Consider the following 144,179-nt stretch of genomic DNA (forward strand, 5'->3'; position numbering starts at 1 on the left):
GTGTCGTGTCGTGTGTCGTGTGATCTGTTACTCCATTCCACATGAGATTAGGGATATCATTTGAGCTATTTTGGTAGATACTATTGGCAGCAATGAATGAAGTAGGTATATAACAGTAGGGAAAGAGTTGGTGTGTAAAATTTTTTCGTTGTGTTAGAATTACTGCTGAATGTAATCGTCAATTTTGTTTCTTTAGGCAAAAAATCTCAGTTAGTACCTAATCACTATAACGATAGCTTATTTTTAAGTAAGTAATTTGTTAACAGTAATAAAGTTACGTATTTTAAGATTTTAACTCACATGCCACATTTTTTTTCATGAATTCACTTTTGAAAACTAAAAATTAACGATCTTCAAAATTTCAGTTGACACTCGTCAAACGAAATAATTAACTGGAATGAATAAAACATTCCCTCGAATACATTAGTGGCCCTATTTTATAGTTTTTGCAGACATTTTTTTCTCTAACGGAATTTGTTTGGAAGTGTCAAGATACTATGACGGATAATTAGCGAGGGACATACTTTTCTGATTATGTTTCAGAGGAGCCGATGTCATATTTAAAATTAATTGTCTTTGACTTTTTTGTTTTAAATTAGTTTTTGCTAACCGCAAAAATTTTAATTAACTGCTTTCTATATTATAATTTCTATTTTTTTCACTAAAAGAATTAATAACTATTATAATTTATCTAAACTTAAGTTACGAATAGACTTTATCAGCAGAAGCAAGAATAGTCTATTAGGACCTGTTTCGTCTTAATTAAAAAACTACAACTTTTATATTTATATTTATGAATAGAAATATAATTATGTAATTCGATAGTAAGAAAATAATAATATATCAAAAACGATTATCCGATGGATACCGCCATCCGAGAAACAGCGTTATCCACAGCCGGTGGAACAAGCCCTAATAAATTATGTTTTTAATCTAAAGTATTCCGTGCTAAATTCTAATGATAATAACAAGCATTAACACATTCTATGGTCGTTTTCTTGCATATAAATTGGTTTGTACCGTAATATGATTTTCTAAAAAAATTAATATTTTAAAATATCTTGTCTAAATTAACAATATAATATATACTAATATTATAAACAGGTAAAGTTTCTAACTTTGTTTGTTTGTAGGGGGTAATCTTCGCAAATACTTATCCGATCATGATAATGCTTTCACTAACAGAAAGCTACTCTGTTCAGAAGTGATATATTATATTTATCTATATTTTATTGTTATTGAATAAATAATTCTGTGAAAATAATAGTATATGTAAATCAAGTCGGAGAAATTCGAGCAAGATGAAAACTTTACTAAGTACATATTTTTAATTAACGCCCAACAATGTGTACGCACGGATCAGCTAGTTATTTATATTATTTAAAGTAAGTATATTATATTTATTTTATTTCGTAAGTATATAATATTTCTTAATAAAATTTACATTTTTTAGGGAATCATATTGTAGTTAAAATACTTTACAAACACCAAAAATAGAAATAAATTAATATAGTTACTACTTTCTTCAATCTTCTTTAGAATCTTTTTTAGAAGCAAAAAAATCGCAAATTTTTTTTTTATTTCGAGAAAAACAACTAAAAACTCTTTTCTCACATCTCAAGACCACCTATGTTAAAAAAATAATAATAATAAAAAATATCAACAATGAATTATTTGAAACGAGGCATGTGAATAGACGCGAAGCTCGAATAGTATCATTAAAACGAAATCTCATAACAAATGTATATAAAAATTTCATAAATACAAATATAATATCTAATGCCGAGAGTTATTTGTAATAAATTATAGAATAATTCGAGTGTAACAACAAATAAATCCTTAATAAGGTGTCGTTAAAGTTTATTATTTAGTAACTGACTCCACTTAGTGGCATTGTTAAGGTTTTTTTATACGAACATCTGTTGTAATATGAGTATAGGGTAAGTTATAAGATGAAACCCTGCATCGGTACAATCGCACTTTTGAGTTTATTAAAACGGACTTAAAAAAGATAACTTTTTTGGTGAATATAAAGTTATTAAAAAAAACGATTGTGCTTTAGACCACACGACTGAAATAAAACTTCTTTAGCTCCATCTATATGTATATGTATCTATATATTTATAATTCAAATTATGAGAAAGAGAGAATTATGAGAAATATTTTTTTTAATACCACACATGTTCATAAATCCGAATTCATTTATTTTTTTCGATATACTGTCGAGAGTGACAATATTTATAGTTTATATGCTTCTATTATGCTACCGTATAGTCGACTGTGATACCTCTGTTGCCTCGTAACCTTTTATTATCGAAATTATTACTTTTATAGTATTAAAAATGATATATTGATCACTTTTTGTTTGGTTTATACTAAGTATTTTTTATGTTATTTTTGGTCTAATTGTGCTAGGTAGTTTTATTTATAAGTAGCTAAGTACCTCGCAATCCGACAACGCGCAGTGGAGCAGCGTGGTGGATTAAGGTTCAATCCTTCTCCTACGTGGAGAAAGCCCATGCCCAGCAGTGGAGTGGTACAGGCTGAGTCGTGATCGAAATGTACCTCGCAGTTTTACCCATGTTGCTTCCGAATTCAGGGTAATGTGGGGATATGAAGTAGCTTTTGTGTTCTTTCACATCTCTATATAGTTACGTATCAAATTTTGTTGAAATAGGTTCTGTAGTTTTTGCGTTACCTAAGCAGATACGTCCCTAGTACCTACCTAGTACTTGCACGCTAATTAGCATCAAAGCTACTTGGAATCAGAATTGTATTTATTTAACGATTTATTGTTTATTTTTTCTAGCAATAGAAAAGCAAATGATACCCTAAGTTTTGTGAAATCGCTATTTAAAAAAAAAATTGTTTAAGAAGTAGTCAGACCATACAACTATCCGATTAATTGGTCAATTCTCAAAAAATACCAAAAGGCTTAAATGGTTGAGCGCGGCTTAGAATTATTATAAAGTACTTCAATAACTATTAAAAGTACTTTTATATACAAACAACATTAAAGGGCGAAAATTTGAAAAGATCGTAACTTTTGTATACGCTGTGAAATAGTTTCAAATTGTAATAAAATAGTGTGAAATTATGAATGAAACTCAAAAGGCAGCAAATCACTAGGGATCATTTACACAATCCACTTTATGCGCTCAATGAAAAGTACTGAATCATTATTCGATGAACTAATGAAAGTAACCGATACCGACCAGACACTAAATAATGACAGAGACACGCCGACGCCATATTGTTTGCCATGCAATCATTAACCTTACTGCTTAATAATAAAGTTCGCTATAAGACTTTTGAGTGAACGAATCCAACCCGTCCATTCAGCAACTGTAAAATTTAAAATAAGAATAATTAATCTTTCAATTGTATCATTAGCCGAATATAGTTAAGTTTAACTCGTGCAATATCGCATCACTTCATTTTCTCTCCCTTTAAGTCTCATTTTAATGATTAATGATAGAAGAAATTAATGATTAATGATATTTTTCGATACGATGAAAAGATGGTCGAGCATGTGTGTCGAGATATTCGAATGGTTACCGAAACGTCAGATGTTTGGATTCTTTACAATTCAAGTAGTCATTCATAAGTCGTTATTAATGATTAGGAAATTATTTAGAAGTGTTAAATGAACTTAAATATCTTGGCATCATTATGACGATGAACGACAACATATACTTTAAATGATTTTTTTTTTTTGAAGTTCTGTTAATAGAATTTCGTTAATTCGTTGTTAATATTGATCTATATAACTATAAGGTATTATTATTTGTGGAGATCTTTTCATTTGAATTAATAAAACGACAAGAATTCTTTCGACATCGTACTGAAAATTATTTTTTGATTGATATTACTGTATGTAAACTAGTCAGCGATTTCCGATTTTATTTAGTACTAGCGACCCGCCCCGGCTTCACACGGGAGCAAGGCTGATACTATCAACAACAAAAGATACGTTGGAAACCTCTAAAATAATCAGTATTTATCTATCATATTATGCATATATTATACATATAAACCTTCCTCTTGAATCACTCTGTCTATTTAAAAAAAAAAACGCATTAAAATCTGTTGCGTAGTTTTAAAAATCTTAGCATACAGACAGCGGGAAGCGACTTTTTTGTACTATGTAGTGATTGTGTAAGCTTAAATATTCACACGTTAAAAAAATATATTACATAACATCTTTTAAAACTGAATTAAACACGAATCTACAATTTTTTTATACCAATCTTAATCTTTTCAATTTAATACAAAATCATATTTCTATTATCGAAATTCGTTAATTTTAATCTACAATATAATAAAAAAATTAAATTTATTTTTAAATTTCTATAAAAAAAAAAGTAGATACAACTGTTAAAATTAAGCGTATAATATTTTTCTGTATTTATGTCACCAATTACAAAAACTAACTAATTTATGTATGTGCGAACAAAAAGTCAGTCACTGTAACTATATTAAGGACAAAAAGTTAACTGACTCTACAGTGAAGTGTTAGTATACAAGTATACAGTATACGATAAAGTTGGCACTGACTGAACAAACAATTGTAGGACAAGAAGAAATAGTTCGTTCGTTTGGGACTTGAAATTGCGGTTTAGTGTGAGCTTTTACCCCAATATTTTACGTAAATATAATTTTTAACTTAATAGTATAATATTTACTTTCATAAATTTTCATTTTCATTATTCTATTTCCATGAAAAAACAAAATTAAATTTTTTCCTTGGTATACATAAAGGTTTCGTGAAGTACGGTTGTTGTTTTTTTCAAAATTTAACTATCCCTCAATCACATGGTTAACCTAAGAATATAAAAATTGGCTTTATCGACTATTGCAGAAACAATTTTCCTAATCTATGAAGTAACAAATATTATACATAGTACACACACACTCACACCAATTTTTATTTCATATATACTAAAAATATTATTTTAACATTTCACTAACAAAGTTACTAAATATATCAATAATCATTGTAACAAATATATTTTTCAAGTCAAACCCAAGCTTTCCCTTTATTGGATCAGTCGACTGCGTTAAACCAAGTTAAGCGGGGGCTTATCTGGCTGCACGAGCCAGTTTTATGCAAGAGTTCCAATTACACAAGTTAAATTAATTTAATCTACATTTAATGTTATTGTATTTATTTTTTATAAATGAAGGTAAAAGTTAGTGTACTAACTTTGTACATCTTTTAAGTGATATTTACTATTTTATTTTGTTACTTGTTTGATGATTAGTTAGGTTAATTGACGTACATGTTTTAAAATTTTTTTCTCAATTTATCGAAATGTTTTTAAGATGTTTTCTATAGCCACCAAGCAACTGATACATTTTTAAGTCTCAAAATGCCGTAATCCTATTATTGAGGATTTAAAAGCATAATTATTAAATTATGACTTACATGTTCTATTTGCTCAACAATCTTGGCGTTTGATGGTTATATCTCGCATGAAGCCATCCCATTCCCTTTCAACAGTATCCCCACACAATGATATGGAAAAATATCGAATTTAATACCGACTAAACGCATTTACCGTCGCCCGGGGACGCAACCCTCCTTAAGTTAATATTAAAATATGTCAACTGTTACATTTACATATTCTCACTAACTCTGGTAGCGGTTCTAATGCTGCAGTGAGCGATTGGTTTTACGCTCATTTATGTTGGAGAGGGACTGGAGTTGACGGTAGTTAGTAGTGCAGTAAGTATAAATATACCTATATAAATTACGAATCAAATTATTTGTCCGCGATGGACTCCTAAACTACTTATCCGATTTTAATCAAATTTGTACACCGTGTGCAGTTTGATCCAACGTGATAGATAGGCTATATTTTATTTTTATGTATATAATTATCTTATTAAAAAAAAAGGCGGTACGAAGTTCGCCAAGTCGGTTTGTAGTTTATATAATATAGATTTGAAAAGTCTTGGCAAACGCAGTGTGGGACGTCCTCCGGCCCGTTGGACCAACGATCTACGTAAGATTGCCGGTGTAGGCTGGATGAGGATTGCGGAAGACCGGGATGTGTGGCGCGAACTTGGAGAGGCCTATGTCCAGCAGTGGACTGCGATAGGCTGAAGTGAAGATTTAAAATAGGTTTTCTGTTTCAATAACGCTTTGCTTTAAACGCATAGGTAAGATTTAATCAAAACTAAGATTGTAAAGGAAAAAAGCTAAGTAAAATATAGTAATTAAAAACAATATTGATCAATAATCATATGTTAAACTTAAAAGTAAATTGACATGCGTAAACTTTATATGTTTTAGGTTGCTAGTAAAATGAAAGCTATTTATTTGAAAAACAAAAGACAATGCAATAAAAAAAATAACTCAGTAAACCCAAAACCGTACCTATAAGCTGCCTCTTATTAATACGAACGATATGATTTGTCACTATTTTATACATGTAATAAACTAAAACACCAATAAACATACACACGCACATACAAAAAGTTCAAAATAACATTACAACTATCAAAACTATTCAATCACAGCGAAAGTCATTTAAATCAAATCGTCCCTTTATAAATCGTTTAAACGATCTAATTCAATAAATTCACGACGCACTATAATTGTTGAATCATTGACTTCAGTTTATTTGTGTTACAATAAACATTGTACGGGCGAGGGGAGCCATGGCTGAGCTATGGGGGACCGACACCATAATGCTATAATACGTTTATGTTTCATACATTCGACGTAGGTACCTTGTTGCGGAGTTTTTATAGACATTTATTGACTTCCGAGGACTTTAGGGTTTATTCACGTGACGGTTTTTTTGTACACCTTTGAACAATCAATGAGAATGTGTGTACACTTAGTGGTGCACGTTTTGTACGTTCTTAAATTTTGATGTTTTATTATTATATATTATTGTTGTTAATTTAAAATATATTGCCAATTAATCTAACTACTAAGTAGTAAACAGTTTTTTTGTATTTATTTCATTAAATTTACTTTATGCGCAGAAGTACTAAGGGAAAAGTACCTATAGCTATTCATTTACTTAAACAAACACTATCATTCAAACTTCATACAAATCCTGTCCTAAAAATTACGCATATGATAATGATTAACAATTTGCCGTTGTTAACGCTTTTATTAATGAAAATAATTTAAGTGTGTATGTCAAATTAAGTATAATTAATTAATGAATTTCTTGTACTATTATACCTCGTACCTATCTATATCTGACACAAATGAAGTGCTGTAAATCGTTTCATACAATTACACTTCCCACATAACATATGACATTTTAAGGAGAAAAATCAAAACTATACACCCATCCATTTTATCGATATTTTAAATCAACAAACAACCTCTAAAACTAACTTTTAGTCCTATTTGACGTCCATTTTGATTTGTAGTTTGTGAAATTATAATTTTTACTGTAATGAAGAATAAAAACTTAAAACCTTTTTACAAGTATTAATTACGAGGCATATCATCAGGCTGTAACTTCTCCTACATGAGGAAAGGGGCCTATGCCCAGTAGTGGGATATTACAGGCTGAAGCGATATGAGGCTGTAACTGTTGCTAGTTAAAAATAAAATAAAATAATTATTAGTACTTATATTTTAATTTGATAATAAACGACCACTGTAACAACAGCAAACTTGATAACCCGTCTAGAAGGAAAACAGAACTAATTAAACTAATAAATCGTCACTAACACTAATTAATATACAAACCATCGTAATTGGTCGATTATTTTTAAAATATAGTTATACTAGTAACTAATATTAAAATATTGTTTCCGGTAAACAGGAAAACCGCTCAATTATAGTATTTTATTATGTTGACAAAACTACGAATATATTGAAAACAATGATTTTTCCTCGTTCTGTCGTGTCAATTTTGTAACATGATTATTAATAATCGGTAAATGAAAACATAAATTATTTTAAGAAAAATTTATGAGTACTCATTCATACTTTACAGAATTAAAAAAGATAAATTAAAGAATAGCATCACAGTTCTAAGAATTAAAATATAATGTATTTATAAGAAATTGTTTTAAAATAATTTTAATCTTGTACTTTCCTTGTGTAACGCAATAAATTATTATTAATCGTAAAATAATTTATTTGACTGAGATAGGTCACAGCAGGAAATTTCCTGCTCAAAATAATATGAAGCAGCCCGACTGGAGTAGTACCTCGACCATACAGAAGATCACAGCTAAATAACACTGTTTTCAAGCAGTGTTGTTTTCCTCTTGGGGAGTAGGGCGACTAGAGCTCCTGGGAGGAATTAGGGATAGGATCGACAACGCGCTTATGATGTTTTTGTTGTTGCAGACAGGTGAGACATCAGGTGAGCCGTACGCTTGTTTGCCGATTTAGTTATACACATATAGTTGTATAATATACACGTGTAATGCAATACACATGAGTTCATGCCATTTTTGGTGCGAACTTGTATATGTCCTAATAATGCCTATGTCCAGCAGTGGACTGTGATAAGCTGAAGTGGGTGAGTGAGTGAGTGTAATGTAACTTTCGAAGGACTGCACCAAATTGTGTAATTATTTTTTTGTGTTCGTTTTTTAAAAAAATGTCGATATATTCACAAATAATATTTGTCATTACAAGGTTTGTCGGTTAATAGTAAAAATAGTTACGAGTAGTTTATAATAAAACGGTAAATGGAATATTTACTATTTTTATTATTCGTTAGTTAGTTAGTTAGTTAGTGTAGTAGTTTTTTTAGCGAGAATGGAAGTTTTTAAATTATAAAGATTTAATTTCTTTTTTTTTTTTTAATTTGTTCCTCTTTTGGTTAAAACAAAAACAGATTGCAAACTCTACTTCTGAACGGCAACGTTATCTTATTAAAACTTTTTACTTTTATTACAGAAAAATCAGGCGAGTTTGATGTTGTTTGTCACACTACTCATACACTACTTGTATGTAAAATAGATATCTTTAGAATTAGATTAAAAAATTTACATAACGAATGCGAAAGAAAATCTCACATCAAACCTCGCAAACAATGCTAGACCTGTTGTCAACCAAATACCATCGATCGCAATTACATCATTTAAGGCACTGAGCTGTACTAACTATGATATCACAAAAAATTTACTCATAATATTATACATTCTTATTAGACCTTCATAGAAACGCAAATACATGAGAAAAAACTTTACGACAAATACTCAATATGGCGTTTTTATCGCTATATACCGATCTTTTTCAGGCAAACTCAAAGGCGTTGGAAATTAATATTGATATTGTTTATACCAAATAATATATTTAAATATGAAATGCACATATTATATAACGCTGTAAATAAAAAAACAACAATAAATATATAAAGACTTACATATTATTTATCTATATGTTGTCGTGTGGTGTCGGCCGAGTATAATAGCTCCACCCTCTTTCTTCCCGTGGGGCTCATAAAAGGCGACCGAGAAATAAACCTGGCTAAAAATTATCAGGGTCCTGAGTAGGAAAACTTCATTTAAAACTCGGAATGGGGTCTCCGTCAAGCATTCGTGGCATAGCTCTAAAATGCGAAAAACTCCTGCAGCCGAACTGGCTCCACACGTATCGACTCGTCGTTCCTGTGGGCCTAGCCAGTAAGGTCTAGAGGGTGGCGCAGAGCTTAGGCAACTCTGAGTTTTCCTGAAGAGTGTCCTAGGCGACACATTGTCTGTCTGACACTGTCTAAATCTTCGCGGACTAAGGCCAATGATGATGATATGTTTTAGGTATATGTGTGTGTGAGTGTGTGTATTAGTAAGTATAATATACTCACACAGCCTTTTATAAATATGGGAATGGCGTCTAATTCAAAGTAACGTCGATATCGTTGAACGATAAACGATGAATGAACGAATGAATGATTGTTTAATGTAGCAGAAGTGAGCAAATTCGTTTTTAAACGGCTATCAGCCGGTCATTAAAACGACTGTGAATGCAATACTATGCGCCATTTTAGGACATAGGGTGACTATGAGGTCGATATGTATAATAGGACATATATTGTATATTTTATGTTTTAATTACATCAATGAAATAATTACCTATATATATGTGTTTACTGTACTGTCATTTTTTTTTTTTGTTTACAAGCATTCGTTAAAACCAAATAAGACAATAAAGACAAGAAAGGAATAATAAATAATTTTGTCTCTATGATTCCGCACTCTCTAGAAATCCTTTGAATATTAACATTTTAAAAGTATCGATGGGTATAACACTACTCCTACAACACACACAACCTCTCTTTCTAAAAAACCGGAAACCTTTTCTGACAAAACTCCTCGTCAAGGGAAGCGTTCACGAAAAATTGGATATGTCCTGAAGATAAAAATTTCTTACAACAAAAAAAAGTAAGTAGGTAGTAACCTAGCTATTAATCTGACGGTAATTTATTGTAACCCATATTCCCACTTGAATATCACCAAATAAATACAGTCACCCTACTAGTTTGCGTGCACAAAGTAGGTACTCTCGATAATGGGACAGCACAACAATGGTCGCTGTTGTACACAATAGATACGACATACAATTGTTGTTTCCACATCTGGGATCTCTAATATCGACTCTATAATCGAGGACACCCTATTTAATACTTTTTTTTCAAATCTTACCGTGTCGTATTTTGAATTAAAAATGCGGTTTTGGTCATAGACGCTTTTTTTTTCTTTTTTAAATTTAAGTATTTTGTAAAAAACAAAACACTTATATTGGAACTCCCTTCGACTTTTATGTTACGAAGATTAAAAAAATATTCTTGACAGTTACAATTCGAGAAATACCTTAAAATTGTTGTTTTATTTTCTTTTTTTTTTTTTTTTTAAGAAATTGTATTCAGAATGAAACCTTAATAAACCCTAACCTAAAATCCTAAATACATTCATGGTATAACAATAGCTGCTACAAATTAAAATACTTAAATTGAATTTTATTTAAGTATATATCCATTACATAATTAATATGAAACTTTAAATCACATTCAACAACACGAAGCAACAAGCAATCAACAACAGGCATTAAATTTGAACAAGTCGGTAATCATACGAACACTTTAAAACACCCCACCTTGCAATGACCGTTATAACTTGACCTTTCTAATATTAACAAGGAACTAAAATTACATTCAAAACAGGAAGGTCAATTTATATTGGTCGAGGGTAATTCTCCCTGGCTACCCTATCAAGTGATGGGTAATTTAGAAATACATAAAGTACATAATAGGACCCTTAACTCGGGGTAAATGAGGTGAAAACTGGGACGCCTTACCCTGTTAATGGCTGAGATATATCCTGTGATATACTGAATAATTATATTAAGTTAGTAGATTGCCCGCGTGGTTTTACACATAATTTTAAATACCTACATAGCGACACGGCACAATATTGGACTATTGCTACTTACAATAAATAAGTAAGGGAACACCTTATATTCTCTGAGTTCCATTAGCTGTTTCCAAAAAAACCATTCCGGAAAAACATCCAATATAACTCCAATAAACGCACAAACTACGACAAATATATTTCTCATCTGCAAGGATCGACCATGGGATCTCTAGAGTGTCAACCAGCCTTATAAACAGCGGTGTGTGATTAAAATGTCTCAATAAACAACCCTTCCAAAGCAAAGGTTCCTTAATAGCTTAGTAAGTACAATGCGACTGATAAGTATATCTATTAGGTAATATTATTTTAAGTATTTTTTATTTATTTTTTATTGTTTTCATTAGTTTCCATCTAAAACGGTTTTACACATAAATACTCGTATCTAAATGCATTTACCATTATATGTTCTATTTTTAAATTTCTATTATATTTTTATTTTAAGTTTTTTTTTTTTTTACCAACACACGATGTGTGGATCTTAATACCGTTACTCAATAATTGTTAATTATAACTTTCGATCTAAATAGTTTTTATTATTTGAAAAAGATATCATCTAATCAACCAATTAAGACTGTTACACGGAACGGATGTGAGGAAAACTGTCTCATCTCGATTTCATCTTCGAAAACAAGTTATATTGATCTGGAATAATTTGTGTATAATACATACATAATTTATTATTTAGTGATAGGCGCATTAAACTCATAGGCATTAAAACAAAATACATATTTTGTATATTTTTGTTTTATGGAATGAAACTAAAGATACCAACGAGTTCCTATAAGTGTTTTTTACGTCACTGATTTTTCGATTCCTTTATATTTAGTAGTAGTACTAGTTTGATTGATTGATTATATTGGAACTGTGTATAGCCTACAAAGTATAACTTAACTAACTGAGGTAGGGCACAGCAGGAAATTTCCTGCTCAAAATGTGGAGCAGCCCGACTGGGGAAGTACCTCGACCTTACAGAAGACCACAGCTAAATAATACTGTTTTCAAGCAGTATTGTGTTCCTGCTGGTGAGTAAGGTGACCAGAGCTCCTGGGAGGGATTGGTCGGCAACGCGCTTGCAATGCTTCTAGTGTTGCAAGCGTCTATAAGCTACGGTAATTGCTTACCATCCGGTGAGCCGTACGCTTGTTTGCCGACCTTAGTTACATAAAAAAAACGAGTCCACAAATAATTGTGTTTGCTCGCAAACGAAAAAACAAACCAACTTCAAACATATCGACAAGTAATACAAGAATACAACGTAAGTAGACGAAAAAATAGTAAATACGCATTATAAGTACTTGTCAGAACTCAATTAAATTTAATATAAGTACAACGACAAGCATCGCCTTTCGATCTAAAAATCATCGAAATCGGGCCACCCAATAAAAATTTCTGAGGTAATACACATAATAAATATTAGCTCCTCCATCAAACGTGATACTGAACTAAACCATTCTCGTTTTTTTTTTTTTTTTGAATATATATAACAAGTTGAATACAGGAAAAATAAAATTTACACCGTTAATAAAAAAAATCTCAAAAAAATAACCTGAACTGTGAACCCTTTATTATTTTTAACGTATTCTTTTATTCGACCGCTTAGCAGATGTTCAGTGATTTTATAACTATTTAATCCCATAAATAATTTGATTAGTCTCGTATTTATCAACATAAAACCATCGAATGGAAAAACGTCACCCATTCATTCATTCATTCACTCGAGTATATTTTATAGCGGAATCCATTCAATTTACCGGACAACCATTTAAAAGCCACTAATGTTATCTTAATATCTTAAGGGAATGAAGATGTCAGTTTTGACAATGACAAAAAAAAACACTTAAATTTAAACCTTATTCGTTTTATAATAAGCATACTAAGAAAAAAAAATTGAATTTGATAATATTATTGTTGTTTATTGGAGTTTTTTCGCGTTACTTTTATCGTTTGTACGATATCAAAAGATTTTCGAGTTCTTTGAAACGACACAAAGAGGTCTTGCACGTGTATCATAGCACGCGTTTGAATTTCGAACTTATAAAATAAGAAAAAAATACGCTAAAAAATTTTAAAACGAAATAGTGGCCAGTTTTGCTTCGCAAGTAATTGGTGTTAATTTACTAAGAAAACGCGTTCCAGATTAAAAATGATCCGATGGCCACACACGATGCTCTACCTCCTTAAAAGCACAACAGTAAAAGGTGTTAATGCGAAAACACGCGTTCCATTTTTAAAATGCAAACAATCCTTAAAACTATTAATAATCTGCTAGCTCAGTGGCGCCTCTGTTTGAAATTTGAAATTCGAACGTGTTATACTTTCATATTTTTTACACGATTGTTACACGTTCTTTGTATTAATATTTGCTTAAGTTATAATGCGTTTGGATTAGAAAGATCTCTGTTTAGGCTGAAATGTGAAGAGAGAGTGGGTCTATTTAATGTGGTTAAGTTAAGTGATGGTTAAGTGGGAGTCCGATGTTTGGTTGTTTTAGGACGTTGTTTGTTCTTGAGATTTACACGAGTCGTCTTTAACAAGGTTTATTTTTATCTTGACGGTGTAACAAGGGTTTTTAACATCGACACAATCATGGTTTTAAGTGAAAGTGACTGTCTTTTCGCATTTAGGAATTAAAAACTTAATTTTCTATTCTTTAATTAAACGATAAAGTGTATACAAAAATAATGTAAAAATATTTGTTTACAACATTAAAAATTATAAAAAATATCTATTAACAATACTTAAACGTATTGAGTACATCTTATATCTCAATAAATACAATGCTTATTGCACTAAATTATCGCTATGGCTAAAAAGCAATCTCTTCTAGGCATCTGTTGGAGCAGATGAGCACGTATTTATATACATAAATACCTATGTATATGTACACACATATACTAACGAGTTATTGTAAAGGGAAGAAGAATAAGAAAATGCATGAAGACCATTGCTATCAAATTTAATCAAAATCAAAAACAGCTTTATTCAAATAGGCTCCAAGAACTTTCGAATCGTCATTTTACAAATTAAAACTTTAAAAATAAATTAAATAAATTAAATTTGTAGAAGTAAAGCTACGAACGATTCGGAATGTAGATTCCGCAGATACACACTACGTAATAATTAAAAAAAATCTTTGTGCTTTTAGGTAGGGAGAGAACAATCAAAATCAAAACAAAATAAAATTAATATGAAATATAATTGTTGTAACCTTTTTGTTACAAAGTTAGTGAAAATATTTAAAACATCTTTGGAATAATTAAAAGAAAATTAAGATTTCAAATTTCGAATGTTATAACCGTCGGGAGCCGGAGTATGAGATGGCAATTGTAGAATATTAAGGCGGGAAATGTTTTTACGATGACAGCGGGAGCGACACGTTTTATTACTTCACCGCTTTTCTATTGCCCACAGGAATACGGCGTGTTCGAGAAAAAAAATATTATTTTAGCAAAAATGTACAAAATTAAGATTTTAGTTTTCGAAAAATATAACTAAGTTAGGTGCCTATGTGATGGCAATGGTCCATTGCCATCTTTAATACTAATAATAAACTCAACAATAATTGTTCCTATTGTTGTGTCGGTCAATGGTATGTATATTAGCGAAGAGTTTCGACCACACCTTGAAACTTTCGCTTGACTGTTGGATTAAGGGTGGGATTCAAAAGGCAGTGTTGCTTGAAACAGCCCGCATTGTGAGAAGGTTCCTCAGCCTGGAGCCTTAACTATCGGCGGCCTGGGCCTCAACCTGTCACCAGAGGACTACTGTTTTTAAATTTTTAAATATTTTTATTGTCTTTTTTATAAATTTATTTAAAAATGTAATAATAAGGAAAAGTATTCAAAAAAATATATAATAATAATAAATATTGTTTATTGTACACCAAAGAAAAATAGAATATATTTAGATTCATAACATGGTCTTAGCTTTGTACAATAGGTGGTTTAATGTAGCTAATTAGTTTATAATTTACCATTACACATATAGATGCTATGATTCATTGTCTTTATCGGACCTATAAATCTTTATGAATTTTATGTTGGTACTTGATTCATTATGACTTTTATTAATATATTAATAAAGAATATATATATATATAAACAAAAATAAAAACTAATTGGTATCTACTCGAATACAATAACTTAATTAATTTTAATGTTTTAACTAACGTAATTCGCAATAGTGAGAACAAAGTCATCGAATTCTAAATTTCATTCTATTTACAATTATAAATGCTAATTTTTGTTTTGTTTGTTTGTCACGAAATTATTATTCTTCATATTTTAATTAATATTAATATTTATTCACGTTTATATTTAATTAATTTTTTTAGTACCACTCATTTCGACTTATACGGCAATGGGTTTGTCACTGCAAGCTAAAGGATAATATTGAAGTCTATTCCATGATAAAAATACTTACACCCTATTAATTGCAGGTACTTTAAAATTAAACCAAATATGTAGAAACCAGACTTAGACAAAGAAACGAACTGCTTTATCTTACAACATTAGTATTGCTAAGTATTTAGTAAGCATTGTATGACGTAATACCATATATGTTAACGAAGGCGTAACAAGATAAGTTGAAACAAATTTCAGATAAACTATAGGAAGTAATAGACCGACGAATTTTAACTAAAAAAGATTAAAATGTCAATAAAACGGTGATATCTAATCAAGTACAGCTTTCTTGTGTCATCAATAAGTAACTACATCTTGGCGATTAGATAAATAAGCGAAGAAAAAGGGAGGCGCTATAATAATAAAAATGTGAAGTTTATTAGTTTGCTTTTGTAATCTTCAAAATGACATAGTTCGTTTAAAACTTTTACTTTAGCTTATTCATAAAATGTCTTTAAAGAGAAAGTTATGAGAATGAATGAATATTTGTTACTGGCCTACTAGAATATTTGCTACTAGCCTGACGCTGGAGGGATCCTGTTGCCTGCAGATCCGGGACCCTCCAATTAAAGCGGCTGAAGGCTCCCGCAGGGGTTTTGGTCGGTATTGCACCCCCAAGTGCTGAAGCCGAGATACGGTCTAGAAATGCCTACCCGGGCATCCTGGATATGACCCGTAAATGGGTTTCCCTGCGATACCAAAAAAAATAATTAATTAATCCCTTTTGAATATCGGGATACTATGTTCTTACACTTTCTTAAGTAAACCCTAGCAGCTCGATCATTAGATAAATAGTCTTAGTATTTATTTCATTCAAATTAGAGTGAGAAAACCCGAACGGGTGGTGGAATGGATCTAACACTGTAACTCATAATTTTTTAATCAATAAATTTGTCATAACATCTAAGTTATCAACTAATACATTGCAAGTCAATGCAACCTAAGTATTAGACCGACTAAAATGTATAAAACTCCAATTTCGATTTAGAATTCTAGTAATAAAAAATATTAGGAGGTTACCCCTTCTTTAGCTCCATCTAACTTATATCTCCGCTGAACTTTCGGTCGCCCTGCTCACACTTTTTGTAACGCTCTCGTCACGCATTCACTAGCTTACTCCCCAAGTCAAGCCTGCGTAAAGAAGTTATACTTCAACGATGTGGGGATTGAAATTCTGTGGGATAACGAAACAGCAGTGACGCTTTATTGCCGCTTTAAGGCGCTTTTAGCTAAGCAGGCGGCAGCAGGATATAAGTATAATAGAAAAATAGCGAGCGTCAATTAATGATTTAATTTGGGAGTTGTATTGTTTTAATGAATTATAATTTGATTAATTTAGCATTTAAATTTTGAAACACCACGATAATCATTCTTGAAGAACTAACTCCAGTCGCGTGTCAACGCTGACACATACACTTTAATCTTATGTCTTGACAAATGGCTGATTAAGCATTCAAGGATTTCTTAGAGCGAGTTTCCAAGTTACAAATATGAAACGAAATACGCATTCTAATTGCAGGTTTCAGTACAAACACATTTGTATGGTATAATCTATGGTTGAGTGAGATATGATGTGTGAGGGAAGGACATGAGGGAAACCGAACTCAGTGAAAGTCGATCTAACACTAAGTTAAATAACTTTTTTTTTGAGTAGGTGTATATAGGCAGAAGTACAGACGTCATCCACATCAAACAAACAGCAATTTTATAAGAAATCGGTATCAGGCAAATAACAATTTCGTAAGAAATAACCTAAATTAATAACCCTGCGGTCCAGAACCCGCCGGCCCAGCGTAGTGACTATGGGCAAAACACATTAGTTCGCGACATTTTTAGCGCGAACTTGGGGAGGCATATGTCCAGCAGTGGACTGCGATATGCTGATGATGATGATGTAATGAACCTAAATTAAAGGATGTTATTATTTAGCAAGACAATCACATTGCTCAATGTGCTTACCGCGCACTTACCGTACAAAATTCAATGCCGCAAATTACTTTTGTACTCGAAAAACATATAAGAAAATGTTGTTTAATGTATTTTGTTGCAAAACCTTAGTTAGTTGTGCCCCAATTTAAGTTGTGCCCCAACTGGCGCAACTAAAATCCATTAAGATCAACCATTGAATTGAATCATTTTATCTAACGACATATCTCTTTCCTTCCTTTTCCCTCTTCAAAGATACGCCACCCCAAGTTCAAAATTATTGCTAACGACAAAATAGCGACTAGAAAGCTAGTTATTTCTAGTATTGTTTTCGGAGAAAGATTTTTCTTGGTCTTTTTACTAATCTAAATTCAAATAGAAAATTACAAATTAAAAAGAAATATCAATTTCGGCCTACACATAAAAACACACTCTATAATCTGAAAAAAGGCACTAACTAAAAACTCATTTCGCGCGCTGTAATGGCCGAACGTTCCCCCACTCTCAACTACCCCCTGGTTTTTAATAAAAAAAATATCTCATCTCCGCTAAATTGTCCGCGCCACTCGGGAATATGAAAGTCGTTATTTAAAAAAAGATTGCCCTTTCGTATTATTTCGGTATAAATTTTCAGTTAAGCCATTTTCGCTAAGGGCCTCTCGAGGGAAGACGGTATTAGACTTTCATTGCTCTCTCTCTTTTAAATATAATTTTTATTAAGGTGTCATTTTTATTTTTAATTAAAATGAAAATAAAACTGAACGTTAAATAAATCGAAATTTCAAAATCGAACTTTTTTTATATATGTATTTGATTCCAAATTAAAACCTTAGTGGTCTCTCGTTTCAGTTAGACTTTGTTTAAAAGGAGTTTCTATCGCAATTTTTAATGATTATACAATTTATAATATTTAACGTACCTAATGCTCGATCACAAGAAATAAAATGAAAAATATCTTTAATATTACACGGTATTTAATGAACATGTTTTTGTTGTTTTACGCGTAAAATTGATAAAATTTAAAAAACTCTACATTTTCACACAATTTCCATATCATTATTTTCATTCAGCCACGTTGAAGCTTTTTACCCGAATGGCATATAAAAACATATAACTTATTTTAATAAGAATAACACTAGTTTATTAAACACTATACATATTTATAATTCACAACTTAAGAACTAAATATTTACAGATAGTTTTGGTACAAATCATGTCGCGTGGAATTGTGCCAAGAATGCTGGCAGCATTTCCCCGTTGAATCGCTATGCCGATTCTCTGGGTAAAAAATGCACCAGCCCTCTTGTCACCAGTGGAAGCAATAAAGCGAGGAGCTATCTATCTCATTTAAAAAAAAATTAGTACTGCTACTCCAAGGTTCAAGTAACTTATTTTATATTTCATTTCCAATACAGAAAACATGATACCAATTCGTATATTTGCGATATCACAAAAAATTTTTGACGTAAATCCCTACAGAACGCCGTCATTACCCTCCTCCATTACAGCAAACGATAATCTCCCCGTACAATTAAATCTCGTTAATTGGCTAGAGGGGAATCCTAACAAAAGTTCATACACACACACTATTACAAGGACATAAGGTCGAGCTTCCTCTAGCAATTTTAGATCGAAAGTCTTTTGTTAATATCTGCGAATCGATCCGATTTTAAATTGCAATTTTCAACTTTATTGCCTTTCAATAGAGTTCTATAATTAATGTTTTTCCGAAGAAATCACAAAGAGATGATATCGATATAATGCGATTAACGCTAAGTGACACAACGCTAACGATTTGATTTCGAATAGGTTTTCTTTTGTAATCGGCTTTGATGTATTTATGTCTTTTTAATGAAATACTTCCGACAGACAACGTTTTAAATGTTTACATGATAAGACCTCGCTACATTCTATACGTTATCACATGTTAAGTAAAAAAAAAAATTAATGGAGAAGTATATCGTTTATTTACTAAATAATTCCGTAATAAGCAATCTTTTAAGATGATTAAGCTCATTTCCAAAAACAGTTAATATTATATTCATTTTATATATTTTATTTTGCAAAAGTAAATACTAATTTAGATTATATACATATGTAACATCTGTTGCCTAATTTATATTGTTACCAATATTATAAATAGACATTTCTTAGAAAACAAGCTATGTAGACACAATCAATAGAATATATTGTACATTGAAACAGCAAAACAAACATCGAATACATTTTAAACCAGATCCGCTTCAGTAAAGTAGAGAGAAACATTTAATCCGCGTTCCCAACAATACAGACAAGTCTAATAAAGATAGTAAGTAGACGAGCGTAGCGAAATTAATTCAGAGCCTAGTTGCAAAGCTTTGAATCCCTGCTTCCGAACTGAAACTATCGCAGACAGACGTACAAAACGTTTCAGAACTCGGCTAGAAACGTCACCCGCTTTGCACCTCGACCGTGTCATAAACAAATCAAACATGGCCGGCCGAGATATTAATGAGACAATGAGACATTAGCTCGCTACAAAATGCCTCCGTATTCGCGAATAATTAAATCGTAAAGTCCCCTCTACACCGCCTACGGCACCCGTCTATTTACTCCTTTTTCATTCAACACAATAGCCACTGCAATCCGAGATGTTTATTACTATGATGTCGCTTCTACACGAACAGTATTCATTCAAAATCAACTTTAGCATTAGATAATACAGCTTCAAATTGCTAAGCGCGAGTAGACGCCATAGGGCGTATTCCGCGGAGGCTATTAATTTGAGCGCGACGGTCCCCGCCTACCCAATATCGCGTTTACACACATGTCGGATTGTATCGTCGTCCCGTTCGCTCCGCGCCGCTTATTAAAATTCCTCGCTCTGTAGCTGCGTCTCTCTCAGATGTAGCGAAGAGGGAGAGGCGGTCCGCGGGTCGCGGTCTGCGCCCCAATGCTAACGCGATTTCCAGCGCGCCTCCACGCGAATCATTACGCGGACGCATCGCGTTTCACGACGTATTCGCGAATTTGCGTTTCGCCACAATCACCGATTTCACGTTTAGAGCACTCGCACCCAAAACGAAGTGTTACACTATGTGATGTGACTGTAAGTGATATTGAACACCGAATAGCGCTACAGCGTACGGATGCGTGATTTACGACCTCGTTCCTCAGCGTTTCGTTACAAACACATCTCGTACGAGCGACTATTATGCAAATATTGTACGATAACCGGTTACATTACACAAACGTGTAGAAGTTTTACTTTATGTTAATTGAGTAATCGATAAATCGTTCCTATCAATAATTCAATTCGGATATCGAAACCTGTCGAATGTTGCATTTCGTCGATTGGAAAAATAATAAACGGTTTCATCGAGAGTATGAAATTGAAAGACCGTCGGATCTTTGATGGAAATGAGATCGCGTAGATGAAATGAAGACATCGCTGGAATGCGAACGGTCGGAGGGCGCAGAGAGCGCGAAGGGCCGGATATCGTTCAGCGTGGACTCGCTGCTGGGCAGCAAGAATGAAGCGCCGCGGGACACGCCCGACGCCTGCAACGAAGCGGAGAGCGCCGGCGACTCGGACGACAGTGACGTCGATATCGAGGACGTCGAGTCGACGACGGGTGACGACAACGACCGGGACGAGAGGAACAGTACCAATGATGATGAAAGCGAGACCAGGAGTGGTGTGGTGGTCCCCCAGCCTCTGCTGCCACGCCTCTACCAGGGCCCGGCGCCAGCCACCTGGCCCTTCGGTGCGTTTCCCTGGATGGCACCAAACCCTATGTTTAGAACGGGATCGCCGAACGGTAAGTTCAACATTCAATTATATGTTAGATGACTCATTTATTGTAAAGATGTTAATATGATTAACATCTTAACAATAAATGGGTTGTAAATTGTAATTGATAACAAAATCCATTGCATTTATATACCATTTAATTTACGTAATATACGATTACGTAGTACGATTCTCTACCGGTAATAACAATGTACTATTGCTCATTTTATCTAACTTATGACAATAAGCGTAACATTTAAAATCCAATTTTGGTGAAAAATTATTCACAAACAACTTTTTTTTCAACTAGACTAATTAGGAATGTTTCTTTTATTTGCATAAGGTGTGAAATAAAGCCGTCGTATCAATAATTCAAGCGTAACTGGTAAAAAGAAAATTATAATGTTACCACCTAATTTTAATTTTATTTATTATTTATTTCATTTGATGTTATTTTTAAAATGTAGTATATCAAATATCGAGTGTATTAATTAACATTCACCACGTTTATACATTATTCTGGCTAGTTGATAATGTACACTTTTAAAAAATAATATATAATGTGTTATTATTTTACAACGAGTATCAAAAACGCGATCTATGCTAGTTATGCATTAAAATTTGCAATCATTAATATTAAAATATTATTCCATAATGTTTTGCATTTTAAAACTTTAATAATTGTGAAATTAAAATTTCAGTTTTAAAACAAGAAATGTCAACTAACACAACAACGACGTAAGTCTATATCTGTACAAATAAATAAGATTTGATTGTCTGTCAGTCTGTCTGTCTGTTTGTTCCGGCTAAGCTCCTTAACAGCTGGACCGATTTTGACGGGACTATCAGTGGCAGATAGCTGATGTAATAATACGATAAGTAATAATTCATATAATTCTGTTTTCTTTTGGATGGCATACTGAAGCCATATTTTATATTTATCTGTCCATCTGTATCTTGGCCATATACATATAACACTAAAACAACTGAATTGAAAAGAAAATTTTCATGATCTGAGTTCATACGATGAGATGTCTCAAAAAATAGGTACGTGTACGTGTTCTAAATTTAACGGTTCGTAAGCAAAACGAATCGTTTCCCGAATATAGCGACCTGACTTTAATAAAAGGCATAGATGCCAACCGAAAGAGGTCATGGGATGTAGCTTGTATAAAAAATAATATTAAACAAACAAATATACCATATTATAATTAATATTAATATAACGCTCAAATGTTTATGCATTTTATAAATTATTATTTTTAAAGAGTAAATCACTATATGCCTGCTATGTGTACATTGTAATTTGTTCAAAGTTAATACACTAAAGAAAAAAAAAATAGCTTTTAACTTTAAAATATTACATTAAAAGTCTTAATCTTCATAGTTTAACAATTGGCTCTACATGTGTAATTAAAACGAAGCCGGCTGCAGTAAACAAAAACAAATGAAATCTTACTAAGTAATATAACATTAGTTTATATTCATTTATAACAAATGAAAAACCAATAATCGATGTTAATTGGTCTTTCGCTATACACTGCTAAATCGATTGTAAAGAAACAAAAATAATATTATTATCATTAAGAAACTAACAGAAGATCGATTGTAGAAAAAGATCACAGCTAAACGATACTGTGACGTGTTCCTGTTGGTGAGTTAGGTGACCAGACCTCCTGGGGGGAATTGGGGATAGGGTTGGCAACGCGCTTGCGACGCTTCTGGTGTTGAAGACTATTCTGTCTATCTGTCTGTCTATAAGCTACGGTAATCACTTACCAACAGGTGAGTCGTACGCTGATTTGCCGACCTAGTTATATAGTTATATAAAAAAAAACTTAGGATATAGAAATCAAAGATCTAAAATAACGCATAGAGTTATTTAATCCCAATGTTTGACATGTGTGAGCAACGGCCACAGCACTTGTTGGTTGCATTTGCGACAGCGCATTCGATCCGCACGTGGCAAACATTTATAGGCCACACAAGATTTTTCCCAGCTCTGGGCGTTTGTGCTTGTATTGTCCGTGGACCCTCCGACTGGAGTGTGAGGCGTTTATTATCAGTTTAATAGACTATAACCGCAAAGCGCATCTAGTTTTTATAAGATCTTTCTTAGTAGTATTTAATCAATCACAATGACTATTCAAATCTATATTACTTAAAACAATTAAATTATAAATTATAATAAACAGCATTATTGATACATTAGTTATTGTGCCATTTTCGAGGTTGATAAATTAATTAGAATTTAAAGAATAAATCTATTAGAACGGTTTTGTGAATTTTTATTAGGTTATAGGTTAAGGTCTAGCTTACACGTTCCAGCTTATATTGTTATTGATAAATATGTACATTTGTTTAAGTTAGTATGTGAAAAATTATATTCAATTAATAAAGCAAAATGTTAGAGAAAATTAACAAAATCGACTGCCGAAATTTGAACACAAATACCATACCTAATGATTCTAAATAGTAATAAATAAATAACTAATAATCGCCCGCAATCTATCTCGTGTAGATTTTTTTGTGAAATCGATTGAAATTAATGCTTACACTGCATTAATCTTGAACATTACTGTCACCTTTTATAAACTTCGACCCCACTTAATAATTGCATCTACAGATATACAATCTCAAATAGACTTGTGACTTCAAAGAATAGCTCTATAATAAAAAGTATATAGAGAAACATAATAGTCAAACAACTTTTTCGGATTTTGTCGCAGTTTATTAGGTTTTTAGATGCCCGACGTTTCGGATACTTTAGACAACCATGGTCACGGGAGGACCATGGATAAAATCCGAAAAAGCTGTTTCATTATAATGAGTGAAATTCGCGAAAATATTACAAAATAATATGAAAACCTAATGATTTTTCTACCAATGAAAATTCCTACATTGTTATATTTATTTACTTACACATCAACAGACCAAAAGGGTAACTATTAAGACATACAACGGAATATTTACGACGCTTATCTATAATTCATAGTCCCATTATTAGTTATAATAAAATTTTATTACTAAATAAAATAACACTTCATAATTATACTAAAATCGATCAAGGCTATGAAACGCTATACTTAAAGACACAGACGATAAAAACAAAGATACAAACATTCTAAAAAACTTCTTCTGAAATAATTTGGAAACAAATGTTAGGCATGAAGTGTTTGTATTATTTCTTATGGATAAACTATTTTATTGAAAATAACGACAGGTCGACGCTGTAGCCCTGTATCTAGCTAATATCCTAGCGCTCGCGGGTAGATTGCTGGTATGAGCCATATCTAATGACCTTCTCTCATGGTCTGTGCGATTGTGTTTACATATTGTGTGTTTTTGAACCCCTGACATAAGATTATCACCCCACAAAAGCTCGTTAAGTGTGAGGCGTTTAGATAAATGTAATAAAGCGTGATTCAATAAGGACAAGATTTCTTTCAGGGGTATAATTTTTAATAATTGAAAATATCTCGCGAAAAGACTAAAAAAATATTATGTATAGTAAAAATGTACAATACAGAGTGATTATATAACCAATGTATATACGTATTTATTCTGTTTAATCGTTTACTTAAATACAAAACTCTTGTAGTTTTTACCTGTATAAACTTATGACTTACCAAATTAGACAAAAAAAATATTACATCTGAAATAGTGACATTGCATTTCATCATACGCTGTACTTTATAGTATAATTTAATTTAGTATTTAGTCGTGCTATTAAGTGGTTTCCAAATTGTGTACAATAATAAAAATAAACCTAAATACATAATCATCAAAAAATTTACATTTAATTAGTTACAAATACTCGTGCATAGGGTCCTAGGGTCGTAGCTTTACGGTAAACATACAGCGTAGGTATATACTTAGTCTCTTAATCGTGTATTTAATTATAACTTATCTAAATAAACCTGCGGTCACCAACCCGCCTGCCCAGCGTGGTGACTATGGGCAAAACACGTGAGTTTACGCCATTTTTGGTGCGAATTTGAGGAGACCTATGCCCAGCAATGGATCGCGATAGGCTGAAGTGAGTAAGTGAGTTATCTAAATACATATTACTAAAACAATTATAAATACATAAGACTACACTTCAAAAGGTTAATGTAGTTACAAGTAAAAACATTTTATCGCTAAAATGTTCTTCTATTTAAATTTCCGTATGCAATAATCGCGCAAACATTGCGATCGCATCTGCTTTGATCTAATCGCTTGCTAATTATCAAATATACCTATGCGATGTTGACACTAACGATGAAAACAATTTATTAGTAATAACTGGTAGATACCTACTAACACTTTAATACACCGATTGCTCACAAGAGACCACACAATCGTTTGCTTAGCTGTAGGTATCGTATTGCATTTCTTCTGCAATAATTGCACAATTGTTTTTAATAAATTTATATCGTTAGTAGCAAGAGATATTGCAGGTGGATATTAATAAATTTAAAAAAAACGATATCGATATAACTAAAGTATTGTACCTATTGTAATTTGCATCATATATTATCCTAAATGTAAACAATTAAAGCGAACCATCATTTAAAAGGTTTCCAAGGCGTAGAGACGCGGTGCTATCCGGTGGTGGTTTCTATTACACACATACAAATATAATTAATATTATGTGTTTTTAATAACAAGTTAACAACAATATTCATTCTTGATACGCGTAAATGTTTTAATATCGCTTACCCCGATAGACAAAATTTCAATAGTTTTGTTTCACTAACATAATTACGAGTAATTCGTCATTTGTAAATATCTAAAATAAATTTATCAATTTTGGTGTCATCGATGGAAGAACAATGGACGGATTGATACCTATTGGCAGCAAATAAGTAGCTACGGCTTCCGTCGCGATTATCCAATATCCTACCTCATAATACAAACTCATATTACGCAATAATCAATATTTAAATCAAATAAAGTGGGCCATCCAAAATATTTTGAAAATATCTTTAATATACAAAACTGGACATGTTAAGTATAGATTGTATTCTGTTATACGTATCTCCTAATGTAGTATTTCTTTATTCTTCACACACGAGAGAAATTGTAGTGTTAACGTTTCGTCTGTAAATGTTAATGGTAATTTAAATGGTGGTATAGAGCTGTAGAACTTGTACAAACCTTTACATTTCCTCTCGCTTGATTCACTGCAAGTCTAGTGCAAGAATATCGCCATCTTGTAAATACATAGTTAATGTTTATGGAATAGAATTTACTTTTAGATTTACTTTCTCCGTAAAGACGAACTTCCATATAAATTTTTAACACTTTTAAAATATATTTTTTTTACCAAAATATAGTCTACCTCCATATCAAACATTATCAAAACCCGTTCAGTAGTTTAAGTGTGAAAGCGATATATATAGACAGAGTTACTTTCGTATTTACAGCGTCGGTGGGGATTTTTCTTAGTAATATTGTTAAAAGTGTTAGGAAACCGCTAATTTTTTTACAAAGTTCAAACAATAACTTAAAGAAATAACTACAATGGCTTCGCGCAGCCGCCATGTTTGATTTTTTTTAATGTCACCTATCTAAGAACACTTGGGCAGCTAAGACAAACCTAACGATACCTCAATTATGTAAATCCGTTCAGTGGTTCTGGAAATATGAGGTAGTAAAGAATATTACATACAAACATACATACATACATACATACAAGATACGCGTGAAAAACATAACCCTTCCTTGGCAGTCGGGTAACAAGGATGAACTTTGCACACTTAAATTTGGATTAAAATTGTAAAACGTAAACGTTAAGTAAAATATTTAATTATATACATATTTACTCTTTATTTCATGTGTAAAAAAGAAACCGCAAAACACCAGTAGGTGCAATTTTTAAGTATTTATAATTTTATACAATTACGTTTTTGTGTTATATACACATAACATAATAGGTACACACTTTTTTTTGTTTAAAGTGTTTCATTACTATATAAAGATACAACAAGAGATTGCTTTATGGTTACATGAGATAGAATTGATTCATCGCATAAATTTTCTGTTTACTCGGTACCTAGGGTTCTCGTTCTAGGGGTAGAGAGAAAAGGTTGCTCAGTAGATAAAATATAAGGATCAAGGCTAAGATATTTGGGGGCTTACGTCAATATTGAAACAGCAAGAAGTTACAAATTGTTTCGTAGTCAGTTACTACTCGTAAATCAATTCAAGTGATCAGCGGCAAAAGAAAATTTAATATAAAAAACGAATATGGGAAAAATTCTGAGTCAAAATTTATGAAATCAAATTTACTTATAAGCTGAAAAAACGTAAATGAATTCCAAAGCATTTTGCGTCAGCTCCCATGCCTCAAAAGCCGATGGACATTTTTGGGAAAGAACTTGATGCATTATGATAACTTGTGCGATCTTTTTTTAATAATTTCTGACTGAAAAGTAATGGGACATAATGGTGCTTTAAGTTTTTTGAATAATGTAATTTTACAGCAAAAGATGGACTTAAAATATTTTAATAATATCGTTTCGTTAAAATTATATTCTCGTAAAGTCATTTTACTTATGTTTTTATCGTTTAGTCCAAACATTTACCACATTTGATAAACTCGTAAAAAAGAAAACAAGGTATTGGAATATACTATAAATGTCACAAAGCATTGTTGATACCAAATATAAAAATTTAAAGAAATTCAGAATGCAACTGTCTTTTTTATTTTTAATATTTTACAAGAACAAAAGATATAATTATATGTGTAACACGGTAATTAGGTATGTTAATGATTAAGAATGATAATTTGACGAAAATTTGACTACCATTTACGTAACACAGGTCAATGTGACCTTTGTTTAGGGACAAAGACGATGCAATATAGCTTTACTCCGGGTTGTGTTCGTTTTGGAACCTAATTAAAAATGTTTAACATCTATGATGACTTGTGACACTCAAGAATCTATAGAAATTTAATAAAAATATTGACGACTACGTGTAGAATTGCGGAATGATTTTAATTGATGTCATATATTATAGAGCGTTACAAAATACTATGTAGGTACCTATAATTATAATTATCAATTTTATTGAATAGGTTCTTATTGTAGAGACGCATTTACCAAGTTTTTAAATCTATAGATGCTTAAGAGAATCGACATACAAAGGTTTATTGTTATAAAGAGAAATAAAATAACAGTGTGAGCGTAATTTCATTTTGGATTTCATTTTTGGATGATGGTAACAAACATCTCTACATTTCTCGTGTTTTCAAGGATTCCGTAATTTACTCTTTACTCAAGAATTAATAAAATTCAATTTTTGTCTCTTGGTAAAAGAATACATTTACTTTTTATAATAAAATAATACCAAAAATAGTGCAATAATAAATCATCATCATCACTTCAGCCTAATACGGTTCACTACTGGATATAGGCCTCCACAAGTTCGCTCCAAAAATGGCGTGTCATGCGTGGCCATAGTCACCATGCTGGGCAGGCAGGTTGGTGACCCCAGGGCTGGCTTGGTTGCACCGAAGACGCCGCTGCCCGTCTTCGACCTGTGTGTTTCAAAGCCAGCAGTTGGATGGTTATCCCGCCATCGGTCGGCTTTTTCAGTTCCAAGGCGGTAGTGGAATTATGTTATCCCTTAGTCGCCTCTTACGACACCCACGGAAAGAGAGGGGGTGGCTGTATTCTAACTACCGTAACCACACAGCGATATAATAATAAATAAATTTACCCTATACTTACTACAAGTTTTATTTTTTATTTTTTCATTTAAAAATGCATCAGGTCAAACTTCTTCGTATAAACCATAGACAGACAAACAGTTACTGCAGTTTGGTTATTCTTATTAACAAAACAACTTTGATCCAACAAAGACAAATTCAGAATTAATTAATTTATTTAAATACGGACAATGACGTTACATGTTCTTTGTATGAAACAAAAAGCATGTTAAATCCCAACGGATTAATGCAAAATTCAAGGCGCTTCGAGGTGTCTGAACATAAGCACATTTTTTTTTAAAACATAGAATAAAACTCTAGAACGTATTATTTATTATATTAATCATTGCAAGGAGATTTGTAGGTCAACAATTTAAAAAAGATGATTAACTTGTTAAGAACAAAATTAATTGTACACCACATATTTATAGTGTACTGTTTTGTTTCTAGTAGTATTAACATTTGTAATTCTTAAAAACGACACGTACCTTCTATAGAAAATAGGACGTGAAACGTACATAATTTTTATGAACTCGTTTTTTTCTCTAATGTGATTATTTGAGATATCAACTAAAATATGCTCTTAGCGCGCTAAGATAACTATCGAAATAAATATCCAATATTTTATTTTGTCAATGTTATTTTGTTAATAAGCTGATTGCAATGAGCAACTTATATTATTTACTAATTCAGTCAATTATTTAGTACTTACTTACTCAGAAAAAGTACTTGTTAAGGAAATTAGAATGACTTGGTAAACTTGGTATAGCCTTGATTTCGCACGCCAGCAAGGTCCTCCTTCATATCATCAATACCAGACCGCAAGCTTTCCTGAATTCCGAAATAGCTATCGAGCAAGCGGGATTTGTCAAAGGTCGAGGAAGAAAGAGAGCAGATCCTAGTTCTTAGACAAATAATCGAAAAGTCTAGAGAGTTTAACATCCCACTCTATATCTGTTTTGTCGACTTTCGCAAGGCCTTTGACACCGTGAAATGGCATATATTATAGGACGTACTCACTCAAATAGGAGTACCTATCCACCTGGTTCGTCTCATACGTTGACTTTACGAGGACGGAACTGCAACTGTTCGAATAGACGACGTTGACTCGGAAAGTTTTCATACACAAGCTGGCGTTCGTCAGGGGTGCATACTCTCTCCGCTCCTGTTCAGCATCTATACGGAGTGTATTATGAGAATCGTTCTGGAAAAATGGTACAAGGGAATTTCAGTGGGAGGGAGAAAAATATCTAACTTGAGGTATGCCGATGATACTACTCTTCTCACTCAAACAAAAGAGGACATGGAACACCTGCTGACACTTCTAGAGACAACAAGCCCCTCCTTTGGACTTACGATCAACAGAGATAAGACCAAGATGATGATAGTGGATCGAGCTGAACTAAACCATCCTGACACCTCTATGATTGGCAACTGTGAGGTTGTCCAATCTTATGTGTACCTCGGCTCTACTATTGCAAACACCGGAGGATGCGAAGACGAGATTCGAAGGAGATGTGCTATTACAAGATCTGCCGTTGGCAAGTTGAAAAGAATCTGGTGCAACCGCAATATCACCAAAGCCACGAAAGTCCGCCTAATGAGAAGCTTAATCTTCCCGATATTTCTTTATGGCGCAGAAACGTGGACGGTTAGACTCAAAGACCGACGGAAAATCGACGCACTCGAGATGTGGTGCTGGCGGCGACTGCTGCGGATCCCTTGGACAGCGTTTAGGACCAATATTTCGATCCTAGAGGAATTAAAAATCAAGCAGAGATTGTCGTCGACTCGTCGTGCAAACTCGAATCCTGAAATATTTCGGACACGTTGTTTGAAACGAACAATCCATAGAGCGACTCGTTGTCCAAGGGCAGGTAGAGGGCAAGCGGTCACGCGGTCGATCACCTACGCGTTGGACAGACCTCATCAAAGCTGCGACACAGACCTCCATAGTCCAGAGTTCTCGAGACGCTGAAAACCGCATCAAGTGGAGACGTATAGCGGGGGCTGCTTTAGCCAATGAATCGTCGTCAACCACGACCACTCTGTCAAGAGTGAACGACTAAGGAGAAGAGGTAAATCGTATTAATTGACTAATCAATAAAATACAATCTTTAGCTAAAGTAATTGTTTTATGTTTATGTACAATAATACAATTAAAATATTTTGTTCACCTAATGATATTAGGTAAATAAATTAAATAATTGTGCGTTTTTTTTTTTTTATATTTAAAAGATTTTTCACTTTCGTTCTTGCGGTTGATAGTTTTTTGATTGGTAATTGGGTTTAACTCTTCAGCTGTAAAAAAAATCTGTTTAGGGACACCCTAATAATATCATCATTATAGCCTATACAGTCCACTGCTGGACATAGGCCTCCACAAGTTTACGCCAAAATTAACGTGAACTCATGTGCTTTGCCCATAGTCACCACGCTGGGCAGGCGGGTTGGTGACCGCAGTACTGGCTTTGTCGCACCTAAGACGCTGCTGCCGGTCTTCGGCCTGTGTATTTCAAAACCAGCAGTTGGATGGTTATCCCGCCATCGGTCGGCTTCTTAAGTTCCAAGGTGGTTGTGGAACCTTGTTATCCCTTAGCCGTCTCTTACGACACCCACGGGAAGAGAGGGGGTGGCTAAATTCTTTAGTGCCGTAGCCACACAGCACCCGTAGCTACACAGCACAGCCCTAATAATATAGCGATATAAAATTAAACTTTACGAACTATCCTCATAGCCACAAAACATACAACATAACCAACCTAAAAGTCATAAAAATCGAATTAGCTAGATGAAATGAGAGTGCTACCAAAAACAGGGACACAAGATTTTTAAGCATTATAATTTATTTCGTACGTACTATTTACTGTTATTTTCGTTAACAATAATTTCTTTTTGTCCATATTTCAAAGGTCATACATAGATTATTCTATATATTTATTAGCAATAGAATAATTTTATTAAAACGTTTTTTTGATTTTATTTTGGAAGGTCGAAGAAGGTCTTATAAAATTCCCAGACGTTCATATTTAAATCGAGTTCAATTTGTTTTAATATTAATTAGCTAAGCGGTTTATGTATACTAAGTATTTAAATATAATTTACAATATACTTTAAGTATTTGATTTTTAGTAATTCTTTTTGTATAGGTAATGTAATTGCAAATAACAAATTAAAACGAAAACAGTTACTTTACTTGACACAATAATTCGTTTAAATATGCAAACATAAAAAAGAAACAAAAAAACTATAGGTAAGGTAAGAAGTTGTATGATTACAACTTATTTATGACATAAGCAAAGAGACAGAATAGGAATAGTGATGTCCAACATTGAAGCTTCACAAAGAGTACTCCGAGGAAGTACATAATGTTATTTCTCTAGAATTTTGTGGCGATGATTTAAACAGCATGAATGAATTAGATAGTTTTAGGTGTAAATAATTTAAAGTTTCAGTAGTTATTTATCTTCATAATAAATATGAGTTTTCGACAAAAATTTTTGATTTAATTAGTAATCGTAATTATGTTCTTATTAAAAAAAATCCTTTTTCCAAAAAAAAATAAACTACGAGTTTCGATTAAACTTATTTTCCTGCAAACCTTTTTTTTACTTAAAAAATTTGATGATCAAGTTTATATTATATACCGACGAGCTCGTTTTCATTTCGACTTTTTTATATACATCCTAAAATTAGGCAATTTCATATAATTATATTAATTACAAATATAATTGGAACGAAGTTCCTTACGGCAGGCTTGACATTTGAGAAAAATGTGAGACTAAAACCGTAAGAAAAATATATAACGGTAGTGACGTAATATCAGTCACACGACTATTATAATATCACGTATGTTAAACCGAACTCAATTAAACATTAACGCTATAAATGTTTGGCGTTTTTTGGTAAAATAATGAATTAAAATAGCTATGGTTGGGTTAGTATCTATTTGTATTGTTTCTTTTTTTAGAAGTCTCCTAAATGGTAAAAAATATGGCGTACTTCCAACCAAACAAAATTAGAGTAATAGTGTAATTTAGTGAAGTGAATAAAATTTAATGATGAGACTTGAATAATAAAAATTACCTATATTACTAATAAACTTTTTTTTAATTATTTATGTAATTTTATACTGTCGACAAAAATAAATAAAGACATATTTTTTTATTTCACTTGATAGTTTGAATTATTATTATTATTATTATATTTTTGTTTGATTTAATTTATTTTATGGTATTTGTTATTTTATAAAATGCTTACTCTATTAATTAAAAACCAATCAAAAAATTTAAAAAAAAAATCAAGAACTAGAAAATATAAATAAAATTAAATTTTTTTTTTTTTCAAATTTTGTTGCTTCTATACTCTCCGAAGGAACTTCGTTCCTACCTAGTGTCCCATGACACCACATAATTTTATTTTATCAATTGTCTAAATAATGAAAAATGTTTTCTTACTTATAGGAGCTTGACATTCTGACACTTTTATATTGAGATTTATTTTTTCCTAATACAACATATTATAACAAAATAATTTTATTTTTTACCTAAAAATAGACTTTTCACGTCAAAAATTAAGATATTTCGTTAAATATATCATAAAAAGTTTTACATAACGATATCTATGTACCTACTTTGTAAGATGTTATCTTAACCACAGAAAAACTAATATTTATCTTTCGATGCCGTGCAATCTAAATAAAAAAGGTTAATTATAATATAATTTGCATTTATTACATTAAGTTTCACATACTCTCGGCTACGTATATAAAAGATGTAATTAAAATAATTATGACTACGTTAATGAGACACCTTTAATTATGTTAGCTTAAAATAATACATATGTACTTGAATACTTAAATAAGGTTTTCAAACACTAACATCGATTGCTCTTTAAGGCTTCGGAGATGGGAGAAAGATTTTCAGCTCGTTCGACATTTAAGTATTTAAGTATTAAACTTTTCTCTAGAGGTTGCTCATGCTTTATACCATATTTGCTCAAAATTTAATAGAAATGCAATCATAGGTGACAGTGCAATGTGATTTGCCCAACACCGCTCTTAGTAGGAACATTGTAAGGAACACGCAATCCATTGCACGTTCTGTGCATATGATACTTCCCCAGACTGCAAGTTTACTAAGCTCAGAAAAGGCAGAAGAGGATCAGGCAAAACCTTACTAATGTTACCTTTACTGATAGTAAGTAGTGTATAACGTGTTAAATCAAAGACTTATACATGATTACTAAGACAGTATGACTAAAAGAAAACCTTTATATAAAAGGATTGACAGTAAATTATCACAATCAGTGGTAAGACCGACTTTGCTCTCTGTTGAAATTTGATAAATTATTGCAGTTTTTTCTTTTTTATTTTTTTTAAGTTTAATATAAAGCGAATGGAGTTTTATGCCGTATTTTTGGTTTTATTTTATGTTTCATGCATTTTAAAGTATGCAATAAAGTATTAAATGAATTAAGAACTCTATAGCTCAAAATTCATCGCATTTATTTATAATAGACAAAATATTAAAACCGTAGTATTGTAAAGTCTGTAGACATGCGCATATGTATGTATAATCACTCTAAAGCATTTCACAAAACAATAATAATGTGAAAACGCTAGAAATAACTCACCGGTATTTATTTATACATAAGCATCTAAAAACGATTTTAAAATGCCTAGTGTTCATATATTATGTTAAAATAATAATTAATAGTTATTTTATACTGAGGAAAAGTTTAGTTACTATACTATATTATGGACTACGGCACAATTTTGGAAATAGTTTCAACTGTAGAATTCTAAGCTATCAATCTACATGTGTGACATAGGCTTTATTCTAACGGGAGAAAACAGAACAGCCAATATCGTGTCATCCACGCGAGCGAAGCCTGGAGTGAAAAGCTAGTTACCTAATAAAAAAGTTGATTAATATATGAATACACTACAAGCAAGCACTAAATGCAAGCCTTTAAGTAAATTTCTATGCAAGCTAGCTAGCATCTCGCACATTGATTAACACCCAGAAATTGTTATACCAACTTTTCAAAATAAATTTTTTGGTTTTTAATCTACTTGAATTTAAGGCTTAAATACTCCTTACTCTTTCATGTTCAAATTTAATGTTCATAACCTTTTACCTTTTATAAAAAAAAAACAGACCTCGATCAAAAAAAATAAAACAACCAATGCTTCTCAAGGTGAGTCGATATCAATGTTGTAGACAGACGTCTGTTTAGTCGTCAACCACCCTTTGATACAGTCATTGTATTCAAATTAGTTTGCGTTGATTATTTATCGATTAACTTGTTTTAATTATCGACATTAATTAAAGCTGCATATTACTGTATTTACAATGAACGTCTACTAATTATAGTGGTAGAGACTTAGTGTAAGTAATTGAGCGTGGTTACAGCTGCCTGGGGCTTGGAGGGTTAACATTTTAGAAAATTGGTTAACTATTCACTTCCATTCTTTATTCTTAGCTAAAGATTGGTATAGTCGATTCACTACTAACCTACAACGTACTCTTGTTACTATTTTTGTATGCCGATACATAAGTACTAAACATATCATATTAACGACGAGAAATACACTACGTAAAAATAAAAACATGGAAATTGTTTAAATTTAAAATATATATATATATATATATATATATAAAATTTGACTAATATATATATATATATATATTAGTCAAATTTTAATATTGTGTGTCTACTTCTTTTGTTACTTGATATATTTCATATTACTTACACTTAATTGATTAAAGACCAATTTTATTATAACTAAAAAAATTACGTTTCAACGGTGGTTTTGAAGACTACATAATTAAATATTTTTTTAATTTTCATTTTAGTTCTGAGTATTACACGTGATTCGACAATATAGAGCTATAATAATAGCTGATAAGATTACGTATTCGAGGTATTGTAAAAATAATTCATTTTTAAAAATGTTTTACCGCAGACCTAGGTAAAGGTTACAGGGATATTGACCTTTAATATTTCAAGTATTCTAGAATAAAACGGTGCTTATGACATTTTAATCTTTAACATAAATATTTAGAAAATTGTTAAGTCCCCGATTATTTAGTAGAGTTAGATACACTTAGAAGCGTAATGACTCCGAATATTTACAACAATTTCTTCTAGAGATACATTGAGTTTTAAGTAATATTAGTAATTAAGGCAAATATTTTCAAGAAGACAGTTATTTCAGGAAGAGATCGAAAATGTACATCTTATGAAAAGAAAGATTATTATTTGTTTATGTTTGTTAATTCTGAAACTACTCAATGGAGCTTCATAACTCTATCATACATATAAGTAGTAAAGGTATGTTTATAATATATATATATATATATATATATATATATATATATATATATAGATTGGCAAACAAGCGTACGGCCCACCTAGTCGTAAGCGGTTACCGCAGCCTATAGACACCAGCCTGCAACACCAGAAGCATCGCAAGCGCGTTGTCGACCCTACCACTGACCCTAGCTATCTTACTCACCACAGGAACTAAACACTAATTGAAAGCAGTATTGTTTAGCTGTGATTTTCTGTAAGATCGAGGTACTTCCCCAGTCCTGCTCCAGATTTTGGGCAGTATATCGCCTGCTGTGCCATACCTCAGGCTATCTCTACCTAATATACATATATATATTTAGGTATTTAATGTGAGGTATAGATAAGATAATAAATCGCAATATGTTTACTTCCGGTGATTAGTGTGTCCTAATCCAGATTTTTTGTATTAAAGTTTAAGCAGTTTACAGTTCGCAAGACATGATAACATCTGCCGGGTCATAAAAGTTTAGAAAAAATTATGTTCATCATATCGGTTTGAGTACTCCTAATTATACTTTAGCAAAATACCACATTAAACAAAATCAAGAATTATGGTTAGTTAATGTTTAGAATTAATAAATTATTAACCTCATAGGTAGGTCCGGTCTGTTTGTCTACACCTGTGTGTGTATGCGGCCGCAACTCGTTAGTTATGTCATCAGCCTTTAAATTAATTACGAACCATTGATTCGTTATTGAATTATTATAACACGAAATTTTAAGGTATTTATCAGTGGATACAAAATTATTGTAGTAGAGATTGTTTTAAGGTTGTCAAATTTAAGGAGATAATTACGAAAAAAAAAAATTTTTTTATCCATCAGTTCCTAATTATGACAGCAAAGAAAAATGTAATCTGAATTAATGTTTAAAAAAATGTATTGTCGTTAAGTGTGAATATCATATTTTTTTTAAATATTCTATTAATACTATAAGTAATGTAAAATAGATAGTTATACCGTTTTTACGTACACATAGCAACAAATATAATACGTTTATTGTATACATTTACATACTTCTTTTTGTATATACTTTTCCCTTAAAAAAAATAAGAAAGGTCTGCAGTGCCTGGGATCTTACACTATTAGATCTGTCATACAAACCGATACGTCGCATAGGTATTGTGCGTCAGTGACAACGCTCTACGAAGTTACAATTATCCGGTTGTCTTTTTCCAAAGGTCGATGTGCATTATTTGTAGCCGGGCAATGTAATAACCAAATCAAAACGTGGCTAGTTTTGACGTCTTTATTAGGAATAAATAATACATACGACTATATTATAATAATAATATAGTCTGGTACTAACGACACAAAATCGTATTTGATATTCAAATTAATTGGTAACCTGTCGAATTTATATCGTAATTTTTGTAATTGAAACATTAATTTAACTTAATTTGACATATTTAAAACACATGTCATACGTGACAACGCTTAAATTTATATAGAAGTAATAAAATGTATTTGTTCGTGTCATTTGTTTTGGTTATAAACATAGATAATTTATAATCTATTTCCTTTTTGTATCACCTAATATATCTTGCCATTTAAATTTTTTTTTTAATTACTCGAACCGTAAAAATGAAAAATGTGTTTATTTATTTTTTTATTATTATCATAAAAAATGTTACGACGAAATTATATTTAGCCAAATTTATAAATATTTTAGACTAACACAGTGGCTACGTTTAATACTACTATATAAACATGTAATTTAATGATTATTATTATTATGATATTTATATGATGCCGCGTTGGCGCAACGGTCACAGCCGTGGATTGTACCTGTTACGCTGGCGGTTGTGGGTTCGATCCCCGCACATGACAAATATTTGTATTAGCCATACAGGTGTTTGCCGCGGTCTGGGTGTTTGAGCAGTCCTTGTGGGTCTCCCCAACGTGCCTCGGAGAGCACGTTAAGCCGTCGGTCCCGGTTGTTATCATGTACACCTAATAGCGATCGTTACTCATAGTAGGGAATATATCCGCCAACCCGCAGTGGAGCAGCGTGGTGGATTAAACTCTAATCCTTCTCCTACATGGGGAAAGATGCCTATGCCCAGTAGTGGAATATTACAGGCTGAAGCGTTAATGATTATTTTCTGGTTAATGTTTATAATAACAATAATAAAATAAATTTAAAAAATGATGGAAAAATGAGAATCTCAAAATCATTTGACTAAGCCCACATAGTATCTGTATGTATTATTTAATAATAATATAGTTTCTGTACTATTATTAAATATACTATGTAGGCTTAGTGTCGTACGTATTATTTGATAATACGTAGCAGTAAACATACGGACGCCCACAACACCAGAAGCATTACAAGTTCATGGTCAACCCAACCTCCGAACGTCCTCAGCAACTCTGGCTACCTTACTCACCACAAGAACGCAACACTACTTGAAACTGTAATTTAGCTGTGATCTTCTGTAAGTATGAGGTACCCAGTAGGGCCGTTCGACACTTTTAAACATAATATTTCCTGTGGCACTCTATCTTAACAGAATTCGATTCCATTTTAATTCGATTACATACAATAATGATCAAAATAAAATGAATTGAAGTTTTTGAATAATTATTTATATTTCATAAGTTCAAACATGAATTGTAATTATATTCGTAAGTTCATACATACATTAATTGATCGAATGACATAGGTTTTATGATTTGAAATAATAACGATGTAAATTCTCCATATTTCTTCACTTTAAATTAAAAGTATTGGACAAGGTAAATCATAATTAGAATTTCCAAGAATTTATACTTACTAAAATTACCAGAACTAATCTGATCGTATTCTTATTATAAAATTACAAATATTGGGTTTTTTTAATATAATCTGTCCCATCTGGAGAAGTACCTCAACCTAAGTAGCACTGCTCTGAAGTAGGGTTGTGTTCCTGTGGTAATAAAGATGACAAAAGCTCCTGAGGAGGGTCGGCAACCCTCTTCGATGCTTCTGGTGTTGCAAGCATTTATAGGTTACAATAACCGCTTACCATCATATGGCCACCCTAGTATTTTTTTTTTATACAAATAGATCCGCAAACAAGCGTACGGCTAACCTGCACGCAGCCTATAGATGCCTGTAGTCGTATAAAAATAATATAATTTTCACAAATAACCGTTAAAATTAGTTCTCGAACAAGGTCTCAAATTAGGTCTCAAACAAGAAATTAAAGCGAAACTACGTATATGTATAGTTGGCAGTTATAACATCTATACAAACAAATAAAATTGGAGTGTCTGTTTGTAATATTACAATAACCGCTTTTTACTAAATGCATATAGATGGATACACGGTACATATACAAAAATAACATTTTTCTATTCAATAAAATATCCACCTAAAATGATTTTCTTCATCTTCCATTATCATGGATATTATCATTACAGATCCATTTCTAAACAAAAATAAAAAGATTTTCGCTATTATAGTTGCAGGTCAAGTAAAGGTTGAGATCGTTGAGCCATTGCATCATGTAGTAAAATATATCCCAGCAAAAACATAATGTAAAATGACAGACAAGTTCAATATTGAAAAATGCGTAGTTATCAACTTCTACCTTCGACTTAGTGAACTCTTTTTTTAACTTCAACAACTGAGTATGTATTTCCCGTGCACTTATTAAAGGCGGGTTTTATTGGACTAATACTTTGCATATAATTTAGAATATGTGGTTTAAATACATGCCCCAAGCTTGTGTATTTCAGTGACTTCGGAATTAAGATTTAAAAAAAAACTCATTAAAACACTATAATGAGCCTCGTGTATTAAATTTATAAATCATCAACTCGATTAATACAGTGTGGACGGAGCATTAGCGTCATACCAATTATTTGATCGGAGGCTACAATCAGAAGAATTATATTGATTGTTTTTGTATTGAATCCAGTCACGCCACGTTATTAAAACTTAAATGCAATAGTCGTTAAGAATTTGAACTTTATATTAATAGCAACAGAATAGATTCTACAATTACCGTATCTTTGGACGTCACCTTCTTTCATAATTTAAAAATCAAATGCCTATTATTATATAAAACGTTTGACATAGTTAAGGTTAATTTATCACTATTTGTGTATTTGCTTCACTATATGAAATAAATTTGTCTTTCTAAATACCAGCTCTCAATATGAATTTCCTGCACCTAGGAAATGACGCTTGTAGAAAGAAGAAACTTTATAGTGTGATCAACCACATTACTCCACTGTAATTATAATTAGCCACTTGAAATATCACCAATGCCAGATAGACACGTGAGCACGTAGCCAGTATTGTTTTGTCTTTAAAAAATGTTATGGTATTTTCATTTAGTTTAATAGTAATTTATTAAATTCATTTTTATGCTCAATGCTAATTATTTTAATGTATGACAGTACAAAATCGTACGGCAACCGAACAGCACACCGCCTCACATCCGTCTAGCATCGCGCTAGATAGGACCTTGGTTCTGTGTCAGCTGAAGCTGAGCCACTTCCTATTGCCCATTATATTTCCAACATTATATTTTGTAAATTTTAATACGTATGAAGTACGTAATGTCTTTATTTTCTTTTCATAAATATTACTTAAACGTGTTACTTTGGAATATATGTGGAAATAAATTCATTTTGTTATTATATTAGATGTCACTCCACCCGTTCAATATATATGTTGCTATGCTAACCTTTTAGCGAATCTGTTTGCAGAAAATTCGCTCCTTGATGCAGGTAGTGCCTCACCGCCCAGACATCCACCTTGCGACTCTGTTATGTCAGAACTACGCATTCGCCAAACTGAGGTTTTGAGAGTACTCCGTAACTTGGACGTGAATAAGGCTAGTGGTCCTGACGGGATACCAGCAAGAGTACTTAAACACTGTGCCCCTGAGTTGTCTCCTATTCTCACGCGCTTGTACCGCCTCTCTCTAAAATCCGCTCAAGTTCCTAAAGCATGGAAGATTGCCAACGTACAACCTGTACCTAAAAAAGGTAGTCGTGCCGACCCGGCTAACTATAGACCTATCGCGATCACCTCCATACTGTGTAAAAGTTTGGAGCGTATACTGAATGAAAAGCTCCTAGCATACCTTGAGTTGAATGACCTCCTGTCGGACCAGCAATACGGTTTCCGCCGTAACAGGTCCACGGGGGATCTTTTAGTGTACGCCTCGCACATCTGGGGCGAAGCCTTGGACAAGCACGGAGAAGCGCTAGCTGTCTCACTTGATGTATCGAAGGCATTTGACCGGGTCTGGCATGAGAGCCTATTGAGCAAGCTTTCAGCTTACGGAATACCCCCGGGCTTGTGTGACTGGATATCAGATTTCCTGAGTGGACGATCATTCCGGGTGGTCTTAGATGGCTCCTCGTCTGACTTGATGGCGGTTAATGCCGGTGTCCCTCAGGGATCAGTTCTCTCTGCAACCCTCTTCTTGATTCACATAAATGACCTCCTCAGGCCCGGTATCTTTGGATACGCGGATGACAGCACTGTTACGGAGAGATACGTGTCCGGTCCCCGAGCTGGTGGGGCTGAAACTCATGAGCATAGAGAGGCTCTGGTTGAACGCATGAATTTGGCTTTGAAAGAGGTATCCGATTGGGGTGACGCCAACCTAGTCAAATTTAATGCTTCCAAAACGCAAGCGTGTCTTTTCACCGCTAAACGGAGTCCATTCCCATTGGCTCCGACTTTCCGGGGTGTATCTGTACCGATCACCGATAGTATTGATCTTCTAGGCATAAATATTTCGTCTAATATGAACTTCGGACAATGCATAGAATCCAAGGCAAAAATTGCTGGTAAGAAACTTGGTATCCTCAATAAAGTCAGGCAGTACTTCACACCGGAACAGCTTCTTACTCTCTACCAAGCACAAGTTCGATCGTGTATGGAGTACTGCAGCCACTTATGGGATGGCTCTGCCAAGTACCAGCTCGCTGCTTTGGATTCTGTGGATCGACGCGCCAGAAGACTCATCGGTGACAAATCGCTGGTTCGCTCTAGACTTCAAAGTCTCGAACATCGGCGCAAGGTTGCCTGTTTGTCGGTATTTTACAGGCTATATTTCGGAGAGTGTGCTCTAGAACTATACAATTTGGTTCCACCATCACCTTTCTACCACCGAACCGCAAGGCATCGCACGAATCTGCACCGCTATGTGGTTGAAATCCCACGATCTCGCACTAAACGATTTGCTTCCTCGTTCCTAATACGCACCGCAAAAATTTGGAATGCCCTTCCGGCTTCCGTTTTTCCAACGAACTATAACTTGGGTATCTTTAAATCAAGAGTGAATAGGCATCTTCTAGGCAAGCGCGCACCACCTTAGGCTGCATCTTCACTTGACTTCAGGTGAGATCGCAGTCAAGCGCTAGTCTATATATTTAAAAAAAAAAAAAAAAAAAAAAAAAAAAAAAATATGTATAATAGATACATATATAATAATAAATACTTATATAAATAATACTATAAATTTACATATACTCACATCATTATCATTGTATATAATAAAACTAAGTTGATAAAATGTGTGTGCCGATAAAACTTTAAAAGGAGGACTTATATAGAGTGATAGCCCTTTATCCCCTCTCGAACAAGAAAGTTTCCGTTTTAACCTAAAAGGCGTGTTTTTAAAGATATAAGGGCTTTTCCAACCCATCAACTTTGAAGTTAAGTGTAGTGGCGCCATCTGTTGTCGAGTATTTGAACTTCATTTAGAACAACGATTATTTGGCCGCTCTACTCACCGGCGGCTCCAGGCCGCTGCGTCAGCTGAAACTCCGAGGCCAGGACGTAGAGTGGAGGACCTCAGTTAGGTATCTGGGGGTCGACATCGACCGGAGACTGCGCATGGTTCCCACGGTCAATCGTGCGGTGAGCCATGCAGCGGCAGCCCGGTCGAAACTCCATTCCGTCTGGTCATCAAGACTACCCCTCAGGACCAAACTGATGGTCTACGGTGCCTACGTCCGCTCGCGCCTAACGTATGCGGCCCCGGCCTGGTACGCTCTCTGCTCGGCGCACCAGGCCAGAAGATTGCAAGTCCAGCAGAACCGCTGCCTGCGCCTGATCGCAGGAGCTCCGTGGTACGTCAAGAATGACGTACTCCATAGAGACACCAGGACGCCTACCGTGGAGGAGTACGTGCGCCGACTGGCGCGCGCCATGTTTGCTCGCGCGGACAAAGGCGCGTGCGTACACCTCCACGGAATCGCCCCTCTCTACACGCTAGACCACCAGAAGGGCGTCCACTGCCACGCGAGCTCCTGCAACCACCGCCGAGCCGACCCAGCGCGGACAGTGGTGGCGACGATCCGGGCGACGCGGGGGAGGACAACCCGATATAGTAGAGAACCTTAATAAGGAATTACCTAAATGAGACGACGACCCCAAGGGCACTGCGACCCTGGCCCAATAGGGCCGAAAGGACATGACCCCGGAGAAGAAAGCCCGGGTAAAGAGGGTAACCTCGAGGCCCGTACCCGGACAGACCTTCGGGCCTGTCAGGAAGACCCGCACACACTTATTTGGGTTGCATTTGAAAGGCGCTGCGAGCAATTACAGCATGTGTAGTAATGGCGCGAAATTTAAAATTCCAATTTCAATAAAGTCTTAAATTACATTTGTTACTATAATAAAGTTATTAAATTTTATGTATTTATACCGCAGTAGCTAACTTATATTTTGGAATTAAAGCAACATAATTTTGTTTATTCAAATTAGTTCTGAAAACATTTTAAAATTAAAGTTTTTAAATTTCGCGCCTTTACTACGTATGCTACAGCTGCAGAACATATTGTTACGGCGGACGATAATGTCGAGAACATTTTAGTAGGTGTAAGAAAGAAAATATTCTCAAACTTTCTCGAATGTCCTAGAGCCTAGCACTCTGAATATATAAGATCCCGGTGTCGCCCGTCAGAGTTAGTTCGATTTGAACAGCGAAACAAGCGATTTCGAAACGAAACGGAAAGAAGTTATCAAAAAAAAATTGGTATTGGAAATTTTTGTTGAATACCCGTGCGAAGCCGGGGCGAGAAGCTAGTATATAAATAAATAAGAGTATTACGCCCTGGCAGAGAGATCAGAAGCCCGGAGATTAGAGCTGTAGGCTGAGAATCCGGCGGACAATCCTAACCGAGGGTAGTATCACCATCACCTTTCTACCACCGAACCGCAAGGCATCGCATGAATCTGCACCGCTATGTGGTTGAAATCCCACGATCTCGCACTAAACGATTTGCTTCCTCGTTCCTAATACGCACCGCAAAAATTTGGAATGCCCTTCCGGCTTCCGTTTTTCCAACGAACTATAACTTGGGTATCTTTAAATCAAGAGTGAATAGGCATCTTCTAGGCAAGCGCGCACCACCTTAGGCTGCATCTTCACTTGACTTCAGGTGAGATCGCAGTCAAGCGCTAGTCTATATATTAAAAAAAAAAAAAATAGTAACACCGCCTTCTGCATCCTGGCTGCGAGTGAACCGTCCTGAATCCCCAGTTGCCTCAGATGGTGAGCGAGGTAACCGGGATCAAACTATTGGCAAATATTACGATAGGAATGATTTCAGCGGACTTTACATCCAGCATGTCGACAATCTCGTGCGCCAGATCCAGATGTTTATGTTTTTTCTCTATTTCAGGTTTCATGAGGTTGTCTTCATGCAGGATTGTAATGTCCACTAAAACACCCTCGACTGTGCTCTGTCCATCACAACGATATCAGGCTTGTTCGCCAGTATCGTCCTGTCTCTGATGATAGGCAGGTCCCAACAGAGCTGGACTCCATCGCGTTCGAACACTGGCACCAATGAGTACTGATAATACAGCATCCTCAGTTTCAGGCGACCGTACGTAAGAGCAAGCTCTTGGTAGAAAATATTGGCCGCTTAGTTATGTCAGTCCAAGTACTCGGTGTTAGCAAGCGAGGAACAACCCGAAGATAGCCCCCCATGCCTAAGTGACTCACCGACGACGTATGACGGAAGGCTTGACAGAAGTCGGGAGTGCCATCCTTAAGAATGTGCTTTCGGTAGTTTTTCATCTTAACCACCTGATCAAACCCAAGACCAAAGAGATCCACGAATTGTAACCACTGCACGGAGGTCTTACTATCTACGTGAGGTGCGTACAGCTCCTAGTAAAACCGTCCATGCAGCTCTTTCTTCATCTACGATCCCGGCAGATATGCTCAGTACAACCAGTTTCTACCATTTCCCTTTGGCGAAAGATAGGGGGAATCAGTCCTTTGTCACACATCACAATATTACCATGCATAAAATTATCCCATCTCATTTCAAAGTAGGCCCTGAGGCTGCACACCTCGCGTTTATGCATTGTCATAGCGCTTTACATGAGGTGTATGTCCATGAAAGTGTTAAACGCTAAGCCTACCACACTTCCGCGGGATGTACAGTCTCATGACCGTCGACCTAGGGTGATGCACGAGATGCACGACGAACTCTCTATCCAGATTGTCAAGTTTGGTGTGAATCCACCTGAGTACGCTAACGGTCTACAAGAAACTGGGCATAACCCAGCAGAACAATATAGTAACAGCTCTGAAAAACTCTTATCAGTTCCAAAAAAGAGTTCGCAAGCTGCCTGTTTCATGTCCGCCTCCTTTACCCCTATACATTGTGACATACCCAGATACTGGTTATATTCGGAAAGGGCCTTAAAGCATAGTCATTCGAGACTAAGCTGCGTCGATTGAGTCGCCTGACGCCTGTCTACATGCACTCCAAGTTGCATCCCCTGATGAAACCGCTGAGCTCCATGGTAGTTTTTAGCAGTTCTTGCAGGTGTGCAACGTTAGGTGCCAGCAATTTGATTTCATTCGTGTAGAGATTTTAGCTCCTCCTCTCCGAAACTAAAAGTCTGTCCCCGAACGCTCCAGCAGGGTGCTTAGATGGTCCAAGGACAAACACAACCATAGCGGGCTCCATATATCCCTCCATATCCATGACTCGGTCAGCCGCACCCATCAGTCGCTTGCCCTGGAGTCAAAGGATCTTACTCCTCTACTGATCTTAGGCGCACTCCAAGAATGGCTCGAACTTCATCGTCAACCTTGTACAGGTCGAGGACCCTCAGGAGCCATGCATGAGTCAAGAGTTTCGATTCAGTAGAATCGAAAGCCTTTTTATAGTCAATCGAGGTGGCTGAAAAGTTCCGACAGTTGCCGCGACCGCCTCCAAGACATCTGTTAGGAGCTACATTTCAAACTCACCAAAAACAGACGTCAGTGTCTTCTAGATGGAGGTCAGACACGTTATGGGTTGGTAGTTAGTAGGACCAACTTTGTTGGTGGACTTAGAAGCTAACTGAGTGATCCCGGTAGTGAAAAGGTTGGTCGGTGTCTTCCGATCTGTATCATCCAAGCTGCCAAGGCTGCCTTCCAAGTACGCAGGTAGCAGCCTGTTGGCTGCCTCAATGGCACTTCGCGTTGCAGCATTGTGTATAAGTGTGTATGTAAGCATGTACATACATACTTATATATGTGTGTATATGTATTTATGTTTATATGTATGTAAGTATGTACATACATACTTATGTATGTGTGTATATGTATTTATGTTTATATGTATAATTTTATATTCTATGGTAATTTATTCTAATTTCTATAACAATTATTTGTACACTTCCTAACCGCTTTTGTATGCCCTGTCCTATACCCGAAGGTTGTCTGGAAGAAATCGCTCTTTTAGCGATAAGATCGCCTTTGTAAATCTTCAGCTAATTGTACTACTTTTGTTTGTATCTTTAATGGTGTGCAATAAATAATATTGTTATTATTATTATTATCGAGGGGGAGAAGGAAAAGTCGTGGTCTCTGTTTCAGAGGGCCCCCCTGAGTCTCGGAAATCGCAAATCCCTCTCACATATTTTACTATTTGACCTCCACAGACACTCGCTACGATCTGCCAGGTTCTGTTCCGTGACACTTGACAGTTATTATTATTATGCGAGATGTCACTCCATCCGTAAATATATAATAGATATAATAGACATTATTATTATTATTATATTCTATCATTATAATCTTTACGTACACTATTTTTTGACAAGCCCGTTGGCACAGTTTGTAGTGGCCCTGTTTTCTATTCCGCGAGTTGCGGGTTGAGGAAAACATAAACTTAGTATGATGTAATAAGATTTTAAACTGAGTAAAGTCACGAAGGACTCCTAGTTACATAATAAACAAAATGTAACTCCATTGTAAACCTCATACGCCTCGTAACAGTACCTACTATGTTCCATTAATTACTACTAATTGCCAACATCTCAAACAAAACGCGCCAACACATTCACCTGCCAATCATCGGCACGTCATTCTTATGAATGAATGATACTTGAATAAACGACTGAGGTACAAAAACATCCGTAATGAAGATTGCCATTATACTTGTAGTAATGATTTAAACCAGGAATTGTATTTTTTTTAAACTAGAAATTCTAGGTAACTCTTGCTGACAATTAGCGTAAAGGAGCAACGTTTTAAAAGGAATTTTTGATTGATTAGTCCGTAACTCACTCAATTATTAGAGGAAATCTTAAGCATTTGTGAAATAAAGTCGATATTCGAATTTCAAATATTTAACGTTTGTATGAGAGAAATGATATTGATGCAATTATTTCATACATTGAGAATTTTATTTTTTGTTTGTGCTCGGTAACAGCATGACTTTAATTAAAAATTAAATGTTTGAAATAATCTTTGGAACTTAGTTTGATGTTTTGCACGTATTGTTGTGTAAATATTCTTAGCTTGAAAGTTGTTTATTTTTCATCTCGCTACTACTAACTGAACACGAACCTTATATTACATTTAAGCATTTACTGTATAAAGATCATTATATAAAATAAAATTGAAATCTTACTTTATAAGTATAATATGAACGTTTTCCTCATAAATTATTGAATCATTAAATATTATATTATTGTGCATTTTGTAAGCTTTCGTTTTACCTCTCCTATGTATGGAGAAAGAGGCATAAATGACATTACAGACATAATCAGTTTTTGTTTGACAATCTACTAATAATTTTGATTCAGAAGCATTCAGTAACTTAGTCAGAACATGTTCCTTCGTAAGTATAGATGAAGTAATAAAAAATATATCTACTCGTATTTACTATAATTATCTTCAAGAAATCCCCAAGGCACTTATTTAATTCCTACATGACACTACCACCGCTCCAGAATGTGAATTGTACTGAGAAGACGCGACAAGAAACTCAGTAATTCCTCTATTCAACTTATTTCAATACGTATCATTACAAAACTATTATATTTACCCGACTTTCAATAAGTATCGATTCCAAAGCTTATAATTTTTTTTTATTTGTTTTACATATATTTTTTGTGAGATGTGATGTAATAACTTTGTGATAACCTCGTAAACTTCAGTAGGTAGATCTATAAGCAAGCCAATTTGAAAAATTTTGTTGAGTAAAAAAATTTTGTTGGTTGAAAAACAAAATTGTTGAAGTAAAGAAGACCCAAAAATACTTGCCATTGCCTCTATAAAACGAAGCTCGAAGTCCTAATTGTTCCTAATTAGAGAGAAAAAAATGTCTATACCATATTTTTTGAATAATACACATATTGTGTCGTTTTAATTAATACACTGTTTCAGAAAATATAACCTAAAACAAATGCTTAAGTTTTTTTTTATTATTTTTTATAAAATCAAATCAATATTTTTCAACATACACAGACGGTCGTCTGTTTCTAAGTAGAGCAAATTAATTCTTATTATAGGTAACAGCCGACTGTTATAGGTAAATATTTTTTGATAAATATACATAGAAATAATAAATAAATAAAAATATTAGCCAGACTTAGGCGGGAATCAAACCCGAAACCCGCGGAACAGAAAGCGGGGCTACTACATCTTCTCTATTGTACATTTTTCTTTAAAACTTAAACTAACCAGCATTAACATAATTAAATACGACGTTCAGGAATTAATTAACGATTTTATAGTAAAAACTATATACAACCTCCTTACCTGTCTCACAGATAACTTCAAGCGGATTTTTTTTTTTAATTGCATACATTAGCGCTCGCATGCTAATAAGATTAAATTGTTTCCTAGGACTTGTAACTAGAGACCTAACCTGAATCTAGTCGTAAATGGTGAAGGGTGGTCTAAAATACTTTTCTATTTAAGGTAAGGGTAATTTCAACATTGTAAATAAGATGTACTTGCGGTGATATAAAACATTATTGTACTTTATTACGGACAAACAATGAATACTACTGAGTTAAATATTCTTAATGCCCAATCACATACATTTCTAATATACCTCACTCACACACTTCAGCCTATCGCAGTCCACTGCTGGACATAGGCCTCCCCAAGTTCGCGCCACACATCCCGGTCTTCCGCAATCCTCATCCAGCCTACACCGGCAATCTTACGTAGATCGTCGGTCCAACGGGCCGGAGGACGTCCCACACTGCGTTTGCCAAGACGCGGTCTCCACTCTAGGACCCGTCTACTCCAACGGCCATCGGCCCTGCGACACAGATGACCAGCCCACTGCCACTTCAACTTGCTAATTCTGTGGGCTAATATACCTATTTACATTTATTTATTCTATCTATAAATGCGTTTCTCAACTTTTTTTGTATTATCTTGTTTTCCTTCATTTTTTCTTTATGGTATTTTTATTATTTTAATAATTATTAAAAAAAATCAATCACATTTTCAATGTCTTAATTTGTTTGTCGCTGCTAAGCCTAAACCCAATTAATTAATTTATCCTGTACCATGTACTCTTACTCTTGCACTGTCACAGAAAAGAAACGTGAATTTATTACCTAAGGGCTTAAAAATTAAACTACAGTTTAACCACAAAATTAGTTAAAAAGCCGAAATCCAAAGTACCCTGTTTTTTTTTTTTTTTTTTAATACTTCCATAAGAATTCTAAATTATTTTTTCAATTTAATTTTATAATAGGAATGTCAATTCAGTAATTAATAATTGTGTTTGCAGGCAAACACAAATATTGATAATGAATTAACGCACGATGTGTATGTAACAAAGGCAATGTATAAAATAAAAATAAAAAATGACGATAAATTAAAAATTAATACAAATTACACAATTACAAGATTGAGAGTAATTGCTTCTCAAAAACTGATAGGCGCTCCAACAAATCGTGTTTTTGGAAATCATATTTAAATACGAATTACATATTTATAAAACATGAATATTTTTTTAACGACAATAATAAAAAATAAGAAATACCTATTTAAATAAAAAAATAACGAGTGCAATTAGAAAAAAAAAGGAAAAAAATGCTTGATCAGAGACATGGGGATTTGAACCATGATCTTCTCAGTTGATCTCGACCGGCCGATTTCCCACCGAGCTATTACAACTTTATTGACAGTTGCGAAATTTACCTTCGTATTCTAACGATATTTTTTCACTCCCTAAAAACAGGGATAAAACGACATTTTCTAAAAATGAATCTGAGCTAGATAGATTTATCTCCCCCGAAATCTCCTATATACTAAATTTTATGAAAATCGTTGGAGCCATTTCCGAGATTCAGATATGTACAAGAATTGCTCGTTTAGTTTTACAAGTATATCACATCAAGTCACATTTTATGATGACTCTTTCGCTCACAGTACCCTTTGTACCCTGAAAAATACTTCGACATACAGGTACTTAATTCCAATGTTAACTTCAGAAAATTTCACTTCAGCCTATCGCAGTCCACTGCTGAACATAGGCCTCCACAAGTTCACGCTAAAAATGGCGCGATATCATGTATTGTGTGTCATTGTTCAGAAAATTTGATAAACTCAATTTACTTAAAGTTATAGGTTTTTATTAAGAACTAATTAAGTTAAATTCGATAGATTTATGTAACTTTATGTTTTCAAAAAAGTATTTGTATTGCTAAGTCAATGGATTATAGGTCATTGATTTTAATTACATAATAAAAAAATATATATTAAAAAGTTATCGGCAAGAAAGTATTAAGAATTAAAAAAAATGTCACATCATGTCTGGCTGTCATGTCAATGACATGGCATGGTTAATTACTGAGCCTTGATTATATCACACATTTCAAACTTGACATTTTTGCGGAAATGTCCTTCACTTGTTAATTTATGTTTTGGCATGTATCAATTTACCGATTCGCAGTCTTATAAACTTATCATGAACTTTATCTTATTAACCTTGATATAAAATATAATTTATTAATTATAATGTATATAATAATATATTTTATTATGAAATAAAATATTCTAAATAAGTATAGATCATTAACAGGTAGACTAAATTAAATTATGTTTATATATTAAAATGATATCAATTATTTTAACGAAGTGTAGTAGGGATTAGACGTCAGATATGACACGAAAATACGGAGACACGGGTACGACGACGACACGATGAAGGTACGACACGACGCGACGAAACGAGGATATTGTTCTATCGAGATGAATACAGTGTTGTATTGAACCTAAGAATTTCTAGTAACCTGCCGATAGACAAAGTTAGGACACTTTATAAAGAGCGTGCCAAACGAAGCGCTAGAGACTAATATACAACTAGAATTGCATTATACACCCTACCCTACTAGTACCCTACTAGTACATCTCGCGTACATTTTTCGAACCTTTCTCATTGACAATTAGTAGCCAGGTATAGGTATACATCAATAATTGCGTGATGTCACTAAGGTCAGCGCCATCTAATAACGAGTGCGTTACTTAACTCTATAATACTTCATTTTATGGTTTATTAGATTATTTAATTAAAATTAACATATATTATTCAAATTAACATATTTAGTCAAATAAAGAAAATAAATATTTAAGTGAGGATTAAGGTAAACTGACGACGCGTTGGCGCAACGGTCACAGCACTGGCTTGTGGCTGTTGCGCTGGCGGTTGCGGGTTCGATCCCCGCACATGACAAACATTTGTATTGGCCATACAAATATTTGCCGTTTTCTGGCTGTTTGTGCTGTCCTTGTGGGTCTCCCCACCGTGCCTCGAAAAGCACGTTAAACCGTCGGTCCCGGTTGCTATCATGTACACCTGATAGCGATCGTTACTCATAGTAGAGAATATATCCACCAATTCGCATTGGAGCAGCGTGGTGGATTAAGCTCTGATCCTTCTCCTACACGGGGAAAGAGGACTATGCCCGCAGTGGGATATTACAGGCTGAAGCGTAAGCGAGGTTGTCAAAACAAAATTATTTTTGTTGATTTCACTTCAGCCTATCGCAGTCCACTGCTGGACATAGGCCTCCACAAAATCGCGACAAACAATACAAACACAGAACAGCAGTGTTTGTATTGTTTGTGTTGCAGGACCCTAAAACCCGGACCTCTTCCTCATCCTGCTAGGGACTGTTTAGTTTTAACGGACTTTGCGTCTGAATTAGAGCTATCTAATTTTGACTCAGAAAGACTGTGGAATATATGTACGACTTTATTATAGCCAACAAATGTCAATACATTATACGATGTCGTATGGTTAATATTTGACATTTAAATCAATAATGTCAATAAGTTACAATCAATCATACTCGAAGCAGAAACTGAAACTGAAACGACGCGTAACATCTACTTACTAATAAGTATCATATGTAACTTTAATGTAAGAAATTCATTATTAAAATAATTATAGTAGATGTGTAAAAAAAAAATTTTTTTTTTCGCATACTTACTGGTTGGTTGTATTTCTTAGTGTTAAATTACATTCGATACAAATTATAAAAGAACGTGCAACGTAATACCGATATTAGTAACTGATCCATTGGACCAGTTCTGCCTTACCGAGTTACGAGTTAACATTCCCGGTCTGCCTTTCATCAATTATGGTAACTTAGCAACTTTCCAGAATCTTACTACCATACGATTTAAAGATAGCTTCATAATCCGTGAGAATGGGCATGCGTGTACTAGATTTATATGTACATGAGAAATACGTGAAACTTTAGTGTAAATATCAAAAATTTATTAAATTAAATTATATAAAGATGAAAGATTTATTTGTCTGACGTCACAAACCTCGATAACTGCTTTTTTTATGAAGTCACAATAACGTACTGAAAACTATTTCTTTTTTGTCAAAAGATAATTAACCTATTTTTATCTATTCGCACTGGAGAGGATCATAATATAGATACATAACTTTCAGAGATAGTTTTTATTAGCTAATTGATTTTATTATTGGTTCTCAGGAAATGCGTTGAAAATATTTTTATTTTTAATACTCGCTAACAACCCTAATTGAAACGTATTTTTTTTAATCTGTAGAGTTCAGGCTAAAAGTTATTTCATCTTTTCTTAGATATAATTTGATCACTTTTTACATTACATTTTATTTAAGATGTATTATTTTTATTATATTTAGTTATCTTATGATAATTGATGTTTGTGTAACTTTACAAACATTTTATTAAACGACAAAAGTACAATATATACATATAATAATATATAATTTATTTCATATGTAAAGTTCTTGTCTATAAGCTATGAAACCTGAAAATAAACAAACAAATAAATGTTGATACTTTATTATATCAGTACCTACCTGCCGTAGTAGTCTCAGTTAAAAGTCAGACAACCTGATATAATGTACACTATAAAAAAAGTACAGAATCATAAATATTTTTAATTGCATACGTTCCCAAGAAAATAATTAGAATTTGTATAAATTTTTCGCTTCTATGAGCAAAACATTTTTATTTTATTATTTAATGGATTTGAACGTATTGAATGTCAATAAAACCACCAATACTTTACGTCAAGCAAGTAAGTCAGGAAATAAAAAAAAAACAGCGTTATAATGAAAAATAAAAAAATAAGACGATTGTATTTTTTTTTTTTTTTTTTTTTGTTTAATCACTTCCGGTATTGTCTTCATTCCGCCTTGTTTATTACTTTTTTGTTTAGAAATAATACTATATTATTTAATTGACACATGAGCATCATAATTAAGTGGTTGTAAAAATTGGGAGTTAGATCAATATTTCGAAAAATATTTAAAGTGAATTATGATACCTACATACTTATTATAGTTTAATATATTTTAACTTCTTTTTTGTACAAATATTAATTTACATAATTTCTACTAATCTATACTCTGTACGTATAGCTGTCATTACCATAAATAAAATTAAAACTTAAAAATACGCTTTGAGTGACAATAATAAATATAATTAATGTTCATTAAAGTTGAACATTCAAGGTATCAAATTATTTTAATACAAAACCATGAACGTGTTTCTATGGTTATGTTTTGTAAGAAAAGTTATAAAAACAAACAGAGACGTCATTACAAGTCATACATCACTATACATAATACCATTTTTAATAAATTATAATGATTATTAAATAATTACCGTCTATATTTTGTAATAAATAACCTATTATCAAAGCGTTATTTATTCAATTACTTATCACAACACCTGTCGATAAACGGTTAACATGATACAAAATAGGTATTCAAGATGGAATTGAAAGTATTAATTGTTGAAATATCGAAAAAATACAGCTGCAAATACTGGCAGGTGATGTTTGTCAATAACGCTAAATCTATTTTTTTAATCTGTTGCCAAAATTGACGTTAATTCGAGTTCCGTTTGCATTATCTGTGTTTTAATAGATTACAAACAGAAGCTTAATGTATGAGTTTATATATCATTATGAGTATTAAGTATTAACTTATTGTAAATTACGACACCGCTTGTTCATTTTATATTAATATTCTATATTTATTTAATTATATGTCAATACGAAATTCTAATTCAAAAGTTATTTCAAAGATTAATACGATTGACGTTAAATTATTTTATTAATTAAATTAATTCGAAAAGTTAACTGTTAGTAGACTCTGGAATAATTGTCAAAACTGTTAAAAAGAGAAACTGTAATCGCTACATTTTATAAGGATAAAATTACTTTTTTTAATTTCACCTACCAAAAATTAAAAAATTAAAAATTTAAATTACATAAGTACGAACGTTTAATCTTATTTAAATCAACGAAAATAATCTAAAAGCAATTCGGACGCCACGGAGAACTCAAACTATCGGTATTCGAATTGTGTCCAAATTGGTCTCGACGGATGATATTAAATAAATAATTACACATTTGTCAGATGGGCAGGAAAAAATGTCCGAACGAAAACGTCCGGGCGAAATGTCCGCGCCATATTTGGCGCGCTTTGCCGGCGGGTAGCGGCGCAGGTGAGCGCCAATTACCGGCGCCCGCAAAAAAGTTCGCGCGGACAAATTGTGAAATTGTCCACTCCAGACCATTTCTGCTCGGCCATTGCGTACATACTAATGCTTAGTTTTATTGAACTTTTGCAATGTTGTTAAATAAAGTTATTGCTTCGCCCATGTTTACCAAATTGATAGTATATAATTATAGTTAATGTGTATGAGAGCGCTTAATATTGCCATACGTGACATATTTATCCGCTTTACAAAACATGGTATCTATACCAGGTGACGCATGCCTAGTGCCAACCGACCATGGGCGCAAGGGTGGAACCATCGATGTGAGCACAGTGGGCATGCCCACAACCTTCAGCCGAAACATTTCCCATTATTTTTCTTAATTCGATTATTTTATAGAATTATGGAATGGCTGACGTAGAAATTAAAGATTCAAAACTTCATTCTTTATCCCTTAATTTATGGAGCGGCAAAACAAAATGGCTCGGCCAGTCTGCCCACAACGTTAAATCTGGTCTGACTTCCTCCAGTGATTATTTCCATACCGCGTAATAATATGCGCGGAAAAAAGGGCGAAGAAAAAAAATATTCTTCAATTTTTAATACAATTTGTCGTTATGATAATTATAATATCAGCTTTTTGGGGAATTCTGTTGAAGGCATTAAACATTTTTTAAATTCTATCAGACTTTCGGCCTAAGCGACTGTCATGGCGTACTCTACAACCCACACGCATTCTTCCTTGGTTTTATACCCAATTCGAGTACAAAGACTAAAATTATAGCAAATCTGAACAATAACTTTTGTTACGGCCCTAGCCAGTCCAGCAGAGCCTCAGAGGTCGGGGCCCATCAGCGACCTCCCGGCGGACTGCCTAGGGTCGGGTACAGAATACCTATGGCGATCAGGATATGCGGCGTGAGCAATCAAACACAAAAAAGGGGTTTGAAAATAAGCGTGAAGTGGCACTTACCTTCGAAGGGCAGCTAGGGTCGATTGAGGTCGAAGATCGCCAGGGAACGTGTGTAGGTCGTGTAGTGTGGTGTGACGTTGAGTGTAAATAGGTGTCCTGGCGGTCCCCGAAAAGGAGGCCCCAGGCCCCCAGACTTCGACAGTGAGTAGGCACCCCCGGTCACAGAATTGATTATAAAGAAATACACAAGCAGTTACAGTTACAAGCACAACAACGAATATTTACAGTTAAGTTATAAGCACAGCAATTAAATATTTACAGTTACCAAATAAATCGTTAGATATATTCACAGGGCTGCGTGCGGTCACGCCAGCCAAGAGTCCGAACCCGACATTGGGGTTCTCATAAAGCGACACAGAAAATTGCGTTCGTGCAGAGCGAACTCGAGACTTTACAGTTAAGTTATAAGTACAGCAATTAAAACGGTAGCAGTAAAGTAAGTAAGTAAGCAGTTAATAAACCACGAGGCACGCGCAAAACAATAAGTCCAACAATGGGAACTGGCCGGCCGTCGAGCAGCGATACGGCCACACCTTGCAGAGCGGACGCGAGACTATATTCGCCGTATCGAGCAGCGATACGTCCGCTACCGTGAGAGCGGAATCGAGACTGTTCGCCGCTAAGCGGCGCGGGCGACGGCGACGGCGGGGGGCCGTGCCACCTGGCGATATCACCGATGAAGCCCATACAGAAAAAAGCGTCGCTAACGCAGCGAAATGGTATTACAAAATCATAACTAATAAATGACAGAGCCACGGTTAAACTAAACCCTAAGGCAATCGCTCTAAGGCGCGATTTGGCCTAAACAATCCCCCGTCCCGGACAGAATGGCATTATGTCCGCGAGCAAATTGGTAAACGAAACAGGGTCGGATCGGATCAGGTCAGGGACCCCACGGCGAAAACAAAGCAGCTAAGTGCGGCCACAAAGGCTTCAGTGCTGAGGGCACTTACAAGTTTCAGATGAACGGCCTTAGTGGAGAGACACACGAACACGCACAGGTAGGCTCCATGTGAGCACGCGTTACGAAAGCAGGACGACTTGACTAAGACAGGGCCAGCAAAATCAGTTCCGACTCCAGCGAGTGGTCGGATGGCAGTGACACGATCGGCTGGCAAGTCGCCCATCATAGGGTGAGAAATGGCGGCCTTCAGTTTGTAGCACGGGATACATTTAAAGATGACGCTCCGGATGGTGCGTCGGCCCTAAGACAGGCCAGCAAATTAATTCAGCTCTTCCCCTAGGAGCGGGAGGCTCCAGGCCTCCGATGCCAAACATTCGACGTGATTCAGAGCTCCAGGGGAGCCCTAGTCTTCCCACCAACCAAATAGAGGCCACACAATGTTGTGAACCCGAGTCCAACAAGGCGCGAGATGTTAGACAGTCGCCCTTCGGGTTGTACACCTGCACTGAGGCTGTCTGCAAAAGGACAGTTTGACAGCTTAAAGGCTCAGTGGAGGTGGCCGTGGTGGGAGATAGGGCGGCAGCTACCTAGTTGGAGCTGCCTCCATCGGACCAGTCCTCGCGCCGGGGGTCCTCGTAGCGGCAGTCAGGTGACAACTCGACCACCGGCAACAAGGTAGCGCTAAGCGGAAAGGCCCGGAACTCAGAGGGCCCCGGCCTAGCGGGCCGGGACAGATAAGAGGTCCTAGGGATCTGGTAAGGTCGCCGACTTCGACCAAGGGGGGGAGGGTGGCGCTCCAGTCGCGGCCACTCAGCTAAGGGAGGAGACAGTGGTCTTGACGACAGCTGAGTGACGGCGAACTCTCTCTCGACCCGCTGAGGAGGGGGGGTGCAGACCCCCCCGCCCCTGACAGGGTGACCCCCCAACTGCTCAGGGGAATGTCCCCTGTTCAAACCTGGGGCGTTGGTGGAAGAGCGAGAAGCGTCACGCGCCGGAGGGCGCTGACTAGCGCCCCCGCCCGTGGCAGAGGCGCGGTAGGAAGGGGCGTGAGGAGGAGCGCTGCACGGGCCCAGGCACAAGGCCTCATGATGAGGACCCGAGCAGTGCGGACAGGGCCGCTGGTGCGGACAGTCCCTTTGCAAGTGCCGCTCCAAACAAGAGAAGCACCAGCGGCGATCGCGAGCTATGTTCCGCCTCGCCTTGGCGTGCTTAGCTCGCAGCTTAGGGCAAGCCGCGGCCCGGTGCTCCGACCCGCGGCAGTAGTTGCAGTTAGTAGGAGGAGGAGGAGCTTCCCTGGCCACTAGGCCGGTATATGTAGGGAGAGGGCGGAGCCCTCCGGAAGGAGCTCCAGCTGCCTTCCACGGTGTCGGCGATGACCTCCCGGGCGGGTTCCGCCTTTCAGGTGCCCTGGAGGTGTCGGCGGCGCCCGCTGCGTTTGTGACCTGCCTGCACTGTTGCTCTAAAAAGAGCAGCAGGTCTCTAAAAGACGGGATATGATCCGCTCCGTCCCCACCATATCTCTCCTCAAAATGGATCCGCAGATCGAGGGGTAGGCGGGACAGTACGAGGTGGAGCAACAAAAAAGATCCTCCGGCCCCTTCGTCGACCGGAAGCTCCAGGCGCCTCAGCGAATTGCACGCGACTACGACAGGATTAATAATATCCTGACGTAGCCTCGTCCCGTCAGTCAGTAGCGAGAGATTCAGAAGCTGTCGGGCATATTCGTCAGCCAGCAGCCGGGTGTTTGCGTACCTCCTCTCGAGTAGGTCTCTTGCGATCAAATAGGAGTTGTCGGCCAACTTCAAGTGACCAACGACCGCAAGGGCCTCCCCTTCAAGAGAAGAGAGCAGGTACGCCATTTTTTGACCGAGGGACAAGTCCCCCCGGGCGTGGACCAAGCTATCAAAGAGGCCTATGAAGGCCAGCCACTCACCAATAGCACCCGAGAACTTGGGCAAGTCCAATGTGGGCAACTTACCTAATAGCTCAGCTTGAGCTGGATTCCGCCGCGGAGACTCCAGTTTCGCCAGACCCTCCATCTGGCTCTCACGCGCCTCATGCGCCAGCTTGCCCCTTGCCTCAACCAAGTCGTCCGTGAAGTCGACGAATTGCTCATAATCCCGACGAGCGGAGTCCTTGACTCCGCTCTCCACATCCGCAGACAAAAGCTCAGTGTATGCGCTCTCGACCAAGGCCAGTCGATCCCGAACCTGATCCGCCCGCTGCGCTAAATTATACACTCGGTCGGCGCGCCCGATCAGTGTGTGGGCATGCGCCGCCCAGCGCAGCTGCTCCTGAATTATCAGCGCAGGTGCCTTGGGTTGCTTGTGAGACGGCATCATATATAACGATAAACAAATGCAGTGATATAAATTCCAACAACCAATACAACAATAAAAAATACAGATACAAATCACAGCAATAATTACAGTAATAACAGTAAGAAAATATAAACAGTAAAAAAATATAAACAGGGATGTGCCACACAGGCTAAACCTACCCGAAGCTACTCAAATACAAATACCCTAAACAAATATAACCCCTATCAGTTAAACTCACGCAGCTCAAGGCGTGGGGGGCTCTGCTACCAAAATGTTACGGCAACCACGCTCTGCTACCAAAATGTTACGGCCCTAGCCAGTCCAGCAGAGCCTCAGAGGTCGGGGCCCATCAGCGACCTCCCGGCGGACTGCCTAGGGTCGGGTACAGAATACCTATGGCGATCAGGATATGCGGCGTGAGCAATCAAACACAAAAAAGGGGTTTGAAAATAAGCGTGAAGTGGCACTTACCTTCGAAGGGCAGCTAGGGTCGATTGAGGTCGAAGATCGCCAGGGAACGTGTGTAGGTCGTGTAGTGTGGTGTGACGTTGAGTGTAAATAGGTGTCCTGGCGGTCCCCGAAAAGGAGGCCCCAGGCCCCCAGACTTCGACAGTGAGTAGGCACCCCCGGTCACAGAATTGATTATAAAGAAATACACAAGCAGTTACAGTTACAAGCACAACAACGAATATTTACAGTTAAGTTATAAGCACAGCAATTAAATATTTACAGTTACCAAATAAATCGTTAGATATATTCACAGGGCTGCGTGCGGTCACGCCAGCCAAGAGTCCGAACCCGACATTGGGGTTCTCATAAAGCGACACAGAAAATTGCGTTCGTGCAGAGCGAACTCGAGACTTTACAGTTAAGTTATAAGTACAGCAATTAAAACGGTAGCAGTAAAGTAAGTAAGTAAGCAGTTAATAAACCACGAGGCACGCGCAAAACAATAAGTCCAACAATGGGAACTGGCCGGCCGTCGAGCAGCGATACGGCCACACCTTGCAGAGCGGACGCGAGACTATATTCGCCGTATCGAGCAGCGATACGTCCGCTACCGTGAGAGCGGAATCGAGACTGTTCGCCGCTAAGCGGCGCGGGCGACGGCGACGGCGGGGGGCCGTGCCACCTGGCGATATCACCGATGAAGCCCATACAGAAAAAAGCGTCGCTAAAAGGCCTTCTACACGGTCGGGATCGACTGCCCAACATCGTGTCCTTGGTCGGGTTGATATAAAAATGGACAGTGTGGAAAACGGTTGACCCGACCAATATTTGGTTGATGTCAACGGCCTTGGTCGCGAACGCATCTCTCGCGACAGGCTACGTTCGTGGTCGGTCCCGACCATGTCCCGACCGTGTGGAACGCTGTCGGCCGACGCGAGCGCTTCAGTTTGCGCTTGTCAGTCGTCACGGGTAGCTAGTTTAAGTGTATTAACTATGGTCACGGGCGCATGTCATCACGTATTGCAATGGATTCGCAAAACGAACGCCACGAACGAGAGGTTCTGACCGAATTTATATCTTTATATATTGATTTGCCATGTCTTTGGGACATTGGATCCGATTTATACAAAGAAAAGAACCAAAAAACTTCACTTCACTTTATCATAAAAAAGTTATTGCCAAACCCACCTTCTGTTGCTTTATAATTGTGTTTGCTCGCAAACGAAAAAAAAAAACGACTTCAATTACATCGACGAGTAATACAATGTAGATCGACGAAAAAATAGTCAATTAACTACGCGTTATCAATGATTACTCATAAAGTAGTTATCAGATCTCGATAAAATTTATATGTGACCCCATGATAAATATCAGCTTTCGATTAAATTAAAAATTATCAAAATCGGTACACCCAGTAAAAAGTTATTGCAAATTTTCGAGAGTTTCCCTCGATTTCTCTAGGATTCCATCATCAGATCCTTTCTTTATCATGGTACCAAACTAGGAATATCCCCTTTCCAACAAAAAAAGAATTATAAAAATCGGTACATCCAGTAGAAAGTTATGTGGTATAATAATACAACGTAGGTCGACGAAAAAAGCGTCAAGTAAAAACGAATTATTAGATATAACTCGAAAAGTAGTTGTTAGATCTCAAATAAATTTAAATGGGACCAAATGACACAAACCACCTTTCGATCAAAAGAAAATTTGTCGAAATTGCTCCACCCAGTCAAAAGTTCTGAAGTAACATACATAAAAAAAATACAGTCGAATTGAGAACCTCCTCCTTTTTTGGAAGTCGGTTAAAAATGCAAGGAGCCATCGCTTCAAATACCAGAGAAGAACTAACAAGTTGAGTCAACCACCGACCGTGTAGAATGAATACAAAAATTGGTTGACCCGACCAAGGACACGACGGTCGGCGGTCGATCCCGACCGTGTAGAACGCCTTTAACGCAGCGAAATGGTATTACAAAATCATAACTAATAAATGACAGAGCCACGGTTAAACTAAACCCTAAGGCAATCGCTCTAAGGCGCGATTTGGCCTAAACAACTTTATTAGATTTTAATTAACGTGATTATTTTTATTAGTAAAATGATTGAAAACGGGATATTTACCATGTTTTTTACAACTTTATTACTTTGACGTACCATAATATTTTAAGCATCTCTGTAGTTCCCTACCTTCTTCTTCTTCAGGTTAAAATGGCTTTCAAAGTTGCCTACTTTAATCTTTTACCGAACAAATGATTTTTTAGTATACCTACCTGTCATAGCGTGTCAATATAGCTTACTGTACCTACTAAAAACCTTTAAGAATTTGATCAGTTCGATAGGACTGATTAATTGGCGGGATAACCATCCAACTACTGGCAATGAAATACACAAGCTGTAGACGGGCAGCAGCGTCTTCGGTGCGACAAAGCCAGCACGCCTGCCCAGCGTGGTGACTATGCGTAACACACATGAGTTCACACCATTTTTGGCGTGAACTTGTGGAGGCCTATGTCCAGCAGTGGACTGTGATAGGCTGAAATGATGATGATGATGATGATAGGACTGATGCTTAACTAGACTAATAATATACAGGAATCCGAAACTTTTTAATATAATTTTTTTTTTTTTTGTAATAACACAAAAACTCTTGAAAATGTGTACGTAAATATTTATGAAGCAAACGGAATATAGACTTATTATCTGCCTGTGTCTGCAATCGCCGAGCTACCTCTACGGCCTTCTTCGGCGGTTTTTGGCCGATTGGTGGCAAATCGAGTGACAATACGTATTATGTAGTTTGAGTTGATTTTTTTATGTATTAGCTAAAAGGAATGTGTAATACAATTAATGTATAAAACACTCCCCAGTATTTTATACTGACTATGATGTAACGGATTTTAAAGTCTTTCTTTTTGTTATTATTTTGCTTTCAATCTTCTATTCTCTCTAAAATTCAGAATACATGATGAACTAATAGAAATAGTTACAAACCCATATATATACGTATCATAAATGTTAAAAATAAAACTGAAAACAAATTTCGTCTTTCTCACTACATTACATTAAAGAAATAACTGACTAATACTACAGTACAAAGTTTGTAAATCATAAAAAGCCCAGCAACGTGTTGAAATAGTTAGCTCTCTAATAAGTTCGTTATAACTCTACTACGATAAAATATCAAGTTTTCAAACTAAAGCTGCGTAACTAGTTAGAAGGTAATGATAAATGTTTATAAAATATCATTAATTAACATTCACCAACTATTGAAATGGACTAGCGAGTAATACTTTAATACCCGAAGGATAAGGGTTAAAGCTTAATCCGCTACGAAATAGATTTGAAATTGTTAAAGATTTTGGTGGATATACACATATAAAACAGAAAAGTTTACTGAGAATTTTTCTGCATGTATGAAATTTAACATGCAGAGACTGCGAACTCAGCTTTCATCAATTCACTAGGATGTCCAGCAACCGCTAGGTCTGCCTGATGCCTCAGCTTGTAGCCTATAGACGCATGCAACATCCGAAGCGGCAGTCGGGTCGGCACTAATCTTATGCTCCAGATTTTAAACAATATATTTTCTGCTAAGCCTACCTCAATGCCTAATAAAAACAAACATCTGAAGTAATAACCTCCTCCTTGTTTTTCCAGACGAATTTAACTAGATCAGTCTTTAAACTACTTATAACTTATACTCATAAATGTAAATATTCAAAGTGTGTATTGGTTTTTGGCACAGACTTGGATAATTAATGCGTAATTAAACATTGTATAATTATCTACATGTAACTTATTTTAATTCTTCGATTCCTGCGTATTAGCTAATTTAAGAAAATTTATATTAGTAATAAACATATAAATTATTTATTAATATACAATAATTTAATAGGTACATGTATTAATAAAGAAAAAATATAAATAATTTATAAAATTAAACGCCGTGAAAACCGATAAAAACTGTTTTCCAGACGACATGTGTCGTCTCTTTCACGCGGTTCAATTTATTATATGTTAGAAAAGGAAGCGACATGTTGATAAGGCAGCCATAGCGATAAATGGAATACAAAATTATACAATCAACGACCGTCAAGTTTTTGCTGAAGTCTGCCATTATTGCAGACAACATTAATTCTTGACCTTTAACACAAGAGGCATAAGGACGCAAATATTTTTTTTTTCTCTGCTTCTAACCGACCTATCTCTATATAAAGACACGTAATAATTTTTCAAGTAGGTACGTTGTTATTGTATTAGTGGTTTGAATATGTTTTTTTTTTCTTTTTAACAATATTAAGTAGGTACCTACGTTATCATAACCGAAAAATATCTCTTGGGCAAAAATAATGAACGAAAATTAAAAATATTAAAAATTTACAATATTACTACTTATCCAATGTACATTACAGGTTACCTACAGTCACTTATTGACGAAGTAATTCTTTCAAAAATTTAGTTTTTATCTCAGTTGTTTTACAAATCAGCGGATTATTTACCCAACAATAGAAAAAATAATAATATAATCTTCTATATAAATAAAAACGAATATTGCTAAGCGCATTACACGAGAATGGCTCGACCAATTCGACTAATTTATTTTTTGTATGTTCCTTAAAAGGCCCACGAAAGGTTCTAATCAAAATAATAATAATAATAATAATAATAAATAAATTTTTTATATGCAGCAATTATTTTTTGTTCGCGCAAACTGTGGAAAATTAAGCTTAGCTTAGAAAGACGTAGTATCAGTATTTATTCATGTTTTGCAATTTAATGCCTCTAGTTTGTGTGCACCTTTTATCTTTTACATAATTATACGTGAATAAAAGCTTTGTATTCCTTTTTACGAATATTACGCGGACGGAAGAGTATGAAATTTCACACACTTTTATTTATATACAGAAGGATTGTAGAATACTATTTTTTTTTTAATTTTACATAAATAATGAATTAAATCAATAAAAAATATTACACACACTACCACGTATTTGACACGTACACACGCATATATACTCTTTTGTTTATTATACTAGAAGTACAGTCTTTGACAATAAAACCTTAATAATGTTCAAACTTATAATTTAAATTAATTATGGTAGAATTTCGACCACTGACTACTAGTATGCATAATAACAACAGAAATGGATCTAAACACAAATCAATACACAGTTAGTATTGAGAGAATGATGAAGTTTAGGCGAAATAAAGAAGTTAGAGGAAAGGATGTAGAATTCATTGCTTTCTTCAAAACTACATTCACACTGTCAATGGATATAGAGACTTAGTATTATAAGATGCAGTGGACAAAGATGTCTCAAGGATAAATGGCAGGTGGTGGAGTGACCTATCGCTCAGAATGGCTATAGACTAGAGTATTTAGCCAACTTTGTTGTTATTATGAAAATAAAAAGAATTATTTTAGTTTGTTATTATGAAAGTACACAAGCTAGCTCAACTTACATGTCAACACAATGTCAAAACATAATGTCAAGTTTTTATTTTATATAATAATGCTACACTTATCATTTTAGAAAAAACTTTTTCTTAACCAACAAAAGTTTGTCGTATTTCATGTTATTTTACCAACATAAATCAAAACAGCCAAATCAGTCTAGTCGTTCCAAAGTAAAGATGAAGATGATGATGACAAACGGTATTTTTTTTTTCATAACCTACGTATAGGGATCGATTTATAGTGATTATATAGGTATTTAATCTATAATAATTAAAGTAATAGAAGTGTGATTACTTAATCATAAAACTTGTCAAAATAATGAAAACATCGTACAGTAATCCTTTTTATATACTAAACTGTCTTAGTTGTCTGAACTAACAATTCCTTATTTAATATTTATGTTCCACTTTATTATTCTAACAGAATAGTACAAAGGAAACCGACAATCACAACCGACAGCATTATCAGAACTCGGTAATGCACATCGGTAATTAAAAATTATAATAATTACAAAGAAATCATAGTCAATAAGTAATGAAAACTAGACACGTAACCAATACATCAAATTAGTTCCTTCCGCAACATATCAATATTATTATATTATGTAAATAGAAAATCATGATGAAATATAAATATGCGTTTATCATTCTGAAATTTAAATAAAAATTCAGAAATTGACAAGTTCCTAGCTCTACTAGGTACGTAGACATAACTAACCACGGGAAATTTAATGTTTTTTTTTTTGTTTAAAGCCTTATCTATTTATCTTTAATCTTAAAAAGATTTATATTTGTGTTCTAAATAAATAAAGTATTATTTACTTATTACTCTCATTCGCATCTGAACGTTTGACACCGGAGTCCCATAATTATAGATAGGTTTTACTGAGATACTCTAGAGTCCTTTCCCTAAACATTTTTTTTATAATAACGAGTTAGACAACTCAACGTGCTATTAATAGTATGTTAGATCATTATATTGACTTAAAACTAAAATCTAGTAGGTATTAGTATGCCGGAAATACAACAAATAAACAAAACAGTAAAAAAACCGACTTCAATTTAGCGAGTAAGAATACATATATAAATACAATACATCTTATTAGGGATAGCTCAAAAACTACTCAGAGAAGAACTAATAAGAGTACCTTACTACATCGCATTGTCTGTTAGTAGATAATTAATTATATTGCATCTAAATAAATATAATCTGTATCCTTGTGCACCTAAATTTATTTCACTGTAAACAAAATTTAAATATCAATATTGGTGAAACGTAAACAAATTAGTATTTTCATTAAATTAATAAACAAATATGGATACGCTAAAAGCCATTAAGCAATTAAAGATAATAACATAAAACTCGAGTTAAATGTCACTTGTCAATAGATAATTATTTCGATATTCAACGCACATTGAAGTTTGAAACACTTCATAAAGGGCTATCTTTGCTGATTGTATTTTTTTATTTATCTAAGTAATTATTAAAAAAGTTTATTTTCAATTAAATTAATAAAGAAATAAGTATGAAATGCTTTATACATAATGTTTATTATATATAGCGATTTTATCAGTGGTGACATTTAGGTATATTTTGATACAATATCGTCACCTTTTATACCCCATGTGTATGTAGCTCTCCGTTAGAAACATTATAGTTAGCCGTTTTAGTAATTTCAAGCGTTGTCGATAAGAAAATCAATCGAATTATTCCTATCTGTGTCGTGATTGTAGAATCACTTGCGCTCTGCAGGTTCTTTCTAATATTTAATTTATTTAACCTTACAGAAGACCACAGCTAAATAATACTGTTTTCAAGCAGTATTGTGTTCCCGTTGGTGAGTAAGGTGACCAGAGCTCCTGGGGGGATTGGGGATTGGGTCGGCAACGCGCTTTCGATGCTTCTGGTATTGTAGGCGTCTATAAGCTACGGTAATCTCTTACCATCAGGTGAGCCGACCTAGTGATATAAAAAAAAGACTAGTAAGCCTTTTTATGCCTATTTAAACAGTCGATCTGAAGGAGTAAACTCTCGTCGTGCGTCGGAGCTGATACAAATTTTTTTTTACATGAACTAGACTTATACATATGGTAAAACCGGGAGAGATGCCGCAGTGGGATAGATGCCTCATGTTATAAAAACCTAACATCCCGAACTCACAAATAAAAATTTATCGCATAAGTAGGAGTCGAAGACACCCCGTACCTAAGATATCCACAGATATTCGTGTGGCAAGGACGCGTTCGGATCGTGTGTGTAATTTTCTCCGTGGCGAAATTTACAAACACGTCAAAGTTTTAAAGGTTAGTATTTAAGATTGTATAATTTTATAAATAATAATAAATTCCGTTATATTTTTTATCACGTCTATATACTGGGTCATTGAGTCTGCATATAGTTGTAAATAGATGCTATTTTGTTTATAATTTATTTAAAAAATACGTGGGCATCTATCCCAATCACAAAGGATAGTTGCCCTGATTTTTTGAGGTATAGGTGCCCTTAGGGGCAACTATCCCTTCATTCACCATATACAGAGTAAGTTTATATGTATAATTTTTTTTTGTGTCTGTTATATTTTTATGTATTTACGTATATTTATGTTTGGATGTTTTACTGATTCTAGCAGAACTATGCCACGAAAATATAAAAGAAAGGAAGAAATGCGAGCTCAAGTATGTTCTTGGACTATAGAAAACCTACAGTCAGCTTTCGATGAGAAAGTATGATTGTGCAATGTGCATGTTGACACTTGATATGAATATTTTAGACCAACAATTAAGAGTTTATACTTTTGTTGAATAAATGCTTGTAGATATGGGAGAAAGTGATAGCGCGACGAATGAGAGAAGAATGTCAGAACCAATTTGGATTTATGCCGGGCCGGGGAACTACGGACGCCATATTTGCACTCCGCCAACTCTGCCAAAAAATATCGACTCGCACAAAAAGACTTACATATGGTGTTCGTGGATCTGATAAAGGCATACGATAAGCCCCCGTAAGGTTCTGTGGTGGGCTATGAAAGGGAAAGGAGTGCCAGAGAAGTATGTACGACTTGTTCAGGCGATGTATGATAGAGCTAGCACCCACGTCCGGTCCGAAGCCGGGGTAACTGGCAAGTTCAGTGTGGCTGTAGGTTTGCACCAGGTGTCGGCTTTAGGCCCGTATTTATTCCTCCTAGTAATGGATGTTCTAACATCACACATACAGGAGGAAGCACCCTGGTGTATGCTGTTTGCTGACGACGTTGTTTTTGTCGGAGATAATGCTCTTGAGGTACAGAGTAGACTGGGAAAATGGCAGGAAAGACTGGAGGGCGCGGGATTGAGAATAAGTAGATCTAAAACCGAGCACTTATTCTGCAATTTCAGCGGTTTGTCCAGTTTTTCCCATATTTCCTTGGAAGGTGTAACCCTACCAGTCTGCTCCGACTTCCGGTACTTTGGGTCATTAATACAAAATGACAGCAACATAGACCGTGACGTGAAAAATAGAATAAATGCGGGATGGATGAAATGGCGACAGGTCTCTGGAACAGCTTGTGATCCACGAATGCCCCTTAAACTTAAGGGTAAAATCTATAAAACGATCATAAGACCTGTCGTAATGTATGGATCAGAATGTTGGGCAACAAAAGTGACGGATGAAAGAAGAGTGCACGCAGCCGAGATGAGAATGCTAAGATGGATGTGTGGAGTAACGAGGAAAGACCGGATTAGAAATGAGTATATAAGGGGAAGTTTGAAAGTAGCACCCGTGACAGAGAAAATGAGGAGCAATAGGTTAGCGTGGTATGGGCATGTAATGAGGAGGGATGAACGCTATGTTGGTAAAAGAATGTTAGAGATGAATGTCGAAGGGCGAAGAGCGATCGGCAGACCGAAAAAGTGGGATAAGGCCAGGAAGATGATGATGAATAAATGCTTGTAAAATTTAATTATATATATATCATGTTGAAACTTAAGAATTTATATTTTAGTTAAACAAAAACTCTAAAATTTTAATTAGGTATAGTAATCTGTGTGATATAAAAATTATATTCTAATTATAACAATTAAAAGATATAAAAAAAAACACAAAATTTTTTCATTGCTATGGCCCATGTTTCTTGGAGACAATCGATGTTTTAGGAGTAGAACTAACCTAACCTAACCTAACATTTGGTTTGGGTTTTTCGTTTACACGGTTTAAAGAGCATCTATCCTACTCACTATTTTCATAGCGGGGCAACTATCCATATAGGTAGGCATCTATCCTCAAAAAAAGGGTTCACGAAAAGCTAATTTCTGCTTAATCTGCATTGGCTAGGTTGAAAAAAAATAGTCATAATTCAACATAAAGGATTGAGCTAGCTACATTAATAAAAATTATTCGTATAAAAATCATATTTTTAAAATTAGGTGACTATTTCAAAAAGTGCGGCATCTATCCCGGTTTTACCCTACAGTGACTAAAAACTCTTTATAAATAAACGTTTAATATACATTATCATTTCAAAAAAGATAAAAAGCATTGCAATGTTATGCGTGCATTTGGTTATACGTACATAGATGCATATGTAACCTATTTGCTACAGTGATAAGCTTTTAATTAAATAAGTTTTTAATACATTGCCCGCCCATCACGCTTTGTCATATAACTTTTTTGTTTTAAATTCACTATTATCAAGTCTAATAATTCATTCGTATAATTCTGTTATCAATTTAACCTCATAAAGGTTAAAATGCTATTAATGGTACTGAGTAAGACTTATCAAAATATTGTTTACTCTAATAATACATCCATGCATGCATGAACCTATTATTAGAGTGTGTTCTATTATATTTATGACTAACTGATACAACATTTTTACTTCATTTTTTTTTTCTTATTTTTTGAGCAATTTATCATTCCATAAGAATCTTTTGTAATGTGTAATAAAACTCATTAAAAAAAAGTAGCCTAATCACAGTTCTATCATTTACTACTAACTTAATAACTTAAATTAATACTACTACCTACTTGTATTATTGACAGACAATGGACTCTATATTATCTGTGGTTAATACGACTGGGCCGCTAAAATGTTAAACATATGCTAATAGCATGAACCCTTAATGAAATATAATTAATAAAATATGTACATACTGAACTGACCAAGACAACATGCAATGGATTAAAACCTGTCTGTGATTGCTAGGTAAAAGCCACTTTTTCTTTAAGAAAGAATGGTAGAAGCCGGAAGCGTAACTTGGCGTTGATTTTCGAAAAATTGAAGTTTTATACAGGCCATTTACAAGATTATTTTATAGAAAAAAAAAACATTATAAATAATTTTGAAATCATTTAAGAATTAATCTTATATCATTGGAAAAGTTGATTATTTTTCTGGTTCTAAGTCCAACTTTTTGCGTCATAGAAATAAAATAATAATATAAAGCTTTAGTTACACTGTACGAGTGCTTAATGTCGTGCGAAGATGTCACAGCGTCCCATTATTACGCTTCTGCAAAGGTCACACATGTGTGTTATCCAATCCAATCTTGATGGTGAGGTTTATCATACCATCACTGAGTTCGAAGCTGTATTGTATGTATGTACATTTCGATAAATATAATATTTTGTGTATTTGTTGAAGAAAAACTTCTTTACGCACACTTAACTTGTGGACTAAGCTGGTGAATGCATCACGAGAGCGTTACGAAAAGTTTGATAGGGCGAGGCGAACGGAAATTGTGAGGGATATATAAGTTAGTGGTGATAGAAAGAAAGAGATTTCGTAAGTTTGACTTCAGTGTGGTCTAAACACACACTCGTTTTATATTATATACGACTTCTTATAAATGTTAGAAGTAGTATAAAACAAAGTCGATTTCTTTGTCCCTATGTATCATTGATCTATAAAAAACCCTATGTATGCTTAAATTTTTAAAACTACGCAACGGATTTCGATGCTTTTTTTTATAGATAGAGTGATTGAAGAGGAAGGTTTATATGTATAATACATGCATAATATAATAGAGGAACACTGATGGTTTTTGCAACCGTGCGAAGCCGGGGCGGGTTGCTAGTTTCGTATATTATAAAGAATTGGTTACGTACAGTCTGTACAAACAAATTTTCTTTGTAATAGATACTTATAGATCGACAATAAACAAGTACCAACTATTGCAAATGTAAAAACCGGAAATAAAAGGTCAATCACGTTTTCATATTTACTGCATTTCCTTACTGTTAATAATACTTAATAATTAATTTTATATCATACGTCAGCTTACTTTTTATTTATATTAAATTCAATAGCTTAGGTTGACAGATTAATAGCAATTGCTAAACTTTGTATTATATTTGTATATTTTATTTATAGCAGTATAATTATAATTGTGTTTGCTCGCAAACGAAAAAAAAAACAACATAGTACAATACAACGTAAGATAACTCTAAAATGACTAACTACCATAAAGTAGTTACGAGTACTATAATTCACTTCAGCCTATCGCAGTCCACTGCCCTGACATAGGCCCATAGTCACCACGCTGGGCAGACGGGTTGGTGACCGAAAGTACTGAAATTACGATTAAAAGAAAGAATCATCAAAATCGGTATACCTAGTAAAAAGGTATGAGATAACACATTTAAGAAAAACAATCGAATTTCCGCCTTTCTTTGAAGTGAGTTGAAAATGTTATATCTTATTAAACATGCCTTGTCGATCCTTCGGTGTTATAATACACGCCATATTAATGCATAGTCAGTTAATAAAATGTTCTATCAATAATTATTTACTTCCCTCATTATATTTATAAAATCGAAATATTGCGTGACGGTCACGCATCACTGTAAGAAAACATACTTCAAAAGATAAGTTTTTATACTGTTATTGCGTTTATAACTTCAAGATTGCTAAAAGTGTATTAAAATATTGATTTTAATAATAATTATACTTTTAATGTCCGATAAGACCTCATTTAAAAAACCCTATCTTTGTACTTGTCTTCTGGTATTACTTATTAGTATCTGTGGTACAGTGTGTTTATAGTCACATTTAGAACTACAGAATATTTTTCATAGTTTGAATATTAGCGATGCATCCACAACGCTCTGATGTGATGCATGCGCTGTGTGGGCACTCACTACCAGCGATAAGATTCCTCCTCGGGATAAATATTTCATCATCATCATCATCATCATTTCAGCCTATTGCAGTTCACTGCTGGACATAGGCATCCACAAGTTCGCGCCAAAAATGGCGTGAGCTCATGTGTGTTGTCCATAGTCACCATGCTGGGCAGGCGGGTTGGTAACCGCAGGGCTAACTTTGTCACACCGAAGACGCTGCTGCCCGTCTTCGGCCTGTACATTTCAAAGCTAACAGTTGGGTGGTTATCCCGCCATCGGTCGGCTTTTTAAGTTCCAAGGTGGTGGTGGAACTGTGTTATCCCTTAGTCGCCTCTTACGACACCCACGGAAAGAGACGGGGTAGCTATGTTCTTTAATGCCGTAGCCACACAGCATATAGATATTTGTATTTACAATATTTCTTTCCTGTCTGGTTGTCTATCCTTCTAGATCTCTCCACTGTGCCTCATTCCATATCTAATAACATAAAATTTGTGTACACTAAAGGAGCTACAATAGTCTAATTTAAACGCGACATTGACAACTAAATCCTATAAATTAAGTGCCTACCCCAAACAAGCGTAATTGGCGGCCATTACGCGTTTGTCATCGCTACAAAATGGCGGAGAGCGCGGGAAAATAAATACGTTTAGAAATGGATATTATATCTTCATTAGCGTACGGTAGCGCATTGATATGTCTAGAATCTAGATGTGAGGGGCTATTGAAATAGTTTGTATTTTATCACTTGGACGATAGGCGTCTATTCTTTGCTTTATTGGAATTTTCTGTTGAGCATTGTATGGATTTAACGCAAGGTCAGATCTCTCTACAGAATATTGAGTATAAAATACTTGTATCAAGATGCATTCAAAGCGGAATATTTTACTTTAAGAATTGGTTTATTCATAGAAATGGATCATTAATATTTGATATGTAGATAAAGTTTTCATCGCTAGTGTTGTAGGGATAAACTTAGAAATTTTATTTATTTTAAGACAATGAACAAAATGTATGAACAAATAACAATAAATTTTAACGATTCGGTAATATAAAACTAAGGACAAAACTAGAAGTATCAACTAAACAAAGAATGCATTCACAATAATGTAAGTAAAGCCGAAAACGTGAGATAATCACGTGACTTATCAAATTAAATAATTTTATAATTTTATTCTTATCTAGAAAGGAATTCTTCAATCTTTATATCGCATTATTAACAATACGCCTTCGATTAAAAATAATTACGAAACGAAACTAGTTATATCCGGTTTTACAAATGCATTTGAAAACAAAATATACATATATCATTAATTTGCTAATGAAGTTCAATACGAAACAAGAATCGATGACCGATATTCATGAATAACAAACAAAGGCCCAAAAGGAAATCGAAATATTAATAATACGATTGATTTAATTAAGCGGCGTCAAACAATAAGACATAAAATTAATGTTTTGTAAACGGACGCTGAAATGCATAAACGGTGATAATTAATACGCATATACTGCATAATACTTACCGTTATCGACAATGGTATTGAAGTTTATTGAAAAGTAACCGTATTATGCTACAATGTCTCCTATAGGTATACGATAATTCGATTTAATTTTAAAATAAGTAAATATCTTTATCAGTACTTAAACGCGGTTTCTTTAATTAAATATTAAGCAGTAATTTTTTTTTAAGTGATACTTATTACGTATGTTACACGTTACGCTTCGCTACGCTTCAGCCTGTAATATCCCACTACTGGGCATAGGTCTCTTTCCCCATGTAGGAGAAGGATCAGAGCTTAATCCACCACGCTGCTCCAATGCGGGTTGGCGGGTGTTACACGTTATTGTCTCAAAAATAATGTTTAATTATTTTATGTCCATGTGACTTTTTAGCCGAGTTCCAAAAAAGGAGGTGGTTCTCAATTCGGTTGTATTTTTTTAATGTATGTTACTTCAGAACTTTTGACTGAGCGGACCGACTTCGATAAAAAAAAATTTAATCGAAAGGTGGTGCGTGTCATTTAGTCCCATTTAAATTTATTTGAGTTCTAACAACTACTTTTCGAGTTATATCTAATAATGCGTTTTTACTTGACTATTTTTTCATCGATCTACGTTGTCTTATACCGCATAACTTTTTATTGGGTGTACCGATTTTGATGATTTTTAATTTAATCGAAAGCTGATATTTATCATATGGTTACATTTTAATTTCATCGAGATCTAATTACAACTTTTTGAGTAATCTTTGATATCGCGGATTTACTTGACTATTTTTTCGTCTACTTACGTTGTATCATAGATATAGTAAAATAATTGTGTTTGCTCGCAAACGAAAAAAAACCGACTTCAATTACATCGACAAGTAATACAACGTAGATCGACGAAAAAATAGTCAAGCAACTACGCGTTATCAAAGATTACTCAAAAAGTAGTAATCAGATCTCGATAAAATTTATATGTGACCAAATGATAAACATCATCTTTCGATTAAATTAAAAATTATCGAAATCGGTACACCCAGTAAAAAGTTATTACGGATTTTCGAGAGTTTCCCTCGATTCCTCTGAGATCCCATCATCAGATCCTAGTTTCCTTATCACCGTACCAAACTAGGGATATCCCCTTTCCAACAAAAAAAGAATTATCAAAATCGGTATATCCAGTAGAAAGTTATGCAGTATAATACAACGTAGGTCGACGAAAAAAGCGTCAAGTAAAAACACATTATTAGATATAACTCGAAAAGTAGTTGTTAGATCTCAAATAAATTTAAATGGGACCAATTGGCACACACCACCTTTCGATTAAAACAAAATTTGTCGAAATCGGTCCACACGGGCAAAAGTTCTGATGTAACATACATAAAAAAAAAAAAAAAAAAAAAAAATACAGTCGAATTGAGAACCTCCTCCTTTTTTGGAAGTCGGTTAAAAAGTAGATAATGCGCGGTCTTTGTTGTTAGTGAAGCCACAAAACTCGGCTCCTTCAAGTAAATACACGCGCTCACGCACACATATGCATCAAACTACGCTCATTTTCGTTAGTATGTCACGAGGCTTCATACAGTAACTTTGCTTATAAAATGCCGTCTTGTGTGATTAAATGGTGCAAAAACAATACCAAAGTAAACAAAAAATCTGAAGGAATATCGTTTCACACGTAAGTACATATAAAACTTTAAATTTATTGTTATTCCAAAATAATATTGAGGTTATTCGGAACTTATAATTTCAATGTCACGAAATGACGTACTACGGGAGTGTTGCCAGTAGTTCTTTTTTTCAATACCCCAAAATGTGGGTAAGTAAATTGTATGCAATCAGAAAAATAATTAAGTAAAAATTAGACATAGTTATTGTTTTTTTTCTCGTGTTATTTTATGTTACATAAATTGAAAATAAAAAAATCAAAATATATTTATGAATTATTAACTCGTTTGTTTTATGTTTTAACTTTTTATAATTTTTGAGTAAACTAGGTATAGTTCGCGTCATGTAAAAAGAACGCTGAAGGAAAATGGAGGGGGTGCGTTTGCGCATGCGTATACTCGCGCACAAAAGTACTATTGTTTTATTTTTTAATTAGGCTTTCACTCGCGGCTTCCTATAATGGTTATTGGTAGATACATTAAAAATAATAAAAATACCGGTGCGAATAATTCGGACTAAATAAGTATAATAATTATCCCTTTACAAAATTACATTTTTTTTTTCAAACAAAAGCATTAACAAATTTTTTAGTTATTGAAATGTCGTATTCAAAAATATTAATTATCTGTACTCTCGATATTCGTATCTTAATAGTTTTTATGTATTTAAAATGATAAATTGATATTTTTTTTTTAGTTATATAAATAGTAAATGGAGCTTTACAAGTGTCCGTATGCTAATGTGTTGTGAAAGTAAGTGATAAATGCGGAAAAAACGTGAATTAAGATTGACAGTGGTTTGTTTACCAAATAAGATTGTTTCAAAAAATGGACAGTACGAAAAAGTTTTTTCAAGAGTTGGCAGCACTGTAAATCGCCTTTTGCGCATTTTGAGAACCAGCGTTCTTTTTACATGATGCGAATTATATATTATAAATAATTTTTCTCACTTCTCTATGTAAAACTATTTCGTAATTTAAAACTTTTGTGCGCGATAATAATTTGAGTCGACGTCGAACTGTCAACCGCTGTCAACCAATAGCACACCGGCAAGCATGCGACACGTGATAAACACTCCCGTCCCCCTACCCCTTACCACCAAATAGACCGATAAATCGCTTCTGCGCAGCTTCAAGGCCAGCGTTCTTTTTACGTGACGCGAACTATACCCATATTTTACTATCAAATTTCATGGTTTTAGGTTTCCAACGAATATTTTAATAAGAGGTGAATGGGTAGCGGCTGTAAGACTGAAGATTGAAAAATATTTGAACATAAGACTACATCATATTAGTAAAATGCAAACAATGACGATGACTCTGAGTTCTAAGCGACAAAAATTTAAAAAACTTGTACAACATAAAGGATTCTAGGTTTAAGAAAAATAGTTAAAAAAACCGACTGCAAACTGAAAAGAGATAAACAGAGGGGATAGGAAGTGTCCATTCATACGATTATCTTACGAATATATTTTTTTATTGTTCTACCGATTTTTTGTTTTATTTTTAGTAAATTTATTTAAAACTATAAACAGGTTTTTATTTTCACATACCCATTTTACCTATATTAAATTAATTGTTTAATAAAAATTTTAGGGACTTTTTTTAAAAGGTGTCAACACTTCACTCACTCACACATCTTTAAAAAAGTGGCTTCAGTTTTCTGTTCTAGGTGCGTTATCTACCTTTTTTTACTTGATCTATGCGTTGTATTTACTAGTCGATATAATTAAAGTCGGTTTTTTTTTTCGTTTGCGAGCAAACACAATTATTTTTTTCTTTTCTCTTATATAACCATATAAAGCTTACGTTTGTTTATTTGTTAATCTTAGTAGTTACTAGATTAATGTGATGAATAATTTCTCATATTATTTTTGTTACTTATATTTAAGTCCTATATGTACAGTCTTTAATACATGTAATGATTGGTTTTTAATTTCCAATTTTTTTTTAACATACTACAAATAACAATTTTGGTCATTTTATAATGCTTATCGAAGTTCACCAAAAATATACGATATATTTAAAACAGATCACATACCTTTATTTAAGGCAGTAAAGCTCTTAACTATGCAGGTGTGTATCAAGTAACATTAAAAAAACAAATTAAAAAGTCACTTACCCGACCCGATCTCCGACCTTCACCTATATCCTAATAAAATCACATATAATTGAATTAAAATGTATCGATTAAACAGTGAACAGGTCGTCTGTTCACCGGAAGAAGGACAATGGACGACCCGAGAGCATATTACACGCCACAACGCATATGTTTGATATTCTAATGAGATGCAATTTGAACTTCGTATGGCCTAAGTTGGCCGACCCGTTAAATATTCAAATAAAATTATTTCATGTATTCTACAGGCAATTCATGGAGTTAGAGCGCAGCAGGATGTACCCTGCTCAAAATCTGGAACAGTCCGTTCGCAGACTACTCTTAAGTAGTTTTGTATTTCTGTGGTAAGGTTGGGTCGGAGGTTAGGGTCGGCAAAGCGCTTACGAGCGCATTCTAGTGCTACAAGCGCCTATAGGCTACGGTAACCGCTTATCGTGAGGTGGACCGCCAGCTTATTTGCCGACCTAGTTGTATAAAAAACAATTATTGTCATAATCTATCATAAAATGTTTTATTTCTTATACGTTTTAACATCGATTGTTGAAAAAAACTGTATAGCTTTTAGTCCGCAAGCAGTAAGCATATCAATATAAAAATAGCATAGCTTTTTTTACGTAGAGAAAATCTTCAAGAAGGTCCGGAAAGCCCGGCTCTTGAGGTAGAAAAGGGTTATGTGGGATTCCTACCCACTAAAAATAGTATATCTTAAATATAAAATAGCATAGCTTAGTTAAGCACTGCAAGTCTGCAACTCTTCAACTTTTGCAGTCTACTGCTGGACATAGCTCCCTAATCTTCCAACAAATATTCCAGTTACCTACACCGCAATACTAGTATTATTACATAAATTGAAATTAATCTGACGCATTATACGTACCTATTAAAACGTATTAAAATATTTATCTTTTTCTTACCTACGTTTTTTTTAAATCACAGATTAGAAGCACTTCCTAAAAAGTTTGTGAACGAACCTAAATTTATGTAAACGGCTAAATTTATGCTCTACGAATATTTATCTACACTCAATATTTCGACACGCCCTTCCTTTTTTATTAAATACGTTATCTCTAAACACGTTTTAGATCGTTAAACTAATTAATTTAATGTATTTTAATGTTAAAATATTGCCATGTGAATAAAATAGTTAAATTATGATAGCAAAAACAAAAATTATAACTAATAAAAAACTTGTAGCTTGTTATTTAGGAATGGATTTAATGACAAATAAAAACTGCTTTTTATAAATATTTTATAATTCCGCTTCTTTTATTTATAAATAAAATAAACTGCCTTTAAAAGATTTTTAATTATACATTTTTTTTAGTAAATAATATTTATCAATTAATAGTAAATTATTTATACAATGAAAAATATTTACTCACAATATTGAATTAGAAATTATGTGCAATTGAAATGGTGCCAAAAATGGTGACAGCCGTTTCCCCGTTGAGTCGTTAAACCGACTATCGGGGCAAAAAATACATGAACTGTTCTGTCACCAGAGAAGGCTATCGAATCTTTTATAATTTTTGCACTGCTTCTCCAAGATCCAAGAATTTCAACTGCAAACGGCAAAAATATAGCTATTATTTGGTATAAGTGACAAATATTGGTTGCATTTATATATTATCGCGTGTGACCAGACTTTTAACTTGATCAAATCAAAAACTGGCTCGATTTTTGTTATATTAAATTTGACAAAATAAGTACCTATGTCAAATTTGTGCGCCAAATTTTCATGACCATTCTGAACGAATGGAAGTATCACAAAGTTTTTGCTTTGTAACCTCCGTGGTGGTATCAACATTAGGATACTTCAAACTTCAGTTTTCTATGGTATCAAGGTACTAAGGTACTAAGGTTAGTGATTACCGTAGCTTATAGACTTCTGCAACACCAGAAGCATTGCTGACCCTGTCTCCAATCCCCCCCAGAAGCTCTGGTCACCTTACTCACCAACGGGAACACAATACTGCTTGATAACAGTATTATTTTACTGTGATCTTCTGTAAGATCCGAGATAGTACCCCAGTTGGTATGCTCCATAATTTGAGCAAGAAATTTCCTGTTCTGCCCTACCTCAGTTAGATCATTATCACTCATGAAGAATCGTAGTAAAACGAAGAAAGTTAATGAAAACAAAAATATTTAAGTGTACCTTACAATTATACATATACTCGTACTTGTATAAGTATGATCCAATAAAATTTTAGCTTTTACCTACTAATTATTATTTGTTTTTAAAAATGACTAAAATTCTCTACAAACCTACTTGACAGAACTTGTATAATGTTGGGTGCTATCTAAGAAGAAGTAGAGACAAGTTACTTGTATGGAATATATAAAATATAATAAATATATTGTAGACTAAAATATGCGTAATAAAGTAAAGTAAACTTGCAACTAAGCACAATTCAAAACCTTTATATGAATATAAATAACATAACACGTTAATAAACCATGAGAAGCAAATATACCTACTACATACGCTTCTCTTAAAGGAAATAGTAATTCGTTAGCATGGGCTCCGATCCCAAGTTTCGAGGGAAAAAAAGAAAAAAAATGTATAATAATATTATAAATATATTTGGATTTAAAATCGAAAATTTGTTTATAACAATATTTATTTTTCCATAGCTGGTCCTCCAAGTGGTCCTCCCGTGGTGCGATGCCAACTTCGCAAGCACAAACCAAACAGGAAACCGCGAACGCCCTTCACCACACAGCAGCTCTTGGCCCTAGAAAAGAAGTTTAGGGACAAACAGTACTTGAGCATTGCGGAAAGAGCAGAATTCTCATCGTCATTACGACTAACGGAAACCCAGGTCAGTTTCTCCTGATTCAAACACGATTATATATTATTTGATAGGACTTGGACGCTAAAGGATGGGATATGTTTTCGTCTTAAAATAGTTTAATTTACTACTTTTGTATCCTCGATATTCTTGACGGTTATTTAAACTTAACTATATAAATCGTACACAATAAACTGGAAGGTTTATCATTAAGATACTTTTCTACAATTTGATTAAAATACAATTCAAATAAATCACACAAACATATGCTAAAAAACACATACACGCACACACGTGCTCACAAACATACCTAAAACAATTTACTAAAAATACAATCGTTAATAAGCGATTTTGAAATAAAAGGCAAAGTTCACTTCATCATTATGAATAACTTATGGATAAGCTAATAATTGCAATTGGAACCAAATAAGTAAAGACAAGTATCTGATTCTAGTAAATCGTAAATTCAGCTATTTGCCTTACTATATCACCAAGCCCTTTGCCTATAATTTTCGTGCCATTTTCGAGTTAAATTAATGTTAATCCAATTTGTTGACTATCAAAAATAAGATACTATTATTGAATTATGTAAGCGTCTGTAGCTCAATACGAAACTGTATATACAAGTTTATTTAGGTTAGAAGATATGAAATTTTCATGATTTCGTTCCTACTAAAAATTTTATTTGTCTGTTTATATTAATATTGTTTTATAAAGTAAATTTCACGCTTATTTCAGGTAAAAATTTGGTTTCAAAATCGTCGTGCAAAGGCAAAGCGATTACAAGAGGCGGAGATAGAGAAACTTCGACTGTCTGCAAGGCCGTTGCTTCCTCCGTCGTTCGCCCTATTTGGCGGAGGTGGGGCTCCGCCTTTGTTCGCTGCGATGGCTGCAGCGACGAGGCCACAACTCAGCTTTTTAGGAGGCCCACCTACACACCAGCACGCCATAAATATGAATATACTGAATTCATTACAACCACATTGACGGCATGAGCACGCGGTGACGCGTGACGGAGAGCCACCATCTTCCTAATATGGCGGCCAGGACTGACAGTTTAATTACGATTTAATACACAGACTAAAACCAGTGACTTTTGACAAATTAATTAAAAACTGTGGTGTATTATAGTGCCAGTACTTAATTTAATGTAAATTGGTAAAAAAGGTTTTATTTGTCTAAATGCATAATGACATAGATTAAAGTCTTCAAAGCTGAATTATTAATATAAGATATTATTTAAAAAAATCTCAATGAATAAGTGCAATTCTTTCTTTTTATATAGCCATAATTAACTTTAATATTTTTTGTAAATATAGCAATGACATAGTTATAGTTGTTATAAAGGCGTATAGTTTCACTAATATCGGTAATAAAGTGTATAATTAACATGATTATTTATTTTTTTAAGTACGATATTAAACGTAATATAACAGACATTTATTAATAGCAGATGATCGCTAATTACTTAATTTCAGAGCTATTTACTTTAAATACATATTACTTTTTATGATTTTTAAACATTCTGTAATACGCGTGTGTAACTTTTTAATTAAAATAAAAAAAAAAAACAAGACATTAAAATCGCTGCTAGTACGATTAGTTTAAATTCCTGACATTTATTTTTTAATTTTTTAATTTCTTTATATATCATATTTTATTCAATTTTTACTAACTTTTTTCATATTAAGTAAAATTTATTACAATGTAAATATTTATTAATTAATTTATTGGTTACATATGGATTAATGTAATATTTGCTATTAGACTTTTTTAAACAGAATTGATGTATGAACGTCGTTTAATGGTTACGATCGTTCATATCTTACAATTAAGTTATATTGTAAATTGGGAAGAATAAGTCATTAAACATAATGTTTAAGCTCTTTAATAAAATGAAGTTGTCTCCGATTTTTGATTTTTATTGGTCTTGAATATTTATTAAATATTAGGAAACTATTTATATAGGTAACAATTTTTTTTTTCATAAAAAAATGCATTTTAAAATATTATAAAAAATATACGTAGTTCCTATTTATCATGAAAATATTGACTAATTAATAAATACGTATAATTTTATATTTTCTTTTTAACCGACTTCAAAAAAGGAGGAGCTTACTAAATTCGACCGTAAATATATATATATATATATATATTTATTTATTTATTTTTACGTATGTTCGGGGATAACTCCGTCGTTTATCAACCGATTTTGATAGTTCTTTTTTTTTGTTGAAAAGGAGATATCCTAAGTGTGGTACCGTGATAAGGAAACCAGGATCTGATGATGGGATCCCAGAGAAATCGAGAGAAACCCTCGAAAATCCGCATAACTTTTTAATGGGTGTGCCGATTTTGATGATTTTTAATTGAATCAAAAGCCAATGTTTATCATGTGGTCACATTTAAATTTCATCGAGATCTGATTACAACTTTTTGAGTAATCTTTGATAATGCGTATTTACTTGACTATTTTTCGATATAATCGAAGTCGGTTTTTTTTTATTGGCCAGCAAACACAATTATAAACATTATTATTATCTATGACATACAAACGATAGAGCCGATGTCGTTACTATAAAGTAGCAGCGTATTATTTCCCTAAAAAAAATACATACAAACAAACCACACAATTGGACTATTTTTTAATAGTGGATGGAAAATATGTCGTGTCTTCAACCTCGTTTATCTTTTTAGTTATCATTCCTCTGTTAAAGGTGTAGGGTAATATAGTTTTATATCCTATGAAATTTCTGAATAAACATAATAAATTTAAAATAATTAAATAAAATTAAAATCGGTTCAGTACTTTTATTAAGGTAGGGAATATCCTGAAAATCTAGAGCAGCCCATCTGGGGAAGTACCTTGGCCTTACAAAAGATCGCTGCTGGGGAGAGTTAGGGATAGGGTCGGTAACGTGCTTCCGATGTTTCTAATGTTGCAGGCGTCTATAAGCTACGGTAATCACTTACCAGTGGGCCGTACGCTTGTTTGCCAACGTATTTATATATAAAAAATAGCGTCATAATCTACCGTAAAATGTTTTAGTTCTTATACATTTTAAATTCGACTTACAATAATTATAACTAAAGAAATATTTTATCAATTATGTCTATTTTTAATATATCACCACTACAGATTAAACATTACGCTCAACAACTCTACTTTTACGGCTCTTACCCACACATAATTATCATTTTGAAAGACCCGACATTTCAGACGTCGCGTCGCAGACGCTATGATCACAGCTACTCACCCGTCTGTCAAAGTATGGGAGATTTCGAAATGACAATTGCTGTAAGGTTCGTACAAATTAAAGTAATGATAAATAGATAATAAGAACTTGAAAAAGTTACAAACGCATCACACTCATCATCATCAACCCAATCGAATAAGTATTCTGTGTCAAATATCCGGAAACACACACAACGTAAACGACCAGACCACACAAATATTTGGCATTAGCTGGGATACATCCTGAAACCGCTAGCTTAACCGCTACCTATTAATCGAAATCACTGCGCCTATATATCATCGCTTACATTTTTATTAGTATCATAGAGCGAGAGTATTCAAGAAAAAAGAGGCTTATAATAATAAGAGACAGATAGAGAAGAGATTCTTGTATTTTCTTTTTATCTACAATTGAACATATTTTTACATGATGCATTATTTAAGCGAGGGTAGAGTTTAAAAGGGTTTACTTAATTCAGAATTTTTTATTACATAATTTACTTTACGATGAATGCTGAGAATCATTCGATCGCTTCAGCCTGTAATATTCCCCTGCTGGGCATGAGAGGCCTATGCCTCTTTCTCCAAGTAGAAGAAGGTCCAGAGCTTAGTCCACCACGCCCGTCAAATGAGGGTTGGCAGATATATTCCCTACTATGAGTAACGATCGCTTTCAGATGTACATGATAACAACCTGGACGAACAGCTTAACTTGCTGTCCGAGGGAAGAGACCAACAGGAACTAACAACCAGACCGGAAATAAATATTTGTATAAACACAAATATCCACTCCGAGCGGGAATCGAACCCGCGATCGTCGGTTTTTTTGGCGCCGCCGACACGGCACACGCACTATTACACCAGAGTGGTCGTCACACCAAAGCGGTTGTCATTAGATCACTCTCACATTATTAACATGCCCATAAAAAAACATTTTTTAAAACATTCTTATTATTTAGGTTCATTTTATACATATGTACATGGCATCATCATCATCATCATCATCATCATCATTTCAGCCAATCGCAGTCCACTGCTGGATATAGGCCTCCATAAGTTCGTGCCAAAAATGGCATGAACTCATGCGTTTTGCCCATAGTCACCACCATGCTCAGGCGCGATGGTGACCGCAGGGCTGGCTTTGTCGCACCGAAGACACTGCTGCCAGTCTTCGGTTTGTGTATTTTAAACCCAGCGGTTAAATGGTTACCCCGCTATCAGTCGGCTTTTTAAGTTCCAAGGTGGTAGTGGAACACTGTTATCCCTTAGTCGCCTCTTACGACATCCACGGGAAGAGAGGGAGTGGCTATATTCTTACTGCCGTAGCCACACAGCGCATGTACATGACACTCCTATACTAAACTTTCATATAAGTATAACATTCAAAAAAACATCTATTACTTATATCTTTCGCCTATAGGTACTCGCCTACATAAGTTACAGTATTTTACGTCGTACGTAACTCTTTGAGTGTCTATCTATCTCACACATACGTAGTTTTTCTTTTAAATTAATAAGGCTAACAATTATACACAGAAAGAAGGCTGATAAATTTAAATATATAAGTTATATAAATTACTATATACATCATAAGAGTATTACATAAAAATATTTTCTTAATCTGTGTTTATTATCCAGCAAAAAATATAAAATGTCCGTTTCTTTAAATAAACGATTAATACATTGTATACAATATATAACAGGGAAGTATAGAGTTCACAGTAACAGTAACAGTATAATAAAAAAAAAACACTATATGAAACTAGTAATAACCTCAGTTAAAATTAAATATAAAACTCCATTTAATTCCGCCTGCATGGCAAACTTTTACAAAACATAAATATGTTCTCTAAATTCAAATAACTTCATCGAGAAATCACGGTCATAAAAATATCATAAATTTCAAACAATTAATATTGTAACCGACAGTCGTGGAATGTTACATTTTTCAATGGCGAGGCATTCGAAGAACTACATTGCAATAAATACATTCTAAATTATAAACTTACATGTATTATGTCCATATACGCATACAATTAAAAAGCTTTTTTACGTAACAATTACGTATAAACAATTGCAAATACAATTAAAATACTCATGAAGGAGCAGTCGCATTAAATCGCGCAATTAATGTACGAATACCTCTCCAAAATAACATATTCAACATTAAAAAGAATTTTATAATGTCACTCGTAAGGCTGAAGATATTAACCATAATATAATGACCGCATTACTGTCGCAGAGAAGCAATGGGCTATTATTTTTACACGTAAAAGCAATTGACACAATCGACACTCCCCGCTTAACATATATAGACGGACTAACGAGAACTATTAAAGTAGTAATTGGAGGTATGTCTAGAGTTGACGCAAAGGGAATTCTGGTTCTACGTTGACTATTTATTGAAATATGGTATTTAAAAATAATATATAGCTTTATAACGATCCTTCAAACATCAATACGAAATAAATGATTAAAGACGTTTCAAGATAAGTTTTAAATATATTTAAATCAATATTATAAATAATACTTTTTAAATTAATTTTCCAAAAATTCAAAAGTATGATTGTATTGACAAACCTGTGTATCTCCAAACGTAAAAGGCGCATTCACAGTTGGCGAGTCAACTCGACCCAGTGGCTTTCAAATTTTACATACCCGCTTCCCCACTAGCCACTAATTGCTGTCGTCAACAAAAAAGAGTACGAACATTTTGAGCGATGTTAATTCGCATAATGCTCAGATTCGTATGCTGCGTCGGACGAAACGCGACCGTGTACGACCATTAATTACTCATTTATTTATTTACCAAAATGGCGGTTTTATTGCTGTGCGTAGCCAACAATTTATTGTAATTGGTCAGTTCATTCGTAACTTGAATAATTCTTACGTCCAGTTTCATACGACCTCCTGGACAACTGTTTTTTAAGAACTTTTTGTTTAAAAACTGACTTGAAGGTTCCCTATGATAATCTCTGGAAATAAGACTTAGGGCCTGTTTCATCACTTGTGGATAACGCTATTTGACGGAAGCCGATAAAAATAGACTTTGACAGCGAGAGGTAGAATAGGCCAGTAGGACCTGTTTCTGATCAATTAATAAACTGCAACTTTAAGATTAATACATACGAACAGAAATATCTCATAAATATAGTAGAATTCGATGGTAAAAAAGAATAATGAATCAAAAACTTTTGACTTTCGGTTACTGTCATCCGCCAAATAGAATTATCCACAACTAGTGCAACAGGCCCTTATAAAATAAGATTTTCAATGGGCGTGTTATGAAAACAATTTAATCGTTTATATGCAATTTATATATCTCATTACTTTCGATGGATAGCGTTGAGTCGTTACCACAAATACTTGCAATTAAATTGTTGGTTATTGGGTCGTTTCGTTGAAATAAAAATTAATTAATTGAGTCTTGCGATCGAGTCTGATTAAAGCTAATTATGTTACATAGAAATCACTTTATTCGGTCGATACATAGCTCGGACGTATTTATATATCCTTTATGTAAATAATAAACATAAGTGTAATGCCAATAAATTGTTTATCGTACACGACGTCGCGCTAATGTGATTATTTAAAGTAATTATTATTAGTTATGAATAACGATTTAAGTTGATTTCTGCATAAAATGGCATAATATAATTATCAACTATTAAATATGCATTTTTTGCTAATATTGCTAAAATAAATAATATATTTAAATTTGTGCATGAAATACAACATGATTATAAAAATTTATAGATTGTCAGATATTTTTTCATATTTATCCAAATATTCCTCAACTAGTATTCCGACTGTTATCCAATACTCGTAGTGTAGGTACTTGCCTCTAATATCCCACTGCTGGGCCTAGGCCTCTTTCGCCATGTAGGAGAAGGATCACAGGAGAGGACCTACCATGCTGCTCCAATGCGGGTTGGCGGATATATTCCCTGCTAAGTAGGAGTAGTACTATGAGACGACGCGTTGGTGCAACAGTCACAGCACTGGTTTATGGCTGTTGCGCTGGCGGTTGCGGGTTCGATCCCCGCATATGACAAACATTAGTATTGGCCTTACTACAGACTACAGACAACACGCCAGCTCACGTACCTAGACCAAGGCAAACATCTGTATGACCTATACAGAAACCCGTAATATTTAGGGTTCAAACTCGCGACTGTTGGAATATCATCCAATTGAAATAAGAGTGGTAATAACTGGGCAAAATAAAAATTAAAAGTAAATAAAACTAATATATCATTATTTAATCGAATCCCGTTAATTACGATAAAATTGATCAAGTGTAAACTTATGACTGTGACAAATCATAAATCGACCCAGCAAACGTCCCTAGCGTTTCACCTGCGCAGAATTTCGTTATTAGCTTCTTATTCGTAAATAGTAACCATTTACCGTTACTACTTTACTTTTAACGTGAAATTTTATAAGTACGATATATTTATTGTTTGACGACTCGTGTGCGCATCGGTTTTAGCACTGGCTGTTGCGCTTGCGGATTCGATCCCCGCATATGGCAAACATTTGTATTAGCCATATAGTGTTTCCAGATACAGGAGAAAATTTATTTATAATCCTTAATTAATATGTTATGTAACACAAAAAAAAAATCGTTCTGAACATCTATACCTCTAATCTATGCTATATTATTATAATGTTATATAAAACTGAAGAGTTTGTTTGTTTAAAGTCGCTAATCACAGTAACTCTTTCGAATTATTATAATATTTTGTGCTGAATAGTCCATTTACCGAGGAAGGCTAAATAAATGTCGTAAAATATTTAAGTACGTTTTTTTCTCAAATTTAAGTGGGTGCAACCGCGGGACACAGCTAGTGTTGACATAAACAAACAAACTAAAAGTCTAATATATATATATATATATATATATATATATATATATATACATAGATTACATACATTTTTGTATTGCTGTGATCGTAGACGCGATGTTATCTCGCAGTGGAAATCTTGACTGTCACAGGTGAAAAAAAATTTAAAATCATTTTATATAAGTCGCACACAATATTTGTATGGATACTTCCTTACTGACGAGCACGCACAGTGCTCACAGCAACTAGCTGATACGAAACTTTCGCGGCTTCTATCTCTGCTCATTACATATATTTGTAAGAATAGCGGTCAATAGTCCCAACTCATTTAATTTTGGACTCATTTTAAACATTTTGCATTTCATTACTATTTTTAAATCTTCAATAACATAATTCATCAGTTCATCAGTTCAGCCTATTGCAGTCAACTGCTGGACAGGCCTCCCCAAGTTCGCGCCAGACGTCGATAACATAATTTATAAGACATAAATTATATATTTACACATTAAAGCATACGAATTATGATGTATGGTATACATTGGTACTTATAAATACACCAACTGCTTTAGTATGTGTGAACATGACAGGTGTCCAAATAAAGAAAAAAGAACTGTCAATAAAAATTAAATTTGATATTTTGATGCGTTACATAATTATATTTATAAAAGCAAGCAATTCATATAATTATGATGTTATATATTATGATTTATTATATTGTATAATTTATTATGATATAATTATATACCGATGTTGATATCTGTTTAAACATTGAAAAAAAATTTTTTGCTGCAGACACAACGAGTAACCACACACATACATATAGCACAACGCTTTAAGATGATAAAATAAAGTCTAAAATATATCTTCTTAAACCACAAATACTTCAAAAATCACTATTCTATATTACCTTACAATATTTCCCTCCATTTCGTATTAAAAAAAAAAAAAAAAAACTCGATGACACCCAATCAGATTTGAATCCACGACCATCTAAAGTTGAATCACATTATAAGTACACATTACTATTTTAGTCCTATATAATTAAAACATATATCCGCTGACTATCAGCAATAACAATCATAGTTATTTAAAAAAAAACATATGGAACCTGTTTAATGATATAGGCATAATATTAATCCGTCACTTATCACACCATCGACATCTTCATCTCAGGGCCTGTTTCACCTGTTCTGAATAAAGTTACTTGTAATCCTACACATAACTTATGAACAGACTTTAACCGCAGGAAGTAAATTAAATCAAAATCAAAAGTAACTTTTTTAAATAGGCTTCCATAGCACTACAATCGTCATTTTACACATCAATTTAGTAATCTTTAAAAGTGAAACCACCGTCGTAGTAAACTACAACATTTATACACTATACTATAACTATACAATTATCAATAGAAATATTCTATAAATAAACAGTAATTTGACGATGACAATGGAAAATACTTGATAAGCTTTTATCTGTTGGCTACAGTCATGTGTCAAATAGCGTTAACGGCTACTGGTAAAACTGGCCCTGAGTGTCTCCATATAATTGGCATCGCAATCGATAGAGGCGTGGCGTGTTATCAAGAGCCTGTAATTTAGAGGCACAGTCGAGGCAGAGACGAGGTAGAGTTGAAGCAGGACATTTATATAAGTAATTTCACGTGTCACTTATAACTAATACTCGCTACCACGCCCTTGGCTGGTGGTCATTTGTCAATGTTTTTTTTTTCATTCATATATAATTGCATTTGTCAATAACACTGGGATTTTTTCGGTGCAGTTAAATTGATGACAATAGCGCGTAAAAACTTTTTTGTACTATTGTCATTTTTTATCTGTTACATTATTAATTAAAGTTTTGTGGTTATTTTTTTACTTACTTTCATTTATCATCATTCGTTCATTTGATTATTCATTACAGATAATAAAAAAATATATAAATATAGATATTAGTAAAAGCAAGTACAAGATACTTATAAATATATATCAAAAATATTTCTAAAAGATGCTTCATTAAAAGAAAGAAAAAATACCATTACAATATAGCTCCCAACGGCTACGGTTGTCAGCTAAGACAAAATATGAAAGATTATCTTTCGGGGGCAAAATAGCGGCTGGATGTTTTAATTAGCCTACAGGCAACAACACTTAGCCAGACAGCCAATTGGAGCCGTATTTTTAGGGTTGTCTTTGGTTGATTGATAATTGTAAAATCCTACAGATAATAAAACTAGTTAGTAGAAAAAAATTATATTTTATTTTATTTGATACTGTTAAAGCGTGAAATGTTACTAGATCGAGATAACACGTTATGTATTTTTTTTTTGGTATAAAAAATGATAATAATAAATTTATAGTATAAATAAGCGTGTAACATAGATAAATGTAAATAAAAAATTACTCTAACAAATCATTTATACACTTTAGTCTATAGAAATCGCCTCAGACTAAAATAACCGTGATATTAAGTCTCACATTATAAAATCGTAGTTTTTATCACAGTATGTCATACAAACAGTTAAAAGTAATGTACATATATATACGTTATAAGTACAGATATATATATATATATATATATATATATATATATATATATATATATATATATATATGGAGATTCGGAAATCATTATCCAGGCTATAAAAATATATTTTTATATTTTTTTGATTGACAGCCCTTGTCCGTGATCGGTTAGTTACTGCTAAGAGGCCATGAAAATTGTTTTACGCCTTTCCAGTGTCGACGGACCTCTTCATTTAGCAGCTAAATTGAAACCTGAGGGCGCGAGATGTAACTAGTACTGCGATACGAATTAATTTTATTTTAAAATAATAACAACTGTGTAACGTGCAATTATTGATCGTTAAAAAAGTACATAATAATGTTATAAAATTTTAATAGTATCCACAATAATAGTAAGGTTAATGTGATTTTTTTTATTGATGCACAATGTTGATTTTATTTTGAATACGTATTCCGTATACATGAATCAATGCCAATTAATAATAACTGATTCAAAATATGCTTTAGAAAAACACCGCTAAACAATACTGCTTAACCAGTTTTGTGTTCCTGTGATAAATAAAACGGCCAGAGTTCCAAGAGACGGTCAGGATAGTCAGCAACGCGCTTGCCATGATAAATATAAAAAAAAAAATCTAATAATTTCGTAACTAATATTTGGATATTTATAAAGAAAAATTGAAAATATCCTTAAGAACATCGTAACGACATCGCATCGTAGTCGTATCTTACAAAAGTGTTTGTCAGACAAATAAATATGATATGCAGAGCCAGGTACACGAGTGAGTTATCAAGTATGCGAGAACGTTTTATTTGTGCAAAGCAATTAACACGACGCCGCCTCCTTAATTATTCTTCACGATTAATCGATTTCAATCGCAGTTTTAATATCGATAACCATCTCGAGTGAATTATGTTTATTTGTTTTACGATATGAATTAAATCGACTTCGAGCATTAAATACTTTTTTGTTAAATTATTACAATATAAAAAAATATTATAATTAAAATTCGAATCAAAGTTAAGTAAGAAACGTGGTTCGTATAGTTGTGTTTGTTTACAAACGATAAACAACCGACTTCAGTTACATCGAAAAGTCATACGGCGTACATAGTCGGGAAAACCGTGTGTGTGTAGTAAATACGCATTATTGGGTATTACTAAAAAAGTATTCGTCAGATCTCAATCTAACTTAACTGTCCTACACAACCAGCTATCGATTTTAAAAAAATCATCAGAACTCTATTAAAAAGTTATGAGGTAGCACGTATAAATAATAGGGTCGAATGGAGAACCTCCTCCTTTTTTTGAGGTTGGCTAAAAACGAAAAAGGACGAATAACGTAATAGGAGATATTTCGGTTTTCTTAAACAAAGCGTTATTTTAAATAGTATTTTATTGTAATTGTTCGCAACTGTTTTTACAGAAGGCAACCTCTAATTAGCTGTTGTCGGTTACTTGAAAATTACCCGATAAATATTAATGCATTTCATTTACGGAAACGTTTTCTAAATTATTATACTCTTGCAAATACGAGAACATTAATTTATTGTTCTTCACCCAAATCTCCAATTGCCGTTGCATTTTGAACTTTATGTTCTATCATATAAAGGTGACTAAAGAATATTCTGTGTCAATGTCCCTACAAAAGTACTAATGAGTGGAATTCAATTTCCCATCGCGTATATACCATTTTGAGCGCCAATTAAACTTTCGAAATGACTCTTCTTATATGGAGTGATAGCAAAAAATCTTCTTTAAGTTTTACTACCTAACTAGATGTACGACGCGGTTCCGCCCGCTTTATATGTCGACATTTGTAAAATTTCTTATAATACGTAATTCACAGCTTTTCTTTATATCACATAGTAATGTTTATAGGGGATTATAGAGAGATTATAATGTATGAAGAGGCTCATGGAAAAATAATCTCAAAGATGGTATTATACGAATCGGACCTACAGAATACTGAGCGCGTTTAAACAAATACCTTCCTTTTGCACCTTTTATACATGTTAGATATTATTTGACATTTATAGTCCTCTGAATTAGAGTAACTTTCTATAAGTAAAAAATTATCAAAATCGGTTTACTCTACAGACCTATAACGAAGAAGTGTCACGGATTCAGCACAACTCTTTGTTCTTCATAAAAGCAGAAAGTTTTGCCCAGAATTAGATTAATCAACGGCGGTAGCAAATGAAATTCAATTTCATAGTTTATCAGTTGTAAACGAACGATACCCTTTTACAACACTGTTTATATTACTATACAAGAGTCGACACCCTGTTGCGCATCACGCCTATTATGTCCTACAGACGTTTGATGGGCCTGAATAATGTATAGGCGCCTTCTTCGTTCTTAGGAAAGTCAAGTTTTCTGTTAAATTGTTAGTACAGAGTTGTCGCGTCGAGTGTGAACGTGCTCTGAACGATGTTGGTATTCAATGAGACCTATTATTACTTTATTATATACTTTAGCTTCTGTTACCGCTGACGTGGAAATAAATAATACTCCTTATGACCTTTTTTCTGTAAAAATACTAGGTATTCCCGTTATAGTAGAATTTATATTTTATTTTTCATATTTGATGTATGGATCATAAAGATACCTTACTGACCAAAATTTATAACATTTTTCATACTTATAGGCTAACAAGCATACGGCCCACCTGAAGGTAACCGGTAAGCGGCAGTCGAGGGTAAGGTCGCCATAGCACGCGACGCCACCTTTATTGCACACAACTCAGATTTTTTTTACATAAAACAGTTATTTACTCATAGAGATAGTAATGTACAAAGGTGGTCTTATCGCTTAGTAGCGATCTCTTCCAGACAACCTTTAGATATAGGATAATATGCATTGAGTGATTTACTGTAAAGTTGAGCTTAATATTTTCTGCTATATCCGAGATGTGTAAATATTAACGTTATGCCCTTGTCGTAGATTAAAAATTCAGAGCATTTTATTTCATAACTATATATATATTATAATGTTAAACAACAACAGAAATATTAATATATTTCTGTATGTTATGTAATGTATGTAAATGTTAATATATGTTTGTATGTTGATAGTCAAAATATGTTTTACAACTGTTAAATTTTTCAGAGTGAAAACTTTGTATTACGGAAATTAAGTCCAGACTATGACACTCAGCAATGACGCAGCTTTCATCGGTTCTAAAGTACCAGTGATTATTCCTTACAAACCTACAAACAAACTAAAAAAAAAACCTTATCTCGCTCTAGTAGTAGCCTATCTACTTGTTCAATTAGAATTTGTATAGTCAAAACTTTTATTTATTTATTTACAGAAAAAAGATACAATTTATGTGATAATCAGTGCAGCAAAAACAATTATTTACAACATTTTAAACTTTATAAAAAAAAATTGTTGTTAGTATTTTAATGCTAAGTAGTAGTTTACTTCGTAGGTATCACAATATCAATAACACAGGCCCACAATAAAAAAAGTGCTCTGTACCTTCGACCAGACCCATCTAAGGGAATGTATTTTGATGCGCTGAATCATTTGAATTACATAATTTTGAGTAATTTCCCAAAAACCTCCAAAAATGGCTAAAAATCGCAAAAAATGCAGTTGTACCTAATTATGAAAAATTAATTGTCAAATACAAAATAATAAGAAATGTTTGATACAGACCGTTATCTTTGTTTTTCTGGAATTTAGAACACCAACAATTTTATACATGTTTTAGAATAACTTAACTTACTAAACTACTTTACTACTTTACAATTACTTTACTTCTAACCTTTGTTTACTAATTAATACTAATTTTTGTTTATGTATCTTACCTCAGAACTTTTGACTGTGTGGACCGATTTCGAATATTTTTTTTCAATCGAAAGATGGTTCGTGTCATGTGATCCCATTTAAATTTAATTGAGATCTGAAAAGTACTTTTCGAGTTATATACTTAAGACTATTTTTACGTCGACATACGTCGTATTACTTGTCAATGTAATTGAAGTCGGTTTTTTCGTTGACGAGCAAACATAATTATTCATAGGCATTTCACTAGTTATTACTTAAAAAAAATGTAAACATTTCAATCTCTTTTTATAGCAACATTATAAACTTAATTTGCTAGTTATATAATCAATTAAGTATAAAATTATAGATATAATCAGTTATGAATATAATTAAATGATATTCAAGGTAATATCGGTAAAATACGATACGATTTTATTATTGAACAACATAGATTATTGCCTATAAATTATGTAACTTGAATATCATTTTATAAAAAAAAAAATCATGTTAAAAAATATCATCGAAGATAGAAGAAGAAGAGTCCCCGAAAATATTCTTTTGATCGCGTAATCCCGGATTGCGAGAACAGTTCGATGTTCCAGATTTGAAATAATTTTCCGTCAGACAATTTTTTAAATATTGCAAAAATGTTTTAATTTATTATCCTAAATTAATAACTGGTACTTTATCTTTTTTAATTTATTTTTAAACAAAGTAAATTAAAATACTCTTAGTAAAAAAGTACTAAATTAAATTAATCTCCAATGCTTCTCTTACATGTATAAAAAGGTCGTTGCACAAAAGTTGGATGTTACAGGATGAACACAGGAAAACATAGTTCTAATACACGTTGTATTAGAATCTTTGAAAATATCTTCCAACGCAATCTTTATATATTTTTTCTTTGTTCTATTTGTGTCTAATGGCCATGAATCACTTTTCTTATTTTTCATCCCCTTGCCCCTGTAAACGTGCTAATTTTCAGGATGAAAACTTTCCAGATTCTTTGCTCATATTATTAATTTAAAATGGTGTTTCGGCGTGATTCGCAGATGCCAACATACACGGAAACAGACAGAGAGACAAAAACAAAAAAAAAAAGCTTAATAAACGCTTATAGATGTACCCTCCAAAATATTTTTAAATTATCTTTAATCTACAGAAATAGACCATCACGCTCTTATTGTAAGTTAAGAATATATAATAATATACTTCCTCTCTCTTCTTTAGCCTCAGTCCGTCTATTGCAGACGATTTAGACAGTGTCAGACAGACACTGTGTCGCCTAGGACACTCTTCGGGAAAACGCAGAGTTCATTAATATACTATTATATAAGTAATTTATACTCTTTTTTTTCTCAAATAATGAATAAAAAATGATTAGTCAACAATACATAGTGTCGTCATTCTTTTAATTATTTGAATGCAGAGCCGAACGCCACTCTACCACTGTTGAGATAAAACTGGTTCGCCCGGTACACAGGCCTTAATTGACTTCATTTCTTAGAAGGTAATTTCACAAATTACTTTTAGCTACCGGATTTTAAGATCGACACCGTACAATAGTTGGAACCTTGTCGTAGTAAGTGCTTATATGGTAATCGGTGGAACGAAACGAACGGGTCGCTGTGACAAAGTTGCATGAGTACCGGTGGACACAAAAAAACAACGGTGTTTCGTGTCCCCAACTCAATGTTGTCGGTTAATTTTGTATCTGACTTTTTGTATAGTTTACCTTTTTTTTAATTTTTTCACAAGTTCTAATGAATATTACCAAAAATATTCTTTTTCCATTACTATAGATACAAAATACACATAACATAACATACAAAATATAAATAATTGATAAAACATGTAAAAAAACACAAAAAATACATACAAATTTTAAGTGGTTTTGCTATTTATGTATGACCTATTTTACTATTAAGATACAACACAGAATTTCAATAAGATAAAATAAGATAATCCATCTGCTAGATGTGCTATTTATTATAAAGAGAAGTAGAGATAAATCTGGACATTTCAAATATAATCAGAAAACAATATACACAGCAACATCGGTCCGGTCGTATCGAGAAAAAGTATCACTTAAAATTTTGTACCCAAATTAAAATTCGTGAATTTTGTCGTGTCTGCGTCCCGTCGGGACGAAGAATTGTTCTTGATATAAATTTCCTCATAATTAAACTTAATTTGTATGAAGATCGCAACTTTGAAGTACATGTAAAACATAATTATATCATAAAAACTAGCGATCGTTCATCACTTTAGTATAACGATTTTTCCTCATTATGGAAATATCTAAGAATTCCCGTTAAATTTCCACTAGAAAAATCCTTATTAATCTGTTATAATGATCTTCGTAATGCGTCCAGTTAGTGTTACCATCGGAATATTTCCATCCAATTAACTTGTTACATTCTCGCTTCCGAAAATAGCTACCTACTAATAAAAAAACTTATATCAAAGGCTCGTTCCCCGAAATCCGACCATTATTGACCGTTACCTCCCAAATAGAGTGTGATCGAAATTCAAGATAACCCCTTCATGTGGACTCTACTAATTGGTGCAATAAATTTGGTACGAAAGTGACAACTCTGAATGCATTACAAATCTCAGACTCTATTTTAAACTTAGAACGTTATATTTTTCAATATCATATGCTAGACTGCGAGTATCTGTCAAATTCGAGTTCCCAGAACAAACGATTCTCATCTCTATCGACCCCAATTAAAGGAGCTCGAGCAGATTTGCCCCGACGTCGGCCGTAAGGAAGAATTGTCATCTCATTTAAATACCTTTTTAAATTACGAACGATTTTACGATTACGATTTTAATTACGAACTCATTAGTAATATACATATAAAGTGACATAAAATAATATAAAAGTAAACATAAAAAATAGCTTTAGAAAAAAAATAATGGTTTCCAATTTTTTTTCATCGTAATCTACACTATTTTATCGCCCTATTAATTAAAATATCAATCGATTATTATAATAACTCAAAATTTAATCTTACATCAAACTTAATAACATTAATCATTGTAATGGCGATCAAAAATTTTTAAAGGCAAAGCACAAAGATTTAATGGATACCTATTTTTTTTCACGTATTCGCGCCCATAACGAGCTTAAACAAATCACACCATTCGTTATTGGCAATAAAATCGATATTTTAAATGACTTTATAAGACTTATATGTCACATGCAAATATAACATATATGTTATATGTTATATTTGCGTAATTGTAGCCTATAGCTACGTCTGGCAGCTGCAATTCCCTAGTCGTGATGACGGACGCTTTATCTTATGTTTTTTTTTCCTCAAATATAAGTATTTATTGTTCTTGTTATATTTATTGTTCGTTCTCGCTACCGTGCGTGCTTAACGATTTCGGAGATAGTGGATGCATCCAAATTAGGTCGTGTTTGGGCTCGGGATGCAAATGGCCTGCTTTGCATAATCACAAAAACAAGATGGCTGACGCAAATGAAAACATCGTTACCGCGATGCAAATGATCATGGGAAAAATCGAATATTCCCAATCGTTATTTTAGAATTATTGGGGCAGCTGAACTTCTTTATGGAAAACGGATGTATTTTTTACAAACACTCTTTACATTAAGGCAAATTTTTTAACAAGCGTAAAGGTTTCTTATAAGGAGGTTTTTATAACGCCACAGATAATACTTAGTGCTATCGGAGGAAAAATCAGACATTCGAAAGAATCGCCATCGCTATCTAATTTTCTCTTATTGTTGAGAATATTTGCAAACAAAGGAAAGATTGGATCCACGATCTGATTAAGAACCTATAAAGAAGGATAACTCAAAATTAAAAGAAGAATTATCTGTACAAATACACAAAGGCGCTACACTTGGCACCACCCGAAATGGGAAAATTCTTTTCGTATGAAAAAATCATCGAATAGGCTTTTTATATAAAAAGGACAGAAAATCGAGTTTTTAAGTTGCAACACATAAAAATGTTACGCTTGGAATGACATACAGTAGCCATTAGTGCAAGAAAAGTAAATAAGTATTTGAGTAAAATAGGGAATGTCAAGTACGTTTTATTTCTTCTATGTTATAGGACACACGCTGGAAAACAGTTTTTACGTAATTAAAAAGTATTGAAACATCCAAATGTAAAGGAAAATGTGACTGTTTACTGTTTTTTTTTTTTGCAATGGTCACAGTTTGATATACGCGTTACATAAAAATGTCTCTATTTGACCCAAATACAAAATATTTAAGGGCTGTCAAGTGACATAATAATTCAAAATGGCTGCGTGTGGCCGACGTCATAACATTGGTTTATACAATATTGGAAATTTCTCAGAAAATAATCGACCACTATTCACATTATCTATTAAAATAACACTGTGATTTACTTTATAGTAAAACGAGATAGTCTTGAAAGTTATGAGATAGATTTTACTAATTTTTTTTTTACATATTCCAGCTAATTACTAATTAAATATTGAAAGTGTTATATTAAAATGAAATTTTAGTAGCCTAGTGATTTTTGCCCCGGTAAACGTTGTTCTGCCATATGGCATCTCTATCCATATGGATAGAGACAACATTATCATTTGGGTACTCCCAAATAGCCTACGACATATTGACAGACCTACCAAATTATAACCAGAACCAACCAAATGAAATGCCAAATGAAAAACACCAAAAAAAAACATGTAATCGGTCGAAAACCAGCACTATGATACGAGATTTTTATGTGATAAAATACTAAACAACGTTTCTACAACTAGTAACACAACGCTCAAGTAGTATTAAACGACATACAAATTCCTTAACAGAAATATGAATGACTACAGATACAATATCACAGCATGCTTCACAAAAATGAAGTGATTTCAATGAAATAGTGAATCGCAAATTTCTCAACGACTCCGTTCTACTACAAAGACCCAATTATTTAAATAAGTGGTTCTTGATTAATAGCTCTCTCTGGTATATCCACAAAACCTCGAAGATTTATTCATTCATTTAAAAAAATACAGTAGGGATTTTAACTACTGGAGGTCGATTAAAAGAATTGTAAGTCAGACTTCTTACATCCTTAATAGTAATCCTAATTACCTAGATCCCACCTCCTTATCCCCTGACGATGCTCAATTAATTTAGTTGTTATTTAATTCATATAAAATTATTAAAAAATGAGACGATTTCCGATTGTCAAATAATTATAACCGTACAATCGCAAAGTTAAACAATAACATAAAATTTTTCAATTGTTTTATACATATTTTACAAAAAGTGCGTTAACGCAACATTCAATAACTAATTTATTAATTGAATGCGGAGTAACACCGCTACAAACAATAGAACAAAACTGTTACTCGTTCTCTGCGCAATTTCTCACGTGAAACTACAATTCTGTCCTGGTTTTACTTTACAGCTTTAACTAATTTTATACTCAAACAAAATATACATTTGTTCAAACATTTACACTAATATTACAAAGAGCAATGACTTGTTTTCTTGTTTATTTTTAACGGATAAACTTAAAACGTATCACTGACATAGGCTATATTTTAACGGGAGAAAATGAAAAATCCATATTTACGCGGGCTAAGACGTAGGTTAAAAGCTAGTTACGAGCTTTTTATATCCAGTACTCCATCTCGCAATGGAACAACGTTGCTTGTTTGTAAACTGCTCATTTGAAATTTAATTTTATATACATATAACCAATTATGAAAAAAGAATACCTATATAAAAGACTTTTAATAGTAACCTAATAAACCTCCTTGATATGTATTTTTGTTAAACAAATTACAAAGGTGTTGAGGATCTTTGCGTTTAAAAAGCCTATAAAAAGGTACCTAGTACAAGTTATCATCTGATACATATTGACAGTCATCGCCATACGCGTCACCGTTATATATCCATTTAATTGTGATTTAAAACATCGCATTGGCTTAGAAATGCCACAAAAACTAAACTCCGATGTAACGAGAATCGTTAGCAGATTGGCGCTGAGTAATATTAACATTCTATAAGGGAAAAAATGTTTTTCTGCCATCTTTGATGCGATAGGGATGTCAAAATTTTGTGACTGATGTTCAAATTATTATTCATTTGTATTATTTTAAATATTTATGCTATTTATTCTTGAAACTCTGAAGATGTTACTCTATATTGTATATTTGAAATTGCACGTCTCACATATTTCGTAGTGATTTTATGTATATATAGCGCTACAAAATCACAAATTATGTAACGTTAGTATAACCGTTGGTATTATGTTGTGACATATTTTATAATAATACTCGCATGGGTGACCTAATTAAAATACAATAAATTTTTACATTTTAAATTTTAGCTCATTAAAATCCTTCCGACTTTTTCTACGTAAGTACCTATATTAAAAATAACATTACCTATCACCTACAAATTCACCATTTAAATAGATTTGATTCGGTCCAAAAGTCTTGACTACATATAATTTATATAAATGACTATATTATCATATTCTATTGTAAAAGTATCAAACAAACTAAAAGCAACATCTTTCTTACGTCGCAACCCTATTTATAACAACAGACTAATTAATTTAGTATAAATGAGTGTGTCTGGAGAAAAAGTCAGGCATATTTAAAGCGAGCGAAGTATGCGCAATCATTAGCAAACACTAATACTGTGGAAATGTTCAATTTATTAATCGTAAGTGGTTCTGCGTACTTTCGAATTATCGATACGTTAATTTAAGAAGTATTTACCGTGACTTTTTCGCATCATTCTTTAAATATGTATGTATTGTTAGTTCCATACCTACAAACTAAAAAAAAACGAAAAATACTCAAACTTTAGATGTGTTAGTAAGTATATGCACATTATTCAGTTAAACATTTTTAAAAGTAAATTTCATAACATTTCCTTGAACTCTTTGCTACTTTGATTTGCTTATGTATGTTCGTTATGTAGGTTCGTCTTATTAATTGTCTAAAATTTGGCAAAAGTAACTAAAAGTAAACAAAAAGTATAAAGTTGAACACAATCATACTATCCTATACCGTATACTATCCACACTTAAATCGGATCCAAAAGTCTGTCACAACTATCAAACCTATCCTGCATTCAAGCAAACGACTAAAATCAATTGAACATTTCTCATGACTAACCATCATTGCAAAAAAAAATCTCGAAAGATTTTAAGCATTTGTAATCCAGTCTCGTTTTTTTAACAGTAAATTGAGAACTATCGATAGCCATGATGTTTGCAGTTCCATGCCATTTATAGCGTCGTATCGTTCCGGGAACGGAAGACGCGGGATGAGGTAAAACATTCAGTACTTGGTTAACAATAATGTGTGAAATGTGTTTTCTTTCAAACCATTTTTGTACATTCTCGAGATCTTTCTTGTGTTAAGAAAATTACAAGTCGTTTTTCTCAACATCAATTCGTTTTATGACAACATTTTTCGCTTTCTTACGTGTGAATTTTTAAGCTAGTTTAGAAGCGACTGGTCTAGCATGAAATAATGGCAACAACAAAACACCAACGTCATAAATTTGGTGTTTATGAAACTGGCCAATGGAACTTGCTATGACATGCACCCATCTCATACCTTAATGCATTGATAGTAAATCAACAAAGAACTGTGCTCGACAATCCAAATAACGTAACGAAATAGAAAGAGTTGTTTAATTTTCATTTGTACCAAATTCTTAGTTTGACAATTTGAAATTTAGATGCAAAGGACCTTATGTCTCTATGTTTTAGACGATAAGCTTTATGCCAAAATTCTGTTTAAAAAACTTACAAAAATCTTATAGATAAGATCGATATTCAACTAGACTAAAATCTATCAGGTACCTACCACCCACACCTGTCTATCAAGTATCAACGGATTAAGCTATTAAGCTCGATGTTGCCAGTCTTATAGATAATTTAATAGAAACCTCGATACTTCTGGTAGGATTTTAATTATTTTAGCGTTACGAAAAGTGTGATCGGGTGAGGCGAACGGACGGGGAGATAAAAGTAAGTGAAGATAGAAAGGAAGAGAGTTACGTTTCGTAAGTTTAACTTCAGTCGTATGATCTAAAGTACACTCGTTTTTGAAGTAAAACTTTTTGCACATGCTTGACTTGGGGCTTTTGTATCGATACCAAAAGTGTAATCGAGCGAGACGAACGGAAGTTTAGAGAGAGAAATTATAAGTTAGTGAAGATAGAAAGAGAGATTTACGTTTCGTGAGTTTTATTTCAGTCGTGTTGTCTAAAACACTTTCTTCTTTTATGTAAGTAGGTATTATTTTCCAGTTTCCAGTTAAGTTTTTTTAATGTTACGCTTATTCCATATAAATTTTATCAAGCAATTTATTCAACAAAACGTCGTCTGTATACCATTGACCAATTAACAAAAATATGAAAGACCTTTTTGTGACAATCTTAACAATTACGTTCGTAATTATATTTTCTGCAATTATAACTTAACATTCAGTTGCGAGGCTATAATTAAATTACGAGGAATTCCATCGTTATTAATTAATGTGTCTAGTTTTTTAAATTTATGTATTACTAAAATATAAGGAATTGGTTATGCAACTACATATTTGAGCTATGATATAAATGAATAGTATTACTATTTAGAAGCCCTCAGTATGTATACGAACCTAAAAACCAAAAAAGTAAGCAACCCAGTAAAATACTATTTAATATGTAAGAATTGTGATTAATGAAATCAAATACTTTATAGTCGATTATAGATGAAACAATATTTGCTATGCAACGTAAAAAGTTTATATAGTTTTTTTAAGGTTCGAAACCAATAAAAATTTGAAAAGGTTAAATTCCGAATATAATCCCTCATAGTATTGAATGAACAAAATTCATCATCACATTATCCAGTCCCATGGGACACTAAAATGAAGACATAATAGATTAACTCCCAACAATGAACAGGTATCTTACTGGCCATTTTTTGCATATGAATGAATAAATGAATGGAAATATAGAATGGATTGCCACTTGTACCAGCGACTTCGGACGATAAAAATTTGTTTTGTTGAGTGTGTTATTATTTATGGTCTCAACTTTTTTTTGTATGGTAGCTTGAAGTGCGTGAAGGAACTGCATTAAATGTCAAGGTTTGTGTAAATCAAAAGCGATATAAAAAGGATTTTGTTACAACAAAATAGCACAATTTAAAATTGTGATTTATTTATGAACAATAAAATTTTGGTAATACTTTATTTTTTATGTTCAATAATATATTGACTTAGAGGTAACGTTTGAAGTATGGCGTATGCAAGTCAAATATGTCAAGTAATTGCAACATAATGCTTAAAAGAAAACGTCTCTAAAACTCATTACAAAACATACAAAAACATCCACACACATACACTTTGCCGTGAACTCATGGGTTTCTGCCCATAGTTACCGCATTCTCTGTCTGTGCATTTGAAAGCCAGCAGTTGTATGGCTACCGCCGCCATCGGTTGCCTTCTACAGTTCCTTATAACTCTCTTCCCGTGGGTATCGTAAGAGGTGACTAAGATAATTCCTTATAACTCTCTTCCCGTGGGTATCGTAAGAGGTGACTAAGATAATTCCGTCTACACCAATATTATAAAGCTGCAGAGTTTGTTTGTATCAAAGCGTTAATCTAAGGAACTAGAGGTTCGAATTAAAAAAAATCGTATTCGATTGACTATATGTATCATATTTCCGTTCACTTTTTCCTCCAATTAACGCTGGTGAAACCGCGGGGCACAGCCAGTTAAATAAAATTGACGAATGTCAACTTAATTCGTTTCAATCTATTCTAAGTTGTATTCAATGGTTTGGAAACACTCAAAAAGTCGCCGTCTATTGACAGCGTATTCCCACGACCATAACGAAATCATAAACTCACCTGTATCATATAATCGACCGAAACATTCCGCATTATTAAACTTATAAAATAACACTCGAACACGGCTGTGCAGGATAAAGGTGTCTTTCTAGTTGGTGCAAGCTCCCAAAATAGTTTATGCCGACTAAAATATTCGATCGTACAACTTTTATACTAATAACACGTCGACTGTAAAAAATGTATCATTGGGTTAAAACATTAGAGACTGTAAGCAAGATATAAGTAATTCAAAATCATTCAATTTTCTAGTTTGTTATAGTATATTAAATTGTTGTCAATATGTGTTTACAATTTGAATGGAAATTTTTTGATGCCTCCACCATAGAACAGGGGTCGGTGTAGGTACACTATGAAGATCCCACGGGAGTTGGGCTCTCTGCAGACTCTGCGGCACTACACGGTGTGATCCGGCAGTGGAGGACGGGCTGATCTTACGTTGGCCTTGCCTCCAGTGACAGTCCGACCCTCCTGGACCTCAACTCCCTCCTGCATACGGCGGTGGGATTGACTTAGACGGGTTGAGTGTCTCTTCCGACAGGGACTTTCAGGACAACACTGGAGGCGCCGTGGTAGAATACGAAAGTGACCCCATGACGTCTTACTAAGGTGCCGTCGGAAAACAGATGGGGTTTTGGGGATAATCCGGCTATCAGCTGGAAGCTCCACACTCCCGTAACGTATCCCTCGGGCGTTTTAGCTAGTGTGTAAATAGCATTTCCCTATCTATAAAAAGAAAAAAAGGTGATGCTATGTGCTTATTACCTCCTCGCAAATTATTGTACCTATGTTGTACATTTTCTGTTTATTCAAATTAAAGAAGAAACGAAAATCATTGAAGCATATTCGTAAATACAAGGAAAGTATGAGAAACGATAGAATTTTAAATTCAATGATAACTCCTGCGTGTCTTCCGTTAAGGCTATTACCGTGTTGGAGTAGTGGCTTTACCTAATTTACAGTTCTAGTGACTGCCTCTAAAGAATGATACTTCTTGTCCGCTCATTCACTTTCATCATTATCAGCAATAATTGTTATTCAAAGTCTCGAGGTGTCATAAGGTAAGCACGGGTACTGTTATAGAATTAATTCAAAGTTACTTTATTTATCTTGTCCTAGTTCATTTATTTCAATTTTAAAAATAATAACCGTTCTTTGATAATTTTATCAATTGAAATTAATCTTTCTCAACTGATATAAGCTATTTTTTAAAAAAGATCCAATACTAAATAAGTATGTAGGTTAACGAAGCTATGACTCAGTCCACAAAACGAATTAAAAAACCACACCATCCAAAATAAACGTATAAACAAATAACGAAACAAATCAATTTATTTCAGATTGAACTTAAAGAAAAGCGTTTAAATGGAAACCATTCAGCAATAAATCGAGATATAAACAATCATAAAAGTTCAAAAATCATCCCTATCCAGAAGGTAATCTCTCCATACCCTCATGAATAAAACTAGCTGGTGTATAAATTCAAATTTCCTCTTCTCCACACGCTCATTTCCATATCTCGACCACCCTCTATGCTTTATTAAAACTCCGGCAAAAACCGACACCCGACTTATTCGCTATCTATATTCGGAAATGGCATTATCGGCCGAGCGTCCCGAATCGCACACGTCTCAGCCAATAGAGCATTCTTATCAGAAAATGAGTCATTTCAAATGACAGAGTGTTCTAAAGTGCTTCAAAACGTAAAACGCTGCAAATGTTCCAGTAAAGTCCATTCAAATTGTAACCCTAATAACCCCTATCTAGAGTTTAATATTCCTTGTTAGAAAATAAAGTAGTTACGGCCAGTAATTTGGAGGACGCTCGTAGCGTGAGGAAATTGGAATAAGAAAATTTGGGGTGTAAAATGAAAGATAGACGAGTGCTAATTTCCGGCTATTACTATGTCTCTTTCTTTCCCGCACATTTATTGGGTGGAGGCGGGTGGTGTGTGCTATCTTTTTCTGTCGTGTGCTTGTTGTGGATGTGGTGAAACAGGGTGTCGAGTACGTACGAGCAATGCCTTGGTTACGCCAAATTGTAATTCGATTTAATTGTCATTTGATTTTCTTTTTGTCTTTTAATTCATTGATTTGTTTACTTTTATTTATATAAATTTAACTGAGTCTAGTTGACAAAACACAAAAGTACTTCTTGTCTTTACTTTAGTATAAATAATACTTATTTGCCTTTTATTTATTTATTTATTTATTTCTAGCTTCTTAAGCGGATATAAAAAATAGTATATGTATATATATATATATTAATCATCTCTATAATAATTATATCATAAACATAATAACCCTCACAATTTCAATTATATTATAATATCTTATTACAGATAGTAAAGTTGTAAGTTTATCTCTCCGTGACGAACGAATAACATTAATTCCGATTTAGTTACAAAGTCTTAACTATTCCGCAATGTTGATAAAGTTTCACTATCTGCCTCCTCTTGAAGTTTGTAACTAGTAGCTATTCAATATACATACATAATGAGAAACAGAATATTGTTTACTCGTACTTACTGGTCTAAACATTATTTGTTTAATATTTTTTTTAGAAACTAGAGATATTAAATTTTTTGAGGATGAAGTACGGGTTCGAGCAGCCAAATCAGTACATTCGTCATGTAGGTAATCAAATTCAATTTTTAATATGGATACATTTATGAATAGGAGAATACATTGATAACAGGATAACAATCAAGAAGTGTCCACAAATACTTTTAGCTAAAATAATATAATTAATTTTCAAAAATGAAATTCAATTGCTTCTTAAAGAAAATATCATCCACATCACAGCAATGTATGTAGAAAATTTGAAAAGCCTGCCCACTTGGCCGCAGCTATTCCACAGCCAGATGTAAACAGGTAATACTGTTTTATATTTATTGTTTAACATATATTGTTTTATATATATTATTATGATATTCCGCTGCCTTTGAAAAAATGACCGTAAATTAGGGTCGCTAGCCATTAAAAACGCTATGTATCAAAGTGTTTATGCGAACTCGTCTTAGTGTTTTACTCACATAACATTATATTATATGAGAACTTTAGATTAAAATTTAGCCTATGTGTTTCTTCAGCTATATACATCTTCCTTTCAGATCAGTTCCGTTTACACATTCTTTTGTAACAAATAATCAATCAAACTTTCGAATTTATAATAATATTTCATTCATTACAGCCTATACAGTCCACTGCTGGACATAGGCCTCCACAAGTTTACGCCAAAAATAACGTGAACTCATGTGTTTTGCCCATAGTCACCACACTGGGCAGGCGGGTTGGTGACCGCAGTACTGGCTTTTGTCGCACCGAAGACGCTGCTGCCCGTCTTCGGCCTGTGTATTTCAAAGCCAGCAGTTGGATGGTTATCCCGCCATCGGTCGGCTTCTTAAGTTCCAAGGTGGTTGTGGAACCTTGTTATCCCTTAGTCGCCTCTTACGACACCCACGGGAAGAGAGGGGGTGGCTAAATTCTTTAGTGCCGTAGCCACACAGCAATAAATATTAATAATATTTATTCTTGGTGCAAGTATATTCAGTCAATTAATAGCTACATAAAATAAAATTATTTAATTAAACCCAGCTTAATTGGTTCACTGAGTTGGCTCATTGGCGGGTAAAGACCTTTTCTATTAAGGTAAAGTTTGGAAACTGCCGTAAAAATAGTTGTTTTGAATTTGTGAATATTCATGATTTAGAATGTCTCCCGAAACATGCATCTACCTCATGACGGTTTCCTTAACTACTGAACACCAAATGTATCATTAACATATAGAGGACTTGAAAATTTAGGCTAGCCGTCAACGTACATCCTTATGGGAAGGACCTGTATCCACCATCCTTATGGTTGTGGATAGTTTATTCTGTACATAAATTACGTTACGTTTACAGTTTATCAGCAGAAGATAAAAATAATAGGCAAATATGTCTACTTCACCTCAATCAATAACTTACAAATTTTAGATTTACAGGCTTACAGAAATATCCTGAACAAATAAAGTGTAATTCGAAAGGCAATAAGAATAATCTTATATATAAAATTGTCGTGTCACAATATTAGTATCCACACTCCTCCGAAACGGCTGGACCGATTTTTATGAAATTTTGTGTGCATACCGGGTAGATCTGAGAATCGGCTAATATCTATTTTTCATACCCCTAAGTTGTAGGGAGGGGGGGTAAGGGGGTTAATAACACATATAGCAAAACAACGATTTGCGGGGTCAGCTAGTATATCGTAAACGTTTATCTCTTTGATACCGTCATGTTTCAGATAGCTTAAACGACAACCGGTGTAACGAGCCCTAAGTCTATTTAGGTAATAGCTATACAGCATAGCTAATAGGAAAATGATTAGAGTAGTATCCACGCTGCTCCAGTATCGTGCTGCAAATAATTTCCCTAATCTGAACAACAATCACAATCCAGTGGATTTAATAAGTATCGGCATCAACGCCTTTATATGATCTACAAAGCTCAGTGAAACAAGGACATATGTATAAAAAAATATATAACTCCAAATATCTATCCTGAGCAGAAATGCAACCCACGACAGCCGTTGTTAAGACGACTCTCCCCGTACCACTGGACCAAAAAAATGGTATACATAATTATAATGTATTAAAACAACGAAAAACTATTATCAAAGAGCACACGATCTCCGTATTGAGTGCAGATTAATTTGCTCAGCCATTTACGTCGAGCGGCGCGTAACACGAGACCGCATTGAGGGGCTATTAACACGACGCTAAACGAAATCACGCCGCTGACTTGGCAATACATATCCACATTATTGATCACTAGTTCTTGCCTGCGTCTTTCATCGCACAGAAACAACAATGTTATTCACTTATTACAAAGGAACAGTGCGTTTTTTGGGATGAGAAGTACTCTAGATACTCATTTTTATTCTTTACCTTCTAGATACTCATTTTTATTCTACGGGACTTACAGCGACTTTATTTTGTCCTGATATTTTCGCATCGTTGCAGGCAGGTCGTAGCAAGGTATATCGAGAGTTTCAAAATAAAAACCGTGGTAAGTCCATAGAATAAAGTGTTCATAGTGATAGTGAAAATTGAAAAATTTATAACCTTGTGCTAATCCAGGCTATTACCTATGTGTACCTAATTTCACCTGTTCAGCTGTTCTGGTATGATTATGTTGCAATATTAATTCATATAAAGCTTTGCTTTTATCATCATCATCATCATCATCATCATTTCAGCCTATCATAGTCCACTGCTGGACATAGGCCTGTGTATTTCATTGCCAGTAGTTAGATGGTTATCCCGCCATCGCGGGCTTTTTAAGTTCCAAGGTGGTAGTGGAACCGTATTATCCCTTAATCGCCTCTTACGACACCCACAGGAAGAGAGGGGGTGGCTATATAATTTGGTAACCACATAGCATTTATGTTGCTTTTATAGTAAGATTATTTATCACTCGCTAACTTCAACCTAATGCAGTCTGTTGGACATACACCGTCCCTAAGTTTTCACCGTGGATCCCGACGGTCCGCAGTTCTTGTCCAGCCTCCACCGGCAATCTTACGGACATCGTCCGTCCAGCATTCTGACTTCCCAGGTTTGTCCAGATTTTTATTATTAGTAAAACTAACAAATAAGGAAAGACTTTTTTTACTAGAAAATTATTAAACATGTGCAAATATATGTAAGTTAAATTGGCACCTATGCTATAATTTATATTTTGAATTTAAAAGAATGTTAATCATATGTCAAGCAGTAAATCTTCTTTTAATTACTTAATTAATTAGTATAAAACAAGTTATCACTATCTGCGATAGTTCTTGAAGGTGAGTCAATATATTAAATCAAAGCTAGTTAAAATTCGGACGACCTGAAACCTAAAAACAAATAAAAGTGTCAAAAATTTAAATGACCTGTAACACCTGTTTCCGATGATTAATGTGTTTTGTTATCTGTCACAGTTAATAAAACGACACAAAGACAATCTGGTGATCATAAAAAACCTCACAAACCTTACGAAAAATAAACATAAAAAATATCTTATTCGTACCAGAATAAATTAATTATAATCATTAATGAAGGCCGCATTATCCACGATGTATATTAATGCAACGAACTAAAACAATCCTTATCAAATTAAAGTTCCTAAACAATAAAACAGCCGAGTCACAATTAAATCAAATCGATTTCCACTTAAGCAGGCCTTGGCCACGAATGATCAGAATTTCAAATTGACCTTCCGAGCAAGCTGGCAGCACCGTGTAAAGGTTCTTTTTTGATTCGAATGTGCCATTTAAACGGAAAGCACCAAAAGAAATAGTAGTTACGGCCGAGTTAGTTTGGCCAGCCTGATGCTATCTTGGCAGTTGGCACACCTGACCGACGCTAATTGGACAATAAATCAATTCTTCCCCGTTTCTTATTGGCGAATCGTGGCATTCCAATATAGAAAATTTGGCCGCGTGATATTGACAACATGATAAAAAACAATAGGCTGTTATCTTTTTCTTTTGTGTTCATCTTGGTCCCCGGTTCTTATTAAGGTTGAATCGTTTCTGTTTTTGTTTCGTGAGACGTCTTATCGTTTAGACAATTTGTTTTTCGGGAACTCGTTATTGAATTATTAATATTTAATGCATTTTAATCTTGTGTTCAAAAAATATAATCTTACAAGGCATAATGTTTTTGAACCAAAAAAACCAAAAAAAAAATTGACTCGTGTTTTAATATTAAATGTATAATAGGGCGGCCCTCGCTCATTACAACTATGAACAAAAAGGGGTGCACAGTCGGCTAATCTGAACTGTGAGCATAATTAAATTCCGAGAACAAGCGAGCTATTAAAGCGAAACGGTAGCGAGACGCCCATTACGAAACGGAACGTGGATAATTATTTCGTTCCCGCCTTTTTTTCTTATTACCATTTCGATTTTTCGAAAGCCTTCGCTAATGTACCGTCGCTGCTCCCCGGCACGAAGTCTTGTAAACAATGTTCTCGTAAAATCTCATTCAATTACCGACTGCGTTAATAAACTGATAGACTGCGAACCGTTAATTATTTTTACTCAAGAAATTATTTGTTAATATGGCTGCGCCTTTAAACTCCGATTGAACTTTTGTTAAGGGCAACACTAAAGATCTGTTTACTTTAACGTGTCGATAAAGCCGTGTATGTTAATAGATGAATTTATTGCCGTATTTACAGTGTAACCTTTCCATTTATTAATAATTTAAACAATTTCGTTGTAGCTTCGATGTTTAAATGATGTTAATCTTACTATCTAGTCCCAAAGTATTAATTAAAATACAATATTATCAAATATTTTAAATAGTCCTCAATATCAGTGGTGCTATAGCTATTTTATTATAAGAACATACGTTTAAATGTAATGTACAAAAAAGAAGCAAAAAAACAACATCAAATAGAAATAACGATACAAATTTCTGCAATACAAAATAATACAGCGACCAACCCTTCTTAATACTATAAAATACTACAAGGATATTAAAAACGCTGAAGTTTTTTCTAGTCGACCGACCACCAACGCATTCAAATGAACCATATCATTAGCTTGTACAAACAACGTCGTTAAATGACAGGTAACAGAGCTTGTCAAGTTGGGTATTATTCGAGTTATCGGTCGACGTGATCTCTCTTGGTTACTGTTAACATATATTTTGACAGATGACATAAGTTTATGTGCTATCTCCGATGAAATACAATTTGAAAGCAATAATAAGCTCCCGTCTTACGGCTGATAAAGCGGTTTGTGTAAATCATCGTAATGATATGTTTTGAAGTACTTTTTGGTACATTTAATAAGTAATTTATATAATTTTATGTAATGAGTTATGACTTAATATTATTTATACAATTAAAAACTGTACAACTACGATTTGTACAAAATAATCTTCTTTCTTAAGTGTCGACTTGTCAGGTAAGAGCGACTGGATTTATGTTTTAATTTTATTTCAGTAGTGTTTCAATTACTTTTAGATATCGATAAAATAAACCCTTAACATTTTATAAATATTTTTTTTATATATTTAGAATTAAACTTGAAATGAACTAATGAACTTATTTTATGTTCAGCATGAATACAATATTTACGCTACGTAGGTACCGTTGAACATTTTTTAAAAACAAACTCATACACGCACATAAACTTCAAGAAGATGTTTTCCTATAATAGTGCAACTACTTTTAAGTTAATTTAATAATGACAAAATAAAAGACAGATAGAATCTTATCATTAGTCATTTCCTAAGGTCAAGACATTTATTAACTTATTAATAACATAACATACCTAATAAGAAACAGATCTGTGACTGCCGTAGTGCAGATGAAAACACGCGAGTTTCTAGTATTGAAATAAGATTAATAAAAAATTTAGAACAAAAATGTCATTCAATTATTGATTCGTAGTCTGACCGATGTTATCAACGAGCACGAGTCACAACCGAACATCGGCACATGATGGATTTGTGCGTCTACACAGGGGTTTGAATAACTTAGGCGTACAAGGATGCTACTTTGAAGTTCATCATATAGGTACTCGTAGATATTAAAAATGTTGAACTCTTTTAATTCTACAAGACTACCGGGTAACTGAGTCCCTAAAATATTGGGAGTTTCAAAATAACAATCGCGGTAAGTTCCGTAAAATCCGTAAAAGTTTCGAAAACTTATATTAAAAATATAGCTTAAAATGCAATTAAAGACTTTTAAAAACATTTAAAACTTGGCACTTAAGGGGCTACCCGGCCGAATTTACTGTTTTTACATTCCTTATAGTATGCTTGAACGTTGAATAAACAATAAAGTTCTAAAGACAATATTTTAGCTTGATAATTGATCTGTAATTGTGTCTACTGATATATTGAAAAACTTACCTTATCACGAGAAAATGAATTTTTCGTGAACGCTTTTCTCGGTCTAAAATCCGTATAAACTCGCTAATTATGCAACGCATAGACATGAAACTTTAACCAGTAGTGAATAATGCATTACTCTTCAATACTGTCTGCCAATTTTTCAATTAAATAGATAATTTTTGAGAAATCTGTAATATTGAATTTCGTAAGTAAACCGGGCAAGCGGGTGTCTGCGCGGGCGACGAGGAGCATTCGCCTCTCGGCCGTTGTATGAGGACCTTGTGTCGTTTGATGCGACGCGCGCGCATTTATTGTTTATTATTTTATTTTTATTGACCCCACAATTTTGACATTTGTGTGATAGGACACTGTAGACACTTTAGTTTTACAAGTGAACGAAAGGACGCATTTACTTATTTGCTTGTGCAAATACTGTTTATTTAGTTTTATACGCGAGCGAAAGGACGAAATAACTACCTATTTGTTTACTTGTGCAAATTGAATATGCCGAAAGTATCAAAAGTGAAATGATATCAGCAACAAAGGCTCACGGAAATAAAAATCGCAGTGTAAGTACTTAATTACGTACTGATTTTTTATCGTAATTTTATATTGTATTGTAAGTTTATTACAATACTATAGAACGTATTAATAAAATTAATATAATATCAATTACGCTAAACAATTTATGCGCATAGGAAAATTTATATTATAAATAATCATCTTATTATTTTATTTACAGAGCTCAAAGAAAAAGACAGGTACTACAACAACTCGATGGAAATATAGAAAAGATTTAACTTCAGAAAATTGTCAACTTCGAACTTGCGATGTCACACAGTAAGTAAAATAGGCTAAGAGTCACACCGCATTATTAGACACTTCCTGACTGGGCTTTGCGGACTTGGTGCGGTTATAAAAAAAGTAAATCGTTATGTGAACCCGACTGCTTAAATCGCTGTGAGTGATTTAAAATCAAGTCCAGTACTCAGTATAGGAATCTAGATTGAGTACTGGACTTGTTTATCTTTCTTTTCAGTTTTTATGCAGTCGGTTTTTATTTATTTCTTTTAATTTCCTTTTTTTACTTAGGATTAGTTTAAATGAAAAATGAGTACCTAGCCAGGAAGTGACATTTTAATCGTAGGCATCGATTACGTAATAGTATAAGTTTTGTGTGTTATATGTATGTGTGTATGTAATTAAGTATGTATGTATGTATGTATGTTATATTGTGTATTCTTTTTGTCTTTATTCATACTATCTAATGAAATGACAGACCTACTTATAATCGACGAATAAAGTATTTGTATATGTATATTATTTATGAATGTATGTTTTAGTGTGTCAAACATACCTATATAGTACCAAAAAAAAAAATGCAGCAATAAGTGTACTAGTATTTGTTTGCGTGGATGTGTGTGTAGATATGTGTCTTTGTGTTATCTTAATTCAATGTGTACAAAATGTAAAATATGTTATTATCTTAGTAAATGTATATTTTTTTCTAGGACTACCTTCAAAAAAGTGCCACAAGGTCTAGATTTAATTACGCCTATGGCACATAAGAATAAGTTTGCAGAGTCAACTAATGGGTTTAATTCAACCTATTGTAAGGGATTAGAAAGTGAAGAAAAAGAGGTATTTCCATTTTAGTTATCACTGTATTATTTTACCTTTCACATTTTCTTTCTGGTAAACAAATAAAATATGTGTTCAACTTTTTGTTCTCGATTCAGTTATTTTTTTAATTTCAGTATACTGTTACTACGGAACCGGAAGAAATTATATTCGATAAACACGTCGGAAGGAAGATTGTGGCCATATCTCAATTCACGCAAAAAATTACTCAACTTTTGTAAACATGGCCATCTAGCGTATTCATCGAATGATATAATACTAACAGGAGAAAATCAAAATAGTCTGATATCATTATTTACTTTTCAGTGTAAAATGTATAACGTAACTCTTACAATCGAAAATGATATCTGTGAAGACAATTATTTAAATTTGAATGCATGTGCAGTAGCTGGTACCATCGCAATAGGATGTGGCCGGTCACAACTTGAAGAAGTGTTGTCAGCTATAAATTTGCCTAGTTTCACTGAAAATACATACGACCACAATCACAAGGTTATTGGCAAACATCGTCATCTCATTGAGGTGAAATGTCCCATTACAGCGCATAGAATCGGCATAGACGAAGCTATTAGGAAGAAAAAAATAACCGTCTGGAAAATAAATAAGAATGGTCAATACCACATTAACAAAAATTGGTATTACCAAATTCAAGGTCAATTACATGTAACACAAAGCAAAAAATGTATATATGCGGTATGGGGCAGTGAAAATGAATCCCTTAGAATCGAAATTATTAATAAAGACGATAATTTTTGGCAGAAGGAAATAAAACAAAAGTTGACAAAATTCTATATTGACTGCATACTTCCAGAACTGATTGATCCGAACACATTATTTAAGAAATATACTCAAATAAAAGCAAAAATGTAACCGATTCATATTTAAAAATAAAAATCACAATTTTAAATCAATGAGTGTATGTTTAATCATGTGTACTCAATATAATAATTGTGTTTGCAGGCAAACGAAAAAAAACTGACTTCAGTTATATCGACAAGTAATAAAACGCAGGTAGACAAAAAATTAGTCAAGTAAATACGCATTATCAAAGATTACTCCAAAAGTTGTAATCAGATCTCGATGAAATTTAAATGTGACCACATGATAAACATCGGCTTTCGATTAAATCAAAAATTGTCAAAATCGGTACACTAAAAAGTTATGCGGATTTTCGAGTTTTCCTCGATTTCTCTGGGATCCCATCATCAGATCCTAGTTTACTTATCATGGTACCACACCTAAGATATCTCCTTTCCAACAAAAAAAAGAATTATCAAAATCGGTCGATAAACGACGAAGTTATCCCCGAACATACATAAAAAAATATATACGGTCCTCCTCCTTTTTTGAAGTCGATTAAAAAGAGTAGGATTTTTTTTAATTTATTCGGCCCGCTGACTAGTGGTCTCTTTACAATCGACTATTCGGCTAGTCAAGGTGGCCAAAGCTATAATCAGCACATCTATACTAATTAAATTACTTACCAACAAATAGATATCCAGGTATTTCTTTTTAGTCCATCCCTAATTGCAAATTAACTCTGTAGCGTATTTAAATAATTTGCAAAGTTAGTATTCACATATATTTTAAAGTGAATAAATAAAATATATTTAGGTATTTTAATCTGTTTGCGTTATCAACTCTCGGCCTATAAAATCGATTGATGACTGCGCGTTGTAATAATACGCAACAAATCCGCTAGATGTCGTATTTTTCCTCACGCGCTTAAATACGTAAAAGTTGTCAGGTGAAGAGCGGGAAGGGGGCGGTCAAGCGAGTTGAAACGCGCGAGGTCATTCAGATAGGGTACGCCCTTAATGTGTATAACAATAAGTTTCTATACAATAATTAGTTTCACGCGCATTGAGTTGTCAAGCATATTTATTATGTTTTAGTTAGTTAATCGTAGTTCTACGCTTTATATTTAAACAATGGAAGTGGATTATTATATCTTTCTATTAATTTAAATATTTTTTAAAAACAAATTCATAATTTCGTAATTTATTAATTGTAAAAACACAAAATACTCTTATTTATATAACTTTAAGGAGGAAGTTCTCGATTCGGTTATATTTTTTTTTAACCGACTTCCAAAAAAGGAGGAGGTTCTCAATTCGATTGTATTTTTTTTTTTTTTAATGTATGTTACATCAGAACTTTTGCCCGTGTGGACCGATTTCGACAAATTTTCTTTTAATCGAAAGGTGGTGTGTGCCAATTGGTCCCATTTAAATTTATTTGAGATCTAACAACTACTTTTCGAGCTATATCTAATAATGCGTTTTTACTTGACGCTTTTTTCATCGACCTACGTTGTATTATAAAGCCGATGTTTATCATGTAGTCACATTTAAATTTCATCGAAATCTGATAACTACTTTTTGAGTTATCTTTGATAATGCGTTGTTACTTGACTATTTTTTCCTCGATCTACGTTGTATTACTCGTCGATGTAATTGAAGTCGGTTTTTTTTTCGTTTGCGAGCAAACACAATTATTTATATGTATTAATTTATACACCACCTTTCGATAAAATTCCCCGATTAATAATCATATTTATTTCCAACCAATTCCAACCAACACAATCAATTTTCTCGTGTGTTGCAGCCCTGTATTAAAATCTCAGTTGAGTGGGCAAGTATGCACGGTATGCTCATTTGACAAATATGAATCTATGACATCATGACATCTGTCCACAAGTGGCCATCACACTATTAATTAATCATATAAATTCCTGTAAACTTTTTAGATATGATTTACATAAGTTTACACTCGGAATATAAATTAGTCTGCTCCGTGTAATAACTAGATTTCTTGTGTTTGATTATTACTCTTTCATTTTTTATATTGTTCGATTACTCTAAATTATTTACGACTTATACATGTGATATGATATTCAAAAATGTTTAAACATCAGAAATAAAATAACTACTTATTAAATTGATTCATATGCCAGTTCGACAATAATAATTATTATTTCTTGTAATAAAATAATAAAATATCCAAGTTTACTTTTTTTATTTAATATATACATTGTTTGTTCAAGACTAAATGGCTCGTATACTACTTGTGTAGGTAGTTATGTACATATAAATAAAATACACAAAAGTTATAGGATAAGTACAAAATTATGTTACTACTCATTACGATTTATGAAAAAATAGCTTAAAATACAAAATCTTGATATTAGTTCAAATAATAGCAAATTAATATGAACGCTCCGGTGTAACCGACGACCATTCTGGTGTAATAGTGTGTGGGCTGTGTCGCGGGTTCGACTCTCGCTCGGAGTGGATATTTGTGTTTATACAAATATTTATTTCCGACCTGGCCTTAGTCCTTGTGAGTCCCCCCCCCACCCGTTCCCCTGAGAGCTGTCGGTCCTGGTTGTTATCATGTACACCTGATAGCGATCGCTACTCATAGTAGGCATACATCCGCCAACCCGCATTAGAGCAGCGTAGTGGATTAAGCTCTGATCCTTCTCCTACATGGAGAAAGAGGCCAATGCCCAGCAGCGGAATAATACAGGCTGTAGTGAAATTAATATTAAATATCAATATACATTTTAGAATTATTAATATAAAAATACCTTGTAATGTGAAACGCCTGTAAGATTAAATTAGCAAGTATGTTAGTGTAGAAAATCCAAAAAATATATATTTAACATTTTATTCCTCGTTTTAATACGGACAAATAAAATTTGTTATCAAGCATCCAATCACATGTGGCTATGGAACTGCCCCAAACTACCCTGCCCGTTGTACATATACGTAGAGGAGTTCGTAGTTTTATGTTTTATGTCTAATATGTCCGATTTTGTGTATAGAAGAAAATGAGGATACTCTATACTATAATCCACACCGACGGCTATACTTTTTTTTTGCTTATTTGTGTTTATTTATTGACCATCTAAGCAATAAGTCTTAACCAGCTACTCCCGCAACTTCGTTTGTAATTACATACATTTTAACTTAAATATTAAACTTTGACACTGCGTCTCCTATTAAAGCTATCATGTGATGTGGATTATATTATATATACTTCTTTTTCAGAAAACAATATTTTAGAGAAAGAACGAACTATAATGTGTGGAAAGAAGAAAGAACTATAATGGGTGGATGGATAAAGATGTACAAAAGGCTGTGCAAGAAAAGAAGGAAGCGTGGTTGGATTGGTTAGCGACAAAAGCTAACCAAAAAATTCAAAAGGCAACGGATGACGAGATAAAGGAAGCAAGAACGAAGTATAAAAGATTGAAATTAGCGGTGAAAGAAGTTGTGTCTAGAAACAAAGAAGAACGAAAGGATGGTTTTGATAGAAAGCTCACTGCAGATTTCCAGTCAAACATCAAGTTTTTCTGGAAATCCATCAAAACTGCAAGAGGAAAAACCTCTACCTCGGAACTGAGTACAATCAGGAGTCAAAATGGGAGCATTATAAAAGGAGAAGAATGTGTGTTGAAGAGATGGAAAGAGTATTTTGAAAGTTTGTTGGAAAGAGAGGAAGTGCAGGTACAACATACGGCACCTTCCATGGAAGTGAGTATAAATGGTGATGAAAGTAAGATAAGCATAGATGAAATAGTGAAAGCGTTGAAAAGTATGAGATTAGGTAAGGCTATAGGGTATGACAGGATTACCGTCGAAATGCTGAAGGCTGGACATGGAATACTGGCTAGCCAGCTGTACCGCCTTTTCAGTTTGTGCTGGCGAAATGGGCAAGTACCGGGAGATTGGTGCAAAGCCGCAATCGTCCCATTGTACAAGGGAATAGGGTCACGGCAGGACTGCAGGAATTACCGCGGTATAAGCCTCCTCAGCGTCGTCCCTAAATTGTATGCAAAAGTGTTGATTGAGAGGGTTGTGAATGAAACAGATGATAAAGTATGGGATGTACAAGGGGGATTTAGAAAGGGAATGGGATGTGCGGATCAGGTCTTTTCTTTGCGGTGCATAGCCGAAAAGTGTTTGGCCAAAAACAAAAAAGTCTATTGCGCGTTCGTGGATTTAGAAAAGGCCTATGACAGAGTGGTGAGAAATGAATTGTGGTCAGCATTGTCCATGAATGGTGTGAGCAGTGTCCTCATACGAACATTGCAATCTCTTTATAGGAATTCTAGTGCTTGTGTAAGAATAAACGGGGTATACACAGAATGGTTTAATATCGAAAAAGGTGTTAGACAGGGATGTGTAGCGTCACCGTGGCTGTTTAATCTGTACATGGACAATTGTTTGACAGATTTAAAAGAGAATGAAAGTGGGTTGAGAATGAATGAGTTACTCGTCAAATGTCTTCTCTATGCTGATGACCAAGTATTTCTTGCGTCTTCGGCCGAGGAGTTGCAGGAGATGGTAACTGCTATGAGTGGAGCTTTTGTAAGAAAGGGAATGAAGATGAATGTAAAATAGACGAAAGTGATGGTGTTTGAAAGAGATGGGGCAGTGACAGATTGCAATATCGTGATGGGAGATGAACAAATTGAACAGGTGAATGAGTTTGTGTATCTGGGTTCAAAGTTTACAAGAGATGGAAAGTGTTTGAGTGATATTGAAAGAAGAGTGAATGCAGGAAACAGGAGAACAACATAGACCTTTGGACTCCTTTATGAGCAGTCGGAAGGTGTCTAACAAGGCTCGTTTGGCTGTGCATTAGGGGGTGTTGGTTCCGACACTCGTGTACAGAAGTGAAGATTGGGTATGGCAGAAGAAACATGAAAACAGAATAAAAGTAGTTGAGTTAAGAGCGTTAAAAAGTATGATAGGAGTTAAACTGAGTGACAGGATAAGAAATACTGAGATAAGGAAACATTGTGGTCTGAAAGAAGATGTAGTGACAAAAATTGAGAAAGGTATGCTCAGATGGTTTGGCCATGTCGAGAAAATGAGTGAAGAACGATTGACGAAAAAAGTGTGTAAGGTGAGTGTGAATGGAACGGTTGGAAAGGGTAGACCTAGGCGGACGTTCCGAGACCAAATAAGGGACATCTTGAAAAAGGCCAGGTCAAGAGTACCCTAAACCGAAGAGCATGTATGAAGGGAATAATGAAAGTGGACGAAGCGAAAAAAGTATGTAAGGATCGTAGCAAGTGGAAAGAAGTGGTATCTGCCTACCCCTACGGGAAAGAGGCGTGATTATATGTATGTATATTTTAGTGCAATGTTTTTGCCTTTACTCTATGGCAAAGGATTTAGAAAAAAAATTTGACATATGACATTGACAATAATCGAAACAACAAAAACAGCGGTTTATATCTCGCTGTTTTGCCTTATTGTTTTAAACAAATGATTTATAAATAAAATATAAATTTTAAAAACAAATAATATTATAATTCTAGAACAACACAATAAAAATGGCAGATGACGAAGGTAAATTTAATAATTTTAAATAATACTTCATCCTTAATGTTTTACTGTTAACGGTTATATTTTTTAATATTTTCTTATGTTTAGCGCCGTCTGATAGCAGTCTCCTCGTAGTAATAGTAGATACGAACCCAAACCAGCGATATATAACAGAAGATCCGAAAGTACTCACAAATTGCCTCGATGCTGTGATAGCCTTTGCCAACTCGCATTTGATGCAGAAAACCAGGAATCAATTAGCTGTGATCGGTTGTCATTTTCATAAAAGGTACTTTATATTTTAACTTTTAGCTTCCACGGTCATTAAGTCATTATTTAGATGTGAAATGGCCACCCATTACTATTGTGCCAACAAAAATGCTACCATCAGGAACTCAGAATAACCAGGAATAATCATTGTTAAGGCCCTGTTTTAACTCAAAATGATACTTTAAGACTTGTTTCACCAGTTGTCAATCATCTAACTTTTATCTGTTTAATTCGATGTAAGTCAGCTTTGTCAGAAACTGATGATCGCCCTAGTATTTGTACTGTAATAATATACATCTCTCTATATTTCTGTGTATATCGTGTATATGCGTTTAGTATTAATATTAACAATTTAAATATTTTTTATCTTTCTTTATATGTGTCTGTATTTTGGTGTACATTAAGAATAAATAAATAAATAAAATAAATAAATTTTTGCAAATTATAATTACTATCAAAATAATTAATTAAATTATGAAACATTGTATATTTTTAGTGAATACTTATACCCATCGCCTGGAAAGCCATTGGATGTGAGACAAATCGATGGACAATATGAGCTGTTCACTTTGGTTGAGAAAACTATTAAAATGAGGTAACATGTTATGACTGCGACATATTAAATGTATACAATGATACTTTTTTATCTTAACTAACTCCTTATCAAGCACTGTGGCTAGTCTAGGCCCAACTAGAATCATCATGTGATAATAATGTAGTAAGATCTAGACTGTTTCACAAGTTTATAACCTTCCTCAAATATTAAGTTAAACCTGTGATTTGTAGTTTGTGGAAACTGCATCCAATTTTGTTCATTTAATTTTGCACGTTGCTAGAACAAACATACAATACAACCTAAATTCTAAAAACAGTATTTTTCGTCAATATTGTATCTATAAAGATCCTAATAATTCACTTACCTAAATATATCTAAGGCATAGAAATCGGCTAGTCACAATTTTACTGTTTATGTAATTATCTATATATATAAAAATGAATGTTTGTCTGTATGTCCTTTATAGAATCGTAAGCTATGCATTTGCTCAGGTCATGATCTTCAGCAAAGTGTTGTGCATGAGCCCACGAAGGTTTCTGAGTTGATACAAGCAAAAAATAAATAAAAGTAAAATAAAAAGCGTGGCAACGCGCTCAGGGTACAGCTGGTTTTTATATAAAAATATATACTAACATTATAGGTGAGTCAGTCCCATATCTGTATAAACAAAAACAAATTTCTAAATGTCTTGTTTTAATTTTTTAAAGTTTACTATTACTATGTAATGAAGGTTTTTAGGGAATGAAAAATTAGGAAAGTTGCACAGGAAACTGTATAATTTTAGATAACCTTTGGTTCTTAAAACTTCATGTGTATGTACTCTTATAAAAAGTTAATATTTTAAGTAACAAAAACAAATTGTATCTTCCAGGCTTGTGAATCTAATTAAGAGTCAGCCCCAAGAAGAGAGACCAGGAGAATCTCTACTTGCTGGTGCTATGGCAATGGCTCTCTGTTGCATCTCAAGGGTATTGTATTGTATTGTTGTGGGCTCGGTTTTCCGCATTTAGACACAAAGGTGGTCTGTTATGCGTGAAAAGAGGGCTGGCTAAATTAGCCAGCCAGCTCCTTCCAGAAGCTCAGAAGCCTCCTGGGGCCTTCTCAGGCTTCTCGGAGCGTCCTTATTTCGCATCTCGAGGGTAATGTCATAAAAAGTACCCATATATATTGAAACTAAGACAGAAGGGAGTGTTACAAACTGTCTTCTTCTTTAAAGACTATGGCTCCATCAGCTGTTCAAAACTGTTGGAGGAGTATTTTAGTGCTTGTCTAATTTTTATTAATTCTGTCTTTTTCTAATACACCACAAATGCTCAATTTATTGAGTTGAGACCTGTAAAAAGTCTGAAAAACATAGTCTTAAATACCCTTAACTCTGTAATATCCCATTGCGGGGCATGGACCGCTTTCCCCATATAGGAGTAGATCAGAGCTTAATCCACCACGCTGCTCCAGTATGGGTTGACAGATATATGACTAGCGATCCCTATCAGGTGTACATGATAACAACTGGTACCGATAGCTTAACATGCTCTCCAAGGCACGTAGGGGAGACCCACAAGGACTGCACAAACACCCAGATCATGGCAAACATCAATATGACCAATACAAATGTTTGTCATGTTCAGAGATCGAACCCACAACGGCCAGCACAACAGCCACAAACCAGTGCTGTAACCGTTGCATCTTAAATACGATTTTCCAAATTTTGTTTCTTTAATTTTAAAATTCAACCATTGAAAGCATATCACTCTAAAGTTTGAATTGCTATCCAGATTAAAGGTGATATTGAGAAAACACAAAAAAACTGTAATGTATAATGTGTTTAATTTAATTTAAATTGTAAACGGAGACAACAATGTAAGGAATTACAACATAGGTTCAATAGTAAACAGCCTTAGAGTTTACAAAGAAAAAACCAATGGTTTATTCTTTATACAAGATAATAAAATATTTTTTTATCTTTGCAGATGCGACGGGAAGCACCACCAAGTTTACGACTTAGTAGTCGTATTCTCGTTGTGACTGGTAGTTCAGACACAGCTGCACAGTATATTAATTATATGAATGTATTTTTTACTGCACAGGTAAATATTAAATATTTAATTCCTTTTAATTTATTGGAAAATTTCCAAATTTTTGTATATATTGTTAAAGAAAAACTTATAGTCGTGTCAATAACAGACCATAAAAATGTTTCATAAAAATCCTAAACAATTCGGTATCTGATTCAACTCATAATCTTTTGCTCAAAAATATGTTCTAAAAAATAATACATTTATAATAAAAGTTTCTCGCTTAATAATGTCCAGTAGAATGAATACCTGAATAGACTGAGACGCACACAAAACAAACACCCAGACACACACACACTTATATGATTATGAATTATGAAAATAATAAACCTGCAACTACCATGGTAGTTAGTCTCTGTAATGACTGTACAAACTTATTGAAGATGATTTGTGAAGCGCGTAGATATGTTAGTCTGTGTAGCAGCATGATAGGTTAAAAATTCTTTCGTCAAATTAGATTAGGCTTAGATTGGAATTTTCACTATAATAAAATTTATTATAGACACCTCACTTAATAACCTCCACTTAAACTAAATTTACTCCTAGATTAGAATTAGATATATTTATTTCGAGAGTCTGGAAACAGACAATACACAGGCACAAATGCCTAAAACACAACCGCCTGTCTAGACTACACATACATTTGTCATGAGCAGGGATCGAATCTGTGACCACCACAGGCAAGAAAATATTACACTTTGTTGTTTTAACTTTAGATTGTTTTTGTTTTCAGAAACAACAAGTGTTAATTGATGTCTGTTCTCTGGACAAACACTTGAGCTTACTCCAGCAAGGCTGTGACATCACCGGTGGGCTTTATTTGAAAGTGCCGTCTTTAGAAGGATTACTGCAGTACTTGTTGGTGAGTTACCAGTACTAGTTAGTTACCTACCAACATTTAATGTGGCTGCTTGTTTACGCGGCTGGAGTTATTACATTTACGTAGCGCTATCCATCAAATAGCGTAATTCGTCAAACAGCGTTGTCCGTTAAATAACGGTTTTTTTTTTTTTCAATATACTGAACAACATCAACGAACTTGTAATAGCCTGTGCCTTTTTTTTTAAATTATCACGCATTTTAGACCAGCAGGGCTATTCTGTAAATAACCATTTCGATATCGAGCTTCACCTGAGTGACAGCGGTCACTTCGAAAGCGAACCCACTTGACCTTGGTTTGGAATTCTGTAAACATTCCGTACGCACAAGCGATGTGAAGTGAGTGTCGAATCGAAGAGCGGCAATTTAGAGCTGTGTTTATTTTATCGATATTCTTTTCTTATGACTTTATTTTAGAATATGTGCATGAAGTCAAGTGTCGAATCAAGTCTCGAATTGTGATGTATGAAGCGGTAAATCCCCTTACAGAATACCGAATTCATACTATTAAATGTCAACGTTCTCACGCAACAGGGTTCGACTCGTCGCCGCACTCACAAGTGTGGCGCTACGGGACTGTCGAGTTTTAATGAATACGAATTTGATATCTCACCGCGGATTCCGCTGTCGAGACACAAAAATGTTCTTACAGAATAGCACTACAGGCTTCGCACTCTATCGTCGCTCGCTCAAGATTCGTGCCAATACATGTACCATTAGACATTCAGCTATATTTCTTAGCAGCACTATATAATTAGAACTTGTTTTTATTTATTTAAATACATTTCTATATAAATTCCAACCAAAGTTTAATCTGTTATACGTATTATATAAAAAAAAATTACACAACTTTACAGCTGTTGTGCAAAAAGATTTCTAGTGTACATAATATATATACACAAATATTGATATTTATGTGTGTATGTGTATATTTTTTTTGGTTTAACAGTGGGTATTCCTACCGGAAGCGTGGGAACGCAAGATGCTGGTGCTACCGGGGCGAGGCCGGGTGGACTACCGCGCCGCCTGCTTCTGTCACAGAGAACTGCTCACTATCGGATATGTGTGCTCCGTTTGTCTTAGCGGTGAGATTATTACTTTTATAACATCTGATATATAAAATTCTCTTGTCGCGGTGTTTGTAGTTAAACTCCTCCGAAACGGCTTGACCGATTCTCGTGAAATTTTGTGTGCATATTGGGTAGGTCTGAGAATCGAACAACATCTATTTTTCATCCCCCTAAATGTTAAGGGTAGTCCACCCCTAATTTTTTTCTTAATTTTTAGATAAATTATTTATTTTATAAATTATTTTTTTTATGATACAACATTACAAAATACATACAACCCTAAATTTTCAACCCTCTACGATCAACCCCTATTTTTAAATAGCGTTTAGCGGCAAGACAACGTTTGCCGAGTCAGCTAGTTATTTTTATAATTATCTTCATTCCAAAAAGTTACAAATTTAGTGCTGTTGAGGAGGGGAAATATCACTTCTTTTGTCGAATGTGCGATTTTAAACCAAAAACACCTTTCAACCTCAATGCCTCTCTGCAAATTTGTATCACGATACTTAATTTTCAAAACCTTAATCAGATTATACCTGCACTATATTTAGTACTAGCTGTACCATGCGTGCATTGCTACGCTTTTTTTTTGTTCGTACCAACTCAGAAACCTTTATGGGCTCATGCACTTTGTTCAAGATCATGACATGATCAAATGCATAGTTTACGATTCTATAAAGGACATACAGACAAACACTTATTTTTATATATATAGATAATGGACACTAAGCTCCTGTTTTTAGTACCCTGTTTCACCACAACTAATAATCTATAACTTTTGGTGTTTTTTAATAGAAATATCTACACATATAGATTGAGCGAGTGAGGTGTTTGTGATTATCTGTTGATTACCATTATACGTCCGATAACTATCTGAAACTATCAGTAACCTGTATTTAAGATTATTTTATCTATACACAACTTAAAACTTGACTATATCTATACAATAATTTATTATTTGTTTCAGTATTTTGTAAATTCAGTCCGATTTGCACAACTTGTCAGTAAGTATAAAATTTTGAGTTAATTAGAATATTTTTTTTTAATTGTTTATAATGACAGCATATAATATTCTTTCATAAATTTTCTATTTATCTTTTATATATATTATTATACATATTATTATATATTTATCTATTATATTTTATCTTTGATTTTAAATGTCTTGTTTGGTTTTCCTTCACTTGTTATTTTTTTTTTTCAGTACTGTTTTTAAAATTGCCGGCCCCCTGCCCATCAAACCCAAGAAGAAGAAAATGAAAATTTAGCTGTAAGATTACATAACGTTGTATATATTTAATTAGTTTTATTGAAATAAACTTCTTAAAAAATATATTTTGTTTTAGTTACAAATAAGATTCTAAAAAAATCCTCACACATATCTAAAATTCTCGTGTCACAATGTTCGTTATCATACTCCTCCAAAATGGCTGGACCGATTTTTATGAAATTTTGTGTGCATACCGGGTAGGTTGTTCCTTTAAAGTCCACGGAAGGTTTTAATAGTAAAAATTTTTTTTTTTTTTTACTATTAACTTTTCACAGAACGAACTCTGTCCGGGCAGCTAGTATGCTATAAATACTTTTATTTCATATTAAAAAGTAACAGTACGTATCGTTATTGCCATCTACAAGTTGATCGCCAATCAAGACGATTAGTTATCGATAAAATATTGATAAAGCTATTTTTATGGCACTTAGTGAAAAGAAACCGATATAATACAATTAAAGTGTGGTCATGTAAATTAAATTATAAGTATCTACTCATATATAGGTATAAAAAGCACGTAATAAGCGACGTTGAAGCATCATGTACCACGAAAGGGTTCATATAAAAACATCGCAATTGAATAGCGTGGAGGGACACTCGAAAAGGGGTGGCAAATTCACCATAATTTTTTTAACTAATAATAAATTTAAATCCTGCCTATCAACGGCGTAAATACGCGAGATAAGGTAACACTAATAGGAAATAGTAAAAACTTTAATACAATCGTAACCACCAACACGGACAGCGTGTTCAGATTAATCTTTATCACTATATTGGCAATATGTATGCTAGACATATTGTTATAGTATGCATTATGCACCATTCATATTATTAAATTTTAGTAAAACGTCCAGATTTCAAACTGTTAGTACATAACCTTCAAATTATGAGCTACGCAGTTTTTAAGTTGTCTGGGAAAATTTATTAAAACTGTTCGTTACAGGCAATTTGACTAGATGGTTCTGTATTTATTTATTTTTTTAAATAATATAACTACTTTTATCTATAAATCAGTTTGTTTAGCTCGTTAGCCAATGATCTAATAAATCTAATAATGAATAACGGCTATCTGTCGAAATACAAAAAGTAGTCATAGCAGTGGCGGATTTACCAGTAGATTGAGTAAGTTGGAACAAAAAGCGGTAATTTTGGCCTATTTTTTTGTTTTACAGTAATGTTTTTTTTTATACATCCAGAAAATGAGTCGAAAATCTAACAAAAATGTCAACATTTCAGTACTTTTGTAAAATATACTCTTAAGACTAATGAATTGTATAAACAATCCAATAGGGTTTTAATATTACAATTTGAATTCAATAATTTTGACTCATTTTTGAAATGATAGGTGCCTACTTTTGACGCGTTTAGAGAGAGAGAAAGACACGCGAGAGTGAAATTGCTGAAGAAAGTTTTTCTCCTATAATATCGGAATTGAAAACGTTGAGTATAAATATTGGAGACTTTCGGGACAGTCATAAAATCATCTATCCATCCACCAGCCTCTGTAAGTCAACTGCTGGACATAGGCCTCCCCTAATTTCCGCCACTCCGTCTGGTCATGCGCCCTCTGGATCCAGCGGATTATGTAAGCTCGACGCAACGCTGGCAAAAATTTATGAGTGAATTCGGGAAATTAAAAACATTGAATATAGTAGATCTGACACGTTTATTACCCCACGAGGACGCGTGTAATCTCTTTCTTCTCTTTCTCCTCTTTCTTCATGTTTGAGAAGGATTGGAGCTTAATCCACCACGCTGCTCCACTGCGGGTTGGTGAATATGTTCCTACTATGAATAACGATCGCTATCAGGTATTATAGAAACAACCGGGACCGACGGCTTAACATGCTCTCCGAGGCACAGTGGTGGACAACCAGACCGGAAGTAAATATTTGTATAAAACAAATTTCCACTCCGAGCGGGATCGAACTCGCGACCGCCAGTGCTTAGGCGCCGCCGACACGACGCGCTAGAATTATTTCATTCAATAATAAAGATTACGATATAAATTATGGCTTCGTTTTATGCAAGTAAATTATTAATAAAACTGTTATCGGAAGGCAAGATTAAAAATGCATATTGAGTTTGTGAAATCAGTCTTTAATGTCGTACTTAAATGTAAGCTATACAAACATATCACACGTAAACTGCACTTGAAATAATGAACGTATTACAAAAAATAATAACCAAAGATTAAAAATATTGATTAATTTTCTTCATATTCAAACTAATTGCAACTTATGTAACTCGAAAATAAAAAAATAATCTTTATTTAATTTGTCAAAAACTCATCTGCCACTAAGTTACGCACGGTCGTAAGAGACGCCATGGACAGAGACCGGTGGAGGCAAATCATCCGCTCCAGATGCAACCCTGATGCTGACCACGATCCTCAGACATAAGGGACCGACAAGAGAGAGAGAGTTTGTTTTAAATATATAGAAGTCTCTAGACACGGCATAATTAAAAAAATACAAAAATAATAAGTAATTCAAATGACAAAATCTAAAAATAAAAAATAATTCCGGAACTTTCTCATATCTATATAATCACTTATAACATACATACTCATACGTAAGTAGATAATTTCCTTTTGTACCTACATATAAACTCAATTATACTTCTATCACTAATGTTGCAGGCGTGATAAGAATCACAACTCTTTTATCATTTGTTGAAATACAGTATATTATACCTATGTGACTACTAACAATATGACACGTTTTATTGTAAAAAAACTGCTTCATAGGTATCAAAACAATATAATAATATTCATGTCTTAGCCGTCTGCTGGGTTTTTCAATTGGTGACAATACAGGGGCCTAAATACTCCCAAATTTATTTAGGTGGCGAAAAAATTGTGACATACCTTGGTTGTTCGGAGAGATTAGATGGTGTCTAGCTAACCTGTGTTGGGTTTATGACATTTAACAAGTAATGTGGTTTTTAGGCGATGATTTGGCGACTTTATTTCTTCTTTTTGTTTTTTTTTATTATATCTACTTTCCTTTGCTTGTACCTGAATTTAGCTTAAACATGACGAATTTTAATACAAATTTTCAAGTATAATCTACAAATGTAGAAAGTATCGACTGTGTTGGCTATGAAACAATCACATGTATGTTACGTGTTTGTTATCTCTGTTAGTAATATTATTAGACTCTAAAAAGATTTATTTAAAATATATGAACATATACACCTACTAAAAAAAATTCTAAGTTTTGAAAAGAAAATATGAAAATTCAGGATTTTCTTTTATTATTTCGATCGTGAAAATGTGATCACTTTAGCTTTTATTCAAAAAAAGAAACTATGTCGGTATTGTATAAAACTCGTTTTATAAGCTTTAGTTAGACTACTTACTGACTTACATAATAATATTATTTTAATATACACTTTATAGTTTTGCATATATAATTCGAACTTGTAAAGTCTTGACAGTTATTGTAATAATCTTAAGCGATAATAATGACTGACACATTTTACCTATGCTTAGAAAACTGATGATAAAAGACACCTACGTGACGTAAATGATATAATATCTATATTTTAAGAGTATTTACAATACATAAGATATACCTACACCTTTCCTTGATACTTATTTAAAAATCTCATTCAAGTAAGCAAAAATTTAAAGTTTTGCGTAAATTTCATTACAGTTCCTTCGATACGATGCTAGTAATTATTATTAAAAAAGCTGTAAGAGGTAGAGTGAGTAAGGACAGGAAAGAGGCTGTTGATATCCGGTGCCTTGACTCAGCCTACGAAACAACTTAATCTAATCCCGTACAAAAATTATAGAAAAAATTCAAACATTTCACTGATTAGGATTAAAGATTATTATATTATATAATAATTATAGATAAGATTAGGGTCTTTAGACTACAAAAACATAACCAAGTCGATTCTTTATAACGTTTCTTTTGATAAATCAAACCAATACATCATTATTGTAAACAAAAATTCCTACAACATAAGATACGCTGTCTACAACGCTCATTAATACACAAATCATACAAAAACGATTAAAACTAATACTACCATTACATAACTAAATATTATTCTTACAGTTAATTCTTCCTATATCTTCTCGATAATTTCAAACGCTCTATCAATTTCCTCTTCGGGAGTTTTCAAAGGAGGTGTACAACTGCGTTGCATGTTTGTCGTTTGCATCTCCTTAACAATGGGCTTCTGATTCGTTTGGTATTCAACACTTTTCCTCTTTTCAGTCATTTGAATTTCCTAAAAATAAGACATTGACACTTGGGCACTTCTATTACATTATCAATAAACATAGTAATTGTAAATTGTGTCATTTACTATTGAACACGTTCAAACACTTATAATCGTAGTAAAATAACGATCGGCATTAAAAAATACTGAGTATTTTAAAAGAGTAAAATGCACCGTAGTACGTGTTAGTGCTACATTACTGTGCTAAAAGTAATCACTTTAGTAATGTCCTAAAATTGTGCAAATTATTTGTCTGAATTCATAAGTAAATAAAACTAACCTGATTGTACAATTCTAAAGACAGTGAATGACGCTTCCTGTTAGAGTGTTTCATTCTGCCAGATCTAGATATAGATAGTTTTCTTCGGCCATCTAGCGGTAGCGCGTTTGTCACCTTTTCTTCGTCACCTTCTTCGTGCTTGGAATTCTTTCTTCTGTCAGTTGTGTAAAAGATCGACTTGATAAATTTGGCCATTTTTACTCATCTACTTAATCGATTGATGGTTGAATATCATTCCATTTTCGGCTAACCCTAAAAGACAATGACTGTTATGCAAGGACTTATTTTACTTACACTGCATTGAATTAATTTATATATACAACAATATCATTATATATATATGTATCATTTTCTGACTTCAACGTTAAACAAATAATTAAAAATCACTCACAAAATTCAAATACAACTGTTTTTAATAATTTATACGTATTTAAGCAGTAAAACTTACGCAAAAATTCAAGCGACGAAATAAACCAAATGGCGATTCCAAAAAATAATTATTCCGTAACATCAGAACCCTTACATCACATAAACGATAAACACGTATTAAAACCTGAAACACGTCTAATTACCCACAATTGTTTCACCGCTAGATAAGCTTATTTGAAAATGCAATATTTTCGCTACTGATAACACGCGTGAACACAGGTGCAAACGATTACACTCTGCACTCTATATTATTTACCGTGTTTGATTAGATACTTTTGATATACTTATCGATAACGTTTTTATGATAATGAATTAGATTATCATTATAAGGTTAATGATTTTATTTGTTGTTGCTCTTTATTATATTTTTGATATTGCAAACGATTGATGTTAACGGAAATAAGGATTGGCTAGATAACGTTTTAGTACGTTGGCCTAATTAGTGATAAACGACTATATCTAGCTGATATTTTTTTTTTCATACAAAATTTCAAATATCATATCATAATATAGATTTGTTACAAAAAATAATATCTTTTAATGGTAATTTAATTATGAGATATAAGTTAAAATAGGACAACTTAATCTATTCACGATTGACATTGAATTCGTGTTCTAATCTATAGAAACTTAAAGTAACATTTACTTTCAAGGTTTATGATAAATGGCGTGGCAACAAAATTTTTTATCAAATAAACTACGATTGAATACTTACACGCATTACTTTTTATCATAAACAGTTATTTATTCGTATACTGTAAAGCAATATCTCAAATCGAAACTATCAAGTAAATAGGATAGATTAACTACGTAGTTGACTGAAGTAAATGGGAAGAAGAAGTGCGTATTTAAACCAAGGATGTAAGTATATAAGGCCGTAATAAGAAGTTACCTTGTTACGTTCAGCCACATTTCTTTCGAGACTAAGAACGTAGACACCTAACACGTTATAACTTAAAACACATATGTTTTGTTATCTTTAAAATTGATTTGACAAACCCTGCTTAAACTTGAAACAATTAAACCTTAATTTATTTTAATTTACAAAATATTTAATAACTTTATTTCTTAATCAATAGGCATTAATCCTATGTTGAAACATACATTCCTATGTACCATTACACAATACAATTTATTTTACAAAAGTACTTTTACAATATTTATATATTATTTTTATTATATTTGCTGTGTGGCTACGGCAATAAAGAATATAGCCACCCCCTCTCTTCCCGTGGGTGTCGTAAGAGGCGACTAAGGGATAACACAGTTCGACTACCACCTTGGAACTTAAAAAGCCGACCGATGGCGGAATCTCCATCCAACTAATGGCAATGAAATACACAGACCGTAGACGGGCAGCAGCGTATTCGGTGCGACAAAGCCAGCCCTGCGCTCCAATCAATCCGCCTGCCCAGCGTGGTGACTATGGGCAAATTCAAACCATTTTTGGCGTGAACTTGTGGAGGCCTATTTATAATATGACTATATATTAGGCTTTGGAATGTAGAGACTGCAAAAAAGTCTTCTCCATTCTACGTGACATTGGCGAAATCATCTGTGCTAGTTTGGCACTGTTGGAAGCCATTAAGCTGAATGAATGAATGACTGCAAAAAAGGAATCGCCAAGAAACTCCCCGGTCACTCTTTTAAAAGAAACTGTCAATTATTACAAATTTAGTTGTGTCTTGCATGAACAATGTTGTTCGAGGTCATTACTGAGGAGGTTTATTGCAAATAAACGATAAAACTCATTTTGAAGTACTTAAATTAATAAAACATAACTGTAATAAAATCTTGAGTGCAATTTTAAAAACTGTTATAATAATTATCAGCTTAACTAATAAAAATGCATTATACAATTTGATAATTCTTCGAAAAACGTAAACAGGCTGTACTTTGTCCTCAACAAACAATTACAAATGAAACACGTTATAGTTTTAGTACGTTGCAAGTTGCTTTCATGTAACATAATTAAAAATTGTGACACAGCTCGATTGATAATTTATTTTGCAATATCACTCTTAGATCTCTCTTTTTCTATGGAAACGTGAGTTACATTTTTTATACTTTAGTAGAGGGTTTTTTTTGTCGAACTCGATAATTATGTCTAAATCTGCCATTTTAGTGTTGAATCGGTATATCAATGTTATTAGGCACGCACGCACGCACGCACGCACGCACGCACGCACGCACGCACGCACGCACGCACACACGCACGCACGCACGCGCGCACGCACGCACGCACGCACGCACGCTCGCACGCACGCACACACGCACACACACATACAGACACATACAGACACACACACACACAACATATGCATTAATTTACCGCACTCTACTGACTCACATAGGAAGACGAACTTATAAGAACATAAGGAAAAATAAAACACTGTACATTTAAAAATATTATTTATATTAACTGTACAAGTAAAGATAAAATTAAAAGCCAATACGTCTATACAAATACCGCGCAGTGTTACAGTAGCTAACAATATTAAATACTTGACCCTTTACAAATTAAATATTGTACAGAAACTTTAAAATAAAATAACAAAACATATTATAACTGTTTAAATATTAAAATTTTTGTTTAGTTTATAATAATATGCGTGGTGTCTATGTACGTCTATGCCTAGTCATAATTTACTTTTTATGTTGCTATCAATTTACTGAGTTTTAATATCAACCTTGAAAAAAAAAATTAGTATGAATATAATTACAATATGTACACAGGTACATAAACGTTATGTAATATTAAATTTTTAATAAGCTTAATACACATATGTAAATGTCATGGAGAGACATTCTTCTAATTTAGAAGAAAATGAAGTCAAAATATTTGTATGTCGACGCCATATTTTGTTCATGTGACGACATAGCAAACAATTTTAACAAATTGACAACACAATTGACTGGGTTTAATAACAACAATAATAAAAAAAATTATAATCAATAACCACGTGATCGCACACAGCGATAGCAGTGACGTAAAGCAGCGTTGACGCGAACGAAAAGTTATTACACTATCGTCTCTCACCATCAAAATCAGGCTGGCAGTATGGCAGACTGATGCACCTGTCAGTTGACTTCAAATGAACATTATATTTGTTTCCCAGGGCAATATTAGCTAGTATATTTTACTAATACATAGATATCTGAATTGTTTAAGGCGTTTTAGACACAATAATGAATGAAATAACTGAGATTTTTTTTCTCTTATTAACAACTGTTTTTTTTTTTTTTTCAATACAAAAAATTTAACAGATAATATATTAGTTTTCAATGTTTCAACCACAAAGTATAGATACAAGGAGTCCGAACGGTATAGGCTTTTCCATAGTATTCATGTACACAATAATAAACCCAGATGTTATTTCTCTTTTCTGCCAGTGGCTGCGCTAGAATTTAGGACGTACCGATGCTATTACTATTACACGTAAACAAGCGTTGGTTCGCGAATGTTGAATTTAATTTATTTAAATATAAAATATTATTTTATTTGTTTAAAATTAGTTCTAATAAAAAGAACTGGTAAGGTGTTAAGGGTTCATGGGTTCATGGTTGTGTTAGTGATCGAAAGGCAAGTGAAAGTGAGTAACCTCAAATACCTGGTAAAAATTTGTGTTATGAACAATTAATTTATAAGTTTATGTAATTTTTTACTAATATTTAAAAAAATTGTATTTTTATTTATCTTTTGAAATAAAAAAAAAATTGAATTGCGCAGTAAATGGAGGTCTTTTTTACTACTGACTAAAAAAACCACCACGTGTGAACAGTCGTACGCCTGGGTGGGGCGAGATGGGGTCGCGCTAGCATTCGCCACCTCGCCCCGGAGTAAATGGAGTTCTGCTATGGGCCAAGAATTAAAAGCTGCAACATTTTTTTTCCAGAGCTGTCAATAGCAAAAAAAAACTTACCGCGTAAGGATTTAAACGAGTACTTCTTGTAAATTGACGCGCCCTACCGGCAAAAATTCTGCCCCCTAAATTGAGACCATTCGTTCAACATTACGTTCGGACTCCTTGTATACTTCGCGGTTTCAGCATTCATATACAGCTATGAAGGCACACGGAAAAATTACTATTATTTTTAAATTCTATATTATTACAAATATTAACAGGACGATAAAACGATGACCAAACGGACGGATCATCTCTATATATCACTTACCATATCGTTTACTTATTTATTTTGTTATTGTTGTTTAAGTTTTAGTTTACTATTATTTAATATCATTACATATGAAATTTAAGTAATTGAACATGAGTTATATTAAAAAAAACTAATGTAACTTTAATATATATATTTTTACAAATTGCATGATATTTTTAACCATAAATTCATAGCAATGCTAACAGCAAATGCATGTTATTACTAAAAATAATAAAAATAATATAAATAATAAATTATACACGCCAAAATTTTATTAAATGACATATTTTGAACATCGTCATCCATTGTCACTTTATAATCCATCCATTGTAAACCGTGATTTTGTCAACTATACCTAATCAATGAACACAAAATGTATTATTAAGCTGAGGTTATTGTAGAGGTTTTACGAGTCCATAATAGTCTATAACATAAGTGATGTGAGTTCTGTGCTATTTCACAATTTGACGACCTGCAATAGTAACATACTAGTATATTTCGCGCTCGATTCGCGCGCCATTCGATAATTATATCGATACATATATCCAAAACTATTTATTAGTTGAAAATTTATATTGTATAAATTTAAAATATATAGCTCTGTTACTATTTTCAGGAAAAAATCTTATTTCAAATATTGTGAATTTTAAATAAGTTTGTTTTTCTCTTTTAAATTTTAAACGAGTCTTTCAAATAAAGCTGTTCGTTGGCAAAACGCATCGTTTTTTGAATATAGATATTATTATATTATATAACTAAACACATTTTGAGTAATCAAGAAAAGTTTTCAATTTAAAAACAATTTTCATTACTATTTCTTAAAGTACGTTGGCACCGAATGTCCGAAAATTATTTTTTACAACTAAACATGCTTTTATTTACAAGATTCACAAAATAATTTTGTCTTAAATTAATATCATCCAACTTATTTTGACAAAATAAGCATGGTATATAATTTTGGAGTAAAAAAATAACCTAAACATATATATAATTTTTTTTTTTGGTTTTTCTTTTAGTATGGCTGCCATATTAATGAGTCTCTAACTAATATTTATAAAATTATAATCTTAAAAAGTATGGCTTAGTAACATGGTTAATAGGCCAAGGCAAGTATATTATGACAGTAAAAGCTTTTGTATTATGAAAATATTCTATTTATACTATATTTATTACCTAATATAGAGATTGGGATATGATTTAAAATATTTTTTTAATATTTTTTTAATTCTCTTTAATTTTGAAATATTTTAAACTTTATTATTACATTATTTAAAAAAAAATCAGACATTTATTTATTAAAGTTACCATTGTAAAAAAAGAACTATACAAAACAAAGAACATTTTTTTTTATCTAGCGTATGTAAAAACTCGACAATTGGGTGAGTGATCTTATAAACAAAATTAAATAAAAAAGTTAATAAAGCAGTCAATTAGTATTTTATCACATCCGATGTACTGAAAGTACGACCGTTATATCATAATAACGGTATAAGTATATATATATTTTTATATAATTTTAAATAACTTGTTCGGAATCATTCGTGCTGGATACGGCGTCATTAGCACTAGACGCCATAGCGCTTCTATACAATTTCAAATTTGATTCTGTATAATCTAGAATTTTTCTACTAGAATGTCTAATGTATAGCATCTGCTTGTGGTATATTTTTAATGCTCCTTTAATTGTTATATATGTAAGACCACCTAGAATGGTTCTGTGTAAGTTATTCTGTACAGAACGGAAAAACATTTTACCAATTATTGTGGAAATGGTTGGTAGCAGTAAAGCGGAACAAAATATTCTTGTTGGAGACAAATGTGAGTTTCCATTTTGATTTGTGTTATTGTGCTGACCTGATACTATGGCTCCTCTGTCGCCTTCCACGCTGAAAAAGAAGACAATATTTTTCATAAGATATCATAGACTACTATGATAAATGTTTTGATAATTATGAAATATAATAATAAATAAAATATATTTAAAATTTACTTTAATAACTAAGTTTGAACTGATTTTTTGGTATATAGCTTAATAATTAATTTATTTTAACCGCATAGTTTCACTTTTCGGACCCGTGAGTTGGCCTCAAAAATCGTGCGATTTAATGCCACTAAACAATTTTCTGTAGCGATATGTGAAGCCGGCTAGTCTAAGCCAATAAACCTGAAACGATTGACCACTTGGAGGACAACATTCGCCGCGTTATTGCCAATATACGGCCACAAGTGTTGGAAAAATCATCGAAAATTGGACCTCCAGATTAGTCCGAGCCAGCCGTGGCGGTTTTATGGCAGAAGTCATATTTAAATTATAATGCCAGAAGATTATATTTCGAATAAAGCAAATTTCATCTCAATAAAAAAACTCATCTTTATTTTATTCCATTTCAAAGTTTTATACCTCTATAAAAAACACCTATATATAATTTCCGAACGACTGCATTGCATTTTTTTGATCAGTATTATCAGAACAAGGTTTGTATAAAAAAAAATATATAAAAAGTTACCTATTTATACGTCCTATTACATATGACGGTACGAAGATCACCGAATGAGCTCGTATATCTAATAATCATCAATGTAAGCAGGTAACTTACTTATTAAGCTAACATTTTGATTACAAAACTCCATAGCTAATTACTTATTTACAAGACAAAAACGTGAGAACAGTTCAGTACTTTTATGTAATTGTTCTATTGTTTGAGATTTATATTGTTTGTTTTTACATTGATTGTAATCTGTAATATATGGAATGACAACTGAAAAAACATGAAAATTACTTAAAATGCTATAAATATACATGTATATTAAGTAGTTTGTACTTTAAAAAAGAATCATCAAAATAAGTGGTGGACTAAAAAGCCAATTCAATTACATCGACAAGTAATACAATGTAGGAACACAAAAAAAATGGTCAAGTAAATGAGCATTATTAGATATAACTCTAAAAGTACTTGTCGGATCTCAATTACATTTAAATGGGGCCACATGACACGCAACACCTCTCGATTACAAAAAAAAACATCGACATCAGACCACCCAGTCAAAAGTTCTGAGTATACATTTTAAAAAACAATCGAATTGGGAACCTCCTCCTTTTTTTGAACTCGGTTAAAAATACTCACTTTCCAAACGGCAGGATATACGCGAGGGCAGGAATCTTTGCACAATACTTCCTCAAAAAGAGAAGCACAGAATCCTCCCAGTTGTACATCTTAGCGCTTATCAGCGTGACTGGTATAGTTGGTAGTAGCACCAGCAGCACCAGAGGGTCAGCTGACTCCATCATTTCTAGACCTTCTCTGTGACCTACCACCTAGAATATAGAGATTTTATTATTAAAATTTAAATAAATTAATAAATTCTTTAATTTGGACTAAATACTTTTAGAATTTCTTGACCCACAAACTGCGTGAAAGTTTATCGACGGAATTAGCGCTTATAAACATACATTACAAAATATCAATTTTTCTTTGCTACAATTGTTGGAATCAAATCGGATTAACAATTAAATTATTTAGAAATGGTGTTGTTCATACATTATTTGACTTTTGAAGCGCCCGTAGGCACTTATGGGATCGCTTCCGGTCCCAAGTTTCGGTGCAATATTGTATTTATTTGTGTATGTATTATTTATATGTTTATTTATCGGAAAAATAAATAAATGTGGAGCTATAACACTCGGCTATTACCTACAAATCAGGCACTAAGTTGACTATCTTACGAACAGACGACGTACATATGACAACAGACAGACAGATAACGTGACATAATGTATTTTGTGATGTGTAAATACTATTCAGACTTATGTCTGTACTCTGGTCTCTGTATAAATGTGTAAGCGTTGCTTGTTTGTATCAAAAACAAATCTTGTAATCTGTAGTAGGCAAAAGAAAATCTGCATTGAATGGAAAATAATTGGGACATGTTTCTTGTATCATACATATATATCATCAGTCGTGAGAATATAACAAGATATCACTGACGAGACATTTTATTAACTTTTATAGGAGTTTATTTAAAACCTAGCCGACCCTTCCCTTCTTATAATTAATTAATGTGGTGTTAATTATTTTTCATCACGCTCGCATTTCTCCGACTTGATTTATATATAGGTTTAAAGAACTTTATTTCTCATAAGAATTTAACATTCACTTAAAATGAGATACAATGACATTTTTATACATTTGCAAGAATACAGTTTTAACATCTGGGCCGTTGGAAGGCTTTCTTATTTACTATAGTGAGGATATAATATGATAGTGAGGATATAATATGATACTAGATATACTATTATTTTTCACTGAATTATTTGATCAATAACAATAAAATATAGTCTATATCACTCCTGAATAGTGTAGCTTTCTGTTAGTGAAAGAATTTTCATGATCGGATCAGTATTTGCGAAGATTACCCCCTACAAACAAACACAGTTCGAAACTAATAATTAGTGTAGATTAAAAACAAAGAGTGGCTTATTGGCAATTTCTTTAAATTTGTAAAGTTATCACTACAACGCTCTACGAAACCTAAACTAGCCGGTAAAGCGATGCGATTCAGCCTGTAACATCCTACTGCTGGGCATAGGCCTCTTTCTTCATGTTGAAGGATAAGCGCTTAATCCATCACGCTTCTCTATTGCGGGTTGCACAAGGACAGCCTCTAAGACTGAGAATAGACGTTTGTACAAATACAAATATTCACTCCGAGCGGGAATCGCCAAATGTAGGCGACACGCGCACAACTAGATCAGAGGTCGTCTAGCCGGTAATATCTTATAACAAATCGATGTGTTATAATCATAATGAAAATATGTGTCATAATAGACGAAGACTTGTCCTACAAAAACCACATAACCGATATGACATCGAGAATTCGCAAAACTACCTTTGTGTTTAAGTCCCTCAGACACTCAGCTCCCGAAAACATTATGTCGTATGTGTACAGGGCACTCTGTCAGTCCCTTATCCTCTACTGCATAGGAGTTTGGGGTGGCGAGAGAGCTCAGAGATCAGTTCTTAATGTCATGCTTGGAAAGCCCTTTAAGTATATGTAATATATATGGTTTGCACGATAGATATTTCTCAGTACAGGTCGGATTTGCGAGTTGTTAAGAGTCCGGCAACTGTTCATACTAAGAGGTGTAATGTCTATGCATAAAGTTGCAGTAGCCTCACCAGATCACGAGCACAGACTCAAGCAGCGAGTATACCGAATTCCGGTTCCCTCTTCAGGAACCACTTTTGCTAAACGACATCCGTACTACTTTTTACCGCGCTTATATAACCGCGTACAAAGTAAAATAAAAATAAAGGCTCTCTCTACTCACGAACTGAAACAAGTACGTAAAACACTGGTTGTTAGGACTGGATTATATAGAAACAGAAAACTTGGTGATTACTTAATGTGTAAAAATATATGGACGGGCAGATGTCGCTAGTATTGATATAGGTATAATATATAATTGTGTTTGCTGGCAAACGAAAAAAACCGACTTCAATTACATCGACAAGTAATACAACGTAGGTAGACAAAAAAATAGTCAAGAAAATACATATTGTATTGTATTGTATTGGGCTCGATTTTCCGCATTTACACGCAAGATAAGAAAATACGTATTATCAAAGATTACTCCAAAAGTTGTAATCAGATCTCGATGACATTTAAATGTGACCACATGATAAGCTCGCACCTGGAGGGCCTCGAATACGCAGACGACATAGTGTTGATCTCGTCTTCACTGCCCGATCTACAAATGAAGTTGGATTAATTACGAGAGATAGCTCAATATAAGGGACTACGAATCAATGCTAAGAAGACTGTCGAAATGCGAATTCAGTCATGCGACAATCGCCCCATCAGACTCAACGGCACATCGCTGGAATCTGTCGCGAAATTCGTACATCTCGGCAGCACCGTGACCAACAGCGGAGGCTCTGATGACGACGTCGACGCGCGAATCAAAAAAGCGAAAAGCGCCTTTGCTCAATTAAAACCGGTCTGGAATTCGAACGTGCTCAGCCGGCGGATCAAGATTTCCCTTTTCGATTCCTTAGTGAAGTCTGCCTTGCTCTTCGGCTGCGAGACATGGAAAGAGGCGAAGGATCTGACGTGCAAGCTACAAATGTTTGTCAGCAAATGCCTAAGATTCATTCTGCGCAGATTCTGGCCGAACACCATCAGCAACAAAGGTCTATGAAATCGATACCACCAAATCCAGATCAAACAAGAAATTGCTCAGGAGAAATGGAAGTGGATTGGGCACGCCTTCCGAAGACCAGAGAACAGCGCCGCCAGGGTCGCGTTCACGTGGAGGCCGTGCGGGAGCAGGAGGTGGGGCCGACCGGCGCAAACGTGGCAGCGGACTATCGAGGCCGAGCTTCGAGCGGCCGGGCTTAGTTGGAGGGACGCGGAGCGAGACACACAGGACAGGAGGGATGGAGACGTCTCACGGGGGCCCTCTGTACCATAGGACAACAACAACAACACAACGCATGATAAACATCGGGTTTCGATTAAATTAAAAATCATCAAAATTGGTACACCCAGTAAAAAGTTATAAGGATTTTCGAGGGTTTCCTCGATTTCTCTGGGATACCATCATCAGATCCTGGTTTTCTTATCATGGTACCACACTTAGGATATCTCCTTTCCAACAAAAAAAGAATTATTAAAATCGGTTCATAAACGACGTATTTTATTTAAAGTGGCTCTCGATTTCATAACTAACACAAAATAAAAGCGCGGATATTAAAAAAAATAC

At 33.8% G+C, this 144,179-nt stretch overlaps 4 protein-coding genes and 1 long non-coding RNA gene across 5 annotated transcripts in view; 3 read left to right on the top strand and 2 right to left on the bottom strand.

Annotated features, from left to right (window-relative positions):
- The first annotated feature begins 21,150 nt into the window (after positions 1-21,150).
- On the top strand, positions 21,151-82,327 carry LOC123665193 (muscle segmentation homeobox-like). The gene is made up of 3 exons (XM_045599536.1): positions 21,151-21,532; positions 80,909-81,096; positions 81,805-82,327. Exons 1-3 carry the CDS (start codon positions 21,151-21,153, stop codon positions 82,051-82,053), a joined length of 819 nt encoding a protein of 272 aa, XP_045455492.1. The 3' UTR covers positions 82,054-82,327.
- Positions 82,328-114,684: 32,357 nt separating this feature from the next.
- Positions 114,685-115,049, top strand: LOC123665216. The gene is made up of 2 exons (XR_006745009.1): positions 114,685-114,777; positions 114,951-115,049. It is a non-coding gene; the product is annotated as an uncharacterized LOC123665216 (long non-coding RNA).
- A 716-nt stretch (positions 115,050-115,765) lies between these two features.
- LOC123664971 (general transcription factor IIH subunit 3) lies at positions 115,766-128,376 on the top strand. The gene is made up of 10 exons (XM_045599336.1): positions 115,766-115,849; positions 116,156-116,484; positions 122,243-122,482; positions 122,960-123,058; positions 123,891-123,987; positions 124,990-125,106; positions 125,828-125,956; positions 126,923-127,058; positions 128,011-128,047; positions 128,248-128,376. The coding sequence occupies exons 1-10, from the start codon at positions 115,766-115,768 to the stop codon at positions 128,309-128,311; spliced, it is 1,332 nt and encodes a 443-aa protein (XP_045455292.1). The 3' UTR covers positions 128,312-128,376.
- A 3,838-nt stretch (positions 128,377-132,214) lies between these two features.
- LOC123665092 lies at positions 132,215-133,024 on the bottom strand. Its single transcript, XM_045599438.1, has 2 exons — positions 132,830-133,024; positions 132,215-132,558 (listed from the first exon to the last, which is right to left on the bottom strand). Exons 1-2 carry the CDS (start codon positions 133,022-133,024, stop codon positions 132,394-132,396), a joined length of 360 nt encoding a protein of 119 aa, XP_045455394.1. The 3' UTR covers positions 132,215-132,393.
- Positions 133,025-138,742: 5,718 nt separating this feature from the next.
- LOC123665201 (E3 ubiquitin-protein ligase MARCHF5) overlaps positions 138,743-144,179 on the bottom strand; it is a 23,876-nt gene continuing 18,439 nt past the window's right edge. The window contains exons 3-4 of the mRNA XM_045599543.1: positions 140,542-140,732; positions 138,743-139,302 (exon numbers count right to left, since the gene is read on the bottom strand). Of these exons, the coding sequence (XP_045455499.1) occupies positions 138,933-139,302; positions 140,542-140,732 (561 nt within the window). The 3' untranslated portion in view covers positions 138,743-138,932. The remainder of the gene's footprint in view (positions 139,303-140,541; positions 140,733-144,179) is intronic.

Source organism: Melitaea cinxia, chromosome 23, assembly GCF_905220565.1.
Source record: "Melitaea cinxia chromosome 23, ilMelCinx1.1, whole genome shotgun sequence".
In the NCBI taxonomy this organism is placed as follows: domain Eukaryota; kingdom Metazoa; phylum Arthropoda; class Insecta; order Lepidoptera; family Nymphalidae; genus Melitaea; species Melitaea cinxia.

Coding starts and splice junctions, on each gene's coding strand:
- LOC123665193 (XM_045599536.1), top strand. CDS start 21,151: ATGAAGACATCGCTGGAATGCGAACGGTCGGAGGGCGCAGAGAGCGCG. Junction 21,533..80,908: donor TAGAACGGGATCGCCGAACG/GTAAGTTCAACA, acceptor ATTTTTCCATAG/CTGGTCCTCCAAGTGGTCCT. Junction 81,097..81,804: donor TACGACTAACGGAAACCCAG/GTCAGTTTCTCC, acceptor CGCTTATTTCAG/GTAAAAATTTGGTTTCAAAA.
- LOC123664971 (XM_045599336.1), top strand. CDS start 115,766: ATGGCACATAAGAATAAGTTTGCAGAGTCAACTAATGGGTTTAATTCA. Junction 123,988..124,989: donor CTCTCTGTTGCATCTCAAGG/GTATTGTATTGT, acceptor TTATCTTTGCAG/ATGCGACGGGAAGCACCACC. Junction 125,107..125,827: donor ATGTATTTTTTACTGCACAG/GTAAATATTAAA, acceptor TTTTGTTTTCAG/AAACAACAAGTGTTAATTGA.
- LOC123665092 (XM_045599438.1), bottom strand. CDS start 133,024: ATGGCCAAATTTATCAAGTCGATCTTTTACACAACTGACAGAAGAAAG. Junction 132,559..132,829: donor CTTTAGAATTGTACAATCAG/GTTAGTTTTATT, acceptor TCTTATTTTTAG/GAAATTCAAATGACTGAAAA.